Source organism: Budorcas taxicolor, chromosome 2, assembly GCF_023091745.1.
Source record: "Budorcas taxicolor isolate Tak-1 chromosome 2, Takin1.1, whole genome shotgun sequence".
In the NCBI taxonomy this organism is placed as follows: Eukaryota; Metazoa; Chordata; class Mammalia; order Artiodactyla; family Bovidae; genus Budorcas; species Budorcas taxicolor.
This window is the reverse complement of record NC_068911.1, coordinates 15,227,539-15,339,607: the sequence shown is the minus strand read 5'-3', so window position 1 is coordinate 15,339,607 and position 112,069 is coordinate 15,227,539. Positions and strand designations below refer to the sequence as shown.

Here is a 112,069-nt window from a genome sequence, read left to right as displayed (position 1 = left end):
TAGAGGAAAACATCAAGAGAACCATTATTTACACATAAGCAACCACTACTTAACGTAGCTCAGTACTCATGGATCTATTAGATGTTTTGACCAAGTTCAGTTCAGTTCAGTCACTCAGTCGCGTCCAACTCTTTGAGACCCCATGAACTGCAGCACGCCAGGCCTCCCTGTCCATCACCAACTCCTGGAATCCACCCAAACTCATGTCCATTGAGTCGGTGGTGCCATCCAACCATCTCATCCTCTGTCGTCCCCTTCTCCTCCTGCCAAAGACAGTTCTAAAACCCATTTTTCACTCATTCAGATGTGCTACTCTCTTTTAGTGCAAACTTTTATGTGAGGTACTATGTTTTCCCTAGTAGAGAGGCTCATCTTAAAATTGAACTTGGTTCAATTTCCCACTCAGTAAAGTAATTAAAAAGCAGCCACCGTGCCATTTTCTAAAATAACTTCATTTAAAAATGATTTATTATCAGTACCTAACTGGTTCCAAATAGGAAAAGGAGTACATCAAGGCTGTATACTGTCACCCTGCTTATTTAACTTATATGCAGAGTACATCATGAGAAATGCTGGGCTGGAAGAAGCACAAGCTGGAATCAAGATTGTTGGGAGAAATATCAATAACCTCAGATATGCAGATGACACCACCCTTATGGCAGAAAGTGAAGAGGAACTAAAAAGCCTCTTGATGAAAGTGAAAGAAGAGAGTGAAAAAATTGGCTTAAAGCTCAACATTCAGAAGATCATGGCATCTGGTCCCATCACTTCATGGGAAATAGATGGGGAAACAGTGTCAGACTTTATTTTGAGGGGCTCCAGAATCACTACCTCTTGATGAAAGTGAAAGAAGAGAGTGAAAAAATTGGCTTAAAGCTCAATTTTCACAAGATCATGGCATCTGGTCCCATCACTTCATGGCAAATAGATGGGGAAACAGTGGAAACAGTGTCAGACTTCATTTTGGGGGGCTCCAGAATCACTGCAGATGGTGACTGCAGCCATGAAATTAAAAGACGCTTACTCCCTGGAAGGAATGTTATGACCAACCTAGATAGCATATTCAAAAGCAGAGATATTACTTTGCCAACAAAGGTCCATCTAGTCAAGGCTATGGTTTTTCCAGTGGTCATGTATGGATGTGAGAGTTGGACTGTGAAGCAAGCTGAGCACCGAAGAATTCATGCTTTTGAACTATGGTGTTGGAGAAGACTCTTGAGAGTCCCTTGAACTACAAAGGAGATCCAACCAGTCCATTCTAAAGATCAGTCCTGGGTGTTCTTTGGAAGGACTGACGCTAAAGCTGAAACTCCAGTACTTTGGCCACCTCATGAGAAGAGTTGACTCATTGGAAAAGACTCTGATGCTGGGAGGGATTGGGGGCAGGAGGAGAAGGGGATGACAGAGGATGAGATGGCTGGATGGCATCACTGACTTGATGGACGTGAGTCTGAGTGAACTCCAGGAGTTGGTGATGGACAGGGAGGCCTGGCGTGCTGTGATTCATGGGGTCGCAGAGTCAGACACAACTAAGTGACTGAATTGAACTGCACTGAAAAATAAATTAAAAAAAGGAGCCCTCCCCGCTAAAAGAACTGGAATAGTCTTTTGCACTACTAAAAATGTCTGCAAGACTTCCCTGGGGGTCCAGTGGCTAAGACTGCATGCTCCTAATGCAGGGGGCCTGGGTTTAATCCCTGGTTGGGGAACTAGATCCCACATGCTGCAACTAAAGATCCTGCCTGCTGCAGCTAAGACCCACTGCAGCCAAATAAATAAATTAAATAAATACATTAAAAGTCTGCAGATGCAAGAGTATACAACAATTATTTAAACCTTCATTGATATTTAACTCCAATCAGAACCCAGAAATAAACCCATGCACCTGGTCATAGATTAATGGTCAATTAATCTGTGACAAGGCTTCCCTGAGAGCTCAGTTGGTTAAGAATCCGCCTCCAATGCACGAGACCCTGGTTTTATTCCTGGGTTGGGAAGATTCTCTGGAGAAGGGATAGGCTACCCACTCCAATATTCTTGGGCTTTCCTTGTGGCTCAGCTGATAAAGAATCCTCCTGCAGTGCGGGAGACCTGGATTAAATCCCTGGGTTGGGAAGATCCCCTGGAGAAGGGAAAGGCCACCCACTTCAGTATTCTAGCCTGGAGAATTCCTAGGTCTCAAAGAGTTGGACATAGTTCAGCAACTTTCACAGCTTCACAATCCATGACAAAAGAGGCAATACTACACAATGTAGGAAAGACAGTCTCTTCAATAAATGGTGCTGGGAAAACTGGACAGCTACATGTAAAAAAATGAATTTTTATCATTCTTTAACACCATACACAAAAGTAAGCTCAAAAGGGATTAAAGACTTTAAATGTGAGACTGGACACTGTAAAACTCCTAGAGGAAAACATAGGCAGAACATTCTCTTACATAAATTATAGCAATATCTTTTTTGATTGCTCTCCCAGAATAATGGAAATAAAAGCAAAAAAAAAAAATGGGACCTACCTAAACTCAAGGACTTTTACACAGCAAAGGAAACAATAAACAAAACAAAAAGACAACTCACAGATTGGAAGAAAATATTTGCAAATGATATGACTGACAATGGATTAGTCTCCAAAATTTACAAAGAGCTTGTGATGTCTAACAGAATCAGAACAAACAACCCAATCCAAAAACAGGCAGATCTAAACAGACATTTCTCCAAGGAAGACATACAGATGGCCAAGAGGCACACGAAAAGATGTTCAACAGTGCTAATTATTAGAGAAATGCAAATCAAAAATACAATGAGATATCACCTCATGCCAGCCAGAATGACTATCATCAAAAAATCCACAAACGATAAATGCTGGAGAGGGTGTGGAGGGAAGGGAACCCTCCAATACTGCTGGTGGGAATGTACATCAATATGGCTACTATGGAGAACAGTGTGCAGGCTCCTTAAAAAACTAGAAATAGAACACCATATGACCCGGCAATCCCACTCCTGGGCGTATATCCAGAGAAAAACATGATCTGAAAGGATATATGCACCCCAATGTTCATTGCACTATTTACAATAGCCAGGACATGGAAGCAACCTAAATGTTCACTGATAGAGGAATGATTAAATCCAATCAGCATAAAAGTTAATTCATGCCCCAAAATAAGAAAGATAAGCCTTTATCAGCTAGGTCTATATTAGTTTACTGAATCAATATTTTGAAAATACACAATCTTGTTAAAGTACACAACGAATAGTTCTCTTTGAAAGATATACTCAACTGTATCTTCTTCATCAGATATTTGTGTGGAGGGACATATTGGTTTTTCTGCCATGTCAGACTGAAGGAGCTGAAAACAAAGAAACAAAAACCTTAAAAAGATGAAAAGGCTACATTCCTACAATATAATTTACATCAATAAGAGAATCTCTAGTACTTTGGTCACCTCATGAGAAGAGCTGACTCACTGGAAAAGACTGATGCTGGGAGGGATTGGGGGCAGGAGAGGGGGACGACAGAGGATGAGATGGCTGGATGGCATCATGGACTCGATAGACATGAGTTTGAGTGAACTCTGGGAGTTGGTGATGGACAGGGAGGCCTGGCGTGCTGCAATTCATGGGGTCTCAAAGAGTCGGACACGACTGAGCGACTGAACTGAACTGAACTGAAGAGAATCCAATATAGACATTATCCCAGATTTCAGCTTTCAGTCCATACTATTGAACTGTTTTAAATTATGGTTATTTTTCTAGTTAGGCTTCTATATAATAAAGAATATTATATATAACATTCAACTTATACAGTAATACATTTAATCTTGAACACACAAAAAGCATCTAAAGAAAGGTAAACTCCATTTTGAAACCAAAAGGACACAGTTCATTCTTTTTTAAACGACTCTCTAGTCATGAAAAATGGAAATAGGGAATTTTGCTTTTCTTTCTCCTTTTTTTTTCAGTGTAGTCACCACGGACTGTAACCCGCCAGCCTCCTCTGTCCATGGGATTCTCCAGGCAAGAGTACAGGAGTGGGTAGCCATTCTCTTCTCCAGAGGATCTTCCCAACTCAGGGTCTCCTACATTGCAGGCAGATTCTTTATCATCTGAACTATCAGGGAAGCCCACAGTTAATTTACAGTATATATATTTTCAAGTATACAATAGTGATTCAATATTTTTATAGACTCTACCCCATTTAAACTTATTGCAAAATAATGGCTATATTTCCCTGTGCTGTACAATATATCCTTGTCGCTTATTTATTTTATACATACTGTGTTGGAAGATCCCCTGGAGAAGGGAAAGGCTACCAATATTCTGGCCTAGAGAATTCCATGGACTGTATAGTTCATGGGGTCTCAAAGACTCTGACACGACTGAGCAACTTATACATACTATGTTGTGTCTCTTAAGCCTATATCCCTATCTCACCCACCCTCCCATTCCTCTTAAAATGTGCAGAAGAACCAGAAGGACACTCTTAATTACTTAACTTTCCATAGCATCTTATCAGCAGAGGCTGAGGTGTTAAGAGCGTACTTATTGAAGGAAAACTGGGAAAGCAGATCTTCTAAAAATCTAAATGACTCCCATGGACATGGAACTAAATTAATGATAGCTCTCATTTACAAAGCACTTATTATGCACCTAGCATTGTGCTGGATGCTTACACGCTTTTATTTTAATCCCCAGCGTAAATATGAGATATACATATTTTCATCACCATATGCCAAAAGAGAAAATTCAGAATCAGGAAAATTAAGGGACTTACTTGCTCAAGATTTCAGCTCTGTTGCAGACACAGGTCTGAACTGACTCCGAAGCTGGTGTTCTTTCCACTGTCCCCACTTGTGGACTTAATATTCTCTGTCTTTGCAACAATTTGGAATGAGGGAGGAGAGGTACAGGAGAGCACACTGTGCTGATTTCTAAGCAACATTGCCTGAGAAGGACATGCTACCCTATTTTTGAGCACAACACGAAGGTACTGAGACTATGAGGCATGTTTTAAAGGGAAATATTATATATGGGTATAGCAAAGAGAAAAGCAAGCAGAATGAAAGAATGGCTCTGTACCATGGTCTTTTCACTTGGTATATCCTGAGGATGATTCCACTTTCATACATAAATTTACCTCATTTTTTCCTCCTAATGGTAAATAGTGGTTTCTGTTACAGATGGGGTTGTGTTCTGTGATATGGTTTACTCTGTGCATGTATTCTCAGTCATGTAAAACTCTGCAAACCTATGGACTGTAGCCTGCCAGGCTCTTCTGTCCATGGGATTCTCCAGGCAAGAATACTGGCATGGGTTGCCATGCCCTTCTCCAGGGGATCTTGCTGACCCAGGGATCAAACCTGCATCTCCTGTAGCTCCTGCATTGCAGGCGGATTCTTTACCACTGAGCACTGGGGAAGCCCATGGTTTCCTCTAGTCTAGTACATATCAAGGTTCTATATTACTTAACAGAGCAGCAATGGTGGGTAGAGAAGTGATTTCTGGGTCTTAATTAAGCCACTGAAAACTGGTTGTTTCCTAACTTCTAATACTTATCCTATCTCAGAATTTGAAGTCAACTAGTATAAATTTATGGCACCCCACTCCAGTACTCTTGCCTGGAAAATCCCATGGACGGAGGAGCCTGGTAGGCTGCAGTCCATGGGGTCGCTAGGAGTCAGACACGACTTCACTTTCACTTTTCACTTTCATACATTGGAGAAGGAAATGGCAACCCACTCCAGTGTCCTTGCCTGGAGAATCCCAGAGACAGGGGAGCCTGGTGGGCTGCGGTCTATGGGGTTGCACAGAGTCGGACACGACCGAAGCAACTTAGCAGCAGCAGCAGCAGTATAATTTTAAAATTCTCATGTTTCAGTCAGTAAAGAATCCCCCTGCAATGTGGAATACCATCTGCAATGCATGAAACCCGGGTTCAATCCCTGGGTCAGGAAGATCCCTCGGAAGAGGAAATGGCAAAAAAGGAAGGAAAGGAAAAAGTTCTAGAGATCTAAGGTACAGCGTGGTGAGTGTAATTAATAATACTGTATTGTATACTTGAAATTTTTCTCAAAGAATAGATCTTAAGTGTTCTTCTCTCCCCAAGACACATACACACACACAAAACTGTAACTATGAGGTGATGGGTATTTTAGCTTCATTGTGGTTATCATTTCACAATGTGTGTGTGTGTGTGTGTGTGTGTGTGTGTATCAAAACACCACATTATACACCTTAAATATATACAATTTCTACCTGTATTTTCAATTTTATCTCTATTTAAAGTTTTATAATTTTCAATTATATCTCAATAACTCTGGAAAAAAGAGAGGATTTTTTAAAAATAAGAGTATCTCTTGTGTTCCTGCCGACTCTTTGGCAAGTCTGCAGAAGAAAATTTGAAAACTAGAAGTACAAGTTAACTTGTTTTTTAAAACCTAACTAATGGTACCTTAGACCAGCAGGGCTTTACTTCTCTCACATAAATCTAGAACAGAAGTTTTAAAGTATAGTCCCTGGGCCCCTGAGAATCCCTGAATCTTTTTCAGGGAGCCCATAAGGTCAACTTTTTTCTAGTAATACTAAGGTTAATTTGCTTTTTCCACTGGGTTAGCATTTGCATTGATGGTTCTAAAGCAATGGTAGATAAATCTGCTGCTACTTTAATCAAGGTAGTAGTGGTGGTGGTTTACTCACTCAGTTATGTCCAACTCTTGCTACATCATGGACTGTAATCCACCTGGCTCCTTTGTCCATGGGATTTTCCAGGCAAGAATACTGGAGTGGGTTGCCATTTCCTGCTCCAGGGGATCTTCCTGACCAAGGGATCAAACTCTGGTCTCATGCATTGCAGGGAGATTCTTTACTGACTGAGCCCCCAGGGAAGCTCAATCAAGACAGTGAGTGTCCATACAATATTTATACCATGTGTGATGTCACTCTTGAGTAAAACAAGTTATGTGGCCATGAGAAATACCAACTCCTTGTTTCATGGAATGTTAATTTCAGCTGTAAAAACAACTGACAAATACTAGTTGTCTAGGCTTGGTTATTTCTAAGACAGGTTCTTGAAAATAAATGAAGTGTGCTTTGTAACACGAAGGAAATGAACTGAAAATATATATTGTAAATGATAAAATTTGAGCTTTAGGTTTTCAGAGAACTTGTATCTACCATCTTGACAGCTTCTAAATACTTAACAAATTTTCTCAAAAAGACTAGTGATGACATTAACAAATATACATTTTTATATTTTATAGTGAAGTATGTCAGCTCTAAATAAACTAAGGTTTTCCAATCTCAGCACTGTAGACTTTTGGAGCTCTATAATCCTTTGTTGTGCGCTGTAAAATGTTTCACGGTATCTCTAGCTTCTATCCAGTAGATGTCAGTAACAGCCCCAGAGTTTGACAACCAAATCTCTAAACATTGCCAAATATTTCCTGGAGGATAAAATCATACCCAGGTAGGATCTACTGAGTTAGGTAACTCAGTAAATAGTTATTTTCCAAATGGCCAATGTGTGGCATTACAAAGTCATACATGAGTTCAAGATCCACTGGGGGAATGAGACAGACAAATAGATTTTGGTGGCTCAGACCGTAAAGAATCTGCCTCTGATGCATCAGACCTGGGTTTGATCCCTGGGTTGAAATGATCCCCTGGAGAAAGGAATGGCCTTTGGTAGAGTATCAAAGAAAAATAGTCACAATTATGTGAGAAGACTTATTAAAGGATTCTTTTTTTCCAACTAAGTATCTATATGAAGCCAGATTTTCTTCAGAAACATCAACCGAAACAACATATTTCAGAAGATTCAATGTAGAAACAGATATAAGGATCCAGCTGTCTTTTTTCTCATCTTATGGTATTAAAAATACATAATATAAAATTTACCATTTTAAGTTCAGTGGCATTCAGTAATTCACATTTCTGTGCAACCATCAGCTTCCTCCATCTCCAGAATTCTTTTCATATTCTCAAATTGATAGTTTGTACTCATTAAACAGTAACCAGCCATCTTCATCCCACTTCCTGCCCCTGGCAACAATTGTAATTTCTGTCAGTGTCTGTGTTTAACTATTCTAGGTATCGCTTATAAGTGGAATCAAACAGTATTTGTCCTTTTGTGACTGAATTATCTCACTTTGAATAATGTCTTCAAGGTTAATCCATGTTGTAGTAAGTTTCAGAATTTCCTCTCTAAGGTTGAATGATATTCCATAGTATGCATATAAATACCACATTTTGCTTATTCATTCATCTGTGGATGAATACTGGATTTCTTTCACTTCTTGGCTACTGCAACAAACATGGAGATGCAAATATCTCTTTTGAGATCCTGCTTTCAATTCTTTTGGTTATCTACCCCAAAATGGAATTCCTGGATCATATTTTAAGGCTATGGTTTTTCCAGTGGCCGTGTATGGATGTGAGAGTTGGACTGTGAAGAAAGCTGAGCACGGAAGAATTGATGCTTTTGAACTGTGGTGTTGGAGAAGACTCTTGAGAGTCCCTTGGACTGCAAGGAGATCCAACCAGTTCATTCTAAAGGAGATCAGTCCTGGGTGTTCTTTGGAAGGAATGATGCTAAAGCTGAAACTCCAGTATTTTGGCCACCTCATGCAAAGAGTTGACTCATTGGAAAAGACTATGGCTATGTTTAAGGCTATGTTTCAGTTCAGTTCAGTCGCTCAGTCGTGTCCAACTCTTTGCGACCCCATGAATCACAGCACACCAGGCCTCCCTGTCCATCACCAACTCCCGGAGTTCACCCAAACCCATGTCCATTGAGTCGGTGATGCCATCCAACCATCTCATCCTCTGTTGTCCCCTTCTCCTCGTGCCCTCACTCTTTTCCAGCATCAGGGTCTTTTCCAGTGAGTCAGCTCTTCGCATGAGGTGGCCAAAGTATTGGAGTTTCAGCTTCAGCATCAGTCCTTCCAATGAATATTCAGGACTGATTTCCTTTAGGATGGACTGGTTGGATCTCCTTGCAGTCCAAGGGACTCTCAACAGTCTTCTCCAACACCACAGTTAAAAAGCATCAATTCTTCAGCACTCACCTTTCTTTATAGTCCAACTCTCACATCCATACATGGCCACTGGAAAAACCATAGCCTTGACTAGACGGACCTTTGTTTTCAAAGTAATGTCTCTGCTTTTCAATATGCTATCTAGGTTGGTCATAACTTTTCTTCCAAGGAGTAAACATCTTTTAATTTCATGGCTGCAGTCACCATCTGCAGTGATTTTGGAGCCCCCAAAAATAAAGTCTGACACTGTTTCCACTGTTTCCCCATCTATTTGCCATGAAGTGATGGGACTAGATGCCATGATCTGCATTTTCTGAATGTTGAGCTTTAAGCCAACTTTTTCACTCTCCTCTTTCACTTTGATCGACAGGCTTTTTAGTTCCTCTTCACTTTCTGCCATAAGGGTGGTGTCATCTGCTGTCTAGGTTGGTCATAACTTTCCTTCCAAGGAGCAAGCGTCTTTTAATCTCATGGCTGCAATCACCATCTGCAGTGACTTTGGATGTTTTGAAAAATCGCTAAACTGTTTTCCACAGCAACTGTATCATTTTACATTCCCATCAATAACACATAGGAGTTCCGATTACTCCACATCATTGCCAACACTTACACTCTGTTTTTTGAATAGTAGTCATCCTAGTGTCTGTGACTTGGTACCCCATTGCAGTTTAACTTGCATTTCCCTAATGATGAGTGATACAGAACATCTTTTCGTATGCGTATTGGTCATTTGTATACCTCGCTTGAAGAAATGCCAGTTGAATTTCTTTGCCTATTTAAAAAAAAATATTCATTTTTATTTATTTATTTGGCTGTGTCAGATCTCAGTTGGGGCATGGTGAATCTTTAGCTGTAGCATGTGGGATCTAGTTCCCCAGACCACCAGTGGAATGGGAGCATGGAATCTTAACCACTGGACTACCAGAGAAGTACCCCTTTGCTCATTTCAAAATCTGGATGCCTGTTTGTTGTTGACTTACAGGAATTTTTTATTTATTCTGGACCTTAATCCCTTATCAGATAAATGATTTGCAAATATTTTGTGGATTGTCTTTTCACTCCATTATTACTGTTCTTTGATGGAAGGAAGTGTTAAATACTGAAGTCCAATTTATCCACTTTTTTTCTCTTTCGTTGCCTGTGCTTTCGATGCCATCTAAAAGAAATACTAATAACTGCCGAAAAAAAAATCATGAAGCTTCACTCCTCTGTTTTCTTCGAAGAGTTTTATAATTTTACCTCTCACATTTAGGCTTTTTGATCCGTCTTGAATTAATTTATGTATGTGCTGTTAAGTCTAAGGTCCAATTTTATTCTTTTGCATTTTCCCAGCACTGTTGAAGTCTCTCCCTTCCCCGTTGAATGCCTGCATTAACAGATAAGCATTTGCATTCGCTTTTGGCGAATTCCAATTTTATCTCCGTTAAAAGAATTGCATTCTTCTCATCAGTATACTTCTATTATATATTCAATCGTTATTACTGTATCTTTAGTTTCGTCAATATAAAATGGGGGAAGGGGCGGTATTTCAGGACTGAGGAGAGCGACGACTTGTGTGGTCACCTAGGGGACCACGCGGCGCCCCCCGCTGGAGCTTCTGATGGTCACGGGCTCCAGGAGGGTCCTGGGGCCTCTCTGAAGGCGCAGTTCTGCGAGGCCGGGAGCGGAGGCCGGGGACCGGGTAGTCAGCGCGGCTCTGGTGAGAAGCCGACCGAGGGAAGCGGGTGGGAGTTCCCAGCCCGGCCTGTGGGAAGAGGTCGGGCCCCGGCACCGCCGGCGCATGCGTATCGCCGAGCCGGAGCCAGCGCGGCGCGGCCGCCATTGCTGAGAGGCTTTCGTCAGAGCCTGGCTGGCCCCGGCGGCTGGTCCAGCCCCAGGGGCCCCGTCACTGGGCGTCATTGGCTCAGGCATCCGGGCCCTCATCACCTTCTCCCGCCTCGGTCGGGACGGGCGGCGGCGGCTGCGGCGTCAGGGGGCGGAGCCGCCCGCGGCGCCCTTTGTCTGTGCCGGCGGGTGAGTGCGGCGCCCGCGGGCGGGTGGCGGGCGAGGGTGCTGGGCGGGCGGGGGTCACGGGGCGGGGAGCCCCCGACTCCGAGCCCCCCAGGCGGCGTCCTCCGGCTTCTCGGACCCCCTGTTCCCCTTTCGTGGGAAGGCCTCCCCATTCCCAAGATTACAAACCTATTTTCCTCTAATATTTTCTGCAATTTTTTTTTGTATAGGCGTGGGCCGGTATCATTTTTGGAAAGTTTTTCCCATCTCAAGAGTATTAAAAGAATCACCTTTATTTTCGTCTAATACTTTTAAAGGATTAAAAAAATTTTTTTTTTTACATTTTAACCTATTGGATATTAATTTTGTGATAACCTGTAAGATAGAAAAATGCCTTTCTCCCCGGTGATTTTGCCGTCATCTCTTTCCCACTGAATTGAAATGACACTTATCTATTCTACAGACGTTTGTATACTCACATCGGTTTCTAGCCTGTTACACTGCTCTCACAGTTTCTGCTCTGATAGCATTTTGTTTTAATATAAAATAAATTTTAATATGTGGCAGAGCAGATCCCCATAATTGTGTCTTTTGATTTAATGAACTTTCTGTTTCTTTTACTTACTTTGAATTGTGGGAAATATTAAAGGTACAAAAATTACCATTTTCCAAGAGACAGAATTGATCATGGCACTTAGTAGGTGCTCTTATTAAATGGAGAATATTTAAAGTCACTCTGTTTCTGAAAACTTTTGTATACTTCCCTGATGCCATCAGGATAATGTTTTAGTTTCTTAGCAGTGACCTCAAAGCCCTTTTCTTCCAAGGAGAAGGCATATTTTAAATTCATGGCTGCAATCACCATCTGCAGTGATTTTGCCTGCTACTTAGAAAAAAAACTATAACAAACCTATACAGCATATTAAAAAGCAGAGACATTACTTTGCCAACAAAGGTTGGTGTAGTTAAAGCTGTGGTTTTCCAGTAGTCATGTATGGATGTAAGAGGTGGACTGTAAAGAAAGCTGAGCGCTGAAGATTTGATGCTTTTGAACTGTGATGTTGGAGAAGACTCTTGAGAGTCCCTTGGAATGCAAGGAAATCAAACCAGTCAATCCTAAAGGAAATCAACCCTGAATATTCATTGGAAGGACTGATGCTGAAGCTGAAACTCCAATATTTTGGCCACCTGATACAAAGAGCCAACTCATTGGAAAATACCCTGATGCTGGGAAAGATTGAAGGCAGGAGGAGAAGGAGACTGTAGAGGACAGAATGGTTAGATGGCGTCCCCAATTTGATGGACTTGAGTTTGAGCAAACTCCAGGAGTTGGTGAAGGACAGGGAAACCTAGCATGCTACAGTCCAAGGGATTGCAGAGTTGGCCATGACTGAGCGACTGAACAACAACAAAGCCCTTTATGACCTTAATATTGTGTACTGCTTTGCCTTCCATCCTTGCACTTTATGTTGTAGGCATACCAAACTGCCAGGACAGGACCCAAAACCCTCTGGGGAAAATGCGTTAATTAAATTATATCAAAATTATATCAGAAAAGCCCATGTGCCACATATTTTGAAAAATACTTCCTGTATTTGAAAAGAGCAAAGGGCTTAAAATTAGAGACATAAAATTCTTGCAACATGTGTTAGAGAAAGTATCCTTAATATGTAAAGAGACTTGTTGAAAAAAGAAAAGTGTAGGACTTCTCTGGTGTTCCAGTGGCTGAGTCTGCTCTCTGAATGCAGGGGGCCCTAGTTCAACCCCTGATCAGGGAATTAGATCCCACATGCCACAGCTAAAGACCCCACATGCCGCAACTAAGACCCAGCACAGCCAAATAAATAATAATAATAAAGGTGAAAATCCTAACTTAAAAAAAAAAGTGGACAAAGGATATGCACAGGCAATTTACAGATGAATTACAGGAAACCAATAAACAGAAAAAAGTGCTTAACCTCATAAGTAATTATAGAATGCAAATGAAGACAAAGATACTTTTCACCCTTTATACTGGGCAAGTATATCAATATTGGTGCTAACAAAGTGTTGAGGCAAATGCAGAGGGGCAGGGCCCCGGTTGTACCATTGAGGAAGTATTTTGAGTGGCAGTATGACTACACTTAGTAAAATGTAAAGTGAGTTCACTCTGTGGCTCAGAAATTCTATTCTAAGATCTGTCCTGCTGAAATACTTGCACAGGTGCACAGGAATGTGTGTACAAAGATGTTCATTACAGTATTGTTTGTAATTTGAGAAAGGGATACCACTTAAATGCTAACTATGAGTGTGGTTAAACATATTGTGATAGGTCTGTACAGTGTAATATTGTGCTGTTATAAAAGTAGAATAAGGTAGTTTGTTATGAAGTTAATAAAAGGAAAGATCTCTAAGATCAGCATTTCCAAAGGTGTGTTTTATGGAACCCTATTCCCATCAGATGCCATAAAAAGTATTCTCAAACTAGCTGTATTTGTATACAGGGTATAATATACTTAAAATATTCCTCATTCCCTTGGCTTCATAGGAGGAGAAACCTGTCTTCCTAACATGGTTAATATAGTTTTTGTTGTTGTGAATATATGATTTTCAGGTGATTGGGTTTGAAACCCCAAGACATTCTTGTAAATTCAACCTGGCTCTTCAGACCATGGGACCTTCTTAGAGTTTTTGCTTGATAAAATAAGGACCTGATCCTTAAAGTGCTTTTAAGTTAGTCTTGAAAGATCTTCCTATTAGTGAAAACTGGTTGTAAAATGTTAGATTCCTGGCATGTCTTGGCTTGAGTGGCTTCTTTCTCTAACAGGGCCATTCCATTGGAACCATAGTTTCCTTTCTTTCTTCCTATTATTTCTCAGAAATGGTTTTATTCTTTGTTTCTATCAGTAGTTTTTGAGAGGAGTTTTTCAGGTCAACTTTTGTGAACAGAGAACAAATATATTCTCATGATTATTAACAGATCAATACATTTCATTCTGTTATTGGTACTGGTGAAATGCCTGTTTTTTTCTTCTTTCTGAGGAGAAAGCCACTCTATTTGAAAGTCTTTCTGTGGGAAAGGACCACATGTTTTCTGTTCCAAGAGGAGAGTGGGAGAGGACTAAGGCTAAATTTGTTGTAGTTGCTGCTTCTGTATCTTTCTGCTCTTTGAGACATTCTAAAACTGCTTTTTTGATTGTTTTAATGAATTCCACCTCCTGCAGTGCTCTGTCTTTATCAATGAACAGTGTGTATGTCTCTTTTTAGACTCCATAGGTCTCTAGGAGACCAACACTGCTGCAGTTCTTCTGCTGACTCTGATGCATCTCATTACAGGTGCTCAGCCTGAAACTGTATCTCTCAAAATCTCTGCCTGGGGGCAGATTCGAATATCCTAGTGACGTATGTACATATAGAATTGATGCCTTTAGTGAAAAAAACAACAAAAACAGTGTAATAGCCAACTTCAGGAACCTCCACATCTCAACTCTTCATGCACAAGGCAAGATCCTGAGAGTGGCTGCCCTGGGAAGCAGAAATCACTCTCATGGATATCCACTGGCTCCTGACCCTCTCATGAGATCAGGCACCTTTAATACCTGCGACTGGCTGTTGCCTTTAAGGCACTGGAAAATCAGCCTTCAGGGACTGACAGGGCTGCTGAAGCTATTAGAACTGGTATGTCTCCTGACTGTCGTGCCTGAAGAGAATAAGCCTTTGGTGACATTACAACTGAAGGACTGCAAAGAGGTGCAGTCATCCTCGTGGAGGACTGAATCCAGGTACTCAAAAAGGAAGGTGAACATTCTGAAAGATGGAAAGAGTGAAATCTCCTTTCTGTATTGGAAGTGTCATCTTTTTAATAATTTTCAATGTTTATTTATTTATTTATTTTTGGCTGTGCTGGGTCTTCCTTTGCTGTGTGCAGGCTTTCTCTAGTTGCAGCGAGCAGGGGCTACTCTGTAGTTGCAGTGCGTGAGCTTCTCATTGCGGTGGCTTCTGTTGTTGTAGAGCAGAGGCTCTGTAGTGCACAGGCTTCAGTAGTTGCGGCATGTGGGCTCAGTAGTTGCAGCTCATGGGCTCTAGAGCACAGTCTCAGTAATTGTGCTGCACGGGATTAGCTGCCCCACAGCATGTGGGATCTTCCTGGATCGGGGATTGAACCTGTGTCTCTTGCATTAACAGGGGGATTCTTTACCAATGAGCCAGCACAGAAGCCGTAGAAGGATCATCTTTTTTTTTTTTTTAATCTTTTTTAAATTAATTGATTTTTTAATTGAAGGATAATTGCTTTACAGAATTTTGTTGTTTCCTCTCAGACATCAACATGAATCAGCCATAGATGTACATATGTCCCTTCCCTCTTGGACCTCCCTCCCATCTCCCTCCCCATCCCACCCCTCTAGGTTGATACAGAGCCAATGTTTGAGTTCCCTGAGACTTAGAGCAAATTCTCATTGCCTATCTATTTTACATATGGTAATATAAGTTTCCATGGTACTCTCTCCATACGTCTCTCCCTCTCCTGCCCTCTCCCCATGTCCATAAGTCTATTCTCTATGTCTGTTTCTCCACTGCTGCCTTGCAAACAAATTCATCAGTACCATCTTTCTAGATTCCATATATATGTGTTAGTATATGATATTTATCTTTCTGTTTCTGACTTACTTCACTCTGTATAATAGGCTCTAGGTTCATCCACCTCATTAGAACGGACTCAAATGCATTTCTTTTTATGACTGAGTAATATTCCATTTGTATATGCACCACATATACTTCTTTATCCATTCATCTGTCAGTGGACATCTAGGTTGCTTCCATGTTCTAGCTATTGTAAACAGTGCTGCAATGAACATTGGGGTACATGTTCATTGTACATGTACATGTCTTTTTCAGTATTTGTTTCCTCATGGTATATGCCTAGGAGTGGAATAGAAGGATCATCTTAAAGAGAGTAGAGGAGATGCCTGGACTTTGAGTTTAGGGATGAGTTTATGCCCTTAAAGAGTAAGAATAACTCCTCAACATAAGTTCTCTGGATCACATCCTCTCAGTGGTTCTCATCTGCCACTTGGAATCATTTGGAGACTTCAGAATTTAAAATGCTGTTGCCCAGGTTCACCTGAGATTGTTAAATCCAAATCTCAGGGAAGAGGGGCTTAGCACTGGCATCTTTTTAAAATTGCCCCCCCCCCAAGTGAGTAGCTAGTGCTAAAAACCAGTGAGCACCCCTGAGCTTCCCATATGTCACAACAAGGGGAATTGAACCACAGAAGAGAGACAGCCATACTTTAAATTTCTCAGTGTAATAGAGGAACAGGAGTGTCAGAGTTATGTCACCCAGCCTTTAGGCTTATGTCTTACAGGGCTTCTCTCTAAACCATCTGCTATCCTGATATAAGACAAAGGGTGCAAGATTTAGGTGGAGCTTTAATATCATTCCTTGACAAGATTCTTCTCTTCTTTTCTCAGGAATGCCCTCTCAGGATGCCACACTTTCCCAAGAAGGAAATACAGAGAAGGAAATGAATGTTGGATCACAGACAGTCATGTCTCAGGTAAGTTCAGTTTTGTTTGTTTTTTTAATAACTTTATTTTTGGGGTTTTTGTTTTTTTCTTTTTTTGGCTGTGTTAGGTCTTTGTTGCTGTGGGGGCTCTTCTCCAGCTGTGGCAAGTGGGAGCTACTCTAGTTGCGGTGTGCACGCTGCTCATTGCGATGGCTTCTCTTGTCGCAGAGCATGGGCTCTAGGGAACATGGGCTCCATAGTTGCAGCTCCCAGGCTCTAGAGCACAGGCTCAATAGTTGCAGTGCACAGACTTAGTTGCTCCGAGGCATGTGGGATCTTCCCAGATCAGGAATCAAAGCCATGTCTCCAGCATTGGCAGGCAGGTTCTTTACCACGGAGCCACCAGGGAAGCCCCAGGTAGGTTGTTGTCCTCTCCTCTGAAATGCCATGGTGGTTTGCAGAATGTAGGTACTTTTATTTTTCAATTCTCAGAACTAAGCTCCCCAAGTCCAGGGCCCTTGAGATTCTTGTGACAGAGGTGACATAACTGTATGTGGCATTTCCCACGCACCTTCCATACCTCTTTATAGCTCTTCTCTCCTTCAGCATTTTTATAAGCCTGTAGATTCATGTCTGTCCTGGATGTTGTAAAGGCAACACAAGAAGCCGTAGACTGTCTTTTAATAGTGCATGTGTGTGTGCTCAGTCGTGTCTGACTCTTTGTGACCCCATGGACTGTAGCCCACCAGGCTCCTCTGTCCATGGAATTTTCCAGGCAAGAATACTGGAGTGGGTTGCCATTTCCTACTCCAGGGAATCTTCCCAACCCAGAGAGCAAACCCACATCTCCTGCGTTTTCTGTATTGGCAGGCGGATTCTTTAAATCACCCTTCCCTGAAACAGCTCGCTAGCATTTAAACACTTGCCATTTAGTCTTCAAACAATGAATGATGCCCATGTCACTGACCACTTGGAGGTAATGGAATTATTAATATTCCTGAGGACCTCTGCTGCCACAATTTAATGTGGCAAATTAATGCCACAGATTAAGCCTGCCTCAGCATCAGTCCTTCCAGTGAATGTTCAGGACTGATTTCTTTTAGGATTGACTGATTTGATCTCCTTGCTGTCCAAGGGACTCTCAGGAAAGTCTTCTCAAGCACCACAGTTAGAAGGCATCAATTCTTCAGCACTTAACATTCTTTATGGTCCAGCTCTCACATCCGTACATGACTGTTGGAAAAACCATAGCTTTAACTCTGTGGACCTTAGTCAGTGAAGTGATGTCTTTGCTTTTTAGTATGGTGTCTAGGTTTGTCATAGCTTTTCTTCCAAAGAACAAGCATTGTTTAATAGCATACTCTATAATTTACCCAGTCATCATGTTTATTGTCTACTTTCCCCTGCTGAAGTTTCATAAAGGAAGAGAATTTTAGTCTCTCTTGTTCACTAGTATATCTCAAGCCCTATAGGTGACACATAGGAAACACTGAATAAATATTTGTTGAACAAATAGGAATTTTGCGTATGATAAAGGTCACATCTCAAACCAGTGGTGAAAAGATGGTTTATTTGATAATCAATGATATTTCTGTGGAGCCATGTGGAAAAAGGTAAAGTTGAATCCATACCTCATACTTTACATCAGAACAGTCTTCAAATTGATCAAATATTTAAATATGAAAAACTAAGCCACAAAAGTTACACAAGAAAATAATTTGGGAATTCCTTTATAACCTTTATTCCTTTATTTCTCTATATTCCTTTGAGAATCTAGAAACTGTAAAAGAAAAGATTGATGAGAAAGAGAGAGGGACAGGAGAGAGAGAGAGAGCCAGCTGAGCAAAGGGCAGAAGACAGAAAGGAAAAGATTATTTTCGGAATCATAAAGGGCCTCCAGGAGAGTTAGTGGGGCCCTAAAGAACCTTTCACAGGACTTAAAGGATAATAAGGAAAATCTTGTCGTGAACCAAAGGGGACACTTGAAGAAGGAATTTTGGTCAACATTGTCACTTTCAGTAACAAGAAAAATAGGAACTATACTTAATGGACTCAGTGATATATTTAAGGAGATTTTCAAGTAGAAGATTAAAAGTGCCAGCTGTCAGCTTCTGGCTGGTTAAAGTAAAATGTGAGAGGAAAAGATAAACTAGATAAAAAACCGTTACATATAAAGGAAACAGACATGAAAATATGCCCAACCTCGCTAATCATCAGGGAAATGCAAATCAAAACCACAGTGCGCTGTCTCCTCACACCTGTCAGAATGGCTGCCATCAAAAAGAACAGAAATAACTAATTTTGGCGAGGATGTAGAGGAAAGAGAACCCTCATACACTGTTGGTTGCAATGTAAATTGGTGTAGCCACTATGGTGAACAGTATGGAGGTTTCTCAAAAAACTAAGACTAGAACTATCACATGACCCAGCAGTTCTACTCCTGGGTATATACCCCCCAAAAAAACTAAAGCACAAATTCAGAAAGATACGTGAACCCCAGTGTTCAAAGAGGCATTATTTACAATTGTCAAGACATGGAAGCAACATCAGTGTCCATGAAGAGATGAATGGATAAGGATGTGGTGTATGTATACAATGAGATTATCCCTCAGTCATAAAAAAGAATGAAATTTTGCTATTTGCAGTGACATGGATGAACTTAGAGGGCATTATGCTAACTGGCATAAGTCAGAGAAAGACAAATACTGTATGATATCACTTTTATGTGAAATCTGAAAAATACAACAAACTAGTGAATAAAACAGGAAAGAAGCTGACTTGCAGATATAGAGAGCAAACTAGTGAGAACCAGTGGGGAGAGAGAATAGAGGAGGGGCAATACAAGAAGTAGGGGATTAAGAGGTACAAACTATTATGTATAAGCTACAAGATTCTACAACACAGGGAATATAGCCAATATTTTATAATAACTATAAATGGAATATAACCTTTAAAATTTGTGAATCACTATATTGAACACCTGTAACTTAAATAATGTTGTACATCAACAGTATTTCAATTTTTTAAAACATCAAAAATATATATATAAAGGAGCCAGGAATTATTGAGTTTTAAAATAACTTTCTCATTCACACCTCTCAACATGTGCCCAGCTCAGCTACATTATAGAATTGCTGTGAATTGCTGTTTACTTAAATGGGAGTGTGTGTGGCAGTTATTTCTATGAGTTTCCCACTACTTTGAGTTTGTGAAGGATAAAGGGTGGGGCCAAATGCCTATTTCTTCAGCTCACAGAAAGAAAAATAGAGAGAAAGCTTTCAAGGAACTGTACCTGAGGAACTATGCTCCAAGAGCCTCATCTGCCTGTGGACCTGGTGTAGATGATAAGATCCCAGACTTCAAATTGATGCCATAATGGCAACAAACGTAGGGGTCTTGAGGAAGATGAGTGAAATTTACATGAGGAAGGGATGTGAATATTTACCTTCAGAGGGTAAACAGTAGCAGGTTGTACTTCCTGAAAATGGCACAATTTCTCCCATTCCATAGGCTCCTCTTATACTGATTTAACTACTCTATCAGGAGAGGTGCGATTGTGTTCCTTCCCCTTGGATTTGGCTTGTGACTGTGGTGGAACTGAAACCACGTGACTCTTGAGGCTGGATGAAGAAAGGTGGTTCTCTTGGGAATTTTGCTTTTGGCATCCAGCTACCATGCCATGAGGAAGCCCAGGCAGCCTGTGGACAGGCTTGTATGGAGAGGACCGAAGGCACCTGGCTGAGCTCCCAACTTTCAGCCAGCACCGACTTGCCAGCCACATGAATGAGCCTCTTAAAAAGTGAATCTTACAGCCCAAAGTTGAGCCTTCCAGCTGAAACAAAATGGAACAAAGATGAGCTGCTCCTGCTGAATATTGCCCATGTTACAGATTCTGTGAATAAAATAAATGATTGTTATTGTTATGAGCCACTAAATTTGGAGGTGGTTTGTTATACAGCAGTAGATAATGACACAATTGATACCACCCCTACTGAAGTCAGCTTGACAATATGTGTCAAAATTGCAGATTCATATACTCTTTTGCCAGACATCTCCTGGGGAATGGATTCTAGAGACAGACTTACATACAATAGCAAAATAATATACTTTTAAGATATTTCATTGCAGCATGATTTATAGTAACAAGAGAGTAGAAAATATCTAAAATGTCTGTTAGTAAACTGGTTACATAAATTGTGAGACAGTCACACAATACCACACAGCTATTAAAAAAAAAAAAAAGGAGGAGGAAGAAATCTATGAACTGATGTGGAGGGATTTCCAGTGTAAAGTGTTCAGTGAAAAAAATCAGAAGCAAAAGATTACCATAATATGCTACTTTGTACAAGAAAGAAGGGGAAACAAAAATATATAAATGAATCCAATGTTTGTTTGAGGGAAAAGAGACATTGAAAGGATAAACTTGCATCTAATGAGATTGGTTACTTGTAAGACTTAGATGGAAAAGGGGTGAAAAAGAGGGAATGGAGGTGGGCAGTATGCAAGGAGGGCTTAAAATTGAAAATAAACAGAAATAAGTGAGCCCAACTGTATTTCAAATTACTGATATAACCACACTGAAAATGCGTTAACTTTTGAAACTAAATCATAACTTGTACTCTATGTCCTCAGGCTAAAAGCAAAACAATTCTCAATACTGAACTCTCATTTGTAGGCTTGTTCTGTGCAGAGGCATGTTCCCTGGTAGCTCAGCTGGTGAAGAATCTCCCAGCAATGCAGGAGACGCCAGTTCAATTCTTGGGTCGGGAAGATCCCCTGGAGAAGGGATAGGCTACCACTCCAGTATTCTTGGGCTTCCCTGGTGGCTCAGACTGTGAAGAATCTGCCTGCAGTGCTGGAGACCTGGGTTCAATCTCTGGGTTGGGAAGATCCCCTGGAGGAGGGCAAGGCAACCCACTCCAGTATTCTTGCCTGGAGAATCCCCATGAACAGAACAGCCTGGTGGGCTACAGTCCTTGGAGTTGCAAAGAGTCAGACACGACTGAGCAACTAAGCACAGCACATGTGTTAGCAATACCAAAACCACTTTCTTTACAATCTAGGATTGAGCAAATAAATAAACACATTGTCCATAGTTTTGTTGTTATTGTTTAGTCACTCAGTTCAGTTCAGTTGTATCTGACTCTTTGCGACCCCATGGACTGCAGCACGCCAGACTTCCCTGTCCATCACCAACTTCCAGAGCTTGCTCAAATTCATGTCCATCAACTTGGTGATGCCATCCAACCATCTCATCCTTTGTCATCCCCTTCTCCTCCTGCCTTCAGTCTTTCCCAGCATCAGGGTCTTTTCCAGTGAGTCAGTTCTTCGCATCAGGTAGCCAAAGTATTGGAGTTTCAGCTTCAGCATCAGTCCTTCCAGTGAATATTCAGGACTGATTTCCTTTAGGATTGACTGGTTGGATCTCCTTGTAGTCCAAGGGACTCTCAAGAGTCTTCTCCAACACCATAGTTCAAAAGCATCAGTTCTTCAGTGCTCAGCTTTCTTTATGGTCCAGCTCTCACATCCATACATGACTACTGGAAAAACCACAGCTTTGATTAGATGGGGGCTTCCCTGATCGCTCAGTTGGTAAAGAATCTGCCTGCAGTGCAGGAAACCCCAGTTCAACTCCTGCATTGAGAATATCCGCTAAAGGGAATGGCCACTCACTCCAGTATTCTTGTCTGGAGAATTCCATGGACTGTATAGTTCATGGGATTGCAAAGAGTTGGACACGACTGAGTGACTTTCACTTTTCAGTTTGACTAGATGGGCCTTTGTCAGCAAAGTAATGTGTCTTTTCATAGCTTTTCTTCCAAGGAGCAAGCATCTTTTAATTTCATGGCTGCAGTCACCATCTGCAGTGATTTTGGAGCCCAAGAAAATAGTCTCTCACAGTCTCCATTATTTCCCCATCTATTTGCCATGAAGTGATGGAACTGGATGCCATGATCTTAGTTTATTAAATGTTAAGTTTTAAGCCAGCTTTTTCACTCTCCTCTTTCACTTTCATCAAGAGGCTCTTTAGTTCCCGTTCGCTTTCTGCCATTAGGGTGGTATCATCTGCATATCTGAGATTATTGATATTTTTCCCAGCAGTCTTGATTCCAGCTTGTGCTTCATCCAGCCTGGCATTTCATATGATCTGCTCTGCTCTGTTTATTTATAAGTTAAATAAACAGGGTGACCATATACACCCTTGACATACTCCTTTCCCAATTTGGAACCAGTTCATTGTTCCATGTCCAGTTCACACTGTTGCTTCTTGACCTGCATACAGATTTCTCAGGAGACAAGTAAGGTGGTCTGGTATTCCCATCTCTTGAAGAATTTTCCAGTTTATTGTGATCCACAGAGTCAAAGGCTTTCGCATAGTCAATGAAGCAAAAGTAGATGTTTTTCTGACATTCTCTTGAAGGGAATTATAAGATCAGAGAGATATGGGTCAGAGAAGGGAATTACAGATATGAGAAGAGAGGATAGAATGAACCCTGCTATGTTGGATTAGATTTAGAGATATCAGTATGGACCCCTGGTGTTTTGTTTTTTTTTTTAACCAGTCACTCTCTTGACCTATGGGTTTTAATAAATATCAGTAAATATAGTGTTAGATATGGAGTTGTGTGTGTATACGTACATCACTGTATATATTCCCCTCTTTCCTAGATATGACCCCTGAGAGGGCCTAGAAGAAATGGTACTCCAGTATCACTGGATGCAGCTAGTGCCCAGATCTTGGGGTCTAAGTGCCATTTTTCATTAAAGGGAACCAAGCATAGCACTTAAGGATTTTACCAACAGAGCAGAACATGACAGACTGCCTCCCTATATCAGCTGGGGAAGCAGAGCAGCTCAGTATTTTACCACTAGAAGGAATCAGGGATCCTTTGTCTACTGCACCACCTTTGACTCTTCCCTTAAGGGCCCCTGTAAAGGAAAAACAAAAAGGTTTCTGGCTGAGCAGGGATATACTTGATGTTTCAGGAATCACTGACATTCCAGGACGTGGCTGTGGACTTCACCAGAGAAGAGTGGGACCAGCTGTACCCTGCTCAGAAGAACCTCTACCGAGATGTGATGCTGGAAAACTATAGGAATCTGGTTGCACTGGGTAAGGAGGGCATCTCTGTAAATTGTGTCTGATTCTTTGGGACCCCATGGACTTCGGCACACCAGGCTCCTCTGTTCTTTACTATCTCCCAGAGTTTTCTCAAATTCATGTCTATTGAGTCATTGATGCTGTCTAACCATCTCATCCTCTGTTGCCCCCTTCTCCCTTTCTTTTCAGTCTTTCCCAACATCAGGGTCTTTTTCAGTGAGTCAGCTCTTCTCATCAAGTGCCTATAGTATTGGAGCTTCAGCTTCAGCAGTAGCAGTCCTTCCAGGGAATATTCTGGGTTGGTTTCCTTTAGGATTGACTGATTTGATCTCCTTGCAGTCCAAGAGATTCTCAAGAATCTTCTTCAGCACCACAGTTAGAAAGCATGAGGCCAGGATGGAAGAAAGCCAATCAGTTGGAGACAAGAGACCTCTGTTTCCTGCTTTTTCCTCTGGTGAAATGTGTTGACTTTGAGATGGGTAGCTTTATTTTGCTGCCTCAGAAGCCTCCCCTTTCCAAATCCAAAGACCCTAAAGATAAAAAAGTTTGGAAATGAGTTCTGAGATTTTTGTTCCCTGTGTAAAATTCTAAGATACACATTTTCCTCTTGAACAGGGCATCAACTGTATAAGCCAGAGGTGATCACTCAGTTGGAGCAGGAGGAACAGTGGATGATGGGAAGAGTCAGCCCACCAGACACTCATCCAGGTGAGAAGAGAACATTTGAGTATTTGTGACTCAGTGAAAGAAAATAGTCACTTTTGAAATACTTAATGGAGTATTAACATCTGAACATCTCCCTCTGGGATTTAAAGGATATCAAGGCATTTTTGATGGGTTTGGTCCTGGGTTGGGACGATCCCCTGGAGAAGGAAATGGAAACCCACTCCAGTATTCTTGCCTGGGAAATTTCATAGACTGGGGAGCCTGGCGGGCTACAGTCCATGGGGTCCAAAAGAGTTGGACATGACTTAGCAACTAAACAGCAGCTGCAGCAGAGGCCTTTTAAAAATTTCAGTTCATATTTGACATTTTTCCAAAGTAGAAATGACTATTTTTTTCTGATTAAACAGACAAAATATATATATACTTACTATTTTAAAAATTTGCACAACACAAAAATTATTTTGAAAGTTTTAGTTTGTTCATAAATACCTTGATATTACAAATCTCCACAAAGCACTTTCTTACTATTTTTTTGTTTATAATCCTTTCAGGATTCTTTAAATCTTTTTCTCTTCCATACCAAAAACCCTCTACCATTTTAACCTATTTTTCATTATTTTTTTTCTTTTTATTATCAAACATGTTAAAGTTGTCTAAAATCCGTAGCCTTCGTTCTCAGTCTCTTGTTCACCTTTGTGATAGGATCCCTGTCATACTTATGTTACTAAAATTTTTTTCTTGGAGATTACCACTAACTTCCTTCCAGTCAAGTCCAGTGGCTAAAACAAACCACCATTATCATGTTGTATGATCATGTTGCATTTGACTGTGTTGACTTGACTCTTGAAAATTGTCTCGCACCTTGGCTTTCACACCATTCTTGCCTCTTGTAGCCTCTCTCTTGTCTCCCAGCCTGTTCTTTTTTTAAATTTATTTATTTTTAATAAATTAGCAAGGGTAAAGCAAGGGTAATTGCTTTAATAAAGCAAGGGTAATTTAATAAAGCAAGGGTAATTGCTTTACAACACTGTGTTTGTTTCTGCCATACATCACCATGAATCTATCATAGCTATCCTACCTGCTCTTTTAAATACCTTCTCTCACTCTTTATTCTTCTAAAGGCACATATTTCTTATGGACTTGGTGTTCATTCTTCAGTACTGTGCTTTTAAGTAGCTTCTCTATGTCATTTTTCCATTTCTACATTTCTAGCCTCAGTAGTTCATGTACATTCTCTTCCCAGAGTTTAGATTGTATTTTTGTTTATGAATGTCATATTGTCATTTTAATCAAGTATTTCAAACCTTGGACCTATTGACTCTCTACTGCTTTAAAACATCCTACTAAGTGAGACTTCTTGACCAAAAAAAACCCAAAACTCCTAAATCTTAGCTCCTTTTTGTGGGCATACTGCCTGGTTATATTAGGAAACAGTGGACTGATGGGTATGTGCCAGATACTGAGTCATTAAGCCAGGTTAATGTACCCCATCTTGATTCTTTGCTCAGACACCTTGTTTCATCATTTGGGCTTGGTTTTCTGTCATTCAAACTTGAGCTTTCTGAAGCTGACTCTGATTCGGTTGTCTTTCTTGCTTATAGTGCTCTCGGTTATCTTAGGTAGGAAAACTTATTCCTTTTTCAGCCTCATTGGACCTAAATTTTTAGCCTGACAGGTGCTGCACCCCAGTGCTCTAAACCCTGTTTAGAGGCTGATAATTAAAACAGTTTGTCAAGAACCCCTAAGCACCTTTCCTGACAATGATGAGTAACATTATTTTCACAAAGCTTCCTATCCTGGAACCTGGAAAATAGGAAACTAAAGAAGGAAAATGAAAAACTCCCTTTTCAGGCAAATTGCCAGTGTAGGTGCCCACACAGAAACCTGAGCTGTTCTTTCCCACAGGTACATATGCTGCCATGTGAAGGAGCCATACTGTCTCCCATTATGTCCCTGCCCAGAGACTCCCAACTCGAGAAAATAATTACTACACTCAAGAAAATTTCCAGGTAATTCCCTGGCAGTTCAGTGGTTAGGACTCGGTGCTTTCACTGACAGGGCCCAGGTTCAGTCCCTGGTTTGGAATTTAAGATCCTGCAAGCTGTGCAACATGGCCAGAGTAGAAAAGAAATTTCTAGACTTCATTATCAGCTGTACCTGGGTGGTCAAGGCTTTTGGTCCTTGACCAAATGAGGTTGTATAAGTGGTTTCTTTGTATCCTTCTTGTCAGGGCAGGCAGCCTAGCAGTGTCCTCCAAGGAGACTGCTTGCATTTTTGCATTTTCCCCTGAGACACAATCAATTGTTTCTCTTACAAGGATGTGGTAGAATGTTTCTGTTGATGGAGGAACTGAGATAGAATGATCTGGCTTGTGCAACCTCATTCTGATGTGCCCTCTGGGGTATTGCTTGTCTCATTGTCTTTGACATTAGCTGATGTCTATTTAATATCTAGAAATTCTCTTCCTAGCTAAGGTGAGACATGGAAAATGTCTGATGGATCTAGCAATGAAAAGGTTAGGAATGATATTAATGAGAGAAGTGACAGGGGAGTAATTAGCAAAACAATCAGTTTGTACACTGCTGAGTAAACAGGAGGTTTAAAAAAAAAAAAAAGTAGAGCTTGTAGTTGGACTTCCCTAACAGTCCAGTGGTTAAGATTCCATACTTCTAGTCCAGGGGGTGTGGGTTTGATCCCTGGTCAGGGGACTAAGGTCCCACATGCTGCTGGTACAGCCAAAAACTAAATAACAGTATAGCTAGTACATATATGGTACTTCTTACAAGAAGCTCAAATGAGAAGGTGAAGCAAACAAAGAGGGTGACTGCTAGACTAGAAAGAAGTGAAAGTGGCTCAGTTGTATCCAACTCTTTGCGACCCCATGGACTATACAGTCCATGAAATTTGCCAAGCCTGAATACTGGAGTGGGTAGCCATTCCCTTCTCTAGGGCATCTTCCCAACCCAGGGATTGAACCCAGATCTCCCACATTGCAGGAAGATTATTTACCAGGTGAACCAGGTGGCTAGACTAGAAGGTAGTGTCAAAACAGGATCATTCTAAGAAGGAATGATTCCAGCTTGTTTAAAGTGCTGAATGGAAGGGATCAGGGAGAGTGTAAGTAGAAAATAGAAAAGATGGGCAAGGTTCTAAAAAAATGGGAGTGGGATTAGAGACAAGGAAATTAGGGTAACCTCCACTTGCTACATGAGCTACAGTTCGTGGGGTTGAAAGGAGTTGAACACAACTCAGCAACTAATACAATACTTAGCACAGCTAGAAAAAGCCCACATGCAGCAATGAAGACCCAGCACAGCTGAAAATCTAGTAATTGTTTTATCATTTTAAACAAAAGTTTAAAATAGGAAGAAATACTTTTGAAATAAGCAGATAGTGGGCACTACAATAGAATAATCCACAGGTGAGATTGAGAAGGTCCTGGACTTGGCCCTGTGTTCTCTAAGCACAGTCTTTTCTGTCTCTCACCTCTGAGCACAGACTTTCTTATGATATTTCTTATTCTCCTTTCCGTTTTCTCCCAATTATGTATATTCCTGATGGATCTCTTCTTTTTATGATTGCCACTCATATTTTAAAATCTCTCCCTTCTCACTGCTTCTTGTCATCCTCTTATAGTCTTTCCCTTTGTTACATGGCTTTATTTCAAAACTTTCAATGCCACATTTTCATTGTCTGCACTGCAGTCAGTTTCATTTGGTTATATACCATACCACAGTTTCTTTTTCATACAGAGAATACTGAAGTGTTTATATGTTCTGAATTTCTTTTAGATGGGGAGAATAGACCAGAAATTAAAAAATCAAACCATAATATTTCTGATGAAAATCAAACCCATGACATGATAATGGAGAGACTAACAGGAGACAGTTTCTGGTACTCCATCTTAGGTGGACTCTGGGATTTTGATTACCAGTTAGAATTCAACCAAGAAAACCAGCAGAGATACTTAGGACAAGTATCTTTTACCCACAAAAAGATCACACAGGAGAGAGGCCTTGAATGTAGTAGATTTGGGGAAAACTATAATCTAAACTCAGACCTTCTTATGCAACAGAGAATTCCTTCAATGAAAATACCCCTTAATTCTGACATACAAGGAAATAGCATCGAACATAATTCAGACCTGATTTACTATCAGGGAAACTACATAAGAGAAAATCCTTATGAATATAACGAGTGTGGAAAAATCTTCAATCAACATCTTCTTCTTACTGGTCATATTCATACTGAAGGGAAACACAGTGAATGCAGGAAGGCCTTCAGCCAGAACTCATCTCTTGCTCAACCTCAGATGGTCCTCACAGGAGAGAAACCCTATAAGTGTGATGAATGTGGGAAAAGATTCAGCCAGAGAATACACCTGATTCAACATCAGAGAATTCACACGGGAGAAAAACCTTTTATATGCAATGAATGTGGGAAAGCCTTCCGTCAACATTCATCCTTTACTCAGCATCTGAGAATTCATACTGGAGAGAAGCCCTATAAATGTAATCAGTGTGGTAAAGCCTTTAGCCGGATCACATCCCTTACTGAACATCATAGACTTCACACTGGAGAAAAACCTTATGAATGTAGTTTTTGTGGGAAAGCCTTCAGCCAGAGGACACATCTTAATCAGCATGAGAGAACTCACACAGGAGAGAAACCTTATAAATGTAATGAATGTGAAAAAGCCTTCAGCCAGAGTGCACACCTTAATCAACATAGGAAAATCCACACCCGGGAGAAATTGTGTGAATATAATAAATGTGAGAAAACCTTAAGCCACAGTCCTTCCCGTACTCCACAGCACATAACTCAGAATTTTTAGCTTTGTCCTGATGGGGGTGGTGGGGGTGGTAAGGGAATCATATGAATATATAAATATAGGAAAATTGGGGTTAGACCTTTTCATCCTGTTCAATATCAGATTATTCATAGTGGGAAGAAAGCTTATAAATAAACTTTTAATGCATAGAAGGCAAATAAATTTAGACCTTAAATTTAGCATATTATATTCCCAAGAGAAGTTATACATAATGAAAATATTTTATAAACAAGATTATATTAGGAATCATGTTCCAACCTTTTTTTAATGACCAGATATCCTGTAGGCAATGACCTATCATTATTCCCTTGTGATTTTTATAGCATACAGTTTTTAAATTATATAAACATTAATTAATTGAGGCTATTGTGTAGTATAACCAGTCACATAAATTTGAAATAGAAAAGAGCAATATTTCTCAAACTTAAAGTCATTTGTGTGTATCCTTTACCAATTTTATCATACTTAATGTTAGTTAATATTTTTAATAGGACTCAGGGTTTTTAGCCTTGTCCTAGGAAATATTATTTATGAAGATTGTGAGTGTTATATGCTAAATTATATTCTAATTTCCATCAAAATAAATATATAATTTTGAAGTTGAAAATATTCATTGGTGTACCATCTAAGTCTTCTGTACCATCATTTGAGAAGCCATGTGGTAGGATATGGCAATAATAATATTGTTTTTTAGGAATCCTTCCATTATTTTCATCAAACAGGTCCTGGGATCTCTAAGATGAGTCTTAGAGGAGACTGAGGGTCATATTGGTGAACTTTGAAAAGTGATTCAGAGAAATCTACTTTTCTATCCTGTTATTGTAGTTTTAAATTTCCCTGTGGCAAATGTATATTTTTGAATCAAAATTGTTATTTCTGTTACATTTGCAGGTTTAAATAGAGAGGAGGTTTTATTTTATACTGACAGGGACTTTATAAGAATCCCTTCACCTGTCTGTATCACTGTGGAAGTCAGAAGTAGGGGCTGGACCAGAGGGTAAAGTGGTGGTGCCACGCTGAGGCAAAGAACCAGGAAAGAGCCTTATTGGTTTATATAAACAACTAAGGAAGCATAGGGCCTTCCAGGTGGGCTCAGTGGAAAAGAATCCACGTGCCAATGCAGGAGCTGTGGGTTTGATCCCTGGGTTGGGAAGATCCCCTGGAGAAGGGAACCTGCTCCAGTATTCTTGCCTGGAGAATTCCATGGAGAGAGGAGCCCGGTGGGCTACAGTTCATAGGGTTGCAAAGAGTCGGAGATGATTGAGCACACATGCAAGTAAGTGTTACTAGTTTGTTTAATAATTCACTTTATTTATTGAAATATATTTATGTACCACCGTTTTCCAAAAGGAATAAGGTGGTTAAATTTTATGATCACTGCCTTGTTTGACAGAAATCGCAGTTTGATGTTACAAAGCATTGTAAATATAAACCGTCATAAACCATGAATAGCTACATCTAGGGAGCTGCTTGTTTCTGGGCTTTTTGTTTTTCTCTTGGTCTTCTCAGTCTTGGCTGAAGAAGCCATGAGACCAAGTTGGAATCCAGTCCCCTTGCTTTTTTTTTTTTTCCTTCCCCAGTCCCCTTGCTTTCTCACCTTTCATCTGACGTATCTCCTAGCTAAAGACTTCCCCATTTCTTTATCCCTGTGAGAGACTAGATATCATAGGCCTTAAGTCAAAGCTGGAACGATGTAAATTTTTTTTTAAAAAAATTAAAACACTAAAAACCAAGAAAATAATGAAATCATTTCATTGTGGAAGTTAAACTTTTCAGGTACATTTTTGTCCCACACATCAGTGGATGAAATAGTTAATAAAACCCTGAGATACTGGAATGAGGGAGGATTTCCAGTAATATCATGTTTAAATACCTGTGTAATGGAGATCAATTTTTAAGACAGATAAGTTCTGAAAGTGTCTCTTCACCAAAGGGACTAACATGTAAGATTTATTTGCCCTGAAGAGGCAGAGTATAGAGCTCTCAGGTTTTGGGAAGAGGCAGTGAGGCAAGATGAAGTCTCAGACAGCAGAGGTATAGGTTAAAAGAAGTAATGATTAATTTACAGTTGGTGAAGCCTTTGATCAAAGTATGCAACCAAGAAAAAAAAAAACCTGAATAATCCACAAAGAGTGCTAAAGGCTTGAACAGAAGGCAGTGTATCTCACACAGGGAAAGGAGAGCAGTACAGGATTTTCAGAAGAAGATAAGCAGAATTTGGACAATTTCAGAAGTCTGAACTGAAGGAGACCAGTCGGCCATGGATTTTCACCAGTTCTTCATAAAATTAGAATCTATTATCTATCCTTAGGGTCATAAATGATTATGCTTATGTTAACCATACAGTAAACTATGTCATTCTGGTGTGAATTCATTCTCGTCCTTTGTTATCTTCAGCATGTTCTAATTTAAGTGAATCCTAAATGTATTTATTACATCAAAATTCTAGGGAGTTATAGGAGTGGTTTACTTACTCAGAAACTTAACGTTATGACTTATTTCTGTCTAGGAGGGCAAGATATTACCCTTTTACATATGTTAATTCATTTGGTTCCTCCAACCAGGTGATGTTGCCTTTCTTATATGAAAAGAGATACTGAAGCTTAGACATGATAATAAGTGATAATTTTTCAGAGTTTCTCAGACTGGAATGTCATTAGAACATGGATCGTCTTACTCCTAATCCAGTGGATAAAAACAGTGCCTGGAACAGTGTTTTATAGCACTCTGAAAACATTTGATAAATGTATTAAATTTAATAAAATGAATTGCTGCTCAATACCAAAATTTGTATGACTCTCTTTCTCAGAATCTCAGAGTAAAAAAGATTATTGTGTTGATAGATTCTCTTATGTCCAAAGGGCTTAAGGGCTGGGAGAAAAATACTCATTTGGATTTTGATTAATTTTCAATTTATTAATTTAAGAAACCAAACAACATTCCTTAAGTAGCCAACATTCCTCTAATTATTCATAGATGTGCAAATAATAAATACTTAAGAATTTCTAAAATGAGATATCCTTTCTCTTGTAAACACTGATCAGATTTAAATATATCTAAACATTTCATTAAAGTTGCAGACCTAAAATTTCAAATGTTATTAAGTGTCTTAAACACATTAAGAAACAGGTAAGAGGTACCCAGAATATAAAAAATAATTATACCAAAACTGGTTATAAAAATGTCAGACTTTCCTGACAGTTCAGTGGTTAAGACTCTGAGCTCCCAATGCAGGGGACCCAAGTTCCATCCCTGGTCAGGGAACTAGATCCCATATGCCACAACTAAAGAGTTCACATGCCACAGCTAAGACCCAGCAATGAATGCTAAATAATATTTTTTTTAATCATAAAAAATTTTTAAAAGGGAAACAACCTTAGTAGTATCCGATGAATGGAAAAGTCATATATATATACAGAAAATACTATATATGTATATTTTTTTACATTATAGATGTATGTGTGTGTATATGTAAATACAAATTCCATCACTTTCTATATACAAAATGAGGCTTCCCTGGTGGTTCAGTGGTAAAGAATCTGCCTGCCAACACAGGAGACGCGGGTTTGATCCCTGATCTGGGAAGATCCCCTGGAGAAGGAAATGGCAAACCACTCCAGTATTCTTGCCTGGGAAATCCCACGGACAGTGGAGCCTGGTAGTCTACAGTCCATGGGGTCGCAAAGAGCTGGACACAACTTAGCAACTAAACAACATCAACAACATATACAAAATACCATAGACTGCTAAGTGTCCAACTCCTTGTGGCCCCATGGACTATAGCCTACCAGGCTCCTCTGTCCAGGGATTCTTCAGGCAAGACTACTGGAGTGGGTTGCCATGCCCTTCTCCAAGGGATCTTCCTGACTCAGGGATCAAACCGTGTCTCTTCGGTCACCTGCATTGGCAGGTGGGTTATTTACCACTGAGCGACTTCACTTTCACTTTTCACTTTCATGCATTGGAGAAGGAAATGGCAACCCACTCCAGTGTTCTTGCCTGGAGAATCCCAGGGACCGGGGAGCCTGCTGGGCTGCTGTCTCTGGGGTCGCACAGAGTCGGACAGGACTGAAGCGACTTAGCAGCAGCAGCAGCAGTGCCACCTGGGACCATAGACTGAGTGATTTACAAAAGCAGAAATTAATTGCATACAGTTCTGGAGGCTGGGAAATCCAAGATCAAGGTGCCAAAAGATCTGTGTTAGTAGGGACCCATTTCCTGATGCCCTCACAGTAGAAGGAAACTTTTTTGGAGTCCTTTTATAAAAGAGATTGAATCCCATTCATGAGGGCAAAACCTAATCACTTCCTCAAAGCCCCTCTCCTAATATCTTCACCATAGGGGTCAGGATCCAAAATAAGAATCCTGGAAGGATACAAACATAATAGTGACCATGAAGAGAAATAGACGAGAAAAGTGGGTTGGGGGAGAGCAGAGGGAAGAGAGAGGAAGATTGAATATGAGAATGAATGCTGGGTTGGGGGCTGATGGCTGAGAAGTTTATCAAATATGGGTACCTTTTAGTCTTTTCGAAAAAGCATTTAATTTGTGTCTTACCCCATGAATGATTGCATGTTGTTTTCCAAGTGCCAGCTTCTTTATAGGTTAATTTTCTGTTGCTGCAAGCAGCAGAATTGACTCTTCAGAACACCTCCACCAGGATCCATTATCCCCAGTCATCTCCCATTCTCCCATCAGAGCACTCAAGATTCATATTCCTGGAAGGTAATCTGATTGGTCCAGCTTGGGCCTTGTGCTAAATGAAGACAGAGCATATTGATTGGCAGACCCACTGAGGGTGCTGTAAGGCAAGCAGAGAAAAAGAGGGTGAGCCGGGCATTCAGGCAGAGAAAGACCTATTATAGGAAGAAAGAAAGAAAATGACTGGCTTTAGAGAGAAACCAGTGCCCTCCCTTCACAGCCAACCGTTCTTATACCCTATTGATGGGAAATTGTGCCCCGCAGGGAGGGGGCCTCAGTTTATCTTTAGCCCACAGCTGGGGTCTTGTGGTCATGTAGTGAAGGGATCTCATGGTCGGTCGGATGGTCATGTAGTCGAAGGGGTCTCATGGTCAGGTGGTCACGTAATCTTGAGAAACTGGCACCAGCAGGGAAAAACAGTATCACCTTAAGGGAAAAACAGGATGCCCACCAGGGCAATGTGGCCACTGTGACTTCATCCCTTGTTTGTCAGGTCACCACGATGGGCCATAATTTAATTGTATGCTATGAGCCCCTTGTGAACCCTAACATTCCAGCCTTTTTGATATAGGATATGGGCCAAAGTCCCTTCAAGAAAATTAGAGGTACCAAGGGAACATTTCATGCAAAGATGGGCTCGATAAAGGACAGAAATGGTATGGACCTAACAGAAGCAGAAGATATTAAGAGGTGGCAAGAATACAGAGAAGAACTATACAAAAAAGATCTTCACGACCCAGATAATAACGGTGTGATCACTCACCTAGAGCCAGACATCCTGGAATGTGAAGTCAAGTGGGCCTTAGAAAGCATCACTACGAACAAAGCTAGTGGAGGTGATGGAATTCCAGTTGAGCTATTTCAAATCCTGAAAGATGATGCTGTGAAAGTGCTGCACTCCATATGCCAGGAAATTTGGAAACTCAGCAGTGGCCACAGGACTGGAAAAGGTCAGTTTTCATTCCAATCCCAAAGAAAGGCAATGCCAAAGAATGCTCAAACTACCGAACAGTTGCGCTCATCTCACACGCTAGTAAAGTAATGCTCAAAATTCTCCAAGCCAGGCCTTAGCAATACGTGAACCGTGAACTTCCAGACGTTCAAGCTGGATTTAGAAAAGGCAGAGGAACCAGAGATCAAATTGCCAACATCTGCTGGATCATGAAAAAAGCAAGAGAGTTCCAGAAAACATCTATTTCTGCTTTATTGACTATGCCAAATCCTTTGACTGGATCACAAAAAACTGTGGAAAATTCTGAAAGAGATGGGAATACCAGACCACTTGACCTGCCACTTGAGAAACCTATATGCAGGTCAGGAAGCAACAGTTAGAACTGGACATGGAACAACAGACTGGTTCCAAAGAGGAAAAGGAGTACGTCAAGGCTGTATATTGTCACCCTGTTTATTTAACTTATATGCAGAGTACATCATGAGAAACGCTGGGCTGGAAGGAGCACAAGCTGGAATCAAGATTGTTGGGAGAAATATCAGTAACCTCAGATATGCAGATGACACCACCCTTATGGCAGAAAGTGAAGAGGAACTAAAAAGCCTTTTGATGAAAGTGAAAGTGGAGAGTGAAAAAGTTGGCTTAAAGCCCAACATTCAGAAAACGAAGATCATGGCATCTGGTCCCATCATTTCATGGCAAATAGATGGGGAAACAGTGGCAGACTTTAAATAGCAGGCTTTGTCTAGAAAAAAACATAGGCCTCCTTTATCTGCTGTGAGAAGGTCTAACCCTCTTCTGTTTTGAAGGACCACAGCTGCCAAGGAATCTAGTTGGCCCTGGAGACTGATAAGGCCAGTGGCTACTTCTTTCAGGCTTTCAGTGAGATCCTTAGAGAGACTGATAGTAGTTTAAAGAGGTCATGAGCCCTGCAGTTCCTGTTCCAATCCCTGCTGCTATTCCTATGCTTATCAATAAGGGAATGAATTGAATTGCTTCTTTGGGTCTGTTGTGGATTAGTGGGATAGGAGGGTTTGATTGTTAGGAGCAATAGAGATATACCAAGTAAGATCAGGGTTATTTAAAGGGGCTGAGGAGATATGGGAGAAGTGAGGTATGAAGTCTTCTAATGTCTCATTGCAAGTGTGAATTGGAGGCTCGGAAGAATTAGGGATGAGGGTGGCGGGGTTAACAGTAGGGCAGTGTTCAAAAGAGAACTCGGGAGATTCTAGGAGGGTGATATGAATTAGTTGGATACAAGAAAGTGATAGAAGAGCCATGGCCTTGTGTGAGAGTAAGTCCTTAAGGTCATGTGGTGAGCGAATGACCGTGGGTGTCCCAAAAGTAAGTTTTTTGCTTCTTGAGTGAGAAGTGTAGCTGCAGCCAGAACACGCAGGCAGGCTGGCCATCCCTGTATGGTGGTATCCAGTTGTTTGGACAGAGAAGCAATGGGGACAAAGGAAGGGCCCTGCATCTGTCCTAAGACTCCTAGGACAATTTTATGTCTCTCAGTGTGTAGAGTATAAAAGGGCGAGAAAGATCAGGCAGTGTTAAAGCTGGGGCCAAGAGAATAGCTTGTTTTAGAGCATTAAGGCCCGAACAGACATTTGACTTAAAAGTATTTGGCTCAAGAGGCTCCAAAAGATCGCGCCACCCCTCCCCACCCCCCACCCCCCCACCCCCACCTTCCCCGGTAGCTGGGTATAGAGATTGTGCTAGGAGGGCAAAATTGGGGATCCAGAGGCGTAGATACCCAGCCAAGCCCAAAAAGGACAGAATTTTTGTTTTTGATGTAGGAAGTGGTAGGGCAGATATAAGGGACTTTCTATCAGTAGTTATGTCTGTTGATGTAAGGAGAACTCTAAGATAGGTGACCTCAGGAAGGGAAGGTTGAGCCTTAATAGGAGACACTCCTAGAGCCCCTAATCGGCTAGGAAGTTGAGGCGTTGTATTGTATGTTGTTGAGAGTGTATGAGTGAGGGGCTACAAAGGAGAAGAAGATCATCTAGGTATTGGAGGATAGGGCTTGGGTTCTAGGGCCCTGGGCACCTTCAGTCTTCAGTGGCGAGTCCGAGGAGTCTGGGCAGAGATGGGTCCGAGGGCTCCTGCTCAGGACTGCGAGGAAATGTCCAGATCCCTAGAGGGAGGTTAGGGCAGTCTACCTTCCAATGTCCCTTTATGCCACAATTACTACATGGACCCGGAGGGGGCTTGGGCTTTAGGCATGAGCCAGCCCAGTGCCCTTCTTTACCGCACTTGTAAAAGGGCCTAGATGATTTATTTTCTCTGTTAGAGGATTGAGGTTTGGAGCCGTGTAGGGCAGTGGCTAAGAAATGATATTTAGCCTGATCTCTCTGGGCCTTTTCTGGTTTTGCCTGTTCTTCCTGGTTATTGAAAATTTTAAAAGCCAAATTTAAAAGATCTTGTTGAGAGGTTTGAGGGCCTTCCTCTGCCTTTTTTAGCTTCTTTGGAATGTCTGAGGACTATTGGAAAAGAACATGGATATTAAGGACAATAGTACCTTCTATTGAAGTTGGATCTAATTTTGTATATTTTTGTAGGGCTTCTGTTAATCTAGCTAGAAATTGTGCTGGATTTTCATCTGGCCTTTGAGTTATTTCTCTGAGTTTATCAAAGTTAACAGCTTTATGTCCTGTTTCTTGGCAAGTCACCATGTGATTACAAGCTGTTCGCTCAGGACACCCTTCCTGGTAGTCACAGTTAGGGTCATCCCTGGAATTGGCAGCTGAGCCTACAAGCTTAGTATCATCAGTTTGATGTATTTCATTGGCATGAGCCTCAGTGGCTTGACAGACTTGTTCTTTTTCTTCTGGGAGGAGGGTTCAGTTCAGTTCAGTTGCTCAGTCGTGTCAGACTCTTTTCGACCCCATGAATTGCAGCACACCAGGCCTCCCTGTCCATCACCAACTCCTGGAGTTCACTCAGACTCACGTCCATCGAGTCAGTGATGCCATCCAGCCATCTCATCCTCTGTCGTCCCCTTATCCTCCTGCCCCCAATCCCTCCCAGCATCAGAGTCTTTTCCAATGAGTCAACTCTTTGCATCAGGTGGCCAAAGTATTGGAGTTTCAGCTTTAGCATCAGTCCTTCCAAAGAACACCCAGGACTGATCTCCTTTAGAATGGACTGGTTGGATCTCCTTGCAGTCCAAGGGAGGAGGGTAGAGGAGACTATAATGTAAATATCATGCCAGGTCAAGTCATAAGACTGGGTGAAGTAGATGGACATGAGTTTGGGTGAACTCCGGGATTTGGTGATGGACAGGGAGGCCTGGCATGCTGCAATTCATGGGGTCGAAAAGAGTCAGATACAACTGAGCGACTGAACTGAAATAAGTGTCAGGGTCAGAGGAAAAAGAGCCAAGACGTTTTTCGATTTGAGATAAATCGGAAAGGAAGAATGGGATGTGCACCCAAACAACGCCTTCTGTACCACCCAGCTCTCATAAGGGAAGGAAGGGAGCGGGAAGGGATTCAGGGTCCTGTCTCTTTAAGGCCGTTCACAGCTGGGTAAAAGGAGGGGATTTAGGGAGGTCGGGATAGGGACTTGAGACTCCGGTAGTAGGGGGTGGAGCCAAAGCCGGAAACAGGCCTTGAGGGAGGGTCGGAAGCAGCGGTGGCCTGCGCCTGAGAGGAGAGAGGAGCCAGGGGGATGTAAGGTGGAGGTTGTGGGACCAGGTCTGCTACGACAGGATTAGAGGCGATTGGAGGTGCACTGTGGTCAGAGCGGTCAAAAGAAGAGGAAAAATCCAAACAGGGATCAGGGGATATAGTATTGGGGGGATGTGGCCCAGAATGGCCTAAAAGTATTTGAGAACTAGAAGAGGAAGTACAGAGAGAGGGCCAAGAGCGGAGAACAAAGAAAGCCTGAACAGAAGGGATCTCTGACCACTTGCCATTGCCGCCGCAGAAGTTACCGAGGTCCCTTAAAGTAGTGTAATCAAGAGTTCTGTTTTCTGGCCACTGGGCCCTACTATCCAGTCGCCATACAGTGTGACAGTAATAAGTGAGTCGCTTTGGCCCTCTTTCTCCTTGAAAACCCTAAGTTTTTTAGGTTTTGGAGAAGGCAGGCTAATGGCTCAGAGGGTAAAGTGTCTGCCTGCAATGCAGGAGACCTGGGTTCGATCCCCAAGTCAGGAAGATCCTCTGGAGAAGGAAATGGCAACCCACTCCAGTACTCTTGCCTGGAAAATCCCATGGACAGAGAAGCCTGGTAGACTACAGTCCATGGGGTCACAACGAGTCAGACACAACTGAGTGACTTCACTTTCACTTTTTTGGGACTGAGAATTTCCCATTATAGTCGAATAGGGGAGGTAGGGCAAACAAGGGCGAGTGAGAAAAGGGAGGAGAAAGGTCCAAAAGAAAAGGTGTCCCTGTTCTCACAGCCTTCTCAGTCAGCGACAGGGTCTCCCATGAAATGGGCGTCCGCTATTTCAAAGTGAGATCAGGGCCCAAGGGCCGTGGGATCCTCCGCCTAGCACTGCTGCTGCTAAGTCGCTTCAGTCGTGTCCGACTCTGTGTGACCCCATAGATGGCAGCCCACCAGGCTCCTCCATCCATGGGATTTTCCGGGCAAGAATACTGGAATGGGTTGCCATTTCCTTCTCCAATGCATGAAAGTGAAAAGTGAATGTGAAGTCACTCAGTCGTGTCCGACGCTCAGCGAACCCATGGACTGCAGCCTACCAGGCTCCTCCGTCCATGGGGTTTTCCAGGCAAGAGTACTGGAGTGGGTTGCCATTGTCTTCTCTGCCGCCTAGCACTAGAGCTTCAAAAACCAGACAAGAGACAGAGGATCTGAGAGAGCAGGAATTCACTCACCCCTGCAGGCAATGAAATGAGAGCCGGTGTGTGGATGTCAGTCCAGCAAGGTAAGTGGAGAGTCCCATCTTGGGGACTCGTCCCAGTTTCTCTGGGAGGTCCAAGGGAGGGAACCACCGAAGGTGGGCTCAGGAGAGGAGTCAACCTAGCCGTGGTGGGTCTTCCCTCCCAGGTTTTGGCACCAGAAATGTAAGGTGAGTGTGGAGAAAAAGATAGCAAGCTGGGCATTCAGGCAGAGTAAGATTTATTATAGGAAGAAAGAGGCTGGCTTTAGAGAGAAACCAGTGCCCTCCCTTCACAGCCAACCGTTCTTATACCCTATTGATGGGAAATTGTGCCCCGCAGGGAGGGGGCCTCAGTTTATCTTTAGCCCACAGCTGGGATCTTGTGCTCACATAGTGAACGGGCTCTCATGGTTGGGTGGTTACATAGTCTTGAGAAACTGGCACCAGCAGGGAAAAACAGGGTATCGCCTTAAGGAAAAAACAGGATGCCCACCAGGACAATGTGGCCACTGTGACTTCATCCCTTGTTTGTCAGGTCACCACGATGGGCCATATTTTAGCTATATGCTATGAGCCCCTTGTAAATCCTAACAGGTGCAGATAAGGAATTCACAAAGTGCTCTCACCCCAGAAGACAGGACACTAAGGAGTGATGACACTGTACCAAATCCACCAAAATGGTGCAAAGAGTCTCTTAAACTGAGGACACTGAAGATACAGCAGATGCAGGGAAATAAAAAACAAAAAACCTTTTCAGAGTGTTCCTTATCTGACTACAGGCAGAGCTTTCTAAGAGTGAAAGTGAAGTCGCTCAGTCCTGTCTGACTCTTTGGGACCCCATGGACTGTATAGTCCGCCAGGCTCCTCTGTCCATGGGATCTTCCAGGCAAGAATACAGGAGTGGGTTGCCATTTCCTTCTCCAGGAGATCTTCCCAATGCAGGGACTGAACCCGGGTCTCCCGCATTGTAGGCAGACTCTTTACGGTCTGAGCCACCAGGGAAGATTTCAAGTTGTTAATTCCCTCTCAGGGGAGATTCCAGCTAAGAAGGAGATCAACCAACCACTGACACCAGGATGAGAAATTGCATAAACAAACACTATCACAAAGTGTTGAACTTTCCATGGTTCTCATAAAAGCCCATTTGCCTTGTCTAAAAGTCCATTTGTCTTCCTCGAGGCCCTTTCTCCCTCCTTCCTTTCCCCTGTTAAGTTAGTATATGTTGTTCAGTGGCTAAGTCATGTCCAACTCTTTGCGACACCATGGACTGCAGCATGCCAAACTTTTTGTGTCTTTCACTGTCTCCCGGAGTTTGCTTGCTCAAAATCATGTCCATTGAGTTAGTGATGCCATCCATCCATCTCTTCCTCTGTCGCCCGCTTCTCCTCCTGATCTCAATCTCCCACTTCTAGTTTTGGTATATATCCCCTACATCTAGTTTTTCAAGAGTCTCTTCATCTGCTCTTGAGTGCATTTGTGAATAAACCTTGTCTTTTTGCCTGGTGAGCTATTATCAGTTCATTCACAGTCCCACCACCAACACAAACTTAAATTAGTAGAGGGAAAGTTTTCCTCCCAACGAGGGTTGGAAAAAAATCAACAGATGTTTATTCTACCGTTGATGGTGGGAAATGATTTGATTTGCATTAAAAAAAAAATCACTTTGGGTATGTTATTGGTGTCGTTAGCAAGAGAGGTTTTAAGCTTGCTTGTAAAAGAAAGGGATTTAAGTTCATAGCTAGAGGGAAATATTATCTTGGGAAAGTTTTTGTTTATATGAAATAATGTACATAAAGTTATAGGGTTTCCCTGATGGTTCAGTGGGCAAAGAGTCCTCCTGCAACGCTGCATTTAAAATAATTACCACTTCTATAGAAAATCAGCTTCCATTTCTGAAATTTCAAACATCTTACACTATCCCCATCACCATCTCTCCTTTTAAATCTATGTGCTAAGTGTGCCCTTGCCCTTAATTCTTTATCTGAAAGCACACTTCAGTCTAAGGATAAGATCGCTGTTGTTTTTACATCCATTCAGTTCAGTTCAGTCAGTCAGTCGTGTCCGACGCTTTGCGACCCCATGAATTGCAGCACACCAGGCCTCCCTGTCCATCACCAACTCCCGGAGTTCACTCAGACTCGCGTCCATTGAGTCGGTGATGCCATCCAGCCATCTCATCCTCTGTCGTCCCCTTCTCCTCCTGCCCCCAATCCCTCCCAGCATCAGAGTCTTTTCCAATGAGTCAGCTCTTCGCATGAGGCAGCCAAAGTATTGGAGTTTCAGCTTCAGCATCATTCCCTCCAAAGAAATCCCAGGGCTGATCTTCAGAATGGACTGGTTGGATCTCCTTGCAGTCCAAGGGACTCTCAAGAGTCTTCTCCAACACCACACTTCAAAAGCATCAGTTCTTCGGTGCTCAGCCTTCTTCACAGTCCAACTCTCACATCCATACATGACCACTGGAAAAACCATAGCCTTGACTAGACGGACCTTTGTTGGCAAAGTAATGTCTCTGCTTTTCAATATGCTATCTAGGTTGGTCATAACTTTTCTTCCAAGGAGTAAGCATCTTTTAATTTCATGGCTGCAATCACCATCTGCAGTGATTTTGGAGCCCAGAAAGATAAAGTCTGCCACTGTTTCCACTATTTCCACTGTTTCCCCATCTATTTGCCATGAAGTGATGGGACCAGATGCCATGATCTTCGTTTTCTGAATGTTGAGCTTTAAGCCAACTTTTTCACTCTCCTCTTCCACTTTCATCAACAGGCTTTTTAGTTCCTCTTCACTTTCTGCCATAAGGGTGGTGTCATCTGCATATCTGAGGTTATTGATATTTCTCCCAACAATCTTGATTCCAGCTTGTGCTTCTTCCAGTCCAGCGTTTCTCATGATGTACTCTGCATATAAGTTAAATAAACAGGGTGACAATATACAGCCTTGACGTACTCCTTTTCCTCTTTGGAACCAGTCTGTTGTTCCATGTCCAGTTCTAACTGTTGCTTCCTGACCTGCATATAGGTTTCTCAAGAGGCAGGTCAAGTGGTCTGGTATTCCCATCTCTTTCAGAATGTTTCACAGTTTTTTGTGATCCACACAGTCAAAGGCTTTGGCATAAAGTCAATAAAGCAGAAATGTTTTTCTGCAACTCTCTTGCTTTTTCCATAATCTAGCCATTAGGTTTCCTCTAATCTAGCAATTTCCTAACAAGAGCCTCGTATATTCCCAGACTTCCTTCTGTCTGAGAAGGCATCAGCAGCAGCCTGCTCATGGCCCATCTAAGATCTTCCTAACTGGCACATATATATATGTACCCAGACTTCTCTCCATCTCACAATATTGAGAATTAACACCTAAAGTCATATCAGACATAAAGATCTACAGAAGTTTATCTTAAATGCAACTGCTGGGGGGTGGAAATGCTTAAGCATTTCAGTCTCAGCGTTTGGCAGCCTCCAATGTTTCAGTGTTTGATGAATGAAGCTCCTTTTATTTGGAAGGCCTTGTCCAATGTCTGGGAGCTCAACAAAAGCAGAGAGAAACTAAGTGGAATAGGTAAAGGCCAACTTCCCGACGCATTGGACTAGGTACGGGTGCATAAACCAGAGATCAACGTCTTCAGCAGAGCCACAGCCCGCGGCTGCAATTAAGGGGCGGGGGGTGGGTGGGTGGGTGGAGCCCTGTCTTTAACCCCGCCCACGACTGAGAGGACTCGGAGCCAATGAGTGGGCGGCCTGGGGCGGAGCGACCTGCGTACGACGTGACGCCATCACGCTCCGGTCGGCCCTCTGCCGGGCGTACGCCGAAACTGTGGAGTTCTGAGGTGGGTTGTTTGCGAGTCCCGAAGCGCCGCAGCGTGGGAGCCCTCAAGGCGAGGCGAGTCGAGTTACATGACCTCGGGTTTCAGGAGCGAAGGGAGCAATCACCCCAAACCTCCAGGCTGGGCGACATGAACTCAGTATTAATTGATCTCGAAAGGAATGCCAAGTCAAGGTCTCCGGTGTGGTGGACTCCCGGGCCGCCTCGCCTCAGCCTCGCACGCCCCAAGTAGCCGGGCTCTGAGCCTTTAGGGAAAGGCAGCCCAGGAGGATGGAAAGAAATAGGGACGCAAGGGAAGGTCAGCGTTTATTCGCGCTGTTGAGCGCCTTACGGGTTAAGTCCTCGAAGCACTTCTGTGAGTAAGCCCAGTTGTTATTCCCATTTGGTAGAGGGGAAAACTGAGGCTTGAGGTTAAAATTACAATAGTGAAACGTGTAAGCACCTCTATAAAGTGGTGATTCCAGAAGGCCAACAAAGCTGTTTCTGCATTTGGGCGGTTCTAGTGACAAAATTCTTTTGGTGAGTCACGATCGTCAGGCTAAACTTTGAAATTTATTTTCAGGTGACCAAAGCCACATCATGTCCGTGGTTCGTTCATCCGTCCATGCCAAATGGATCGTGGGTAAGGTAATTGGGACAGCAATGCAAAAAACTGCTAAAGTGCGAGTGACCAGACTTGTTCTGGATCCCTATTTATTAAAGGTAAGGAACATCGCTGTTTGTAGATGGCATTGATGAATCACCAACATGTTCAGGGTTCTGAGCAGAAACACACTGTCAGGGAAGATGGGCTGAGCCAGTGCTGCCCATCAGGCATTGGGCTGGTCGGTGGGTGTAACACAATGCATGATTCCTGGTTCACCTCACATTTTAGAGACTGCACAGAGTTCATTTCAATTCAATCTGATGACACTGCTATAGACATTCTATGTGTAGAGTACTGCAGAAGGTAAGACTCATTCTTCCTTCCCTGGTTGTTAAAGGAGAGCTTTTTTTTTTTTTCCCCGGCCATTCCAGGCCACATGTGGGGTCTTCATTCCCCAACTATGGACTGAACACATGCCCCCCTGCATTGGAAACACAAAGTCCTCACCACTAGACCACCAGGCAAGTCCCAAGAGCATTCTTGATTATATAAGATCAAGCTGAATCTCCAAAAGGACTTTATCCAGGAACTTCTTTGGAGGTCCAGTGTCAAGACTCCGCCTTCCAATAGGGGTTCGATCAGGAATTAAGACTCTACATGCCATGCAGTGCAGCCAAAAAAAGATTTTATCCAGAAGACCAGGTTGGGGGCAGGAGTGAGGGAAGTCATTCCAGCCATGGTGAATAGTTTGTGAAAGTTCTTTAACCATGTGTTCACCTAAAACAAATACACTGCCAGTTATTTATACAGCAAAAACAGGTTTACTTGGGATCGAAGATTGGGGTCTGCAACCATGATGAGCCACGTGCCGGTCTCCCACAAAAGCAGAGGTGACCAGAGAGGAGCGTGCTTTTACAGAGGGAACAGAAAGTTGGGAGGGGATGGTAAACAAAGAGTCTGTGGCATTTTGTTGGCTGTGCTGGGAAAGAAGAGAAGGAGATCTTTCTTCCTGTTGAGCTCTGCTGTCATGACAGGGTGTGAGAGCTTCCCCTTCTGGTCTCCCAATTCTGAGTTTTTTGTTTTTGTGTTTTAGTAACTTATTTATATTTGAGCATGCTGGGTCTTCATGGCTGTCCGTGGGCTCATTAGTTGTGATGCACCGGCTTAGTTGCCCTGAGGCATGTGAAATCTTAGTTCCCCAACGAGGGATTGAGCCCATCTCCCCTGCCCTGGCAGGTGGATTCTTAACTTCAAGATCACTGGGGAAGTCCCTTAACTCTGTGTAACTGAAGTTTCTGTTTATTAATTTCTTACACATGAAAAGGCATGACACTGTACTGGAGCAGTGAGTGCTTTGGCGAGGTTGAGCTCAGAGCTTGGCACTAAGTAGGCCTTGTCTTTGAATGAACGCGAGAATGATTGGAATCGGAGTGGGAAGAGTCTCCTGTGTCGTAGTTTTGATTTCAGCCTATGAGAAAAGGAGATGGGAGGTAAGGAAATAGGTGAGGAGGTTATTGCAAATGTGTAGGATGGAAATGGTAAAGAGGCCGAACAGTCCTTGGAGCAGAGGATGGAGTGGAAAAGGTAGCTTTCGAGCAGGAAGGTAGAGAGTCCTTAATTACGTAGATGTGTTAGGGAGGGAGGGGCAAGTGCCGGGGATGTTTCTGCATGCAAGGTTAGGCACCCTGGTAGGCACAAGTGCTGTTTGTTATCTAGGATCAAAAATACAGGGGCCCTTTCAGGGTCTTGTGAAGCTGGATAGATCCCAGCCAGGAGAAGAACAGCCAACCTCATCATCCTCACAGCCCTTTGACTGCTTTGAAGCTGCTCCATAAAATGGCTTGATCCCAAAGCAAAAACAAAAATAAAGCCACAGAAGCAAGCTGAAGAGTGACAGCATGGTCATTGGTCTTAGAAGACCTTAGTTTGTGTACTGACTGTTTTTTGTTATTTTTGATGTCTATTTATTTATTTTTGGCTACCTCGAGTCTTACTAATAGTTGCATTATGTGGGCTTCTCCCTAGTTGCAGCACTCGGGCTCCAGACCAGGTCGGCTCTGGAGCTGGGCATGGGAGCTTAGTTGCCCCGTGGAATATGGGATCTTAGTTTCCCCAACCAGGAATCAAACCCATGCCCTCTGCGTTGGAAGGCGTATTCTTAACCACCAGACCACCAGGGAAGTCCCCTGGCTATTGTTTGCTAGCTGTGCACCTTACTTAACTTCCCTGAGCTTGTTTTTCTTATCGGTTAAATGGAACAACCTGCTGTGGCGGGGTTGCCTAGAGGAAGAGATGGTTCTGGTTCTCATCTGTGGCTTGTTTGCAATACTTTGAGCGAGGCATGGAGCTAAGTGCTTTACATACATTATAACATTTTGTTCTCTTGATAACTTCGGGTGTGTTTTGGCTGGAGAGAAGACTCTACCAGGAAGGGTTTGTTTATTTATTTTTATTTTGGGTCTTTGTTGAGGCTCTCCAGCCTCTCGTTTGCAGCAGTAGTTGTGGTGCTCAGGCATATTGCCCTGAGGCAACTATGTGGAATCCTAGTTCCCTGACCAGGGAATGAACCCCCATCCCCTCCATTGGAAGGTGGATTCTTAATCACTGGATTACCAGGGAAGTCCCAGGAAGTTTAAATAGTGTAGAAAAGGATGATAATTTAGAGCAAGGATACCGCAGGCAGTGGACTGGAGAACTCTGGGACAAGATCAGCTCTGGAAAAGTCATTGTTGTTTGCCAGAAACTAAGCAGCTAATTTTTGCTTTGGAATCCTCCATAAATATATTGTTGCTCATTCGCTAAGTGATGTCCGACTCTTTATGATCCCATGGACTGCAGCCCACCAGTCTTCCCTGTCCTCCACTGTCTCTTGGAATTTGCTCAGATTCATGTCCATTGAGTTGGTGATGCCGTTTCAGTCTAACCATCTCTTCATCTGCCGCCCTCTTCTCCTTTTGCCTTCAGTCTTTCCCAGCATCAGGGTGGATTTGGAAGGTGGATGCCATAAGTATATTACCTGTTTCTTTTCCCCAAGTCCCAGCTTGTTTTCTGGACATGCCTTTTTCAGACTGTCTACTACCTTGCCAGGTCATGAGTGGGAACTACTGATGTGTTTCCTCCTTCTCTCAACAGTATTTTAATAAGCGAAAAACCTACTTTGCCCACGATGCTCTCCAGCAGTGCACCGTTGGGGATATTGTGCTTCTCAAAGCGCTCCCTGTCCCAAGAACAAAGCATGTGAAGCACGAACTGGCTGAGATTGTTTTCAAAGTTGGACAGATCGTAGATCCAGTGACCGGAAAGCGCTGTGCAGGAACCACCTACCTGGAGAGCCCAGTTGATCTGGAGACCACCCCGCTAGCCAAAAACCTGGAAGAACTCAGTCTCTCCACAACACAGTGAAGGAGGATTGGAAAATAGAGCCAAAAGGGAATTTCTGAGTTTACTCTATGGAAAAATTTTTCTCAGTTTCCTCACAAACCGTCCAGTTTCTCGTCTGGTATTTATGAAATCACTAAAAGTAAATGGAGTAAAGTCTTTGTTATAATTTTTCATAAAAGTTTATGGTCATGTTTCAGATTTCCTTCTTGGTGGGACGTACTTTTCTGTTACACAGAGTATGCCTAGCAATCCACTACATTGTTCTGTAAGCTCACTGTTTTAGAAGGTATATATTTTTTTCTCATTCAAAGGAATCTTGAATTTATCTTAAAACTTTTATTTTGGGAGGAAAAAACCTTTTGAGATCATAAACACATAAGACCACATTAAGTGAATATTTCAGTTCAGTTGCTCAGTCGTTTCCTACTCTTTGCAACCCCATGAACTGCAGCACGCCAGGCTTCCCTGTCCATCACCAACTCCCAGAGCCTGCTCAACTCATGTCCATAGAGTCAGTAATGCCATCCAACCATCTCATCCTCTGTCATCCCCTTCTCCTCCCACCTTCAATCTTTCCCAGCATCAGGGTCTTTTCCAGTGAGTCAGTTCTTTGCATCAGGTGGCCAAAGTATCGGAGTTTCAGCTTCAGCATCAGTCCTTCCAATGAACATTCAGGACTGATTTCCTGAATATTTAGTTTTGATCGTATATATTCAAAATTCAAGTTTTTCTCTGATTTAACCACAGACAGAAACAATTAATATGCCAATTAGAATGTTGGCATGTAGAAAGTAAAACTAAAATTCTGTCATTTTTCTTTTATCCTGTATCCTAGGCTGGATTAAGTAGGACTGAGTTCTTAAAATCCAATACATTGATGAAGTAGTGGAATTTCTCATCCGTGCATCTTTTTTTTTCCCCTCAGCTGCATCTTTCAGCACTGGGATCTTATTTCCCCGACCAGTGATTGAACCCCTGCCTACTGCACTGGGAGCTCAGAGTCTGTTTTTTTTAAAACCTCTCTCCTTGTGTATTGGTGTATACAGCTATAGAAATTAACAATTAACAATGTTGTGACAGTTTCAGGTGAACAGCGAAAAGACTCAGCCATACATATACACGTATCCATTCTCCCCCCTAATTCCTGAGAGCCTGGAGTCTTTTTTTTTTTTTAATTTTCCTTTTGTATTGATGTATAGCTGATTAACCATGTTGTGACAGTTTCAGGTGAACAGTGAAGGAACTCAGCCATACATATGCACATATCCATTCTCCCCCAAATTCCCGGGAGCATGGAGTCTTAACCACTGGACTTCGAGGGAAGTCCTTCACACATGCATTGAAGTTGGAGAGTTTCAGAGTTTTACTGCTGTTCATTGATAAACCATGATAACTTAGATTTTGACCTGATGAAACACTGAGCTACACATTTCAGCATTCTAGGTCCCAGAAGGGACTTGGAGCATATTTCAACCTCAGCTAATAAGTGTATTGTGCAAGCACTGGCTTCCAGTAATAACCTCAGGCCCCGCCCTCCCCCCACCCCCTCCCTCTCCCACCCTGCCCCAGGCTTATAATCTCCGGACAGGTATGCACAGGTGCCTTCATGGCAAACACAGAAGCACATGAATGTGGGAGAAGTTAGGTGACTTTCCAGAAAAAGAATGCTAGAATTGAGTCTTAAAGGAGGAGTCTCCGGGTTAGTGTGTGAGGCATGCGGAAAGAACATTCCAGGCAGAGGGAAGGGAGTATAAAGTCTTCAAAGGATAAGAGACGAGTGTAACTATGGGGTTCTGGAAGTGGTGAGCACTTCAGGTAGAGAAGTAGGCAGGAGTTAGACGTGGCTCAGACAGTAAAGAAACCGTGGAATACAGGCTACCCGAGTTCAATCCCTAAGTTGGGAAGATCCCCTGAAGAAGGGAATAGCAACCCACTCTAGTATTTTTGCCTGAAGAAATCCATGGACAGAGGCACCTGTTGGGCTTAAGTCCATGGGGTCACGAAGAGTCAGACATGACTGAGCACCTCATATTTTCACTTTCATACTCTAAGTGGTAGTGGGTTATTCAGCATTTGGGGGGGGGTGCATACTGCACAGCATGCAGGCGTGTGGGGTCTTGGTTCGTTGACCAGGAATCAAACCCACACCCCCTGAATGGAAGTGGAAAGTCAACTACTGGACTACCAGGGAAGTCTGGGTTATGTAACTTTAAAAAAATATTTATTTGACTGTGCCAGGTCTTAGTTGCAGCTTTCAGGATCTTTCACCTTCATTGTAGCATGAGGGATCCTTATTTGGATCTTGTGAACTCTTAGTTGGGGCATGTGGGAATCTAGTTCCCTGACCAGGGATCGAACCCGGGCCCCCTGCACTGCTAGTGCAGAGTCCTAGCTACTGGACCACCAGGGAAGTCCCATGAAACATTTTTAAAGAGTAAATAAGAGTCAGTAAGAATAACAGCATCAGTGTCAGGAATGAGAAAGATGAGAGGGAGGCAGTGACCTGGTCCTAAGACCTGAACTAAGTTGGGCAGGAAAGTGAATAGAGATTGGGTAGATGATGTGCCAGGCTCCCAGGACTTGGCACCAGGGAGGGTGAGCCGAAGGGAGGCACCTCAATGTTTTATCTAAGTGGGGCTCTGTGGTACCAGTTACCGTGGAGGGAACCAGACACCTGTCCAAGTTATCTCGAAAAGCTCAAATATTTTAAATGTTTACATGTACACACATATGTCATTTTTATCTTAACATAGATATTTTTCCTGACAATCGCATAAAATTCTGCTCCAGGAACATGCCCTCTGTTGATCCCATGATATTTTAACCTAAGCCACACACCTGTGAAATAAGAGTACCTCCCTCCCCTCAGGAGAAAGCATCGGGTTAGTGCAACTTCAGAGCAAAATGATGGTGGGAAAAAAAGTGCAGAACGAGGGACCTAACACTAAACACAAAAGCCAGGTCAGTAAAGACATGCCTACCAGGTTTACATGTCAGGAAAATAGATCTGAAAGATGTCTCCAGAAATAGCACTGAGAAATCAGGGGAAGGTGTGAGAAAGTCACATGGACACCACTGGCTTGAAGAGGCCCTGCCTCCCACAGTGCTGATGGGACGTGTCCTTTCCGCCCTGGGGAGAGCTCACCCCAACCTCCCTGTTGGGTCTCTGCATCCTCTACAGTCTCATGAAGTGTCAGCCAAATGAGGAACTCAGCCTCCAGCCTCCTGTCCCTGAGTACCTGGGCCTCCTTCCCACCTTTGCCTTTCCCTGGTGTGGTCACTTCTCTGTCCACAGGACCCATTTCTGTCCCTGGTGGCTCCTTGCCTTAACATAGTAGAACATTGCCCCAGTCAGAGCCTCTTCCTCCTGCCTTCACCTCCCAACCCCAGTCCCACAAGCCCAGTTATTGACCCCATCACTGCTATGCAGAGACCAGAAGGTAGCAGAGACCTCCCAGCCCCACCCAATCCTGAGGGCACTTGCCTCTTTCGGGACTCCAGCTGGCCTCCAAATGCTCCCCTTGGCAGCTGGGGAGCTCCTCCCTGTTTCTCCCCCTTTCTAACTGTCTGGCTCCCCTCCTTTACATATTTACATATTTATTGGGCTTCATGCATCTTCAGTGCTGCAGGTGGGAATCTAGTCCCCTGACCAGGGATGGAACCTGGGCCCCCTACATTGGGAGTCTTAGCCACTGGACCACCAGGGAAGAGCCATCTAGCTCGCTCTCTGCCCACCTTGTCTTGGCTGCAGTTTCATGAGTATACCTGTGGCTCTTATCTTTCCGCAGGATCCGTTTTCCTCATAGAGTGCCATCCTGGCCCATGCCTTTAAGTTGTGTCCTTGGCCAGGCAGAGTTGTCCTACATGCTTGCACAGGTCACCTCCTTCCCTTGGGACTGAGCTATCCTGCCAGCACACCAGGGTCTATGTTCCCCTTCCCAGGCACCAGAGCTGGTTACATGCTTTCCCGTCCCAGTTCCCCGCTCTCCATCTCACACTCACACCCTGCCTCACTCGACTGGGACTGCTTGAGGGCGAGGACGGGGCCACCGGTGCTGAGATCAACAGGAACATCGGAGTTCTGAGACCGCAGGAGAACCTCATTATGCTTCCAACCAGGATGCTTCTACTAAAGCGTAATTTATTTTCGAAAGTCAATATATTTACATGGTGCGAAGTCCAAAACGTATTTGGGGAGAAGCCCGCGCCTCCCAGCTTCGCATCCCAGGCCCTGGATTCCTCTAGGAACCGTGTGACTCTCTCCTTGTGGATCACTCCACGTACGTACAAGCCTGGCCCTTGTTCCTTTGGCGCACCCTGTGCTGCGCACCGAACTCCTATCGCTGGCGCTTAAAGTCTCAAAATCGGTTCCTCCCCGGTTTCCCGCTCCTTTCTCGCAGTCGCGGGACCTCGGCGCTGTGACCCACTGCGGCCGCACAGCGCCCCCTGGCGGCCGCGCCCCGGCACGGCAGCGGTCGCGCGCCCCGCCCCGCCCCGCCCCGCCCCCGCCTCGGCGGGCCCTGCCGGGGGAGGGGTCGCGGCGGCCGTGGCGGTGGCGGCGGTGGCGGCGGCGGCGGCGGCGTCAGCGGCGGCCCGGGCGGTGGGAGCCGAGGCGCCGGAGCAAGATGGCGGCGCGAGTGCTGCGCGCTGGCGGAGCGGCCTTAGCCAGCGGCTTTCTGCGGCGGGCCAGCCCCGGCAGCCTCCTGCCCGGGCTCCGGTGAGCAGCGCCGCCCTTTCCGGGAGCGGCCGGGGAGGGGCCGCTGCAGGGCGGAGGGCGCGGGGTCCCCGGCGCGGGTCCCCGCCCCGACCGCGTTCCCCACGGGGCCGGGCCGCCCGGGTTGCGGGGCGGCGGGACCGGGGCCGCGGTCGGCGCGGCGGGGCGAGCTGGAGCCTCGGCGGGTCCGAGCGCCTGTCCGGTCGGCCGGGCTCAAGGTCATGGCGAGAACGACGCTCGGCGCCGAAGCCACGTCCGCGCGCCGAGCCGGCCCGGCCTGCGGGACCTTGACCCGCCGCGACCCGGAGCGGTGGCCGAGCGGCGGGCGCGTGGCTGAGGCCGCAGGCCTTGAACTTGGCCCGCGGGGCTGCGGCCGGACCGGCCGAGAACGCTGCTCGCCCGCGCGAAGCCTCAGCGTCAGCATCCGCACATGGCAGTAGAGACACCCTCAGGTCCTGGGTTGTTGGGAGGAAGAAAATAAAATAACGCATCGTCCCGGGTGAGCCCTCCGTGGAGGTCAGGGGAGTGGTAGTGAAGAGGTGTATTTAAAAGTAGGTAGCTGACCAAAAAGTATGGACAGTGATCAGCACTGAGTCCGCATAGGGTTCATGTAAACTTTTTTGTTTCTAACCTTATTGGATTAAATGTTCCGGTTTCTGAATCCATCCCTGACATTACCATTCCCCTTTTTCCCAAATCGAAAAAGCAAAGCCCACACTAGGTTGCGCGTCAGTTTGCTGAACCGGTGTCTGTTAGGTACTTTGAACGTTTATGTTTTTGTTTGTTAATTAAACAATGAGCCCGGAGAAAATACAATTGACACTTAAAAATGAAGGAGGGAAGGAACTACCTGTTAAATGTTAATACGGGCCAGCTTGATTCTGATATGGTTTATTTAAGGTAATCCTGTAACAATCTTAAGAAGTAATAGGATCTGCATTTTAGAGAGAAGGCACCTCGGAGAACTTGAGACACATTGCTGGAAAAGACATTTGAACCCAAGTTGGGCAGGCTTCAGGCCTAGTACCCTTCCTGGGACTCATGCTCAAGTTATGTTTCACAATTTGATATTGTTTCCAAGTTGATCACCAAGTCAGCCTCCTTTTATCTTGATTTTGTTATTTAGTATCTCCTGTTGCTTTTTTTCACACAAGTGACAAAAGCCCATGAAATTGATATTTTATTCTTGACAAAAAAAGACAGCTGACATGACAGTGTTCACCTAAAGTGCCCAAGATCACTTGAAGCTTGTAAACGAGAACTGCACTTGGTGTGCCTGGTACCCCCACTTCCTGGTGGGACCAGTGCTCTTGACACTGGAGTCTTTCTTTATCCAGGGTCCCCAGTACCTTCTGACTCTTTCCTGGGCTCTAGTCTGCCTTAACTGTAGGTGTTCTTTAGGACTCAGTCTTGTTCAGTTCCATCCAGCTCTTTGCAACGCCGTGGACTGTAGCACACCATGCACCCCTCCTTCAGTGTCTCCTGGGGTTTGCTCAGATTCATGTCCATTGAGTTGGTGATGCTATATAACCATCTCATCCTTTGCTGCCCCTTCTCTTTTTGCCTTTAGTCTTTCCCAGCATCAGGACTTTTTCCTTCATTGGAAAGGACTCAGCCTAGACCCAGTGAACTCAATGATTCTCTGAAATACTGAATGGATACAATGTCACTGAGGCTCTGTTGACTTGAGCATAATAGCGCAGGTCGCTTTCCCCAGGAAGCCATAGTGAAAACCCTCGTAGACTTAGAGAATGAGGTAGGTGCCATGGGGGAAACTCAGGGAACCTCCCACCCAAGGTCATGGAAGGCCTCTTTGAGAAGGTGACATTAGGCTGAGACCTGAAGGATCAGGGGCCATGAAGGTCCCAAGTGGAAATAGTCAGGTATGCTAGGAAACCCCAGAAAAATCTAGAAACAGAAGTGAAGACAGAGAACAGGTGGCCAGGAGCAGTGTTGAATAATTCCAGGTCTTACAAGCCATTTTGAAAGCTTGGATTTTATCCTGAAAGCCATGGAAAACACTTAAAGGTGTACACTCGAGTGTGACTTCATCTGATCTATGTTTTTAGAAGATCAGTCTGACTTTGAAAAGGGGACCACATCAGGATGGTCAACTGGGCAGATCTTAGTGCCATTCACCGAGAGTCAGCTGTTCCAAAGGTGAACGTGCCCACTGCATGCCAGAGAGACATCAGTGAATAAGGCACACAGGTACTTGCCATCTGGGAGACTGCTGGTCATTCAGAGAAGGAGGAACAGGTACAGGGAGGGGAGGGGGTGGATCCAGGGCAGTTCTGAACCTGGTGAAGCTAGAGATGGCTATGAGCTATTCAGACAGAAAGGCCCAGTAGGCAATTGGCCTTCTGGAGCTGTATGACTCCTCCACGAGATGTCTGAACCGCATTTGAGAGTTGTGAGCGTGTAGGAATCCAAAACGTTAATAGATCCATGGGTTTCAGTGTACTCTATTTGATTGACATTTTTCATAATAAAGTGCTTTTTTAAACTATGGGAATGGGTGCGATTGCTTGAGGAGTGTGGATAGAAAAGAGCTGAGAAACAGACCCTGGGACATGTGGCCATTTACAGGCCGGACACAGGAAGGAGAGGCAGCGAGGGAGCCAGAAGGGGCAGCTGTGAGGTCATTGTTATGGGTCAGTGCCCGGGCAGGAGGTATTTCAAAGAGAGAGTGGGTCAGCTGTGCCAGATGCTGGTAAAAGGTTAAGATGACAGAAGAAAACCACTTACCAGCAGGGGTGTTGTGGTTGACCTTGCAAGAGTGGTTGCAGGAGAAGGCAGAAGTGTTCCTGGGAGGCCTATTTGCCGCACACATCTTAGCTCTGCCCAGTGCCAGGCGCCCCCCTCAGCTGCTTACTGAACTTTCCCCCAGGCCCTAGAAATGACCATGTACGGAAACTTAACTCATCTTCCTCCTGCTAAGCCTGCCTGCTCCTCCTGGGCTCGCTCTCCCTACTAAGGGAACGTCTTCCACTGAGTGCCCCAGGCTAGGAACCAGAAGACCTTCCCCAGGCCCTGCCCCCCTGCTCCTGCCCATCTGGTCAGGTGCTAGACCTGTTCATTCAGCCTCCAGCGTGTCTTGACTCTGCCTGTGCAGGAACACCCCCCTGGCTCAGCTCTGGGCAGCTCTTGGCTAGGTTCCTGTGAAGAGTGTGGACTTGAAGCCATTGGTGAGGGGGCAACTGGAGAACTCTGAGCAGGACCGTCTCTTGCCAGAAAGGTCTCTGGCGTGAAGCTTGGCCAGGTCTTCATCCCTCTTCCCTTCCACCCCACCTCCACCAAGAAAAGCTGTAGACCACATTTTAGGAACCATTGGGGATATTTTAATATGAAGTAGGTATTAGATGTTATAGGATTACTGTTTTTCTTAAATGTAATATTATTAGAGATTCAGTTTGTCCTTGATCTCAGGAGCTGTGTGCCTAAGTATTGAAGGATGGAGTAGCATAATGTCTTCAGTCTGGTTTCGTATGGTTTGGTAAAAATAAACAAAACAAAATACATATAAAGACTCAGGATAAAATAGTCATCATTTTTCCATCTAGATGCAGAGCATAGAGGTCTTTATTGTACTGTTCTTTCATTTCTGTGTTTGAAGTTTTTCAAAATGAAATGTTGGGGACAGCTCTCTCTAGCAGCCATGGTGAAAACAGATTCACTGGGATTCCGGGGGTGTTGGGTGGTGGGCAGGGGAGTCCGACAGCTCCTGCTTTAAGGCAGGACTCTTCTCTGGATCCAGTCCTTCGGCCTCCCCTCTGCCCCTCACCCCTGCCATAGTCACGCAGTCCTGGCTTTGCGGGCAGGTAGAGTTCTGCTTCTGAGAATGTCCTTCCTCCCACCAGCAGCAACCTGACAGACTGCCCCCCCATCTTTCAAGTCCGAAGCTCAACAAGTGTCTCCCCGGAGAGTTGGCCCATGTCTCCATGAGGCCGGCCTCCGTGTCCTCTGCCCCACCCCCGCCACACCCACCACCTCCATGTCCAGTAGGGGCTCCTTCCTACTGCTTTGCGCTGTGAGTACTTCTGCCCGCGTGCTTCCACAGCACAGCGAGCTCTGTGAAGTCAGGGCCGGGTTTATTCCTCAGTCTGGCACGTGCAGTGCACAATCAGTAGATATATCTGGTGATGAGGCGACCAAAGCCCTTTGCACTACTAGTGTCTCATCCCAGGGTCTCCACGTTAAATATATTTCCCTTCTGTAATTTGCTCCAACTGAACCCCAAACCATCTTCCATACCTAATCAGGACCCGAGTCTCCTCTTCACTTCAGGAGTTTTTCCTTTTGTTTGGTTGGGTTTTTAAAAAAAAATTTTGCCATGCCATGCAGCTTGTGGGATCTTAGTTCCTGAAAAGGGATTGAACCCAGACCCTTAGCAGTGAACAGAATCCAAACCACCGGCCCGCCAGGGAATTCCTAGGAGTATCTTTTGAATATATTCTTTCCCCTTCATCCCTCCTGTCATCGTCTGAACGCAGGATCATCCCTTGGTCTGTCCAGCGAGTGTCGAATGCCTTGGCTGTGCCTGGTACTGCAGGGTTGCGTACCTAGCCAGGAGCCATGCCCCGTGCCTTTCTTACTACTGTCCACCTGGCTCACCACTGCCAGGCTGCTTTTTACACCTAGATCTTTTCTGAAACTTGCTGGCATTGCCCCACGTATAGGATAGAGTGCAGCCCTCTCCACCCCCCACTTTGCCCTCCCATTGTCCCCCTCCGTGTCCTCCCACACCGTGTTCTCTTGCTTTCCTGAACACTTTGCTGTTCCAGAAATAAGCCACGTAGCTTCACGACTCCATACCCCTGGACACATTGTTCCTGTGACTGGAATTATCACCGGCTTCGTGCACCTGTCTTGCCTGTCCTCCAAGACGGAGCAGGAGTCTCTGCCCTGAAGTTCCTCCGGCTCCTTGCCGGCCAAGGCCAAGACAGTTCACTCCCTCGAGTTCCCACAGTGCCTGCGAGTCCACAGTGTCCATGACCGCTCTGGCTGTTCACTGATAGGTTTTTCCCCTGAGACTGGGCAGACTCAGCATCTGGTCATCTTTGTATCCACTGAACCAGGCACTCAATGCTTGTTCTGTTTAAAATCTAGTGTTTGGGGGAATTTCCTGGCAATCCAGTGGCTAGGACTCTGATCTCTCACTGCCAAGGGCCCAGGTTCCAATCTCTGGTCTGGGGTCAAAAAAATCCCACAAGTCCTGTGACTTAGCCAAAAGAAGTAATAATGGTGAATTAATAAAAGAAGCATGTTTTGTTGAATATGCTGCCCCGTAGGTGGCACCCTGTGAGGTACCACCTGACGTGCATATGATGATGTAAAAACAGCCGATCCCTGTGTTTGTTGCTCTCAGTAAAGACCCAGCCCAACCCAGGCCTTAGAATCCTGGTGGCTGCTGGCATGGCTACTTCAGCCCACTGCCATGGTTCAGTGAGGTGGACTGGGCACACGGGGCAGCTTCAGTCACCTGCCACTCGAAAGATTTCAGAGGTCAAGAGTCACTTGGCGCTGATGCTGAGTCACACTGCCTTTCATTCGTCAAGACAATTGCTACCCAACTTTGACAAGTAAACAGCACGTGGGTTCTTATGTGTGTCCCGTGATGTTGACTGTTTCTTACGTTAATCTTAGTTTACAAAGTGTTGTCATAACCCTTACTTCATCTTACCCATCCTAAAGTAAACCCCTTTGGTGTTAAAAATCTGGAACAAATGCTTACTTGGGGAGATCCGTGTGGGTGAGGTGTCCCTTATCAGTGAAAATAGTTTGAACTTTATAGTTAGATCTGGGTTCATATTTTTTATCTTGCCGCTTCTTAGCTCAGGTTGGACTTCTGGGGTCCAGTCCTTAAAATGCAATAGTAACCTACCTTGCTAGATTGTTCTGGGAATTAAATGAGAAGACATAGACAAATTGTCCAGAGCTTGACAGGAAGTATGTGGTTATTAACTTGTAATCCCCTTAAATTCTAAAGAGGAAGGGAAGAATTACTTCAGAATTATTTTCCCTCCAGATTTAGCCTGTCAATAATTCTTTGTTATGCTCTTATTTCATAAAGCATTAAATACACTAAGAGTTAAATAGCTATATGTTTGCACATGTCATATGCTTGTCTATGTACTTCTGGAAGGATTCATTAAGAACTGTGCGTAGTGCTTACCTTGGTGAGTTACTTCTTAATGAAGTTCCTTAGTACTGATATTTTTAGAAACTTACATTGTATCTCTTTCCTAGTTGTTCATAATTGTTATTCCTAAAGTCTTATAATTCATTTAACCAAAACATATTTTGAAACACAATTTCTGTTAAGTAAATTTGAAATCTAAAAACTCTAGGAACTATACAAAGTCCTGCTCACAAATCTTAAAACTTTCTGCTTTGCATATCACTAATTTTATATGCTTACCATTTTGCCTCGTGATATTATTTAACCCAGTATCCAAAAATGTGATGTGTTTAAAATACTTTAAACACGGGACTTCTCTGGTAGAATAGTGGTTAGGACTTGGCGCTATCACTGCAGAGGACCTGGCCTCAGTCCCTGGTTGGGGAACTAAGATCCCACAAGCCATGGGCTAGGACCAAAAAAAAGGAAAATACTTGAAACAAATTGACAAAATGTTTTTATTTTTATTGAAATGAATTTTACCATGATTCATTTGGAGAACTGCCATCTTCAGAATTAGTTTATATAATTAAAGACTGAATTGAAAACAGAGATAAATACCATATGATTTTGATTTTTGCTGAAGGGCGAATACTTAAGGGCTTCCCTGATAGCTCAATTGGTTGAGAATCCGAAGTGCTGGAGACCCGGGTTCAATTCCTAGGTCAGGAAGATCTGCCGGAGAAGGGATAGGCTACCCACTCCAGTATTCCTGGGCTTCCGCTGTGGCTCAGCTGGTAAAGAATCCACCTGCAATGCGGGAGACCTGGGTTCGATCCCTGGGTTGGAAAGATCCTCTGGAGAAGGGAAAGGCTACCCACTGCACTGTTCTGGCCTGGAGAATTCCACGGGCTGGAGCCCATGGGGTTGCAAGGAGTCACACGACTGAGCGACTTTCAAAGATCTAATAGTTTTTATATATAACTTTTTTTTTTTAGTTTTTTAAAGTCGTTTTAAAAATAATTCTTAAATCTCTCACCATTAATCAGGTGCTGTCCTACATGTTTTAAGTGTGTTTACTCGGGGTTAAACGTGTACTTAAAAATAAACGAGAGAGCTACTTCCCTGGCTCAGTGGTTGAGACTTCCCCTCCCAGCGCAGGGGGCGCGGATTCAATTCCTGGTGAGGGAACTAAGATCCTACATGCATTATTTTACTTAAAATACTTGCCCTTTTAACTCCAGTGTTCTTGCCTGGAGAATCCGAGGGACGGGGGATCCTGATGGGCTGCCGTCTATGGGGTCGCACAGAATTGGACACGACTGAAGTGACTTAGCAGCAGCAGCAGCCCTTTTAACTTAAAAATTGTTACTGAAGTATAGCATACATTTTAGAAAGTACACAAATTCTAGATTTATAGCTTGATGAATTTTTCCAATATAAATACAACCGTGTAAGCAGCACCCACATCAAGATACAGGACATTACAAGCCCTCAAAGCCGTTCTTGTGTCCCTTTCAGTGAGCTCCGTCAAGGGTAACACTGCCCTGACTTCTAACACCTTAGGTTAATTTTATCTGGTTTTGAACTTATGTGTCTGGCTCTTCCACTCAATGTTTGTGAGAATCATCTATGTGATGTGTGAATTGTAATTCATTCATTCATTTTTTTTTTTTTTTTTGTCATGCCATGCAACATGTGGGGTCTTAGTTCCCTGACCAGGGATTGAACCTGCAGCCCCTGCATTTGAGGTACAACAGAGTCTTAACCACTGGACCACAAGGGAAGTCCCTACCAGGCTTTAATTTTTAAAATCTTTTCTCAGGTTATATATAGCTATCTAGCTTACCCATAAAGGAGTTTTTAAACATGCACTTTTAGGTATTTTAGCTAATGTTAAGTATAAAAATAATATATGTATATGGAAAATTCACAGAGTGCAGAAGGTTATACAGTGAAAAGGAAAACTCACTCTTCACACCCCAAGCCCAGTCACATAGCCCGGATGTCCTCACTGTTAGCATTTCACTTTGTGCGTGTATTTATGGCACTGTTCTGGGCCTGCTTTCTCCATGGAACTCATCTCAGATACCAACATGTCAGTGCGTGTAGGTCTACTCCCTCTTTTTAATGACTGCATTCTGTCCTGATTTTGGATCTGCCTTGTTTTATCTGCCCAGTCCCCATTAATGGAGTCCAGATTGCCGTTACCAGGAACAAACTGGAAGGCAGTAAGGAATGCTCTCCTGCGTTCAACTGTGTGCCCTTGTCTAAATATAGCTGCCCTTCGGACATAACTCGAAGTGCAGCCCTTAGGTCAAAAGGCCTACGCAGTTTGCATTTTGCTGTGGATAAATGCCACACTGCCCTCTAGGGAAGTCACACAAATTTGTGGTCCCACTAGCAAGCATATGAGAGTTAAACACTCAGCTAAAATTGCACTGGTCAAGTGTTGCTTGTTAGTTCAGTCAGATTTATCATCGCTCTGACAGTGTGTACAGTAGAAGTTCAGTTATAAGATGAGAATTAGCAGGTCATTTATATGTTAATGAGGTTTATATTCTTAGGTTTTTGTGAGTTAAAAATCTTGACTCTAGGGATAAAATATTTTTTTAAGGAAGGAATTCACGTCACTTTCTCCGTATATTCCTTTTTACATTTTTTATTGTGGTAAAGTGCGTAAAACATTTGCCATTTTTAAGAGTACCGTTCAGGGGCATGAAGTATATTCACATTGTTGTATAATCATCCCCACTGTGTACCTGCAGAACCTTGTCATCTTCCTCACCCAGCAATAATATCTCCCCATTCTCTTCTCTGATCCTGGAACGTGCTGGTGTACTTTCTTTATCTGTGAATTTGACTCTTCTTGGTTTCCGTGTATGTTTCTCCTATGGTGAAATTTTTCCTCGGAGAAGGGAAGAACGCAGCAGGACTCACGGAGATGCACGTGAGGACTCTCTGAAGGTTGCCAAAGCTCCTTCTCTCACACTTCGCTCCTGCGTTCAGAGTGCACACTATTGGCTTGGAAAGTGGACACATGACATCTCAAGTTCTAGAACAGTGCTTCGAATGTGTGCCCAAGGAATGTTTGCTGAACGGATTGATGAGTTTATGAAAACAGTGGGCCACACGGTACCACCCAAAGACCCTGACATCTTTGTACCTCTGATTAAACTCAAATTTTTGCGTTTGTGATCCCGTAGGAAATTGACATCTTCCAATAACAGACCTCGAGAGGACAGCTGGTTAAAATCCTTGTTTGTCCGGAAAGTTGACCCAAGGAAAGATGCTCACTCTAACCTCCTAGCCAAAAAGGAAACCAGCAGTCTGTACAAATTACAGTGTGAGTCCTAGGTTTGCTATCTTCATAGTTAACGTTTTTCCCTTGGTTCATAAGTTTATCGTTGAATTTTCTTTTGTTTCAGTTCACAATGTTAAACCGGAATGCCTAGAAGCATACAACAAAATTTGGTGTGTATACCAAACTATCCTTTACTTGGGGAAAAGTAATGATTTTAATATTTGTTGGTTGTGCTAACCCTTGATAGCAGAACGAGATCTTTCATGCCTCTTCTTAAAGCCGAACATTGAGAGGCTCTTAAGTTGAGCTCTGTGTGGGGGTTACCAGGGGCATTCTGATTTTAAGCACTTATTCACCGAAGTCTGCGTAGACTGTCAGACTTTGGAATGTTACCAGCCTTTCAGGTTGGAAGGAGCCTTGCCAGTCTGTCCAGTCCAGCTACTCATCCAGTGCTTGAGTCCTTTCTGGAGCCCTTCCTGACACTGTTCTTAAATACATTCATATGCTCCATCTCTGGACAGTTCTGAACATTAAGAGTTAGATTGCACGTCCCTGGGACTGCCCCTATTTCCAGTATTACGCCTAAGTACCCCTGCAATGTAAGAGCCCTGTATGATTTCAGTAGAGCTGCCGTTTCTTTCGACGTCTTCCATCTGCCTGGGTTCAAATCCATTCAGCAGATTCTTAGAGTGATGTGAAATCCATATACTCTTACAGAATTTGTAAACTTTAAGACCAAAGAGAATTAAGTGCACCAGTTCTTAAGTTAATAGAAATAGCAATTCAATGATCAGTTGTCTGCAAACATGATTTAAAAGCACTTTTTAAAAACCGTGCATATCTACTGCTTTCGTGAGAAAGCAAATGATTTTGTTACCAGAATCAGCCTAACTTTCAGAAGCAAAAAACTTTTGTTGTTTTATTTTTGGAGGTGGGTCGCAAAAGGTAACATTAGTGTAGTTTCTTGCTCACCTCGGCACTGTTCTCTTTATTAAAAAATGACCTAAAACAAACCAGGTAGTTTTTCTCTAAACCTCTCTTCATAAGATGAAAATTTTCTTTATGCTTCTATTTCCCTGGATTATCTTCCCTGTCCTATTTTTTTATCAGTTCATCTCCTGTCTGTCTCAGATTCCTGGCCATCTACTCATGTTTCTATTTGAAAGTCTTGTTCTCACTTCAAACTCAAAATGTAGAATCGCTCTGCTCCTCCCGCTTCCTCATGTGTGACACTCGCCATGGTTTTATTTGACTCTTGCCTTAGCTTTCTGTGGCCAGTCCGTCACTAAGGGCTGGGCATCTTCATTTGATGTGCATTTTGCTTCTCTTTGCTTGTTTCCCTCTCCAGGCCGGTTGAGGCCCATTTCCAAGTAGCCCTTCTGACTGCCTTCCTGGGCTTGAAGCTGCACCAGTACCTCAAACCCCACCCCCACCCCCAACCCACTGCAATCCATTACCCAAAAGTTTGTCAAGTTGGTCTGCTTGAGTTCTGTTTTCTCCTTCATCCTGTTTGTTTTCCTTTTCTCTGGAACTTTCAGCAGCAACCTATTTCCAGTACATAAAGACTTAACACCTGCCTGGTTTTTAGGGGCTGCAGTAATGAGGTTCTGCCCAACCCATCCAGTTCTGGGTACTAGGGTGACTGAGCTACCTAATAGCCCCGATTCACCTCAGTCATCTGTGCAGGCTTCCATCAGCCGCACTTGCTCCAGCACTGGGTTCTTTACTTTCTGCTCATGTCGTGTGGCAAGAAGAAAACCCACTTCCATTTCCCTAACACAATCCATCTTTCCCAATTTCCATCAACCCCATGTTACTTCTGAACATTCATGTGTCATATATCAAATAGATTTAATGTCTGATCTTAATTTTAAAAGTACATGCTACCCTTCAAAAAATAATACGTGGTTTGCTCACTGTACTTGGTCAGAAAGACATTTGAGTTTTCAGTTAGTTAGACATAAGACCATTCAGAGCTTTTCTCCATTAACTAGTCATATCCACCCTGTGTTAGGGCCCCAACATTGGGTGATGATCACTAGCTTAATATCACCTGATGTCAGCAAGTAATCTGAACAGGTTCCATTTCTGACCCTTGATATCTTTTTGCACCCGTTGTTGGATCTGTATTGTACTTTTTCGTCATAATTTTTCTACTCAAAAAAGCGTGCAGGTTTTAGCTTTCCTCTTGGTGTGATTCAGCTATGCCTCTTCCCTTTGTCTTTCCCTGTCCATTAGAATCTGTACTGTGGGAGGGTTTCTGTGGAACGAGGCCCTGCCTTGACCATGTGTGATGGACAGCAACAACCCGGGCGCTGTGTCCAGTGTGGGATTCTGCGATACCTTTCACATCCCCTTAGCTGGTTGAATTGGGTAGAAACCAATTTATACTTCATGTTGTGTCTTTCATTTGGATTCTCCTGCACCATGGATGCCCTTTGGGATCAGTGGGGTGGAGGTTGCTTCCAGACTTTGTTGTGTTTCAACTTCATCTTCTTCCTTAAAGGCCACCCTCTCTGACCCTGCTTCCTCTGCCTCTCGGGCCGCTTCTGTCATCTCCCCCATCCTCAACGTTCCTTTCTTCTCTTTCTCTCCTCTCGCACATTCTTTTCCCATTACTCTCATCCGTCCTATCTTTGGAACCACCAGAACTTAGCTTTTATACATATCACCATTCCTAAGTGCTTTTTTTCCCCTGAAATGGTGAATAATAAACTCATAGTTGTGGAATTTGGGGACCTTTGACTCTTCTTTATCATTTTTATCAATATACTTGAGTTACTTAACCACTGTTCTAGATAGCTGGGTTATCAGTCACCTAAGCATTTGATAACTGGGCCGTTAGAGTTTTAAAACAGACTTCAGCTAAAAGGCTAATTCTGTAGTTTGTTTCATCATAAACGTATTCTGAGGTCAGTTGTCAGAAGACAAGAGTAGGTGACCTTTTCCTATTATTGATCATGTGTTATCACCTGATGTAATTTTGTTGCTTGTTTAATTAGTGTTGCTCTTTCTTCTCTTTAAGTCAAGAGGTGTTGCCAAGGATTCATGAAGATAAACATTACCCTTGTACTTTGGTGGGGACTTGGAACACGTGGTATGGCGAACAGGATCAAGCTGGTAGGAAGCAGAAGTCTTTGGAATAAACACTTTTTCCTTAAGCCTTTACTGTCATCACGTAAATGATTTTCAACTTAGTGCTTGTTTTTATAATCAAAGCTTTCCGAATCTTGATCTAGTGTTAGGGTTGAAGTAGTTTCTCAGTCAATCACTGCAAAAACTCCTTTTTGACCATTTTTCACATTTGAATCTGTTATTGAAACTTTACGGTATAACTCAGGCCAACACACATTACAGTTTTATACTGTGTTAACACTAAGCATATCTGGAATATTTTCAAGGTCAGAGTATCATAAAGGTCTAAATGTGTGTTATCTTTTAAAATATGTTTCAGTTCACCTATGGAGGTATGAAGGAGGCTATCCAGCCCTCACAGAAGTGATGAATAAACTCAGAGAAAGTCAGGTAATGATTTTGACAAATGTTTGCTTATTCAAACTATTGATATAGTAGATGTTAGTACAGAATTAAATGACTTTTCTAATATCAGTTTTTGTAAGCAAACTATTAGTTTTCAGTAGTAAAGATTTAATTATTTGGTTTCTTGAGGTTGTATTTGAACAGTCATCAGTAATACTATTAAAATAACAATTCTTATTGGAAAAGTCACTTGTACTTTGAGACTGATACGCTGGTACTTTGCAGCCAGGAAGTCAGCCTAGTCACCACAGTCAGCCTGAGTTACCTAACACATACCTGCTTTAGGAACTGCCAACCACAGACTCTTCACCTTGGGCTGACTTTGCTGTCCTCCCCTCCCTTCACTAACAGAAAAGTGTTCCTGGAAAAATTCTACCAGCTTAACATTATTAGAGAAGAAAATGTTTTGTGTAGCTTCCCTGTCCCTGTATAAATGGCTTTTGGATTATCTGATATTTTGAGGTGTCCATGTCATCTGTCTTACAGTACTGTCAAACACTGTCAGGAGGACCTAAAAGCATAGGAAATTAAATTCGTTTCCATTGTCATTTAAATAATCAAGATGACAGTGAAGTTTATTATGTAAACCTGGACACTTTTGAAAGCGAAAGAGAATGCTAACAGCCATTATGCTGCCTCAACAAGATGTGAGCTGGGACTGTCTCAGGCCAAGGGACCCTGTTTATATAGTATTCTACTAGAGGGGGAACGTACATGTTACTCAAGTGGGTTTATATTGTTTGTAAATATTATCAAGTCTCATGAGCACCTTTTTCACTCAAAGGAATTTTCAGAATTCCGTAAGGCAAGAAGCAACATGCTTCTTTCGAGAAAGAATCAGCTGCTGTTGGAGTTCAGTTTCTGGAACGAACCCATCCCACGGTCAGGACCGAACATATATGAACTCAGATCCTACCAGCTCCGAGTAAGTCCTGGAATAGGAGTTCACCATGTCCCCTCATTCTTCTGTGCAGCAGGACGCACACCCCTGGTGTCGAGAGCAGTCGCTGGGCATATGTTCTGTGATGTGTGCTTGGCTCATTTTCTCCCCGTCCAGTTCTTCTCCTCATTTCCTTTTTTTGGTTTGTTTTTGTCTTTTTTTTTTTTGCTGTGCAGCATGTGGGATCTTAGTTCCCTGACCAGGGATCGAACCCCTGCCCCTCTTCATTGGAAGCAGGTTCCACTGGACCACCAGGGAAGTCCCTTGTTTCTTTTCTTTTTTTAATCTTCTTTCTTTCTCATTCTTTCTCTTCTTTTAAGGATATTTGTGTTTTATAGCCTTAGACATAAGAGAAAAGACCTAAAATGCAGGACCAGGTACATTATATACATCTGTTGTCATTGAACTAGAGCAACTAATAAGCGTGTGATTACTGAATACATTATACAGCACTGTAAGAGAAAAGGGGAATAATATTTCTACGACTTTCTAGATGTTTCCCTGATAGGACACGACTGGAAAAAAAAGCCCAGATAACAGCATAGTTAAAGTGAAACATATCAGTAGATCTCAGTGGTCTAACATTCAGTATTATACTGGGGGGAGAAGAATCAAGGAATGTCTTTGTCAGGTTTACTTAAATTGAATTATTTTAAAATTTCACAGTAGGGACTTCCCTGGTTAGGACTCTGTGTTTCCACTACACAAAGCATGGGTTCAGTGCCTGGTGGGGGAAGCAAGATCCCACATGCTGCACAGCAAAAAAATTAATGAATAAAAAACTGAAGTTTCTCAATAAAGCCTGAGTAGGTACCAACAATTTAATCACGAATGGCCTAACTGTGATTTTCATAGCTATAACTGGATGACCTTAACTCTTAACCTTGTGTATATGTTGTCTCCTTAGATGAAGCCGTAGAATTATTACTCCCACCATAGGATAGGTATGAACAGAGTGCATAATGTTGTTTCGTTGCATTTTTTTACTTGTTAGATCTCCCATTATTAAAAATTAATTTCTTAGTTAGTCTTGTCATTTGGTATTTTTCATGCTGCTATTTCCGTATTTCTTCACAGAAGGACTAACAAAATCCAAATCTCTTTTCAGCCAGGAACTATGATTGAATGGGGCAATTACTGGTGAGTATATTACCAAATGATGAGTTTGTAAGTCTTAGACTTAGATTTGTAAGTCTTAGAGTCTTTTACACCGTAGCGTTAATTCTAGAAATAAAATCTGGGCTTCATGTCACAATTTGATATTAGACTGTTGTTTTGTTTGACATATTTGTATTATGAGATTTTTCAAACAAGTACAAAACTAGAGAGAATAATACCACCAGTCCCCCCTTTCCTTCCCCCCATTGCTTAGCTTCAGTAATTATCAACACATGGCCAGTCTTGCTGAAGTCTAAATGCCCCTCCTCTGAGTATCTGAAAGTAAATCCCAAACAACATAACACTGCATCTCTGGGTATTTGAGTGAGCATATGTCTCCCAAGAGATAAGGACTTTTTATAAAAACAAAACCCCAGTGGTACATGAGGTTATTTCCTATTCTTCTTGGATATTATCTTTTCTGAAATGTTGCTTTTGTCACATAAACAGAACACCACAATGATATAACTGCTTCCATTTCTTCTTCTTCATTTAATTAGTGAAATACCAGTTTTTCTAGCCTGTAGATCTGCAGGTTCAACAGAATCCCAGTCAAAATCTCAGCAGACTCTAAAAAGGCAGAGGACCCCAAACTAGCTAAAACAGTCTTGAAAAAGAGGAACAAAGCTGGGGGACTCACTGCTCAACTTCAAAACTGACTACAAAGCTAGAGTAATCAAGACAGTATGGTACTGACATACAGACAGGCATTTAGATCAATGGAATAGAACTGAAGGACAAGAAACAAATTTTCACGTATGTGAACAAAGGCAATATATACAAAGGCAATTCAATGGGGACAGATAGACTTTTCATCAAAGGGTTCTGAGACGTTGGATATCCTTGCAAAAAGATGAATTTAGATCCCTGTCTCATATTATATATAAAAATTAACTGAAAATGAATTGTAGACCTAGATGTAAGAGCTAAAATATAACATTTTCAGAAGAAAACATAAGGGAAAATCTTTGTAACATAAGATTAGGCAAAGAGTTCTTAGATAAACACCAAAATCACAATCTACAAAAGAAAAAATTTGATTATAATTCACCAAAACTAAAAACTTGTGTGTAATTCAAAGGATACAGTTTTAAAAATTAAAAGAGAGGTCACAGACTGAGAGAAAATTTTGCAAATCACATATCTGATAAAAGACTTATATCCCAAATATATAAGGAAATCATACAACTCAATAATGAGAAGATGACCCAATTAAAAAATGGGCAATAGACTTGTAAAAACAGTTCTCCCAAGATAGACAAATAGCCAAAAAGGAGATGAAAAGATGGTCAGCATCATTGATCATAAGAGAAACTCAATTCAAAACCACAAATATATGCCAACCATCTCATACCCTTTAGAAGGGCCATTATCAAAATAACAGAAAATATCAAGTGTTAGCAAAGATACAGAGAGGTTGGGACCCTTGTGTAATGTAGATAGGAATATAAAATGGGGCAGCCATTATGGAAAATGTTTTTTCATACAGCGCTTCTTAAAAACATTAAAAATAGCATTATATCTGATGTAACAATGCTACTTCAAAAGAATTCAAAGCAGCATCTCAGAGAGAGATTTGCACAGCGCTGTTCATCACAGCATTCACAGAGGCAAGAGGTGGAAGGAAGGTAAATTTCCATCAACAGATGAATGGATACGTATGTGGCATGTACATATAGTGGAATTTTATGCAGCCTTTAAAAAGAAGGAAATCTTGCCACATGCACGGTTAACCTTGAGAACATTGTGTTAAGCAAAGTAAGCCCATTATAAAATGACAAGTACTAATACAAAGTTTCTAAAGTGGTCAACACCAAAGAAACAGAAAACAGAATGGTGGCTGCCAGGGCCTGGGTGGGCGGAGGGGAGCTGGTGCTTAGTGGGTAGTTTCAGTTTTGCAAGATGAAAAGTTGGAGAGATGTATTGCACAACAATATGTGAATAGACTTGGCCCCACTGGCCTGTACAGTAGGAAACGGTTGAGGTCAATTTAATGTCAGGTGCTTTCTACCACAATAAAAAATAAAACTGTAAAATAAATTTGAAAAAAAAGTTAATAGGCAAAGCATTTAAATAGACATTTCCTCAAAGGAGCTCTATGAATGCCTGATAAACATGTGGAAAGCTGCTCAATGTCCTTAGTCATTGTGGAAATGCAAAGTAAACCACATTGAGATAGCGGTTCATACTTCCTAGGATGGCTGTAATTAAAAAAGGATAACAAGTGTTGATGATGTTGTTAATGAATTGATGCCTTTATACATTGTTGGTGAGAATGTAAAATGGCACAGCCACTTTGGAACAGGAGAGCTGTGACTTTTTATTTTCAGTTTATATATGTTCTCTTTACTTCAGTTTTGAAATTTATTGCTTTGGGCTTAATAATTTCTGAGATCTTTTTACCTCCAAAAACAGTTCTGGGGCCTTTCTTTCTAATGAGTTTTTTCTTCTTAGATCATCAAGGCTGACTAATACAAGAGAGAATTCCCTTTCATTTGAAAACTAAGAAAAACGTATTTGATTGTATGTGATTGTTGGGGGAGTGTGTAATTTCCTTGGTTTTGTCTTGCTGCAGCAAAGATTTGAAATGGTGGACCAGTGTTACAGCTTGGTTACAACTCAGTTTTATTTGGCAAGCAAAGGATAGTATACCCTCAAGGTGTGAGGGCGGGCCAACCCCAAAGGAGAGGCCTTCCTCGTTTGGCTTTCTCTTGGCTTCCTCCTTTTATCTGTTTTGTCTCCTCCCCGCTGAGCCTGCCCTTATGCAAACTGGGCTAGCCAAGAAGGGGGCGTGTTTGTTTCACCTGACGTTCTCATTCCCGGCTGTACGTTTTCTTTTTGTGAGCTTTTCCTTTCTTTGTCTTTTAGCCACTGCTATTTTGGACTCCTTTTTCCTATTCCAGCTGCCTAACATTCCCCCCTCCAGAGATGGGAGACCCAATTCTTTGGGAATAGGGGTGTTGAGGTTTCTCTGGCTACTTCCTGCTGAGCTGGGATGGTGAGGGGCATTGTGTCTCCCCCTCTTGGTAATCTAAGCCTCAGAGTCCTTATAGCAGCATCCATCTAAGAGTGAGTGATATTTTCCATGGTCAGGTGTAGTTTTATATAAAACTAAAAAGACTATAAAGTCTTTGTTGAACTGGCACTGCATATTGTAGCTTGTTGACCTGGGCAGAGAGAAAACAGGTTAGACAGTTGATAATCCATGGAGAAATCATGTGCAGCATCAAGATGGTGATAACAGGGATTAGTAGGGGCTTTAGCCAACCAAATCCCCCCTGGCCAGGAGAAGGCTCCCCCAAAGAGAGATTGTAGCCACCCTGAGAACTCTCCAGCTCGTTCTTTGAGATCCTATAGGATATGAATATTTTTCTTGAGGACTGTGAAACTTTCTTCAGCTTTGCTGGAGGTATTTCCCAGAAAAAACACGCCTCATTCATGATGGCTCAAGTCCCTCCTTGTTCAGGGATCAGGCGATCTGTCTCCTGTCTATTTGGAGTACAATTCCTGACAAGCTGTGAAGGAGTCTTTTGGGACAGATTGGCCAGACCCCATAATTGAAAGGCAAGCAGAGGCTCCTATTGAGAGCTCGGGTCGTCACCCGGAGTCGCAATAGGAGTTATGAGAAGAGAGCTCTGTGTCGAGGTGGAGCGTCCCCCACCGTCGCCTACAGAGTGGCCCTGGGCCGGGGGTCCCTGGGACCCGGAGAGGACTGAGCTCTAGGGCGCCTCCAGAACACCGTCGGGATTTTACCTTAATCTAGGGGCCGGCTTGAGTGGAGTGCTGCACGTAGAGCAGTCGAATGGCATGAGTTCCCTATTCCGGAGGTCGTCAGAGAGAGGGAAAGGGGGTAGAGTCAAGGCCTGGGGGTACACAAAGCATCAGTGAAGCCTTAGCCCAAGGCTTGTACCGCTCACGAAGGCACTGGGCGCCCCTGAGCTCGGAGGATGTTCGTGCTCCCAGACTCTGGGAAAAGGGAAAACAATGAGAAGAAGGGAGAGTGAGAGAGAGTATCGCCCCTTCCCGGCATCGTAAGGTATAGTTCGGGCCAAGGCAGAGAGAGGAAAGACAACCTCAACAGAAGTAGGTTACCTTTATTCAGGCAAGGCGGGGTGACAGTCGGCCTAACAACCAGGCTGAGCGTGGAGAGGGATCAGGGAGGCTCCATATTTATAGGGAGGTTTGTGGAAGTGATAAGGGAAACATTAATCAGGTGGGATGTTTTGGGTATTCTTTAGTTGAGATGGCATTTGTAGTTGGGCAGGGGGTGATAAGCCTTCTGTGCAGGTGTAGGGGGTGGAAGGTTTCTGGACAGGGGGTGATAAGTCCAAGATAGATGCAACTGGCCTGGAGCATCAGGGTGGGACCTAAAGTTCTGTTTTGTTTTCTCCGAAGTTAGATGATTCAGCAAGGGCCTTTGAAACTGTTGGGTTTTTTTCTAGGCCCAAAAGACTCCTTCAAGCTGTGTTGGCTCTTCAGAGCTATCCTGAGAAATCTTATCCCCAGAAACTTAATTTGGGGGGTGTTCATTAGAATGGCACTCATTTGTAGTCCTGAATAGGTATCTGCCCACCCCAAAGGAGAGGTCCCAGTCTGTCCTGGCTTCCTCCTTTTATGCGTTTTGTCTCTTTCCCCCTGAGCCTGCCCTGTGCAAATTGGGCTAGAGAGGAGGGCTGTTTGTTTGACCTGACATTCTCACTCCAGTCTTCGGATTTTCTTTTGTTTCATTTGCATGGGCTTTTCCTTTCTTTGTCCTTCAACCACCATCATTTTGGATTCCTTTTTCCTGTTCTAACTACCTAACACTTTGATTATAGACATCATTTTATTAAGGAATTGGTGAGTGATCCCCCAAAGTGTAGTAATTTAGTTGCCCACAGGATAGAATCACTCATTTCTATTTTTCCATGTTACTAATTGAGACATATCCAATGTGGAATCCACAGAGAAGTACTGAGTTTATTCTTCAGTTATTTTAAAAAGATTATTTACAAAGCCCAGTTCAGCATGCAATTTATATTTTGGCACATAGGTAACTATTTAAGATGGTGATCTCCTCTTCAGTACATGCTTCTGATTATTTCCAGGCCAAGGCAAGTATGTTTTCTTTGCCTACTGAGAAAATGGATGAGAAAAATTCCGAATGAAGTGAACAATCCTAAACATTTATCACTATTGATGAATATGGAGGGTTTTCCCCTCTTTGGGTTAAAATGCACACTATAGTGATTTGCCTAATTTTAATAATTTACTAATCAGGTTTGTAATTTGGGATGATGATTATGATCATATAACCCTAAATGTAAGGTTAAAGAAGTTAGCATCAGGGACTTCCTGGTCGTCCATGATTAAAAGACTCCGAGCTTCCAAGGCACAGGGTACAGGTTCGATCCCTGGTCGGGGAACTAAGATCCAACATGCCACACAAAATAAAGACATCTCCATTTTTAAAAAAACAATCAGGACTGCAACCACATATCACATGCTGTTTTTATTAGGAATTACTCTACACATTTTACAAAAATGACTAATATTGCTACAGAAAGGTAGATTGACATCTGTGTACATTAAAATAGCTTTCGAATACATTCAATAATTTTAAAAGTATTCTTTGTTCTGAACAACTTGCGCTGAGAATGGAGGAGACACTTTTTTAACACGCCTGATGCGGTGTTTGAACGTTGTTTTTTTCTCATAGGGCTCGTGCCATTCGCTTCAGACAGGACGGTAATGAAGCAGTTGGAGGGTTCTTCTCCCAGATTGGGCAGCTCTATATGGTGCACCATCTTTGGGGTATGTTTTTTTTCTTTCATTTTTACGTTCCTGGGATTTCAGAATTCATTTCTAAATAAGTTGTCCTAGCCTGTAAATCATACCTCAAGTCAGGAACCTGGAACACTGCAGCTGACCAGATGCCCCAGATGGAAGGTGGGTGTTCGGCCCCCAGCACAAGAGGTCTACAGTGAAGAGTCCCCAGAAGTGCAGCTCATCGTGAGCTGGTGAGAGTGAGAGCTGGGCTGAGAGAGGTGCTGCGGCCTTTCACAAGGTGGTCCCAGCCTCCCTCTCTGAACATCCCCCGGCTCCCTTGGGGACAGTGCCACACTCTACGCAGAGAGGTCTCCTCAAAGAGGGCCCACTGCCTCCCTCGGGTCTGGATCTGTTGTCCCCTGAGGCATCTTCTCTTGCCTTTGCCGTCCCCACCCACTTTGGTTTGATGCCTCCTTTGGTGCCTTTCTGGGCCTGACTCAGATGTTCCTCCTCATCCCCCAGGGATTGTCACTGTCCCTGAGCCCCCAGAGCCTGGTGCCACACGTGTGTTCATGGTTGTGGCTGTGTGTGTCCGTCGCCCTGGCTGAGCAGGAAGCAGGTCACAGCGGCAGCTTGGCTTATTCTGGGCACATTTGTAAATAGTTGTGTGTCACTCAGTCATGTGTGACCCTTGGACCCCGTGGACTGTAGCCCACCATGGAATTCTCTGGGCAAGAGATACTGGAGTGGGTAGCCATTCCCTTCTCCAGGGGACCTTCCTGACCCAGGTATCCAACCCAGGTCTCCGGCATTAGAGGCGGATCCTTTACCATCAGAGCTACCAGGGAACACTTGTAAATGGTTATTGACGTTAAAAAGATGAGAAGCCTGACATTTCCAAACCCTAAACCGTATTAATTCACTGAGGTGTGGGTTTGCCCTCGCTGGTCCCGCCGAGTGCTGCAGGGGCGTGCGCCTGCTGGGGCAGCTGGAGGCTCAGGGACAGGGTGATGTCTGGCAAGCAGACCTATGAAGTATAACTTAACTAACCTTTACAGGCTTGAGGTAGGGATGAGGTCATTTTTATTGTGATTTTTTAGTGTGTAATCTGTCCAGAGGATTTGAACTGAAAAGACAGACCCCCCCCTTCCTCAGCCTGGAGGGTCCTCTGAGAGCAGCCTCTGTGGTGAGTGAGCATGGGGACCGGAGGGTCCAGACCCCGTACTCTGGCACAGGCCAAGGTCAGACACGTGTCTACTTTCAGGCAGTGCCCATCTCCACCTTCCTTTGTGTCTCCAGCCAGTGTCCCAAATGTCCACTGCCCACTTCCTACCTCATAGGGAAAAGGTACTGAGATGTGCAGAGATGCATTCTCAGTTGGCTACAACTTACCCTCGCTTATCCATCTTTTTTAGAGAAAGAACCAACACTTACCAGGCACCTCCGTGTGTTGGTTATTTATGCACCATTCCCCTTGATCCTGATAGCCACACACCATAAATGAGATACCGTGACTCACATGTGGTAAAGAAGTCACCCCAGGCACAGCTGAGCAGGAGCTGGGCCAGCCTCAGACGTCAGCCGGTCTGGCTTCAAAGCAGGTCTTCCCCCAGCAGAGCTCCCCTTCCTGTTACCCTCACACATGATGCTGTCCTTCCGCCCCACCTCCACCAGCAGCCCTCCTCCCTCGAGGCCTTGCTGCGGCCGCAGCTGCTCCACCACCCCACCTGTGGGCTCCTTCTCTCAGTATGTGACCAGTCTCAGCGCCTCCCATCTTTAAAAGCCTCCCCAAACCCAGAAGTCCATTAACAGATAAACAAAATGTGGTTTGTGCAAATTCACAGAAACTGAACATAGAATGGAGGGTACCAGGAGTTGAGGGGAGAGGGGAAATGGGAAGAGATGGTTTATAATGGATAAAGTTTTATCTGGGGCTGATAGAAAAGTTTTGGAGCTGGATGATAATGGTAGTGGCACAGTGTAATGAACTTATTGCCTCTGAATTATACATTTGGAAACAGTTACAGTAGGGACTTCTGGTGGCCTAGTGGTTAAGACTCTGCACTTCCACTGCAGAGGGAATGGGTTTGACCCCTGGTCAGGGAACTAATATCCTACATGCCACATGGTGTGGCCAAAAAATTTTAAAAAAGAAAATAGTAAATTTTGTTATGTATATTTTACCCCCAAAAATTGGTTTTAATTAAGAAAATTTTTTTAAAGAACACAGGCCTCTCCCACCTGTGTTCCCTGCAAGGGGGGGGGTCCCCACCTGACCCCGGGAAGAAGACTGCTGCTTGTCCCAGGGATGTTAGCCATTTTCACCCAGGTCGTGAGAGGTAGAGGACTTCCTTTTCTTTCTATTCTTCAGTATCTTCAAAATTTTATGTAATCAGTTTACACTCCCTTACTAGTGGGGAACTTTTGGTCAAATTACTCAGCCTGCATGGTTAGGTCTTCTCACAGGGAGAAGGAAGCCCTAAACAGAGACTAGAACTGAGTGGGGAGCCCTCCTGGGTCAGTGGTTAGAAGGATCTTGCCGGGCTGGGAAGCAGAAACCAGAGCACTCAGTGAGGTATCTGAATTGCATCCCCAGGACCCTGACCCTTGGCCCATCCCCTTTCCTCCGCTGGAAGGCTTTTCTCCGGTGTGTGTCCTGCGTGTGGACAATGAAATGTCGGTTTCAACCTTGAAACCCCACTTGGTCACATCGTACCTTCCAGGGAGCTTTCCCTGGTCAGCTGTGTTCTCCCTGTGGAGTGTCCTTGTTCTCCACTGTCATGAACACAGTCTCTCACCCAGGTCGTTGCAGGGCCTTATAAATACTGAGTAAAATTGAATCTCCTATTGCTTATCTGTGGCCTGACAGTTTCTGGTTATGGATTTAACCCATTGATGAGGAAGTTCACTTGGTTGGTAAAGGCGCATCTTGAATCCACTAGACTGTAAGCCTTGAGAGAAGGTTGCTTTGCCTCTCCCACATGGCCTGACAATTCTACTCAGAATAACCCGCTCGCAGTTAGCCCAGCTGAGTACTAAGTTCACGGAATACAGATGGGCCCTGACTTACAATGGTTCAGCTTAGAATTGTTCAACTTTACAACAGTGCCAAAGTGATCCATGTTCAGGAGAAACTTTGAAGTGTGAACTGTGCTCTTCCCCCAGGCTTTTGGTACAGTCTCTCGTGATGCTGGGCGGTGGCAGCGCTTAGCTGCACAGTCACAAGTGTGAACAGCCAGTACACTTAGAACTATTGTGGTTTTCACTTTCTGTGCAGTATTCCGTTACATGAGACACTAAACACTTGATATGAAATAGGCTTGGCATCAGATGATTTTGCCCAGCTGTAAGGTAACATGAGTGTTCTGAGCACGTTAAAGGTAGGGAAGGACTTCCCTGTAGCTCAAACGGTAAAGGATCTGCCTGCAATGCAAGAGACCGGGGTTTGATCCCTGGTTTGGGAACATCGTCTGGTAAGGGGAATGGCAGCCACTCCAGTATTCTTGCCTGGAGAATCCCACGGACAGAGGAGCCTGCCGGGCTACAGTCTACGGGGTCACAAAGAGTCGGACGTGACTGAACGACTAACACACGTCACACACACAAGGTAAGGAAGACCCAGCTGGGATGTTCTAGTGGATTAGATGTGTTGAATGCATTTTCAATTTACAATATTTTCAGCTTATGATGGGTTTATTGGGAGGTAACCCCATAAGTCGAGGAAGATATGTAGGCTGTTTGAGAAAACAAGATGAACAGCTGAATCAGCACTTACTGGACATCCAGTTGACCCTTGAACAGCACAGGTTTGAACCGCATGGATCTTTTTCAGTTGATACACACAGTACTGTGCAACCCACAGCTGGCTGAATCCGAGGGTGCAGAACCCTGGATACATAGGGCCAGCGGTGGGACTTGAGCACCTGCTGGTTTTGGTGTTGGTGGCAGGTCCTGGAGTCATTCCCCCCCTGTACTAGTGGAATGTAGGGCATTATGTCTGGTTAATTCTTCTGTGTGGCTATTTTTAAGCTTACAAGGATCTTCAGACCAGGGAAGATATACGGAATGCAGCATGGCATAAACATGGCTGGGAAGAACTAGTATATTATACAGGTAATATCTTTATAGGCATAAAGCCTTTCATTCTTCTCATTTCATTGTTTTAATGTTCTTTCACCCTGAAGCTCATGGTGTATTTGAAAAAAAAATAATAATGTGTTGCTGTCAGATGGTGAATTGTAAGGTTGAGGGAATAGAGAAATAGTCATATTTTTCTTTGATAGTTACATGACTGTTTCAATAGAGAATATTCATTCTTTCAAGTATACATGTTGTCTAGTACAGTTTTCAGATCTTTGTGTGTTGTAAATTTTATATCATTACATTTTTTTGTACATTTCTGTATTCTCTGAAAATTTATCATACAAATTTTTTCCTAAGCTTTCTCATCAGAATTGTTTATTCCCTAAAGCATTACAATTTAATACAGCAATACATCTGTGTATACTCATATGTGTATATATAATACATACACTATGAAATCCTAGTTGCTTGATTTTTAGAACAGCCAGAGTGAATACCACCCAGTGACACCAGTGCAGGTAATAAGTACCACCCATGTTGCACGTCAGGCACTTAAGCCTGTATCCTGCCAGGAAGATTGAAGAGTAATTTGTTTTTGAAAATAACTATTATCTTGTCTGCTAGTTCATATGTCATAAATCCTGTAACTGTATGTGGCTTTGCTGCTTATTCTTACACTTTCATCAGGTCCCAAAAACATGTTTCCTCAGCACTGACAGAGTTACAGGTACAGTGTATTGTTGCTGTATATAGGATACAGTCAGATTATTTGGCTCTACATACATTTTAATTCAGTTCAAAGGACCTTTTAAGAAGGCACCGTTTTTCTCACAATATAGACTTTCCTGATTTCCAACACATGAAATACATCTCGTGACAGAATGTTTTAATGACCCGTTATAGGCTGTCAGCTGATCTGTCATCAGCTTGTATATTTCTGCCCGAGACCAGTCCTGATTATTCCAGTACTCTGATTTCAGGCAGCATGTCTTCTGAATGAATATCCTCAGCAGCCTACTTGTTAGCATGTATTTGTTGCCATCTGTTTAGAAAACAGTGAGCCCCAGTGATTACGGCCCTTGTTTTCAGTCCCACTTATTCAGGAAATGGAATCCAGAATCATGATCCCACAGAAGACCTCGCCCCTCCAGTGAAGCGACGGAATGGAGACGTGCCTACAGAAGTTTATGTGACCGTGCTTGTCATCAGTCAACTTGAACTGTGTTACAAGTGAGAGAGAAACACTGAAGTGTAAACTGCTGTACATAGCTTGTAAGAGACCTCTTTTCTTTAAAATTTACATAATCACAAGACAGGAAACTATTACAGTTTGGCTGATTGTAACAGTGCGCTGTAGTCCTCTGAAACATCCCTAAGTTTGTTGAATGTACCGTATAATATTAACACCAAGCCACCTCTCCCTACCCCCCAGGAAAAGAGCCCAGTTGAAAATTGGAGTCATCTCCGAGTAAGAATTTAACCATGGGAAAAAAAAAAAAGTTAGCCATTTCTTTATAAAGAGCAAATCTGTTTTATAATTGCAGATTTTTTAGACAAATTTCTTGTATCAGGAAGAAATAAATTTCACCATGTTTCTGTAGCATTTTTTTCTGAGTTTCAGACTAGGAACAAATTATAAGTATACTCAATACCTGGAAATGTTTTACTTCACTCTCATTTTTAATGTCAGCATAGTAAACTGTGTCGTTACTGAGGGGGAAGTGGTTGATCAGTAATTCAGTCTCCACTTGGTGTGTTGTGATGTCTTTATACGTGAGGAAAAGATGGCTTGAACCTGTGTATCATATGTGACTTTGAAATGAACACCTTGAATAGCACTAATTTTTATTTGTAATATTTTTCTACAACAAAACGAGTAGCACTAGGAAAAGAGGTTTTATTTTGTAAACAGTCATCTGTGACCTGCATTTTAGTAAGCTCACAGCAGATTCTTCCAAGATCATGAATGGGGGGAGGGGGGTGTGCATGTTAAGATTTAAATTGACATAAAACTGCATACTTTGTCTAGCTCTGATTTCATTTTTTAATAGTGCCAATTTTATGACTGTAATCATGTGAAAGTCCTGTTGAAATGAAAAATTATGTCTGACCCCCAGATCAAAGAAGTTATGTTAAAGTGTGAATAAATCTCATATCAAATGTCAAGCTTTTACATGTGAATGGTTTTCTCCAAGAACATATAAAAGTTAATAAAAATCCTCTTAATTTTCACATATTACGTGTATGCAGTCTTTTTTAATGAACTGATGCTGAGAGTGAGCCCATCACTCTTGAAAGATGGCTTGTCCCAGTTCAGTGGGCATGTGTTCAGATATTATGGGGAGTGAGTGTCTGTATACCAGTGCATGATGGTCTGGTGTTTGGGAGTTGGGGCGCTGATGGAAGAACAGGCTCTGCTCCTTGATGGGGTACTTGCCCTCTTTGTTTGGGTCCTTAGCCTGTAAAATCTGGAGGTAGAATTCAATAGCATCTAAGGTCCCATCAGCTCTGAATTTCTGTAACTGGCTCTTCTTGCTGGCACAGAAGCAGTGGGGGAGAGTGGGTGTAGTGAACTCTGCCATAGCAAACCTGAAGTTCAGCAGCTACCCTACTGATTAGATGCTCAGAGCATGTTTGCAGGATGTGAATGAAAGAATCATTGATATGGAACTGCTTTCTAAACTACTTAATGAAAACTGGTAGAATGACTATTACTAGTAAAGGTAATGTAGCTATTCAGAACTGAAAGAAATGCTCTGGACAGAGGGGATTTTCACTTACAAAATTATGTGGACTTGTAAATGAAGCAAACCCTGTAGAAGTTAAGAATCTTCTGTCATTCACTGGTGTATTAGAGTTCTCCAGAGAAACAGAACCAATAGGCTATCTAGGTATATATGTATTTGGGGGAGAGAAGGATGGGGAGTTTGGGATTAGTATGGGCAAACTATTATGTATAGGATGGACAAAGATCAAGGTCCTACTGTATAGCACAGGGAACTATATTCAATGTCCTGTGACAAACCATAATGGAAAAGAATATGAAAAAGAATGTGTGTATGTGCATAACTGAGACACTTTGCTGTACAGCAGAAATTAACATTATAAATCAACTGTGCTTCAATAAAAATTTTTTGAAAGATTTAAGAGGAGACATTATAGAAATTGGCTTGTGCCATTATGGAAATCAAGAAGTTCCATAGTTTGCTGTGTGCCAGCTGGCAAACCAAGAGTCCCAGTGGTAGGATTCTGTCCAAGTCCAAAGGCCTGAGAATCAAGGGGAGCAGATGATGTAAGTCCCAGTCCGAGGTCAAAGGCCCAAGAACCAGAAGCTGTAGTATCAGAGCAGAAGGTGGGCATCCAGCTCACAAAGAGAGTGAATTCGCCCTCCTTTCACCTTTTTGTTCCAGTTGGGCCCCCAATGGATGGGGTGATATCCACCCACACTGGGGAGGGCAGTGCACTTTACCGTCTATGGGATCTCCTGCTAATCCTTTCCAAGAAAACCCTGACAGACACACCTAGAAAGAAAGTTTTACCACTTGTCTGGACATCCCTTAGGCCAGACAAGTTGATATATAAAACTAACTGGGCTTGAGAACCTCCCTAAACTGCCTCATCCATGAGCTGACTGCTCGTCCACGGGCCATTCGGAGTGAGAACCTGGATGTCTAGTTGCTGAATATCAATAGCCTATGAAAAAATGATCTTTTAGAAATAGTTTGCTACTCTCTTTTTGTCTTGCTTTCTTAATCTTTCTGTTCAAAAAAGCACAGAGCAATAAGCCAAGTCTAAAATGGAATTCTGTCAGAGTATTCTCCTCTAGAGTCTTGAGCAATTTCTGTTCTAATTAAGTCATTAGGTTTCAGAACTTGAAGCAGTACAAACTGGGTTTTGGCCTTCGTTCGATTCAACATTGAGTTTCTGTTATGTGCCCAACACCAGGCACTTGGAATAACATAAACAAAACATGATCCCTGTCCTTGTGAAGCTTGCAGTCCAGTGAAAGTTGAATTCATTTCAGTCGCTCAGTCATGTCCAACCCTTCGAGACCCCATGAATCACAGCACACCCGGCCTCCCTGTTCATCACCAACTTACTCAAACTGATGTCCATTGAGTCAGTGATGCCATCCAGCCATCTCATCCTCTGTCGTCCCCTTCTCCTCCTGCCCCCAAATCTCTCCCAGCATCAGAGTCTTTTCTAATGAGTCAACTCTTTTCATGAGGTGGCCTAAGTATTGGAGTTTCAGCTTTAGCATCAGTCCTTCCAATGAACACCGAGGACTAATCTTTAGAATGGACTGGTTGGATCTCCTTGCAGTCCAAGGGACTCTCAAGGGTCTTCTCCAACACCACAGTTCAAAAGCATCAGTTCTTCGGCACTCAACTTTCTTCACAGTCCAACTGTCACATCCATACATGACTATTGGAAAAACCATAGCCTTGACTAGACGGACCTTTGTTGGCAAAGTAATGTCTCTGCTTTTCAATATGCTATCTAGGTTGGTCATAACTTTCCTTCCAAGGAGTAAGCGTCTTTTAATTTCATGGCTGCAATCACCATCTGCAGTGATTTTGGAGCCCCAAAAAATAAAGTCTGACACTGTTTCCACTGTTTCCCCATCTATTTGCCATGAAGTGATGGGACCAGATGCCATGATCTTCGTTTTCTGAATGTTGAGCTTTAAACCAACTTTTTTACTCTCCTCTTTCACTTTCATCAAGAAGCTTTTTAGTTCCTCTTCACTTTCTGCCATAAGGGTGGTGTCATCTGCGTATCTGAGGTTATTGATATTTCTCCCGGCAATCTTGATTCCAGCTTGTGCTTCTTCCAGCCCAGCGTTTCTCATGATGTACTCTGCATATAAGTTAAATAAGCAGGGTGACAATATACAGCCTTGACGTACTCCTTTTCCTATTTGGAACCAGTCTGTTGTTCCATATCCAGTTCTAACTGTTGCTTCCTGACCTGCATATAGGTTTCTCAAGAGCCAGTGAAAGGAGACTAGCAATTGAATACAAAACTATGTAAGCTTCGTGGTACGGCAGATGTTGATGAATGCCATAGCGGAAGAAGGTAGAATGGGAATGGGGATCACGAATCTGGGGGTGGGCTGGGAGGGGCAGTACATAATATTAAAAATATTTGGTCGGAGTTGGCCTCACTGAAAAGCTGAGATTTAACCTTAAACTTGAAGGAGGTAAGTTAGCCAGTGTTTGGGGAGAAATCCCTTCATGCTGAGGGGATGGCTACAGCATAGGCCCTAAGGCAGGCTCCTGCCTGGTGTGCAGTGGAGACCATGGTGGCTGGTGGAAGAAGAGATCACGAAGCTGGATCCATAGAGGGTTGGAGGCCATTGGAAGGACTTTTACTCTGAGGCAGGATCCACTGGAAGGTTTTGGGCAGAGGAAGGGCATGGTCTGACTTACACTGTAAGTGGTGGCCCAGACTAGGAGTAGCAGTGGAAGTAGGGAGAATGGCCAGATTCTAAATATACTCTGACAGCACAGCCAAGATGATTTGGTGAACAACTGATTTTGGAATGTGGATGAGAGGGAAGAAAATTTTTAATGACTTAATTTGGCCTTGGCAACTGAAAGGATGGGGAAGGCTGAAGGTGGAAAAGATCTGAGGTGTGAAGATCAGGAATGTTGCTTCGTTTGAGTCTGACATGTCTATGCAGATACCCGGGTGGAGGTGTCAGGTGGGCAGTTGGGTATGTGAGTCTCAAATATGGAGCACGTCTGGCCTGGAGTTAGAACTGTCAGCTTACAGAACTGAAAGTCAATGGATGGGGCTTCCCTGGTGGTCCAGTTGTTGAGAATCAGCCTGCCAAGGCAGGGGACATGGGTTCAGGTCCTGGTCAGGGAAGCTTCCACATGCTGTGGAGCAACTAAGTCCGTGCAATACAATCAATGAAGCCTGTGTGCCTAGAGCCTGTGTTCCACAGTAAGAGAAGCCACTGCAATGAGGACCCTGAGTTCTGCAACTGGAGAGTGGCCCCTGCCCACAACTAAAGAAGGCCTGCATGTGTAGCAATAAAGACCCCGTGCAGCCAAAAATGATTTTTTTTTTTTAATCAATGAGGAGTATAGATAGAGAAGAGGACCAAGGTAAAGACAAACCAGGGAGGGAGTGAGAAACCACCAAGGAAACAGGAAGAAACTCAAAGGGGGATTTCATGAAACACAAGAAGGCCCATCACGGATGAGATTATCTGTGTCAAACACTAGTGCAAGGTTGCGTCGGATGAAGGCTGAAAACAGATCATTAATTTAGTAACATGGGGGTCACTTGGTGACCTTTGACAGGAGTGGTCTATAAATAAGCTAATTTATCAAATTAATACTTTATTTTAGCAATTCCTATCCAATTTGTAAAATTCTTTTATTAAACTCCTGGAGTAGAACAAATCTTACTAATTTGTCCAACTAGTAATTTTCCCTGGCAATATTTAAAACTTCCAAACTCATTTTACACTCACTGGGTATAAGCCTGGTGATTATTATTTATACAAGCCAACTCATTTTTAACTATAGTTCATGTGACATCATCCCTACTATTTCTTACAAGCCCTTTGGGAGCCTCATTTTGCTCTCCTCCCAACTCGGACTTGATAGAACCTACTTCTTTTCCCTTATCCTCACAGCTGCCTGTGAAAGATTCTTTTTCTTCAATTCTACATTAAACTTTCACCTTTATTATTAAATTGATAATTTGTTTCTGCCTGAGACATAGTAGATGTTCAATAAGATGCTTGATGAGTCAATAGAAGAAACAGGGAGAAAGGAAAGGAAGGGAAAAGGAAAGAAAAGAGACTGTCAGTTCTAACTGGAAAATACACAGAGCTCTCAGAAAGAAGGGCAGCGACATTATTCCTATTTTTCATTCTATAAATCTAGAAATATGATCTGCCTAGACAAGCTCCATAAAAGCAATGTATTGATAAAAGGGAGACAAGAAACATCTGTAGGAACTTCCCTAGTGGTCCAGTGGTTAAGACTCTGTGCTTCAAATGCAGGGGGCATGGCTTTAATCCCTGGGCAGGGAACTAAGATCCCCTACATGCCTCATGGCATGGCCAAAAATATACATATATATACATATATATGTATATATATACATACATATATGTACGTTCTGAGTTGGAAACTGTGGTCAAACTAGTACTAAAACTAGCACTTTTCCAGGGTTCAGTAACCATTAAAAATGAAACCATTTCCCTGGTGGTACAGTGGTTAAGAATCCAGCTGCCAAAGCAGGGGACACAGGTTTGATCCTTGGTCCAGGAAGATGCCACATGCTGGAGAGCAACTAAGCCCATGAGCCACAGCTACTGAGCCTGCACACTGCAGCTACTGAAGCGGGTGTGCCCTAAAGCTGCACACTGCGACGAGAAGCCACCACAAGGAGAAGCTCACGCACTGCAGTGAAGAGCAGTCCCCACTTGCCGCCAACTAGAGAAAGCTCACACACAGCAATGAAGACCCAGTTCAACCACAAACCATTTTTTTAAAAAAGAAACCACTTGAATTTTTTGCACAACGGTCTTCAATCCTAAGAGGTAAAATTTCTTCTGTGTATTAACACCTGTGATCACAGCTTAGGGTGGACTCTCTCGGCCCCAGTAAATAGTTTATGCTCTAGTCATGCGTAAGATAAAGGACACTATGCAAATCACTGGCCTGGGTTCCAGCTCTGAATGAGAGCTCGTACTAGTCATTAACTTGTGAGCTTTTTTCCTATCTGTCAAATATAGGACAGTGACCTCTATACTGCTGACCACAAGGTTGTGAAAATCACACGAGGAAACAGTTGAACACATCTTGGAAAATGTGAAAATAAGCAGTGTGACTTGAGACTGCCCTGGCAGGCCAGTGGTTAAGACTCTGCATTCTGGTGCAGAGCATGCAGGTTTGATCCCTGGTCGAGGAGTTAAGATTCCACATGGCTCGAGGCCAAAACACCCAAAACATACGAGCACTATGGTAATAAATTCAATAAAGACTTTAAAAATAGTCCACGTCAAAAAAAAAAAAAGCAGTGTGACTTGTGACCAGATGACTCTCCAAATTTGCTGAACCTGATCATAAAGATTCTGAGAGATACAGAGGCAAGAGCCATCACATTATGCCATCAGGACTGAGGCTGACCATTTCCATCTCTGGCATCTCCTGCTCCACTCCTGCCCCAGAGCTAGAGCACTGTGCCCTGCTCTGGGAGTGGCAGCCAAGTGGGCCTCCCTAGATGTTGTGAAGAAACACTTGTCTCCACTGAAAGAGAGAATTGTTCAGTCGCTCAGTCACGTCCAACTCTGTGATCACATGGACTGCAGCAAACCAGGCTTCCCTTTCCTCCACTATCTCCAGGAGTTTGCTCAAATTCATGTCCATTGAGTCAGTGATACCATCCAACCATCTCATCCCCTTTTGCCTCGTTCTCCTCTTGCCTGCAATCTTTCCCAGCCTCAAGTTCTTCTCTAAAGAGTCGGCTCTTCGCATCAGATGGCCAAAGTATTGGGGCTTCCACCTCAGCATTAGTCCTTCCAGTGAATATTCAGGGTTGGTTTCCTTTAGGATTGACTGGTTTGAACCCAATTCTCAATGTTAGTCTGTTTCAGAATGAAAAATGATAGACGTCACAAGGATAGGAAACCACATAACACTGTCACGGCCTTCTGAACCCTGTGCTGGCGCCACTGTATACAGAACTCCTGGAAGAGCTTTTCTGTGGCTGTTTCCAGTGAGTCCAGAATGAGAAAAGCACGGAAGAGTTTAGCTCAGTTGTTAGGATGTGTCAGACTCACCCCCAACACAATAAGGACAGGACTGTGCCTGCTGCTTCTGGGCAGCCAGTGAGAGCTGGGCAGCCTGGGGGCGGGAGGAGGGGCCGTGTGATTGGTGTAAGAGATTCTCTGTGGGTCTCACGATTCCTCGACAGATCAGACACCCCTGAGCCACATTCAGCATGCACCTCCTGTTCAGGCCGCTTCTCAGGCCTGGTGGTTAGAAACGGAGGGCAGGGGGTTGGACGGAAGCCCTGTCCTCCACCGGTCTGCCAGGCTTGCTCCAGCTCCTACACGCAGGGTGGCAGCCAAGGCTGAGGCGGTTTGTGGAGCTCTCCACAGTCCGGCCTGCTTGGTCCTGCCCACTTTGCGGCACTAAAGCTGTGAAACAGCTTTGAGGAGAGTTGCCAGTGAGAGCTCACAATGGGGAAACAACCGCCCTCTTGTCTGTGGTCTCATTTAAATGTTGCCAAACCTATGTCATAAGCTCTCCTCCAGAAACTCTGATTTGGAAGGAGGTTTGGTTCATCTGATTTGATTATTTGGCTAAATAATAATCTGATTATTTGACCAAAGTTAATTATTTGGTTAAATTATACATTTTTCAAATCTCTTCTGATGTTAAACCCTTCTGGCCTTTGCTACTTAATTATCCAACAGTGTCCACTCGAGGCTGCCTCTTCTGAAACCTGTGTGTCTTCTTCGTCCCCCAGTTTCTCACCAGGGAGTGTATAAAATCTCAAATTTTCAAACCAGCAAGAGTATAAAATCTCAGATTTTCAAAGCGTGTTCTGAAATGTCCCTTTTAAGGCCGCTGCTCAGAATAAACATGAACCTGAACTTTTGGATCCTCCCAAACCATTTGTGAAATAGTTCAGAAATAGTTCAGGGACTTCCCTGGTAGTCCAGTGGCTAAGACTCCTCACTCTCAATGCAGGGGACCGAGGTTCAACCCCTGGTCAGGGAACTAGATCCCACATGTCACAGTGAACAGTTCAAAGATCCCGACTAGAAGATCCTGAGTGCCAAAACAAAGACCTGGCACAGCCAAATAAATCAGTATTTCAGAAAAAAGAAAGAAATGGTTCGTATAAGTTCTGATGAGTTATTCTTAATTCATTTAAGGGAAAATGCTGATCTTTATTTGAAATGAATAAAATTTGTTTTTAGTTCTTTTTGGTTTGTTTTTAGTTCTTTTAATTCATGTCGTTATCAAATATCCATTTTTAAAATTGGAGTATAATTGCTTTACAATAATGTTGTGTTAGTTTCTGTTGTACAACGACGTGAGTCAGCTATGTTCAGGTACATCAGTAAAGATATATCCTCTCCCTCTTGAGCCTCCCTCCCACCCCTCTAGGTCATCACAGACACCGAGTTGAGCTCAAATATCCATCTTTAAAGGTCAGTACTTTCAAGGCTCCACTGTTACCTTTTTTCAAAAACCCTTTGTAACATTTCCTGTGTGACAAATACCAAGAGGGAAGAAAAGGGCTTCCATCCCTCACACTCAACACCGCCCCCAGGGGTGGGGCTGACAGTGGATGTGCTGTGACCAGCCCTGTGCTCAGCAGGATCTCCACCCCTGGGTTCCTTGCCTGGAGGTTGTTTCTACTCAAATACTTAAAGTATCTGAAATACTGGATACTGAAATACATGATAGGCAGAATTAAAATTTGACAAATCAGAAATTCCCTAGCAGTCCAGTGGTTAGGATTCTGAGCTTTCACTGCCAAGGGCCTCGGTTCAATCCCTGGTCAGGCAACTGAGATCCCACAAGCTGAGTGGTGTGGCTCAAAAAAAAAAACCAAAAAAAAAAAAACAACACTACAAATCTGTTTTGATATATGGATAAACTTTTATTTATATATAAAGGGAAAACCAATTTCATTTAAAGCTGCCTAATCCACATTCCCAATAGTGAAGATGTTTAATTTACCATCCACCTTCCAAAGGCTTCAAATCAAACATAGCTAGAATTGATTGATAAAGAATTGATAGATTGATAAAGAATTCAGATTATAAAACTCTCCAGGCAATTAAATGGTCATAATAATACTGGAACTACAGTTTAAAAACACAAATCACAATGTTATGAGCCCTAACTATCGTTCACTGGGAGATACAGATAATCAATACCAAATTCATAGATTGGGTTGTAATCAGCAATTGGAAGCAAACAGTATCAAACTGCATAACTTTTAAAAATTAACCTGAAGTTATGAACTTTATAAAAGTGGATCTTATTCTTCCAGTGCTCCCAGAAGCTCTACAAAATCAGTGATGTACCATTCCGCATTATCCTTTACTTGCTGCCTGATCACATTTCCTCCGAATCCAATGAAGGCATCCTAAGAAGAGAAACAAAGGGAAATAGTTTATAAGGAGAGACAGAAAGAGAGACAGCAGCAGCCTAGGGAAATAAGTATTATTGAAAAGAAGAAACTGAACAAAGACAAGTGAGCCCAGCATCACCTGGGATGCCTCCCTCCCCAGCTCCCTGTGAACCTGCTCACCTCCTCCCCTCCTCCCACCACACGAATAAATAAGTCTGACTACCACTGCAGCAGAAGCATTCAGCTGAACACTGTGGGCTTCAGAAGAACTGAAGTCCTCAGAAAATCAAGACAACTGCTTACAAAAATAAAACCTGGGACTTCCCTTGGTGGTCCAGTGGTTAAGACTTCTTGCTTCCAATGCAGGAGGCCCAGATTCAATTCCTAGTCAGGAAACTAGATCCTGTACACCACATCTAAGACCCTGCACAGCCAAATATATATGTATATGTATATGTATATGTATATGTATATGTATATGTATATGTATATGTATGTATATATATATTTTTAAATAGGGACTTCCCTGGTAGTCCAGTGGCTAAGACTCCATGTTCCCAATGCAGGGGGGCCTGTGTTCAATATCTGGTCAGAGAACTAGAGCCCACTTGCTGCAACTAAAAATCCCAAGTGCCACAACGGAGCCTCAGCATAGCCAAATAAATATTTTTTAAAAAGTAAATAAAACCACACCAGGTGGCAAACATCTGAGTTCTAAACTGGGTGGTAATCACATCCACATTCAATTTCAAAGAAAGAAGGGAGGCCTGTTATCCTGGGCTGAAGGAGATGACAACACCGGAGTATGTTAGCAGCACTCTATTTTTCACTGGTAGAATGATTTAAAGGTGTGTTATTTCATTCATTTCTTCTCAGTGATACCTTCTTTTAGTCAATGATCTTTTGAATTTTTTTTGGCTGCACCTTCACAGCATGTGGAATCTTAGTTCCCCGACCAGGGATCAAACCCATACCCCTGCACTGGAAAGTGCAGTCTTAACCACTAGACCACCAGGGAAGCCTCTGCTGTTAGTCACTAAGTTGTGTCTGAATCTTTTGCAACCCCATGGACTGTAGCCCACCAGGCTCCTCTGTCCACGAGATTTCCCAGGCAAGAATACTGGAATGGGTTGCCATGCCCTTCTCCAAGGGAAATCCCATAGTCAATGGTCTTTTTAAGTGGTATTTTCTCTTTTTTCTGCCAGGACACAGACACAATATACACTGATTTAGAAGTACAGGTTTATCTTACTTGCCCTTTCTCTTCATTTTTATTTTCATACCATACAATGGGGGAAAATAAGTAGATTCTTACATTTAGATAAATCGAGCCTCTTGAACCCCTGCCTCTGCGGCAGCCCTCTGCAGGCCAGCACCAGTTCCACTGTCCTAACACCCTGACTTGTTCCTTCTTGGTCCAGAGGCTTCCAAGACTTCCCATGACCCAAAGGTAACACCAGAGAGCCTAGTGCGTGGGGTCTTCTTCTCTTGCTGAAGAGAAAGCCCACTCCCACACCTCCCTGCCCACTGGCCAGCCCGAGACTGCGCCTAGCACAGCAGGACTGTGCTCTGCTGCTTGCCTTCCCTCTGGGAGCCCTCCCCGCCACGTTCTGCCTGGCTTCCACATGGCGACTGCTAACTGCCCTTTAGGGCAGAGCTCCCCACTCCCGGGCCACACACTTGGTACTGCACACAGGAGGTGAGCAGCAGGAGAGTGAGAGAAGCTTCATCTGTATTTACAAACCGCTCCGCACTGCTTGCACTCCTCCTGAGCTCCACTTTCTGTCAGGTCAGTGGCGGCATTAATAAAAGCAAAGCCCTTGAATCATCCAGGAACCATCCTCCACCCCTTAACCCCCAGTCCGTGGAAAAATTGTCTTCCACAAAACCGGTCCCTGGTGCCACAAAGGTTGGGGAACCCCTTCATTAGGGCGCAGATTCCTCGGACAACCTTCTAGGGCTACAGACCTGCAGACACACCACCTTCCCGTGGTTCAGTCGAGCTGTGTCACCTTCTGACTGGTAGGATCTTCTGTACTTTGTAAGTCTGTCCTTCTTGGATACCGGGATTCAGGGCCCCAGAGAGAACCCTGCATTTTACGCCTTGTACTCTGATATCCACTAGCCTGGCTTCCAGTACTTAGTCGACCCTGACATTGGCCGTAAATCATTTAAGAACGCATTATTTCAAACTGACTCAAGTAATGTTAAAAGGATCCCCAAAAATTCTTTAACCACTTCTGATTAATCATTAACAGACAGATGTTATTTTTAGATCTGAGGAAACTAGGTAGTGAAACGTTCACCGCTATATTTCTGGTTCAGGTTTTTTAAGGTAGAACGAAATGTTAGTCACAGTCCTATGTGAAATGGACATGTGATACTTAAGGTATTGGCTACAGTCCATGGGGTCCCAAAGAGTCGGACAGAGCTGAGCGTCTGAGCACACGCGCGCGCGCGCACACACACACACACACACACACACACACACACACACATAGAGCGCTTGTTTCCTGCTAGTCTCAGAAAGCAATGTAAATGCAGAAGAAGAATAAAATGCTTTAATATGGGTATGGTATCGAATCTCCATGACCCTCAGTTACCCCATCAGTAAAAAGGAAAAGATGATACTTTTTACTTCACAGGGCTGTTATGAAGATTAAATGAGATAATGTATGAAGAAATAGCTTATCAAATATAAAACACAGATTCTGGTTGTAGTATAAGAGCTGCATCAATTGTGGAAATGAAGCCAAACCTCATTGAGCACATACTTGGGCTAAGAGGCAGCAGCCATACTGCAGGGACAAGGGGTCTTTGGAAGTTTTAAATGGGGTTTAAGTTCCTTATTTGCAACCTTCCTTGGGTTTGCAAAAAGTCAATTAATATAGTGAGACTGACTGTGTTTTATTTATTTTGGTTTTTTGTTTTATGGTGATACAGGATTTTGTTTCCTTCTCACAAACTGCAAAAAAACTAGTATGCTTAATACATACAGCGGGAGGACAGGCTTCCATGTCTGTGGCTCCATCTCCCACCATGATGATCTTCTTAAAATGAAATTTTTCCTTTAAAAACTTAATAACTTTTCCTTTCCCACCAGATTCAGCTGTTGGCTGAGTCTCATCAAAACCTGCATATTCACCTATAAAACAGATTCACAGAATTAGATCAGTAGGGCCACTTTTTTGCATAGATGATATCCTCACTTACATACCACTGGCAAAGCTAAAAATGGCCTTTGATAAAGTAACACAGCCTAGACTTCCACACTTATTTCTCAGAATGAACAAGCTATGCTTTTAAATCACAAACTTCTTGTCAAGGTTATTCCTTTAGGTGATAAACATCTTGCATGTTAATTGGTCTTATCTTCTAGTATAGCAAGTCTCAAAGCTTATTGAAATGGCAGAACACCATGAAACAGTAATATATTAATTTAAAACATGTTATTATATAATTTCTTCTAAGAGGAGATTCTAATTTACATTTGATGGATTATTTCCATCTTACAGTAATTAATACACTTGTACTCTACTCTTTTTTAAATTATCTCTATCTTATAAACTCTTCAAAAGTGTTCTAGTAACACATTTAAATGTTTTTAATTAATACCATTTGGTTTTAAGAACGCCGGCCACCCCCTGACATAACTGGGGACATCTTAAGATGACGAGAAGATTACAGCTGTGCCTCTGTGATGGTCCAGAGAGGGGCCAGGAGGCACCTCCAAAGGCAGCTACAGTGCAGTGACTTGCTCACAAATTAACTCTCCTTCCTGAGTCAAACACATGAGCCAAACTGGCTCAATACATGAGAGCTTTCATAAAACTGAAATATACTGAAAAACAAAATAAGTCATAGGGGTTACATGACATTATTTACTAAAATGCAGACTTGTATATACAGATAGATGATCTTATGGATACTGAAGGTAGGAGAGATGATGCCCTAAGTGTATCTTGCAGAGTAAAGGATACCAAGGTGTGAAAGACATCAGTAAAGAGAACCCTCTATCTTAGCATTTAACTCCAACACCACCTTGCAGAAGCTGCATTCCAACAGACATTAAATACTAAAACTGATTAGAGGGAAAATGGGACCATGAAAGTCTTACCATTAAAGTAGAACTTTAGCCTATTGGCAAATACATTGGTTGATGGAATGTTGAGCTTTGAAGCAACATGCTCCACAATGCTCCTAAAGCCACCAGATATCAGGAAAACCTGAACATTTCGTTCTTGTAGGCGACTTACTAGCTCCCTGTAAAAAAAAAAAAAAGGAAACTGCAAATACCAAATGCTGATCAATACAAAAGTGAAAACAGGAGACATGAAAAGGAAACTCAAATATGTATTTTCTCCTAATGCATCTGTCCAAGGTACATCAGACAAGGTATATTGCCTAGTGAATTAATGTTCCACATGTTTTTCTAAATGCACTTAGAAATTAGTGGGTGGGGCTTGACTGCCTTAGGAAACCATTCCACAACTCTGTTCTGCCCATGGACCTACAAACACAAGACGAAGAGGAGATTTTGGCTCTCTGCTGGGAGAGAGGGAAGGCAGACATGGGCAGGACCAACTAACCAGACAAGACCATTCACAAGTACCAAAAGAACCACACGGAAGCTCTACGGTAATGAAGCACATGCCCCCAAATGCAGGTGCTGATGGAGAGGCAGTGTACCCAGCCTGGCCATCCCTTACCTTATGCCGGGCGTCAGGTGTGGGGGGTGCTCTGCTAGGAGCCTCTGCACCTGTTCCCTGGAGGGCTGGATCAGAGCTAAGCGCTGTGTGAGGGCAGCCTTGAAAGGCACTGCCCCGCCCATGGCTTGCCGTGTCCTAGGAGGAGGAAGACCCAACAATCAAGCCAGCCAAGTCAGCAGTCGTCAAAGTTTACATGCCCACCCTCCCCAGCTCCTCACAAGGTCCATCCACAAGGACGGTGCCCCACCATACAACAGATGTGCTACGTTGCCATGGGAGTGAGTGGGGCCAGGGATAAACTATGGAGGGTTTGCTTGAGAATCACATTAGTATTCTGCATCCACAAATACACCATCCAGTGAGCTGAGAAAAACGCATGTACTATCCACAGGTACCTTCCTTAGAAGCCGTGAGCACTTGTAAACCAAGAAAGAGACTAAAGGCCAGTACTCTTTATACACACACACACACACACACACACACACACACACACACATATATAATTTAGCATGTTAAAAACAATCACATCAAAGAAAAGTATACAGGGGCTTCCCTGGTGGCTCAGTGGTAAAGAATCCGCCTGCCAGTGTGGAAGACACCAGTTTGATGCCTGGTCCAGGAAGATACCACATGCTGTGGAGCAGCTAAGCCCGTGAGCCACAACTATTGAGTTGGTGCTCTGGAGCTCAGGAGCTGCAACTGCTGAAGCCTGCCCTAGAGCCTGTGCTCCACAACCAGAGAAATCACTGTAATCAGAAGCCCATGCCCAGCAACAAAGATTCAGCACAGCCAAAATAAACAAGCAATAATTTTTAAAGTATACAGATAAAAAAATGTCATAGATGATGTAAGAATAGTGTGCATATATTTTTGCATATATATATAAATCTACAGTTTTTACCACTGTTGATTTATATACATTTTGGAGCAGCTCTGATGCTGCTATCATAAACTAAATTGTACAGCTTGGTTTACTAGGGCCAGGCATGCTTGCATCAGATGAAACTGAACATGAAACAGTCTAGGACCTGGTGAGTGTGGGTGGCACAGGGGAGAGCAGAAGGGAGGAAGGAACTCTCACCCAGGCATCCGTGGAGACTCTGAACCAAAACTAGCTTTCTAGCAAAGCCATACTTTCAACCATGACACAAAGCACTGGACCCCTGGAGATTATCTTCTTTGGTTAGGTTATCATCTTCTTTTGCTAGGTTATCTTCTTTGGTTATTTGTGGTCATCATTTCCCTGGCCAAGCTAAGGTATGTCATCCATATTTATTTGTCACAGTGTATATGTTAGTGTTATATATACACTTTGGGGGCATAAATATGTGTATAAACGGGAAACTCCCCAGAAGTCCAGTGGTTAGGATGCCATGCTTCCACTGCAAGGAGACAAGTTTGATCCCTGGTTGGAGGGAACTGAGGTCCTGAAAGCCATGTAGTATGGCCAAATATACATATATATATATATATATGCTATGCTTAGTTGCTCGGTCATGTCCAACTTTGTGACCCCATGGACTGCAGCCCACCAGGCTCCTCTGTCCATGGGGACTCTCCAGGCAATAACACTGGAGTGGGTTGCCATGCCCTCCTCCAAAGAATCTTCCCAACCCAGGGATTGAACCCAGGTCTCCCACATTGCAGGCAGATTCCTTACCATCCGAGCCACCAGGGAAGCCCATGAATAATGGAGTAGGTAGCCTATCCTTTCGCCAGGGGATCTTTCCAACCCAGGAATCGAACCAGGTCTCCTGCATTGCAGGTGGATTCTTTACAAGCCAAGCTACCGGGGATGCCCATACACATACACACACACACACAGATTTATATAAGCCCATACACATATATATATATTTATATAAATGGATGGTTGGATGATGTACTATACCAACAAATTCAGCTCTAAGTGATGGAAGAAAATAATCCAGTGCCCATGTGTCACAGGAAGGGACTAAAATCAGGGAATTGTGGCTCTGGTCCTGTGCGTCATTCAAAAGTCATTCTTCTTTTGCAATCCTCTATCATTTCATAAGGTGAATAAATACTGTTCCTACATTTCTGACACGGCATCCTCAACTCCACAGAATTTGGCCAGCTCATCAATTCCTTCTTCTTGGATGACGGTGCTATCAACATCAAAGCACACTGCATCAGCTGAACAGAAAAGATTCCTCAGCTCTGAATGGGAGACCATCTTTGGAAGAATTTTCCTCCTACAACAGAAAAAGATGAATCTATTTAAAGACATAAAATATAATCATTTGTTGTTGTTGTTCAGTTGCTAAGTCCTGTCTGACTCTTTGCAACCCCAGGGACTGTAGCATGCCAGGCCTCCCTATGCCTCACTATCTCCCGGAGTTTGCCCAAGTTCATGTCCAATGAATTGGTGATGCCATCCAACCATCTCATCCTCTGTCACCCTCTTCTCCTTTTGCTTTCGATCCTTCCCAGCATCAGACAGAATATAATCATAAAAAGGTCTATATTGTATTTTGCATCAAAGTCATTCATTTTTTTTTTAATACAAATTAAGCCCCTTCTAAATGTCAGGCTCTGGGGCTACAAAAATGAGTGAAGACCCAGATTCTGCTCCCAGGAATTAAGTCTAGTGAAGGTTATCAATTTATGAATGTATATGATTGTCAACCAATATTCACGTACTTTTGACCTAACAATTAGAGCAATAAGGCAAGTGCTACAACAGAAATACGCATAAGACACTATGAGCACACAGAGTAAATGGTTAACCTTGTCCATGAGACAGGCTTCCAAGAGGTACAGGCATTTGAGCTGAATCTTGCAAAGTGGCCTTCTACATGGGCTCTCAAAGGGAAGGGTATCAGTTTGTTGTGTCCTGAGAATAAGCCAGAGGGAGAACGGCAGCAAGGAGGGGGGTATTGATGGCAAAGGGAAGAACATGTGCAAAGACAAGGCGGCAGAATGATGGCTGATGAGTTGGGAGCTGCCCAACGGCCCAAGCCAGCTGGCAGGCAGTGCACGGGCAGTTAGTATGGGTGGGCTAAGAGGTTTTTTTTTTTTTTTTGACTTTGCTGGGTCTTCATTGCTTCACACAGACTTTCTTTAGTTGCGGTAATCTGGGACTACTGTTCGTTGCGGTAGATGGCCTTCTCGTTGCCATGGCTTCTCTTGTTGCAGAGCACAGGCTCAAGAGCTCAGGCTCAGTAGTTGTGGTGCACGGGATTAGCTGCCCCACGGCCTGTGGGATCTTCCTGGACCAGAGATCGAACCCGTGTCCCCTGCATTGGTAGGCGAATTCTAATCCACTGGACCACCAGGTAGGTCTTAAGGAGTTTGGATTTTAACATTCTAGCTAATGGAAGGACTTACCTGGTGGACCAGGAGCTAAGACTCCATGCTTCCAAGGCAGGGGGCCCAGGTTCAATTCCTGGTCAGGAAACTAGATGCCACATACCTCAGCTAAGAGTTCATATGCTGCAACTAAGACTTGGTGCAGCCAAATAAGCAAATACTGGGCGGGGGGAGGAACTTTTAGCTAATAGGAAACCTTGAAAGGCTTTACACCTCAGAAGTCAGAGCTAAACATACACATGAGTTTGCTTCCAGGGCCGAGGTGGTAACTGAAGCCACAGACTGCTGGAAGAGAGAGTGGAGAAAGAGAAAAAGAAGAAGGCTGAGGACAGAGCACGCAGGAACAGGACAGTCAAGTCAGGAACCCGTGAAGGAGAATGAGAGGGAGAAGTCACAGGGAGGAACTGAGCGACCACAGTGCTGCAGAAGCTGCAGAGGACAGTTTCAAAAGAATTTTGAGTATTTTTTATTTGTTAAGAAAATTGGGGCTTCCCTGATGACTCAGTGGTAAAAAAAAAAAAATCCACCTGCCAATGCAGGAGACCCCGATTCAATCCCTGGTCCAGGAAGATCCCACGCGCCATGGGGCAGCTAAGCCCATCCTCCACGACTACGGAAGCCCTTGCACCTTAGAGCCCGTGCTCCACAACAAGAGAAGCCACTGCAGTGAGAAGCCCAGGCACCACAACAGAGAGTAGCCCCCGCTCGCCACAACTAGAGAAAAGCTCAAGCGGTAACGAAGACCCAGCACAGCCACAAATAAATGAAATTAGTTTTTAAAAAAGAAAGAAAATCAATGGACTAGAATCTTGGAACTGAACTAGATCCTAGAGGTCATCTGGGGTCACTCTCCCATCAAAGAAACTAATATGTCATGTACAAGGTACACGGACCATGCAAATCAGCATAAACAGTGGCTGACAACTGACTCACAGGAGCCTGGCCAACCCACTTTGTAACTGATTACAAACCAGTGCATTTGGTAGAATGATCCAGTTCAAAGTTGACGTGGGGGAAAAAAAATCTTTCAAGCCAGGGGTCAGCAAAACACAGCCAACAGGCCAAATGCAGCCTGCCACCTGTTTTTGTACAGCCTGTGAAGAATGAATTTTACATTTTAAATAGTTGGGAAAAGTAGAAGAGTAGTATTTTGTGACACATGCAAGTCACATAAAATTCAAAATTCAGTGTCTGTAAATAAAATGTTACGGGAACATAGCCACGTTCATCATTTACATGTCTATAGTGACCTCCCCACAGCAGCAGACAAGCTGAGTAGCTGTGTCAGAGACATTATGGTCTGGAAAGAAACATACTGTCTGGCCCTTTAGAGAAAAATTTTGCTGATCCTTGTTTTGAGCCCTTACAAAAGAGTACTCCGAACAGGAAACATCCATTTCATTGGAGTCCCACTAAGAACAGGCAGAGGAGGGTAAGTTAATGAATCCAGTTATATAACAGAATTTAAAACTCTGCACTGACATTATCAACCTAAATGTGAATAAGTCTCCATAGAAGAGGAGAAGTATTTTTCAAAAACATAAATACAAAACACATCTGCTACTGGTTATCTATTGGGTTTTCTATAAGAGATTATGGAAAAACCCGATCGACTTTTTGGCCAACACCATATAATCTGTTTTTTACCCCCAACATCATGTTCTTGTTCAAGCTGACCCCTCAAGTTAGAGGACCAACTTCCCAGGTTCACATATCTGTTCTTGGCGACTAAGCTTCTTTGCTGGTTGGTTCTCTTAATGTAATAGCCCACGGTCTGTCCTTGGTCTTCTCTACCTATATACACTCCTTGCTGCTGCTGCTAAGTCACGTCAGTTGTGTCCAATTCTGTGCGATCCCATAGATGAAAGCCAACCAGGCTCCCCCGTCCCTGGGAGTCTCCAGGCAAGAACACTGGAGTGGGTTGCCATTTCCTTCTCCAATGCATGAAAGTGAAAAGTGAAAGTGAAGTCGCTTAGCTGTGTCCAACTCTTAGTGACCCCACGGACTGCAGCCTACCAGGCTCCGCCACCCATGGGATTTTCCAGGCAGGGGTACTGGAGTGGGGTGCCACTGCCTTCTCCGATATACACTCCTTGCTAAGTGCTAAGTCACTTCAGTCATGACCAACTCTTTGCGACCCTATGGACTGTAGCCCACCAGGTCCCTCTGTCTCTGGGAATTCCCAGGCAAGAATACTGGAGTGGGTTGGTTGCCATTTCCTCCTCCAGGGGATCTTCCCCACCCAGGGATCAAGCCGGAGTTTCCTATGTCTCCTGCATTGGCAGGGGGATTCTTTACCACTAGCGCCACCTGGTCACTCCTTAGATGAATGAATTTGTCCAAGATCATAGCTTTAAATGTCGGCTCTATGACAGTAACTCCCAATGTACAGCTGCAGCTCAGTTTTCTCTCCCAATCCCTGAACTCTATCTACTTACCTGACTTCCACTTAGATGTTTAGTGAACATCCCAAACATAAAACATAACGTCCAAAACGGAACTCCCAGTCTTCCCTTCCCTCCTCGAAACTGCCCTTCTTGCAGCCTTCCTTCTCTCTCTTGATGGCAACTCCACTCCTCAGTCACCTTAAACATTTCTCTTTCCCTGAAATCCCACATCCAATCTTTCAGGAAATGCTATTTGTTCTGCCTTTAATTTTTTTTTTTTTTTGGCCAAGCCCCTCAGCATGTGGGATCATAGTTCCCTGAAAAGGGATCAAAGCCACACCCACTACAGTGGAAGTGTGAAGCCTTAACCACTGGACCTCCTGGAAAGTCCGGTTCTTCCTGTAAGAGCTAACCAAAAAAAATCTAACCAAAGTATGACCGCTTCTCACCACATCCACTGCTGTCGTTCCAGCCTGTCACCATTGTTTCTAGCCAAGATTGTACCAACAGCCTCTTAAAATGTCCCCACCCCTACTATCTGCTCTCAAGATAACAGCCAGAGAATCACTGTAAGCTATAAGCCAAATTATGTCACAATCTTAGCTCAAAATCCTTCAGTGGCTTCTCATTTTACTAAAAGTAAAAGCCCAAGTTCCTATGATTACTATAAGATCTGCCCCCCAACTCTGGCACCACCACCACCACCAGCATGCCTTCCCCATTACTTCTCTGGCCTCACCTCCTACCCCTCTCACTCTTGTTCATTCTGCCCCAGCCTCACTGGTCTTCTCGCTGCTCTGCAAATACACCAGGAAGGCTCCCCTCTTAGGGTCTTTGCTCTAGCTTTGCCGTTGGTGGGAATGCTCATCATGTGAATACCCGCTTGGCCAGTTCCCTCAGAAGCAGTTTGCCCAGATGTCAACCTGGCCACCCTGCTTATCGCTGTAACCCCCTTCCCTGACCTTACCCCCGACATTGCTGATCTCCCTCATGACGCCCTACTTCTTTTCTTCTGTAACATCTCTCATCTTCTAACACCTGATAACACATGTCTATTCTGTATTGTCTATCTGTTCCCATTAAGATGTAAATTTCACAGGAGTAGGATCTTTATCATCTTTGTTCACTGCTGGATAATTAGGACTGAGAATGGTACTCGGCACAAAGTAAGGCTCAGTAAGGCTTCCCAGATGGCACCAGTGGTAAAGAACTTGCCTGCCAATGCAGGAGACATACAGACTCAGGTTCCATCCCTGGGTCAGGAAGATCTCCTGGAGGAGGGCATGGCAACCCACTCCAGTATTCTTGCCTGAAGAACCCCCATGGACAGAGAAGCCTGGCAGGCTACAGTCCATAGGGTCACAAAGAGTCGGATATGACTGAAGCAATTTAGCACACGCACAAGGCTCAGTAATGTGTGTAAATGAATAAAGCTCAAATGCCATCTTCACTATGAAGTCTTCCCTGATCCCCTGAGCTGGAAAAACATCTCTCCCAGAACTTCCACAGTACTTTATGGAGACCTGCTTTAAGATATGGAATTTATAATATTCCAACTTATCTTATATTGATTTATGTGCATATCACTTTCACTCCTGGATGTCAAGCTCTTTGTACTAAGATACAAAATTTTCCAAAACACCTATTGTTTTGAACCTTTTTTGAGTAGATACTCAATTAATTTCTGAAGGTTGAATGAATAAATAAAATGATACAATTGTGAATTACATACCCACAGCTAACAATTTTTAAAAACTTTTTATCGTGGGAAATTTCACATACATATCAAAACAGGAAGTATGAATACATGAACTCCACATATTTATCATCCTGTTTCAATAATCATAGCAAATCTTACTTCATCAACAATCCCACTATAAATATAAGGTTCTGTACCCCAATTCCAACACGGGGGTTGGGGTTCCAACACATTCAAGCAGTTCTTGGATACCAGCAGGATGTTCTACTTTTCGATTCAATTCTGACACTATCTACCCAGAGAGGGCATCAGATTCCACAGGTTAAAGGTTTAGTCCACAAGACTGACCCCACTCCACCCCCGACACACACACACTCTCTCTCTCTCCAGATGTCGGTCACAAGTCCAGATTATCATCACCTGTGCTTCTGACTGACCAGCTATAGAGTGGAGGTTCCAACAACCCCCTCCTTGGGTTCCATTAATTCATTAGAGCAACTCACAAAATTTACTAGGTTTATTATTAAAGGATATAACTTAGCAAAAGCAAATGAAAGAAATGTACAGGGCAAAGATATGTGGGAGGGGAGGGGAGCTTCCATGCCCTCTCCAGGCTCACCGTTCTGCCCAAATCTCCACGTGTTCACCTACCCAGAAGCTCTTAGAACCCCGTCCTTTGCAGGTTTTGAGGAGGCCTCATTACAAAGGCACACTTGATGATATTATTGGTCACTGGTGCCTGAGCTCAGCCTGTAGCTCCTCGGGGTCATGTCAGTGGGACCAAAGGTTCCAACCCTCTCATCACATAGTTGGCTCTCATAGCAAATAGCCCTCATCCTTAGGTAGGTCCAAAAGTCACTCATTCACACAAGAGACATCTTTATCTGTTTCATCATGGAAAATTCCAAGGGTTACAGGAGCTCTGTGTCAGAAACAGGACAGGTCCAAATACATGTTTATTACAAATCACATTCTCACACCCACACAATTCCATCTTTGAGATAAATCCGACTTATCTCAAAGTAAATCATATCATTTCATACAAAAATATTTCAGTATACATACTTAAAAGGTAAAGGTTCTTTTTAACATAGTCACTTGCTTTTATTAACTATACTGTTGGCACCTGCCTGTATTCAGGTTTGGCTGCTGACAACTGTGGAATCTAATCCGGTTAATCACAGCACACCTCAGAATGCCCCTGCTTATCCATTTCTCATTATTAGCATAGAAATCAACATAATATCTCTGTTACTTGATTCATTTATTCCCTTCATGATTCCAATCCTCTCCATTTCACCAGTCTGCTCCCCACCACTTTACTCTCCCCACAAACACTCACACACACTTTATGCTCAAGGAATACAGAGGACTTCTTGCTCCTTAAACATGTCATGGTTTTTTAGTTCTCTTTATCTTTGCAAATGCTGTTTATTCTGCCTGAAATCACCTAATTACTCATGTTTAAAGGGCAAATTCCTATTCTTCAAGGTGCAGATTAAATTATTTTCCCTGTACTATCTCCTTCATAATCCCCTCCAATAATTAATTAATTAATTACCCCCATTCCTCTCCTAGAATGTGAGTTCCTTCAGGGTAGGGACCTTGACTGAATTACTTTTCTGTTTCAGCACAGTGGGTGTTAAATTGAAATGTTTCAGGGATTAGAGCTGAATCTAAGCAGTTAATGAGAACCCAACACAGAATCAAGTACATTACTGTTCTCAATTAAACAATTCCAATTCAGTATGCTATTACCCTAAAATTAAAGTCCTTAACCAGAAATGATGACTATAAGAGAGAAACAGAATCAACATCATATATTCCAAAGTTGGAAGGAAGCTCAAAGCCATTTATCTGGAGCTAGTCCTGTGCCTTTCGACAGGAACAATATAGATACATCCATTTACCAAATTAACTAATAGAGCTATAAGGAACGAAATGCTTTACCCAAGGTCATACAGCTCCTAAGTGATGGCCAAAGAACTGAAATTTGGATCTCAAATGCACAGAGACAGCATTCAAGATGTGGATAAATTAGGCAGAATTAAGTAAAGTTAGACATTGTTAAGAACATAACGTGGATCCAGGAAATGTCAAAGACTTCCACCAAGAATTCAGACTGGGACTTCCCTGGCGGTTCAGTGGTTGAGAATCCACCTTGAAGTGCAGCGGATGTGGGTTCAATCCCTGGTCAGGGAACTAAAATCCTACAGGCCATGGAGAAACTAAATCCACGTGCCAGAACTGGAGAATCCATGCGCCACAGTGAAAGATCCCACATGCTGCAACTAAGACCAACACAGTCAAATAAATACAAATGTTAAAAAAGAGAAAAAAAGAATTCAGACAATTCTTCGAAGACAGTGAAGCCAGTGCACAGTGCCACTCTGTGCCCAGCACATGATCTGGGAAACACAGAATGGGCACCACCTTCAAGATGCTCTCAGTCTCATTGGATGGCTGGAAAAATCATTATTGCTCACATTTGAAAAGCCAGAGCCTTGAGCCTCTTTCCAACCACTGATACCAGCAATAGCTTCAACCAGATCATGAGCCTCAAATACAAAAGGAAATATACATTTCCTCTAATGAAGTGAGGACTGATTTCTACAAATCCGGATGAACAGTAGTCCTGACTTAGAACTGCTGACACCTGTAGGTTGCACTGTGGGTCCCAAGACAGGATGTTTGAGACAAACTGTGGGAGGACAGAGGGAACAAAAAGTACCCACAAACTGAGAAGGCATCTTGAAAGCGACAAATGAGGCAGGCAGATCCATGTAATCAGGGTCCTTGGAAACAGGGCGTGCACTTCTAAGCCAAGACTAATGAATGGGTAACTAGTCTTGGGGGTGCTGGAAATATGTCAGGGAGGGTTTTCATCATTGTTCGGGGACTAATAGAGCGTAGAGCTACCTGGCCCTGATGATTATTAAACAATGTGTATTAACTGCAAAGCCCTTGATGACAGAGAAGTGATTCACTGCACAGTACAGCTCTGGGTAGGGTCAGCAGAAGGATAGGAGAAACTGTAAGGACCCAAGACAGTGCTAATTATGCGAACAGCCACACACAAACATTACACTGAAGCTACCGGGAAGGCTAATTGTTTTCTCCGTGCCCTCCCTAGAAGACAGAGCTAGATTATATGACCTTAACCTTGCCCCCAGAATGCTTGTGCCAGGGGATATGCCCTCCACTCCTCACCTTACATGGGTTTCAATCCCCTGCTTAGACTACAGAGCAAATTCAGCTTCCTTCAGCACTTTGCAGCCCCCACTGTAAAATGCTCTGCCTCCCTGTTCACTTCTGGTTCCCTCTTTTTTCATTGTATCCACCAGGAGTGACCCATGATTCATACAAATTCAAAAATCTCATAGTTCCAGGGGCAGGAAGGGAAATCTGCTGAGTAAATTCAGTTGCTTCAAAGTAAATTGTGTACATTAGAAAAACTGTTGCTGGAGAATGGACTCTGGAGCCCTCACATCCAGACTAGCAAGGAAGGGAGACAGGACAGGGGTGGAAGAAATCCTGATGGAAAAGGTCTGTGTTTAGACACGGCAGTTGCCAAGCCTGGTCCCAACCTCTAGACCACTGCCTTTCTGGGGCTCAGGACAGGACTCCTGCCCCCCCCACCCCAAGCAGGTCCACCCTGGGGAAGCAGAGGGCCAACTGGTAAAGAAGCCACAACTGACAACCCCTTGTCACCTACTCCCAGTTCCAAAAGCACAAAAGCAAGCTTTCCTTCAAGGCCAACCTTAGGAATTCTGATGTTAGAGAAAAGGGGAAAAAAACTTTCTCATCCCAAAGAACTCTCTTCCAGCTTCTCATCTAAGTGGCTCACAGGAGACATCTAAGATCACCTTCACCAACTTCCACTTTTGCTGGGATTGACCTCTTACCTTCACCTATGTAAGAACAAATATAAGCTGGTACAGAGGTTGAGGAAGCCCACAGAGCAAAGCTTCCTGGACTCAGATGTTATCCTCTAGCGTGGCTTTGGTCCTGGGGGTGAGGCTGTCTGGGGCCCTCCAAGCAGTGAAACAAGGTCGAATGGACCCTGAGAGGCTTCTGGATCAGAGGAGAGTCAAAGAGCCTTCCTCAAACTAGGACGGGGGTTCCTGCCAATGCATTTATAGTACATTTTAAGATTTAAAACAAAACAGCTCTTCTTCACGGAAACAGAGATGGTATGTGTACCACTTTACAGCAGACAATTCTTTTTACGCAGGTGAAGTGTAAACTGATAACTGATAAACACTTTACATTGACAATGAGAACAACAGACAGAGCGGACTCACGCTTCTCCAGGGCTGGATTCCCAGGAGACAATGGTCTTCTCTTCCCACTTCTTTCCGGGGGGCGGGGGATAAAGAAACATAGCATAAAGTTCTGACTACAAATTTCTTTAAGAGAGATCTTGTGAGTTCTGCAAGAGTTAAGAGCCTAGAAAGAACGGGGAAATCAACATCAAGGTCCAGACACAGGAGAAGAAAGGGACTGTCTAGCTTCACTATCCTCCCTATGTAGGACTGGAACAAAGAAAGGTTGGCTGCAAAATCTCCTAAGACTACTTTCTCTGGGAAATACTTCACATCTGCCTCCTTCAAGCTCCACAGAAGAGGAAACATACCCTTTTCTGTGGCTTTAAACCAGAAAAAGCTTCGAATCTGATAGAAAATGACCTACAGCTGATGGGCATGGCTCAGAGGCAAGGGAAAGGAGAGAAAAAGGGAAAGAGGATCATGGGGGAAAACAAAATACAAATACAGAGAAGCCAATGTAGGAACATTACAGACTGTACAAAATGGTCCCTGCTGTCTTCAAAACAAGGAAAGTCAACAACATTCTAAGAATAGTCAGAAAGGACTCCTGCTGCCCCATAAGAAGGGAACAAAGCCAACAACTTCCGATTATTATCCTCATCATTTAAACTGTAAAAAGAAGTGGACAAAGGTGCTAAATCTCAGAAGAAACAAAGAGACAACAAGCAGCAAGAAAGAGCAAAGTAGGGCTTGACAGAGGAAAGAAGACAGAATGGAAAGAAATCTTCAGGGAGGTTCAAATACAGTCCTCACTGCACTCAGAAAGGGTTTGGTGCACCCTTTCTCTCACCAGAGTCATAGAGGATAATACTCCTGAGAAGGAGGAAGAGCACAAGCTGTACTCAAAGCCTCATACCTGAGCATGCAAGCCTAGCAACGTTCCCCACACTGCCGAGCTTCTGCAGGTGTTCCGAATCCCGCTCCCCTGCAGGCCTGGAGAGCTGCATCCTATTGGCCCTCCCCAGAAGCTGCTCCTCTTCAGAGACAACCCACTGCCCGGAATGGCAGCACAAGAATGGTACTATTTCCAATTTGCTTCTTTTTTATTTGTTTCTTTTTCAAGCCTGAATTATTTTTTTAATGTGTGTATGTATTTTATTTTGGCTCTGCTGGGTTTTTCTTGCTGTGCCTGGACTTTCTCTAGTTGCAGCCATTGGGAGCTACTCTTTGTTCAGGTGCTTGGGCTTTCTCATTGAGGTGGCTTCTCTTGTTGCAGAGCGTGAACTCTAGGTGTACAGGCTTCAGTAGTTGAGGCTCACGGGCTCCAGAGTCTGGGCTCAGTAGTTGTGGCACACTGGTATTTGCCCGGAGGCATGTGGGATCTTCTCAGACCCAGGATCGAACCTGTGTCCCTTACATTGGCAGGAGGATTCTTTACCACTGGACCACCAGCTGCTGCTGCTAAGTCGCTTCAGTCGTGTCCGACTCTGTGCAACCCCATAGACGGCAGCCCACCAGGCTCCCCCGTCCCTGGGATTCTCCAGGCAAGAACATGGGAGTGGGTTGCCATTTCCTTCTCCAATGCATGAAAGTGAAAAGTGAAAGTGAAGTTGCTCAGTCGTGTCTGACTTCTAGCAACCCCATGGACTGTAGCCCACCAGGGATTTTCAGGCAAGAGTACTGGAGTGGGTTGCCATTGCCTTCTCCGAATTTGCTTCTTTAATATAGTTTATTCTTTCTCCTTTGATCCATTTACATCTAAAGGAGAAATTCTTTTAATTATAAAGGCAGGCTCTTTTTCTCTTCTAATTTAGAATTCATACATTGCTACTTACCTTTTTTTTTAAATTGGGCATGTATTAAGTCATGTGAAAACTTAAAATGTTCTTTCTATTTTGTTTCACCAATATGAAAATGACAAGACTCTGATAGTCATTATACTGAAATCCTACCTGGTTTCACTTTTCACTTTCCTGCACTGGAGAAGGAAATGGCAACCCACTCCAGTGTTCTTGCCTGGAGAATCCCAGGGGCGGTGGAGCCTGGTGGGCTGCCGTCTATGGGGTCGCACAGAGTCGGACACGACTGAAGCAACTTAGCAACAACAGCAGCAGTTTTAATTATATACAGAAATACTGAAATGTACATCCTTCTCTAACCTGTAGTCCAATGGCAAATTATGTAAAAAAAATAATAAAACTTTTGTAGTCCAATGCCAAAAATCTACTCCAAATGAATCAAGACCTAAACAAAAAAGCTAAAACTATACTTCTTCTAAAATGCAGGAGGAAAATTGCACTCCTGTAGCAGGCAGCCTTTAAAATGGCCCCTAGAGAGAATTCTCTGGAGGTCCAGTGGTTAGGACTCTGTGCTTCCAGTACAGAGGTCTTGGGTTTGACCCTTGGTTGGGAAACTAAGATCCCACAAGCCACACAACTTGGCCAAAACACCAAAACAAACAAACAACACCTAATGAACCAACTTCCTGCTATTCCAACCCATCTCTAACCCCCTGCCCTTGATAGTGAGCTGGGTTTAGTGACTCTCTTCCAGTGAACAGAATGAGGCAGAGGTGATAGGATATCACTTGCAAAATAAATTAGACTGACACAAATGAGTGTGTACAATTGTGAGATCTGAACAAGCTCTATGGATTGTGCCAGAGTCAGTTACTTGAGATGTTGGCTTCAGGGGAAGGGACGTGGAAGAAGGAGAAGTGCATGAGATTTCCCTGTATATTTCTTTGCAGCCCTCTGTGAATCCATTATTATTTCTAATCACACAAAAAAGAGTGCATTTTTTAAAGTGAGTTTATCTAGGGGAATTCCCTGGTGGTCCAGTGGTTAGGACTCAGTGCTCTCACTGCCAGGGCCTGAGTTCAATTCCTGGTCAAGGAACTAAGACCCTGCAAGCCAGGTAGCATGGCCAAAAAACAGAGTGTGTGCACCTGTTGTCGCTTTAAAAACAGAATGTGGCTTCCATGCTTGCCCCACCCCCATTCCTTGCTCTACAGGAAGGCAGCTGCCATGTTGGTAGCTGCCCTAAGACAGATGCATGTGGCAGAACTGGCAGCAAACAGCCAGGGAGAAACTGAAGACCTCAGTCCAACAACCCTCAAGGAACTGAATCCTGTCAACAACCAGATGAGCGGACTAGGAAGCAGATCTTCCTCCACTGAAATGTTCAGATAAGTTGACCTTGGCCAACTGCAACCCCTTAGGGAAGTCGCTCAGTCGTGTCCAACTCTTTTCGATCCCATGGACTGTAGTCTACCAGGCTTCTCTGTTCATGGGATTTTCCAGGCAAGAGTGCTGGAGTGGGTTGCCATTTCCTTCTCCAGGGGATCTTCCTGACCAAGGGATCAAACCCTGGTCTCCTGCATTGCAGGCAGACGCTTTACCCTCTGAGCCACCAGGGAACCCCTTAAGAGACCCTATCCAGAACCACCCAGGTAAGCTGTTCCCAGACTTCTGAGCCACAGAAACTCTAAGAAAATAAATGTTTGTCTTTTAAAACTGCCTAATTTGGGGATTATTTGTTATGCAGGGATAGATACCTAATAGAACAACCATAATTGGTAAAAATTTTCTTAAATAAAACCCAAATAGCATGAATAATAAAAGGAAAAAATGATAGATTGGACTTCATCAAAATTAAAAACTGCTTTTCAAAAGACGCCATTAAGGAACGGGAAAAAAAGGTAAGTCACAGAATGGGAGAAAATATTCACAATCCACATATTTGAGAGGACTTTTATCTAGAATGAAGAACTTCTACAACTCAATAAAACACACAACCCATTAAAATATGACCAAAAAGAGATCCTAAAAGGCATTTCAAAAAAGATGTGCAAATAAGCTCAAAAGAAAAATAACTTAAAAAAGATCGACAATATCATGTATTGGTGAGAACATGGAACAACTGGAACTCTCATACAATGCAACATTGTACAACCACTTTGGAAAACAGTTTGGCAGTTCCTTATGAAATTAAACATTTACTTACCGTAAGAGTCAGTCATCAATCCCATATCTGGAGGTGTATTTGAGAGAAATGAAAACATATTCAAAGCAGCTTTATTCATGATAGCCCAAAACTAGAATAAACATCACTGATAGATAAAGGGATAAACAGAACACTACTCAGCAATAAAAAAGGAATAAATTACCAATGCATACTATAACATGAATAGCTCAATTGGTAAAAAATCTGCCTGCAATGCAGGAGACCCAGGTTTGATCCCTTGGTCAGGAAGATCCCCTAGAGAAGGAAATGGCAACCCACCCCAGTATTCTTGCCTGGAGAATTCCATGGACAGAGGAGCCTGGCAGACCACACACAGTCCATGGGTTCACAAGAGTTGGACATGACTTAGTTACTAAACCAACCACCATCATAATATGAATAAATATTTTAAAAAATATTATACTGACCAGAAGAAGCCAGACACAAAAGAGTATGATTCTGTTTATATGAAACCCTAGAAAATACCAACAAATGCTATAATGACAAAAATCATTATAGACACCCTAGGAAACTTTTAGGGGAGATGGAAGTATTCTATTGTGATGGTGAATATAAGCGCGTACAATGTTGTCAAAATTCATCAAAACGTACACTTAAAATGGGTGCATATTGTTGCATTAGATTATACATCAATAAAATGTAAGCTTAAAAATATGTTATAAGGGATACTTCCCTGGTGGTTCAGTGGTTAAGACTCTGCTTCAAAAGCAGGTGGTTTGAGTTTGATCCCTGGTCAGGGAAAAACTAAGATTTCTCATGGCGAGTTTCCCGGCGAGAAAAGAAAAGTTATTAGACATGTATCAGATAATCTGAAAACTTAAAACATCCTAGTACTTTGTTTTCCAATATGAAAGCGACAGGACTAAGATCATTACACTGAAAACACATCAGGCAGTGCAGATAACATATACAAATTCTGGACTTCATTTTTCTTCCCTGATCTTCATTCCAATTCCGTAGTCAAATATTTCAAGAGTAAACACCATGTGCAGGTCACATATAAGGAAAACTTAGAACGTTAAGTTTGATGAATGGAAGTATTATGTATTTAATTCCCGGCTTGAAGCCGTATAACAATGTATCTGGTAGGTACATATTTAAAATTCGAATTCTGATGAAAAAGAAGCTGACGAAGTCAGACACTGCAACTCTAAATTCTGGGACTTTTCCTACTCTTGAACTGATGACTCCCCTATGTGGGATTGCATCATTCATTCATGCTGTTTGGTAACAGGCAGCAGTAGGGTAAAACAAGTGAAAACCATCAAAAGTAAACGGGATGAAAAGAAAGCCTTGAAATCCCATGACATAATTTACCTATTCCGATGAAGAGAAAGAAATGCAGACTCATAAAGGCCCTGGGTATAGGACAGGCGGGCCGCTCAATCAGAAAGTTGGGCACACGACGAGACAAACACTTGCCCAGACTTACCCCGGCGCTGCTGCTCCTTCCTGGGCCGCTGCCACCGCCTTCAGTTCTCCCGCGGCTGTAAAGTTCCGACTGCAAGGGGCCGAGGGTTGGCTCCGACGTCCAGTTGTGGAGCTTGAGGGAGGTGACCGGTGCAGAGCCCCAGGGACTTTATCAATCACCAGATCCGCTGACAAGTGCGGTGGCTTCTTGCGGGATTTGCATCTGTTTTATACTCAACTGGAGCCTGCAAGACCTCCTCTCTGCAGAGCCGGGATGGGAAGAAGCCCTTGGCCCCGCCCCCGAGGGAGGGACTGCCTGAGCCCGCCCCCTCCTGCCGCCGGGGGCTCGGCGCCGGCAGACCTCGACTTGGCTTTTGGCGGTGGACGCTTTCCTGCGAAGCCGCGAGCCACTCCACCTCCACTTTGCAAAAGAGGAATGCCATAGCTCCGGTCCTTTCCCAGCGCTCTCCACCGTCACCACCCACTTGGGATAAGAGTCGGTGAGAGAAGAGAGGGACCTCTGTACCGATTTTGCAATTAACGAAAGCCCCCTAGGGGCTTTTTTTTTTCAATCCACACTTGGCTTTATGCTCTTGTAGGAATTTAAGTCCCAAGGGAACTGCAAAAACTGCTCACATTCGCAGCTAAAATGCAGAAACCCATGAGTGACAAAATCAGTCTTTGCACCCCCAGCTTTTTGAGGGGGTCCTCTTACTTTCTTCTTGGTATCACTTGCCTAGCTACTTTTATGTTGACTACTATAAATAAGGAGTCATTGCCCACAAACGTTTACCTTTGGGCAGAGCTGTCTGGAACTAGGCAGTGAGGTCCTACCCTAAAACAACGGAAACCTCTGATACTGACAGTTCACGTCTGCAGGCTCCCTCCGAACTGGTGATTCACACAGAGGGGATGCTGGAGCCAGACTGGGACACAGCATCCCTGCCCTTTGCTACCAGACCTCTCAAAAAACACAGTTCTATACAGAAACAAGAGTCCTGAGGCTCCGAGGTCACACGTGACTTTGAAGTTCAATATTCTCACATTTCATCAGTAAGAAAATGTTTGCAGGTTTGGGGCACAACCCATTCAGTTTTTCCCAGATCTGCCAGGGATGGTTTTGATGAAGGACAAGAAGGAGGAATTTTGATGATTTGAAATATGAGGTAAAAGATTATATAAGTAATAGGGGAGAACAAAATAAGAGGGTCTAAAAAATAATCTTGTCAAGAACCTGTTTATAGCCTATGGTAAGTAATTTAGAAATATGGGGGAATAGAAGAAATGAGGTGATAAACACCAAATACTTGTATATAAGTATTAAAATGGTAATTGAGAGTTTATTTCAAGAGGAAAAGAACCAGTAGAAGAGTTCATTTTTGCTATTATTCATATTTCATAGATGCTTAATGTTAAATAGATTTCAGGTAAAATATACCAAATAAAATCTGTCAACTACTTATGATGCCTGTACCCACCTCACATTCACACCTGTATTAACACTTGTGGATGTGAGGTGGCAGTGTTGTACACACTCCACACTGTTTAGCTAGAACACATACTAGAAAAAAAAAAAAACTGTCCAGGGAATTTCTGGTCATTCAGTGGTTAGGACTCTCACTGCCAGGAGGCTCTCACTGCCAGGAGCCCAGGTTCAATCTCTGGTTGTGGAACTAAGATCTCACCAGCCATGCAACAAGGCAAAAAAAAAATTTTCCAGCGCAGGTTAATGAGTAGTCACAGATACATGGAACAATCAGACAAGGGATAACTATATAAACAGGTTTTAATATGCTTCATTGTTGTTCTTCTGCAGAAATGGTAAATAGCATACCTGAACCAAATATAAACATATTGTAAGTCTAATAAAAACATTAACAAATTATTTTGCAGTTTTAATTGTAACTGGTTATTAAGAAGTTAATATTGCATTTAATCATAACTGGTTATTAATACAAGTAATACTAGTATTCCTGAAAGGTTTTCTATAGATCATATTTCTATAAGCTAACACATTTTCTAATGATTATTTTAGAATCAAAATCAAAAGTGCTATTTTTATAAATTAATTCAGTGCTAAGAAAATAGCCTTCTAAAATATAGTACCCTGGA

General features: G+C 43.3%; 3 protein-coding genes and 1 non-coding gene across 4 annotated transcripts; 2 read left to right on the top strand and 2 right to left on the bottom strand.

The window, feature by feature from the left end:
* Positions 1–11,016: 11,016 nt before the first annotated feature.
* On the top strand, positions 11,017–47,591 carry MRPS17 (mitochondrial ribosomal protein S17). Its single transcript, XM_052635538.1, has 6 exons — positions 11,017–11,044; positions 16,472–16,557; positions 23,494–23,620; positions 24,224–24,316; positions 43,989–44,128; positions 47,145–47,591. The coding sequence occupies exons 2-6, from the start codon at positions 16,474–16,476 to the stop codon at positions 47,412–47,414; spliced, it is 714 nt and encodes a 237-aa protein (XP_052491498.1). The 5' UTR covers positions 11,017–11,044; positions 16,472–16,473; the 3' UTR covers positions 47,415–47,591.
* A 2,139-nt stretch (positions 47,592–49,730) lies between these two features.
* Positions 49,731–49,803, bottom strand: TRNAA-AGC (transfer RNA alanine (anticodon AGC)). Its single transcript has one exon. It is a non-coding gene; the product is annotated as a tRNA-Ala (tRNA).
* A 2,157-nt stretch (positions 49,804–51,960) lies between these two features.
* On the top strand, positions 51,961–79,235 carry NIPSNAP2 (nipsnap homolog 2). Its single transcript, XM_052654010.1, has 10 exons — positions 51,961–52,110; positions 61,435–61,574; positions 61,657–61,702; positions 64,558–64,652; positions 64,987–65,057; positions 65,857–65,997; positions 67,121–67,152; positions 72,869–72,963; positions 76,948–77,031; positions 78,091–79,235. Exons 1-10 carry the CDS (start codon positions 52,019–52,021, stop codon positions 78,153–78,155), a joined length of 861 nt encoding a protein of 286 aa, XP_052509970.1. The 5' UTR covers positions 51,961–52,018; the 3' UTR covers positions 78,156–79,235.
* Positions 79,236–87,637: 8,402 nt separating this feature from the next.
* Positions 87,638–110,215, bottom strand: PSPH (phosphoserine phosphatase). Its single transcript, XM_052635441.1, has 6 exons — positions 109,980–110,215; positions 94,892–95,050; positions 92,835–92,969; positions 92,243–92,388; positions 91,122–91,270; positions 87,638–88,140 (listed from the first exon to the last, which is right to left on the bottom strand). Exons 2-6 carry the CDS (start codon positions 95,029–95,031, stop codon positions 88,033–88,035), a joined length of 678 nt encoding a protein of 225 aa, XP_052491401.1. The 5' UTR covers positions 95,032–95,050; positions 109,980–110,215; the 3' UTR covers positions 87,638–88,032.
* Between the last annotated feature and the right edge of the window lie 1,854 nt (positions 110,216–112,069).

Bases quoted from the DNA above. Each gene is read 5' to 3' on its own strand.
- MRPS17 (XM_052635538.1), top strand. From the start codon at position 16,474: ATGCCCTCTCAGGATGCCACACTTTCCCAAGAAGGAAATACAGAGAAG. The intron at 16,558-23,493 runs GTAAGTTCAGTT...TTGATGTTTCAG, and splicing joins CACAGACAGTCATGTCTCAG to GAATCACTGACATTCCAGGA. The intron at 24,317-43,988 runs GTGAGAAGAGAA...ATTTATTTTCAG, and splicing joins CCCACCAGACACTCATCCAG to GTGACCAAAGCCACATCATG.
- NIPSNAP2 (XM_052654010.1), top strand. From the start codon at position 52,019: ATGGCGGCGCGAGTGCTGCGCGCTGGCGGAGCGGCCTTAGCCAGCGGC. The intron at 65,998-67,120 runs GTAAGTCCTGGA...ATCTCTTTTCAG, and splicing joins TCAGATCCTACCAGCTCCGA to CCAGGAACTATGATTGAATG. The intron at 72,964-76,947 runs GTATGTTTTTTT...GCTATTTTTAAG, and splicing joins TATGGTGCACCATCTTTGGG to CTTACAAGGATCTTCAGACC.
- PSPH (XM_052635441.1), bottom strand. From the start codon at position 95,031: ATGGTCTCCCATTCAGAGCTGAGGAATCTTTTCTGTTCAGCTGATGCA. The intron at 92,970-94,891 runs GTAGGAACAGTA...TCCTCCTCCTAG, and splicing joins GAGGATGCCGTGTCAGAAAT to GACACGGCAAGCCATGGGCG. The intron at 92,389-92,834 runs GTAAGGGATGGC...TTTTTTTTACAG, and splicing joins CACCTGACGCCCGGCATAAG to GGAGCTAGTAAGTCGCCTAC.